Below are 144,179 nucleotides of genomic sequence, written 5' to 3' on the forward strand. Positions count from 1 at the left end.
AGTAATATTTCACAGTATTGCTGTTTTTTTCTGTATGTTTGATTTACACCATGATGAGCTTGAGACATGATCACAGAGGGTTTTTTCACAGCCTACCTGTCTGAAAGAGCTCATTATTATGCAGGTCATTAGAGCTCTTTATGCAATTCTTTTGTCTTCTCAGGTGTGAATTACAGGATTATTCATGATGATTCACGCATACTGTGTTTCTTGACAAAAAGTGTTACAAAATTTAAATCTCTCTATTGTTTTAAATGAAGGAGCAGGTAGGATCATTTTTACATAATTTTGAAGCAAAAACTCTAGTCTACAATCTCCAATATCCAGAAGTCTTGTGAACACATATATAATATTATTTTTTTGGCTTTATTTCAGTGACTTAAGTTTTTTGTTTTTTCAATAACCACGCATAAATGTTATTCCTTCAAAAACACAAACATGTACATACATGTTTCTCACATATTATGGTAGCCTAGTTTGTGCTGAATACAGTGTAATGACACTTTTGCCATTAATATGTTTATGAACAACTGAAAAAAGCACAAATGTCAGGGCATGTCAAAACTTCTCCAGGCCCCAAATCAGCCTCAGACTCCAGAGGGTTAATAACACTAGCCACGTGGATCCTAGCTCATACAGAATATCCTGTGTTTAAAGTTATTTCACACATTCTCCTGCACCAAACATTAACCAGCACGGTGTAGTTATGCACACATATTTCATCAAGTCTTCTTCAAATGAGTTATATGTGCAAACTGGACACTGATACAGTGGTGTAGCCTATCTGAACGTGACGGCACGATTATTCTAATAGACAAAAGACTGATTTTGAGACTGCAGTGCTCGTAAACGTAATCAAAGTAGACTATTATTAGCCTTATTAAATATTCTTTCGCATTTCTCCCTTTTGCTTGGGAGTTTGTTGTCATTTTCTCCATGCTCATATATTAATATTCATCATTCTGTATAATGAGTGTGTTCTATGTCTGTGCTTCATTGGTTGTTCTCCCCCCTCTTCATTTTCAAACTGACTTTTAAGGTGAAAATACTCAAGAATGGTTTTGACTTATGAATTGGCTTGTCTGAAAGCATATTTAAAACACCATATAGACATATATAGACAATGTATAAACAACATTAAAAACTTAATTTTCCACCACAGAGGATCTTTAAATAATATCATTTTTATCATTAACACAAATATCTTGTCTACTTTTGCATTGTTTCAAAATTAACTATGTATAACCCAGCTCTTGTCATAAAAATAGCCTTAACTTTGACGACGATAGAAGCTACAAAACGTAAACGTAGACACACTGGGATTCTCCTTGCGACAGTTTAAACATTAGGACATTATCAATTGTCCGATGTCAGTCGCCATAAATAAAATAATTACATAGTTTAGAATAATCATATAGGGCTTGGCCTGCAGTTGAGAGAGCCCATTTCAATTTCTCAAATGCAATTTGTCATTTATTGTGAAATTACAATTTTCAAACTTTTTGTTGTTACTCATGAGCTACTAAGAAGAAGATTGGAGATCTCCACACAATTTTGGATCCATGGACACATTCCCATCTCATATCCCTGGTGCAGCATTTGTGATTTTCAAAAATTTGGAATCTATTATTATTCTTATTAAATCTAGAAAATTACCTTTAAACGAAATGGAGTGACCAATATTGTTGCTTTTCTAGCCATAACTTTCTCTTTGGACACCTTGTGCCCTATTTCCCTTTTGTGCCCTATATGCAGAGAACTCTGCATAGTCAAAAATCTATTTATGTCTTTACCCCTAGTTTGTTAATGTAATAGCCCTCACTATGCCAAATCCAGCCAGTTTTAACTGATTGAGTCAAACTCCTACTTCTGTGAATGAACTTTTTCTTTCATTAAGATGTACAGAAATGCTGGACTGGTACCTATTGAAAGCAGATTCAAAATGTTAGTTTAACAGAGAATACAAAGAACTGCTGCGAGACCAGTGAATAATTAAAAGAAGTCAAATTAACATGATAATTCACAGAATTTGATGTGGTCTCTGTAGTGATCATTGAGATGTAGCACCTGCCCATAAGGGAGGGAATGGAAGTCCTTCTGTGTTCTGTGTGGATCATCAGTCAGTTGAACTTGTTGGGCTGTTGCATTGGATCATCAGCCAGGGATGGCACTCAAGGCCTGGTGTTGTGCTGTATGAGCTCTGTTGTTTCTCTGGCTTGTGATCAATCCTGCCACACAATTTCATAACGCAAGGCAAAATTGTCCTTAGGAAAAGTTTCAAGTGAAAGTTTCACCTTTTCCTCCACTTTATCAGTCCTCTCCATGCTGACCCCTCCAAAGTGTCAACTTCCTCTTCCAGGAGGGGAGCTGAAGGCCCATCAGCCACTTCCTCTTCTTCCCGCATTCATCTTGTCTTGTTGAACAGACTTCAGTCTATTTGCTCCCATTTGTCAAGGCGGCTGTTCCAGAAGCTGCCTGGTCTGAAATGTGAACACTCAAGAGAACCACATAATTCAAATTAAACATACAGCTCTTTATTTAAATTCTGTTTTTTCTCTCAACCAAAATCAATGTCCCTTAATTCTAAAAGTCTGGTTAACACAACAGCAGTTCCTCATTCTATTAATAAGTTTAGTTGTTCTTTGCAGAAAAAAGCAAGCAGATGCTTCTTTGCGGAATGCAAGAAAAAGCAGTAAAACTACTCTAATTAATATGGTGTAATGTAATAGCAAAGAATTCTTTGTCTTTTCTCTTTACTAGAAACTAAAATTACTGTTAGATATCTGTTATGTGCCTGTTCAAATCATAATTTCTATTTAACTTGGTCACCCAATCTTGTTCTCATTCAACAACACCCAAAAGTTATCCTAGTTAACAAAAACCAAAATCTTAGCATCTCTGCAATGGATCAGCTTTTCATACCGTCTCCCAGGGATAACGGGATGCAAATGTGTAAAATACAAATACAAATGATACAAATACAAACGTCTTCAGATACAGTGTACAATATTTAAACATGCAGTTATTATCTTACTATTCATTCATCATTTTAGACCTATTTCTCGATTTTTATGTAACCAATCTGAGCCAATACATAGACCTATAAATCAAAGTCTAACCCATTAAAGTTTCTCCACAACTCAAAATTAAATAATTCTCCCAGAGTGCTCCACAGGTGCACATTCCTATTATTTATACTTTTAACAATTTCAGAATTCATTTTTTGTTTCAAAATGTAACTATTAATCTGTTAATCATATATTTAAACTCATTCAACATTTCTTTCTTAATCAGAATTAAAGTCTTATTCAAACAAAGAGCAAGTTGTAGTGCTACAGCATTTCAGGGTATTTCCCCTTCCCGAATATGGTGACAGTGCTATCACTACCTACCCAAATTCACAGACAAATGTCAGGTTTCTAACATCTGTACACAGGATCATTAACACTAACTCAGAATTACTGTCTCACCCTGAGCACAAGTCTTTAGTCGTCCAACACTATCACTGCCTCAGTTGATCATATGAGTATAGAATCTTTAGCTCTTCTAATTTTAGCATACATGACAAGTTGCTTTTTGCAGGAACAAAGTTATATTGACAGCTTACTGGGAGCACTCAATCACAGCAACTAAAATATTCAACAAATACAGCCAAAAGTAAACATCATATAAATGTGATCAGCAGTTTTCTTCAATAATTCTTAACAGAATCCAAAATTCAATTCAATTTAACCTTTTAATTAATTTAGAAACATTTGTAATGAAAAGTATGGAGTCTGTCCTACCTTAACCTTAAGTCCTTTTAGCCCGTCCAGGAATGGTCCCTCTGTCGAACAGGGATCTGCAGTCTGGCAGAATGAAGTCAACAAGTTCAACAAGCTGCTGAGCAATCGAACATGTAAGGAACCCCCCATCGGCCCAAAAACGGAGTCCGACGGCGTTGGGCGAAGGTTAACGCGTGTATGCCTTTTCAGCGTCTCTGTGAAGTTCACTTAATTTCACTCGTTTAATCTGACTCCAATTTCAAATGATTCTTATTCTAAGGGTTGTGCCTCCAGTTAGAAATTAATCATTTGTTATGTATTAATTTAGATATTTGATTATTCTGAGTATCTCTTATTTTCAATTATTCTTTCATTACGGACCCATATCACTTAGAAAAGTCACTTCGGCCGTTTTAGTGCTTTTCACGATCACAAACTCGCCAGTTCTGGTCTTAGTCAGAGGGTGCAGAGTTTACTAATGCATTTGAGTCGAACTGCCACATGCTTGTTCATACAAAAACACAGTTTTCTTAGCCACGATACTGCAACTTGCTAAGCCAGTTGATAAACAAAAATCAAAAGGTCCCATGATGTGCAACATGCTCCTTTCATTGAGCCTTTAGTTTTAATCTATCCTGACGCAGATTTGCGGAAATATGGACTCCAATAATCTACCGGTCATAATGATTTCAGAAGAATCCAGAGTAAATCAAATATAACATTTTATTTGTCAAGTAAAAATAAATAATGTCAATTACATTACAATTAGACAATTAGAAGCCAATTCAGAAATGTTAAATGCATAACATCGATTACTCAAAAAAATGCATATACAGGTCCTTCTCAAAAAATTAGCATATTGTGATAAAGTTCATTATTTTCCATAATGTAATGATAAAATTAAACTTTCATATATTTTAGATTCATTGCACACCAACTGAAATATTTCAGGTCTTTTATTGTTTTAATACTGATGATTTTGGCATACAGCTCATGAAAACCCAAAATTCCTATCTCAAAAAATTAGCATATCATGAAAAGGTTCTCTAAACGAGCTATTAACCTAATCATCTGAATCAACTAATTAACTCTAAACACCTGCAAAAGATTCCTGAGGCTTTTAAAAACTCCCAGCCTGGTTCATTACTCAAAACCGCAATCATGGGTAAGACTGCCGACCAGAAGGCCATCATTGACACCCTCAAGCGAGAGGGTAAGACACAGAAAGAAATTTCTGAACGAATAGGCTGTTCCCAGAGTGCTGTATCAAGGCACCTCAGTGGGAAGTCTGTGGGAAGGAAAAAGTGTGGCAAAAAACGCTGCACAACGAGAAGAGGTGACCGGACCCTGAGGAAGATTGTGGAGAAGGACCGATTCCAGAGCCACCGTGCACAGGCGTGTGCAGGAAATGGGCTGCAGGTGCCGCATTCCCTAGGTCAAGCCACTTTTGAACCAGAAACAGCGGCAGAAGCGCCTGACCTGGGCTACAGAGAAGCAGCACTGGACTGTTGCTCAGTGGTCCAAAGTACTTTTTTCGGATGAAAGCAAATTTTGCATGTCATTCGGAAATCAAGGTGCCAGAGTCTGGAGGAAGACTGGGGAGAAGGAAATGCCAAAATGCCTGAAGTCCAGTGTCAAGTACCCACAGTCAGTGATGGTCTGGGGTGCCATGTCAGCTGCTGGTGTTGGTCCACTGTGTTTTATCAAGGGCAGGGTCAATGCAGCTAGCTATCAGGAGATTTTGGAGCACTTCATGCTTCCATCTGCTGAAAAGCTTTATGGAGATGAAGATTTCGTTTTTCAGCACGACCTGGCACCTGCTCACAGTGCCAAAACCACTGGTAAATGGTTTACTGACCATGGTATTACTGTGCTCAATTGGCCTGCCAACTCTCCTGACCTGAACCCCATAGAGAATCTGTGGGATATTGTGAAGAGAAAGTTGAGAGACGCAAGACCCAACACTCTGGATGAGCTTAAGGCCGCTATCGAAGCATCCTGGGCCTCCATAACACCTCAGCAGTGCCACAGGCTGATTGCCTCCATGCCACGCCGCATTGAAGCAGTCATTTCTGCAAAAGGATTCCCGACCAAGTATTGAGTGCATAACTGAACATAATTATTTGAAGGTTGACTTTTTTTGTATTAAAAACACTTTTCTTTTATTGGTCGGATGAAATATGCTAATTTTTTGAGATAGGAATTTTGGGTTTTCATGAGCTGTATGCCAAAATCATCAGTATTAAAACAATAAAAGACCTGAAATATTTCAGTTGGTGTGCAATGAATCTAAAATATATGAAAGTTTAATTTTTATCATTACATTATGGAAAATAATGAACTTTATCACAATATGCTAATTTTTTGAGAAGGACCTGTACACACAGTGATACATGAATGTCTTCAGACATTCACCCATCTCTGTATGGGGGTTCTGGTTACAGAAGGTCCCCCCTGACTGCTTTGCACTTTACCTTTTATACCAGACCAGAACAAAAGGGTTGTAAATATTTACTACACCAACACCTGTTTTGGGGAGAGAGGAATGGGTTTTCACAAAAGGCGCCACCCAAAAGAGGACAGAATTTTCCTAAGTTTTCAATCTTCTTCATAATACCATTGACTGCTGTGAAATTGAGACCATTTTACCTATCGCACTGAGACAATTTAAATGATACCAAACATGAAAGGGAAAAACAATATATATACAAGTTACATTATACATGGAATATAAACTTTCAGTGACTTGAGGCAGGGGGAAGGAGAGTTTGTGTGTGTGTGTGTGGGGGGGGGGTTTCGTTTAGCAGGAAAATCAAACCTTACAAACGAGTCATGTCACCAGTGTAACCATATGCTTCTGTGGTCTGCGTTGTGTCGAAAATGAGTGAAGAACGACAGGAGATCGCCAGATTGGGTCTGCTCAGAGAATATATTTTTATATAGACAGGCCTTCACGACAGCTTCGGCTCACACATCAGTAACACTGCCAACAAAAATAACATTTGCAAATAACTAACAAAATATATAAAAACAACTTAAACATCGTGTATTTCTGTGTGAGCGTTATTTTCAACCAATGCTAACAACTAATCTGTAGCATGGTGTTACAGTTGGTGGTATATAAAGCACACGACGATGAGATATATATAAACAAGTCTTTTACTAGATAATCCACAGGAGAGTGCAGGAACATACATCAACATATACTCGAACAATACCGGACAATACTACACAAACACAGGGTTTATATACACAGAGACATGAGGGGATGATTGGACACAGCTGAACGTGATTAAGGTGATCAGTAACCATGGTGAGTGACTAGTGGCGAGAAATGGAACAACAACAACAACAAGTCCAGAATGAGTTCAAAACAGGGTGTACATGTAACATATCGCCCCCTCCTGGAAAGGCGCATCCTCGCGCCGTGGAGAGGGGAAGATGAAGAAGAGATGGTGCAGATGATGTAGGAGGCGGTTCGGGAGGTGGACGGCTATCTGGGAGAAGGCGAAGTGCAGGAGTCCAGGTAGGTGCAGTAATCCAGGGAGGTACAGGTGGTGGTGAAGTCCAGGTGGTAGCCTTGAGCAGAGGAGTCCAGATGTTGCTTCAGGCCACAGCCAGGATGGCGACCCACGGCAGCGTTGCTGGAGGGAAGAGCCGAGGTGGTGAATAGCTCCAAACAACCTTGGGGAGGCGTGGAAGCAGCGCAGCCGATGTAGAGGGATCCTTAGGCGAAGACAGAGAGCCGAAGGAGCGGAGTGATGCAGATGACCTCTGAGTCCGCGACAAAGTCGTAGCAATGGCCCCCCGAGGCAGCAGCAGGGTACCGGAGGGCTGAGGTGGAGCTGGAACGACTGAGGGCCGAGGCGGAGTCTGAGGGAAGGCGGGGCCCAACGGAGCCGTAGGGGTGGAGGGTCGGAATGACCCGTAGGTCCATAGCCTACCATTTCATCCAAAATGGAAATGACAGTTTCAGGAGGAATTAACTGAGGTAAGGAATCCTCTCCAAAGTAATAACATTCCATAGTGCTTGCCTGGAACTCGCTCTCAGTGGCGGGAATGTGGGCAGTGCTCCCTTCCAACCCCTCGTCTTCCACACTTTCTCCCTCGGCGATGGTAACAGCATACTCACACACCTGGTCAGACATGCTGGGCTCCGTCTCCATGGCGATGTAACACTCAGTCATTCCGCTGGCCACTGGCTCCTGCATCACGATGGAGGCGGGCTCTCTCTCTTCGGTGGGGTCATGCTGTTCTTCCATGCCATCTGATGGTTCCTGGCTGGGCACTGGAGTGGGAGTGAGACTGTCGCAGAAATCCACGGTCATTGACGATCCACATGACACCAGTACCCACTCCACGTATTCAGAGAAGCTCCCTCGAGGCCCTTCCCCGGACAGCTGCGCCTTGGTGGCGGTGTTCAGGCCGGCAAACAGAAAGTTGCAAAGGCTGCTGTCCGGGAAATGTGTCGATGGTACTAGAAACAAAAAGTCATTCAAATGTTCCTCGAGGGAGCGGTCCATCTGCTCAAGGCAGATTAACAGAAATGCGGGTGCATACATAGTGATGGGAACAAGAAGTGGAACACGAAAAAACACTGACACGGAAAATAACAAACACTAAACACACCGCAAACTAACTGTTTTAGGTCCAGTATTCTGTTACAGTTGCTGGTGTATAAAGCACACGACGAGGAGATAAAGTCAAAACAAGTCTTTTACTAGATAATTCACAGGAGAGTACAGGAGAGTACAGGAACAGGCAGGAACATACACCAACATATACTCGAACAATACTACACAGGACACAGAGACATGAGGGGATAATTGGACACAGCTGAATGTGATTAAGGTGATCAGTAACCATGGTGAGTGACTAGTGGCGGGAAATGGAACAACAACAACAAGTCCAGAATGAGTTCAAAACAGGGTGTACATGTAACGCATGGAGCACAGCATACCTCTTTCGTTTGGGAGAAAGACGGAAAAGAGCACTAAAAGAGCAATACGGCAGGTATGGCTGCCTGGGCTGAACCACTTTGTTGTAAAAGGAGGGGGAACCATCATCTCCTTACAGACCCTTTATAATGAATTTTTAGAAACCTTGGTATAAACAATTGTAGAACAGTATTGAATGCATATTGACAGGAAAATCTTGTGAAATAAAACAATTTTAACCTCATTACACATGTAACAATAGCCTGGTGGCGTAGACTCATTAAGACCAAAATAATCATTTGGTTTAAGCCATGTTTCAGTAAGGCAAATTACATCAAGACTATTGTCTGTGATCATTTAATTTATAATAACCGCCTTAGGTGTCAGCGATCTAATGTTTAGTAGCCCTAGTTTTAGAGATTGTTTTTGTTCAGTAATTTTGAGATTTTCTGGTTTAATCACAAGCAGGTTTTTTTCTAGATCCTTTATTTTTATTGCTAAACCTCACTATTCGGGGAATAGACACAGTTTCTATAGACTGTACAGCAGTGGTCACCAACCTTTTTAAACCCAAGATCCCTGACTTCGACCTTTATGAAAGACAAGATCTACTTGATAGACAGCCCAGATTGTATTTAAAAAAAAATTTGTGGCTAATTTAGGTTCTGATTTATTTTTTATTTTATTTTATTTTTTTACAAGGAAATTGGCCGATTCTGATACTGGTTGCAGATATTATTAATATTATTATAATAAACAAAAATACATAGCCATTTCAAATTAGAGGGAACCACAGCTTTTTAATCACAGTCCAAACAAAGATGCTACACACGTTGCATGAGCAGTTGTTTTTCATTTGAATTAGATTTAATTTCAAGATGTAAAGCAAAAACAGAATGTTCTGACTTTATCTTTGTGCAATTATATGCTACACACACACAAAAAAAGCTTGAAACAAAAACAGCAGGCTGAATGAGACGTAAATTCACTCTATGACAGCAGGTGGCGCTTACGGAGCAGCAGTGATACAGCATTTCCTTGGTTAACAAAGCTGATGTGACAAAGACAGCACACTACACACAAACTAATTTTCAACCAGAGTCCCGACTGTGAACACGGGAAATCTCGCAAAATCTCTAGAGACATCAGAATAATCATGACGGACAACAGGCAGGAAGAAATTGCATTGACAATGTTTGGAATGATTTGGATATGTTTTACAAGACACGTTTTATAAATACTTGTGCTGTTGCCACAAATCGATAAGCTGATCCTCCATCTCTGCTGTCCAAAACCATTTAACTTTGCGTTGCGCCATGACTGCATTTGTTATGGTTCTGTCTTCTGGCAGCTCACTTTCTGATTGGATATTGTTTTATTTCACATCATAATCTCCATAGCGTGCGTGCGTCCTCGGGGTTCCTCCCCACACCTCAGGATTTCTGATTCACGATCGGGGTGTCTCCAGTGTTCTTCCAAGCAGATTCAGCCACTCTTAACACACCCCACACCACAGAAAAATCTGATAAGATAATCTGTAAAACCATCAAGATAATCGGGACATACCTAGGATTGTCGGAAGGGAAGAAATCAGCCCAAAATTAGCCCGATTATCTTGTAGCGTGTACCCAGCATTATAATCATGGTCGGCATCAATTCTAGTAAGCTACAACATAATTACGCTTTTGAAACGGTCTATTTTCGTTTTCATCTCAAAACAGCCTCAGAGGGAGAGAAATTCTGCAGCACAATCTGCCAATGCCGATTAATTAAAAAATGCCAAAAATTGAGGTCGAACTCTATACAAAACCATGTCTCACAGCCTAATAATATTCATAGATCTAGCCTATATTATTATAGCCCAGTGGCTGCAACTCTTGTGCTACACAGACACACACCCACACACACACACCCACCCAGGTTCGTTTTTGTGAATTGTGAGGACATTCCATAGGCATAATGGTTTTTATACTGTACAAAACCGTATTTTCTCTCCCCCTACACTACCCCTACCCCAAACCTACCCATCACAGGAAACTGTGCACACTTTTACTTTCTCACAAAAACTCATTCTGTGTGATTTATAAGCCTTTTGAAAAGTGGGGACATGGGTAATGTCCTCATAAGTCACCCTCTCCTTGTAATACCTATGTCATACCCATGTCATTATACACATTTGTTTCCTGATATGTCAAAAACACGCGCACGCACACACACACACACACACACACACACTCACTCACTCACTCACACTCTATGTTTCTTCTCTGCTTTTCAACAATAATTTGAACACAAATCATTTTTATTTCTTTTTTCTATCTGAAACTATATCAGCAACGTTAAAAGCTTCGCTCTCCGTTTTTAGTGCGAAAGCTGTGATTGCCACTGGCTCACGGTGCAGTATAGTTACGCCGTGTACCAGCTGCTTTGACACGATTATCAGGTTAACTGACTCGTAATGTGTAATATCTCACAACCTCCTGAGTCTTCAGGAGTGTACGACTGCCTTAAAAGGTTAGAATGATTTTCTTCCCAACCAAACAGAACCCTCTAAATTTAGATCTTGTTTCTGGAATACTCCCCTCCAAAGTACGACACAGTTACTGACTGCTACCTTCTTTCACTTGGAAATTTAATCCCACGCCACAAAAAATATAATTGGTTCCAGAGGGAAAGTCATGGGAATGCAGACCTCTATCATCAAGTACTAGTTTGTGCAGTGTTGTACACTTGACATTTAAAACATTTCAACAATGAATCTTCAAACTTTAATAAACTGAAAAACATCTTCTGTAACTTTAACTTGGTACACTACTGATCCTCTGAAATTTTTCCACAGGTGGAGAACAAGGCATTTGAAGACAAACCAAAAAGAACAGACACAACCCACCCTCTTTAATGCCTATGGGAAAAAAAATCACTTAGAAGATCACAATTTAGAAAATCTGACCACTGAGTCTCACCCTCCAAAAGTAAAAACAGAAGAGGAGCAAGATAAGAAAAATAGATCTAAGGAAAATATCAGGTGGAACCCATCCTCTAAAAAAACTGAAATAAAATGGATGAGTTCTTGAAAGATCACTCTGTAGAAAAAGTTGGGAACATCTACTTTTCTAGAAAAGATAATTACATTATTAGCTCTGGAGAAAGTGGCACAGTATATCGTGGCTTTAGTAAAGAATATACTAAGGTAGCCATTAAAAAAATAAGGATGGACACAATGGATTTACCAAAGCTTGAGAGCAATAACATTGTCAAGTATGTGGGATTAGAAAAGTGTGAAGATTTGAATTACCTTGCAGTACAGCTGTGTGAATATAATCTGGAGGTTTACATTGAACAACAATTCAGTGGTTTACAGAAGAAGAAAGTGGTGACGGAGGTGCTTCGTGGCCTTCAAGTTCTTCATTCTTCTGGGCAGATATGTAACAATTTAAAACCAAGAAATGTTTTAATAGGTATTGCATACAGATTTCATTTACAGTTTTTACATGTTTTTATACGGTCTCAGAACACCATTTATATTGAACATATTATTTCATAGTATATCATCATACCTATATCAAAATATATCCTCAACAGATTCCCAAATAAGGGCTAAACTAGATTACTTTGGGGGTAGCAGCACATCTCTTGCTGGCACACAAATATGGAAGGCAACAGAGATCTTGAATGGGACTGAAGAAAATGACAAAAAGAGCTCCAACATCCAGGTTTGTAAACCTTAAAGCAGATTACCATGAATCAATTGTAGCCAAGTTAACAGGAGTTAACTGATCGATTGACTAACTAAAGGAGGAGTTTAGTAGCTTACAAAAATCATTACCTGTACTGTTGTGATTACTTTTCCAGAGATGCAAACCTTCATGGTTATTATAAAGTCAGTCATAAACAATATGCTGTTTATAAGGTGTGTAGCAACTCATAATGTAATAACTGCACATAATGTAACAAGTATTACATTATTGTAATACAATGTTCATAAGGTAATCATTTTTACATTGAGAAATTTATGACATTATGAACTCACAAAAAACATGTAATATTTTCATAATTGTAATAGCTTTTAAAAAGTACTATTCCCTTACTGTACATTTTTAAAAATCTAAATCCAGTCTTAAACTACCTGCAAAATTCAACATTTAAATATTCATGTAATTATTATTATTATTATATTTTTATTAAAAATAAAGCACTCATATTCCTTTACAGTAAATTTTTAAAATCTAAATCCAGTCTCAATGTGTTTAAGCCTTATCTTTTCTAAAAAAAAAAAAAAAAAAAAAAACATTATTACAATTAAAATGTAAGGTGTTAATTGGTGTTAATTGTTTAATTCTAGAATAAACCAAAAAAGAACTGCACACTGCCATTACTGCTCTCAGAATTTAATAAAAGGACAACGTTTCAACCAAAGAGTTCTTCGTCAGGTCAGGCAAACAGTAGATATTGACAAAATGGCAATTACTTTGCATTTTCTCAACAGAGTCAATGACACCTGATACAATTAATTTCATCAACATGATCAATCACACCTGTAACAAATCATCATATTCATCACCCAATAATTAAATCAACACTAGTAACAAATGAAAGCATATACAATCAAATTAATAGAAGGGGAAAAAAAAAAAAAAAGATCATTCCCAAATTCACAAAAAAGGTTTCAAATCAAAATCCAAATTTAAACCTTTTGGAGAAAGAGTATTCAATGTATAAATATAAAAAGCTTCCCTCTGTAGTAAGATTTTATCAATATCACCACCCCTTCTAGGTACTTTAATTTGTTCAATGCCTAAGTAACGAAGAGTCGATAAATTATGTTTTAAAAGAATCAAAATGAACAGCAATGGGATTTTTTTGGTCCTTCAATCGTATATTACTTCTGTGTTCGGCTATACGTGTTTTTAAACACCGTTTTGTTTTGCCTATATAGGCCAAACCACAGGGACATTTGATCATATAAATTACATTTTTAGTATTGCACGAAATTATTCCCTTAATCTTAAACTGTTTACCTGAGTGTGGATGACTAAAAGTGTGACATTTCGTAGTAAAATTGCATTGTGCACATTGTCCACATCTATAATTGCCATCAGGGACTGAAAATTGTTTAATTCTCACAATCAGATCAGCATGTGCTTCACAGTTTGCCCACTTTATTATAGGTTGCTGGGATGTTGGTGCACTACATCCTCTCTGATGGGAAACATCCTTTTGGGGATGAAAACTGTGAGGAGAATATTAAAGAAGGGAACTACTCTCTTAATGATGTTGAAGATATAGTAGCAAAAGATCTCATTGAATGGATGATCAACAAAGATCCAAACCAAAGACCAACCATTGATGAAGTCCTACAACACCCTTTTTTCTGGGATGAAAACAGGTGAATTATAAAAGTAATTTGATGTTTAAAGCTTTGGTGAGTTTGACTAATGCCATTCAACTAATGATACAATCACATGTACTACATACTCTTCTTTTTAATTATTTTACTAAAGAGTAAGCGTTAAATCAAGTACCTGGTTATAATCTCTTGCAAAGCTGTCATGAAACAGGAGGTGAGACACAGAAATAAACTTAACAGGTCTTTATTCACAGGTTGATTGTGATCTTTGGGATCATAAAACAGGTTAGTGATGAGCATAAGCAGTTCAATGAGCAGTCATGCTTAACTGACAAGCCTTTTTCTTTTGCAGGATGGCTAATGAGCACAGAAATGATATACAGTCTAAAGGAATAAGTAGTTTGAGGTGGATGAATAAGGTAGGCACATCAAGGTGAGTAGTCGGGTAGGTTCACTCTTGTGTAGAGACTGACAAGACCGGACAAAGAGTGAGTGTGAGCTGTGTGCTTTTAACAAGTGCTTGAAGAGGATGTGACAGGTTAGTATTCTGCTGATTGTGAATAACTGGGTGGAGCTGAAGGACCTGGTGTTGATGGCATGCTGGCTGAATCCATGACAGAACTGAATCAGGCACAGGAAGTAGGCTGGATGGAGAATGGTTTCTGGAGACAGTAGAGTTAAGTCTGGAGAGTGAAGAGAACATTGAGGGATAGTCACTGATACTGTGGTGATAGCAGCCAATGGTGAAAATGGATAGGATTGCAGGGGTGATGGTTCTAGTTGGCATTCTGAAATGCGTTAAGCAACACAAATAGATTGTTGAATCAGATTTTCTAGTCCCATATCATCATAAATTGTCATTTGAAGTCTTGAATCTGGGGAAAGACTCACTTGTAGCCACTGGGGTGCAGAATTGAACAGCATAATTGCCCACTGATGATTTAACTTGATGGAGGTTATAGAGTTGATTGTGGACATAGATATTATGACTGGTCTAACCAAACACTTCCTTGAAGTGTGTGATAAGGTTGTCAAAGGAGTAAGTGAGTGGGCAGTCTTGGTACCAGATGGTTTGTGCCCACTGAAGAGTGCGTCCTGACAGGAGAGATATTATGTAGGCGATCTTTGCTTTTTCAGTTTAAAACAATGAGCTTGTGTTTTGAATTGCAGTAAACATTGCAGTAGAAATCCACTGCAATCCTCCGCCACTCCAGAGATGGTCGCTAGTTGGGCCATGGGACTGTGATGTGACTACCACTGAAGGAGTGGAAGGAGGTGACTGTCGGAGAGTATGAACTGGATCAATATGAATGGATCATTTTCAGTTACCATTGTGATTTCCTTTTGTTGTTGTGGCTCTGGTCTTCTGTCATGAAACAGGAGGTGAGACAGAGATAAACACAAGGTCTTCTTAACAGGTCTTTACTCACAGGTTGATTGCAATCTTTTAGATGATAAAACAGGTTAGTGAAGAGCATAAGCAGTTTAATGAGGAGTCACACTTAACTGAAAGGTCTTTCTCTTTTGAAGGATGGCTGATAAGAACACAGATGATATACAGTCTAAAGGAATAAGTAGTTTGAGGAGAACAAAGAAGGTAGGCACATCAAGGTGAGTAGTCAGGTAGGTTTATTCTCATGTAGAGACAGATGAGACCCGACAATGAGTGAGTGTATAAAAAGAGAGAGATGGCAGAGAAAATACAAAAGAAGAAAAGGCCAGGGGAACATAACTTTAAAAAGAAGGGTTCTGATCAGGTAAGAGGTAGGACTTGCGTTAATATCAGTGAAGCTTTCCAGCACTTGTGAGACCTTAATGCTGCCTTCATGTGCTATTGGAAATTTCCTACTTCCCCCTTCTGAAGTCGTAATTACAAGCACGTTGCATTCAAGTGCTTTGTTGTCGGAAAGAACAGGAATCATTAAGGACATCAGGTTTATTTTTGCCTATTAACCCTCAGGGGTCTGAGGATTTTTGGGGCCCTGGAGAAGTTTTGACATGCCCTGACATTTGTGCTTTTTTCAGTTGTTCATAAACATATTAATGGAAAAAGTGTCATTACACTGTATTCAGCACAAACTAGGCTACAATAATATGTGAGGAACATGTATGTACATGTTTGTGTTTTTGAAGGAATAACGTTTATGCGTGGTTATTGAAAAAACAAAAAACTTAAGTCACTGAAATAAGGCCAAAAAAAGTATATTAAAACTGTGTTCATAAGACTTCTAGGTACTGGAGGTTGTAGACTAGAGTTTTTGCTTCAGAATGAAGTAAAAATTATCCTTCCTACTCCTTCATATAAAACAATAGAGAGATTTAAATTTTCTAAGACACTTTTGGTCAAGAAACACAGTATGCGAGGAGGCGGGAATCCTCATGTATAATGGGTGATTCTCACCTGAGAAGACAAAAGAATTGAATAATAATGACCTGAAATGACTTCCATATTAATGAGGCCTTTCAGTCAGGTAGGCTGTGAAAAAACCCTCTGTGATCATGCTAATAACAGGATTAAAGTCCACTCAGGACAAAATAAAAACATGATTTTTGTGATCTCATGCATGCATGTATTATTGCACATGATATGAAGAAAATTTTGTATAGGCCTATGTTAAATTACACTACCAGTCAAAAGATTGAACACATTATAATGCCATTATAATGTTTTTAAAAGAAGTCTCAAGTCTCTAACCAAATAATGGTTTTCTATTTTAATATACTTTAAAATATAATGTATTTCTGTGATGCAAAGCGTCTGAACATTCCTACCTCTAGGGCATTTCATATAGGCTACTATATTTGTTATATTATAGAGCCTAAATCTTGATGTGCAGTTGACAAACTATACATCATTAAAAAGATCTAAGACTCAAGCTTCACATTTTGACTCTTAAAATCTTATATTGACCATAATTTCTTAATATGCTTAAAAGCATACACATTTGGAGAAATATTGATGGATTCTCATATGTTTATATCAATTTTCTATACAGAAGTAATATTTATTATTCTATATTTATTGTCATCATTATGAGCGCTGGATGCTGTGTTTTTAATTCATTTGCAGCCGGAGGGCGCTCTGCCCCTTTTGTCCACAAATGCCTCAGTAAAAGAAGAGGAATATCATGTGACAATCAAGGAACTAACAGAGGCAAGAGATCGCTAAATATGGCTATTCAAAACACTTTTGAAGACAGTAAATACACGATTGAGATGATGAATGCATGTATTGCCTCTGAATTTGCGTCTGAATAGCGCTCGCTCCGTGGGCGTGGCCGCATTAGCGGATAATGAGCTGAATCACGGACTTCTGACATGGCTCTCTTTTCATACAGATTACATAAACACAGAAGGTTTGTTTTCGATTTGACTTACATGTTTTAAAACCTGACATCCTAACGTTTTTTTAGACATAAGTGTAATTTTTTTGTCATTAGTATTCACTAAGTTACAGTTAATTTTCTAAGAACTATCAGATTGGAGTTCGTTCAGAGGGAGAGGAGAGATCACGCATCATGTTAGTTTTCTTTATTTTACAAAGAGCACAACATTTTGTTTTTACTCTGAGTGTACACAAATGAAAGAAGATATTCCACAGATTAAAATGGTGTATAACTCTTAATTGTATGTGCAACATTGACGGAGTATTTTGAGTCTCTTTCACACTAAGAAAAAAACACGGTGGTATCGCCGGCGATACCTTCAGACCTCAGAGTGTTAATTGGTAAAATCTTATTAACAGCAAAATTATATTTAGTGTCCCATTTATTGACAACCATATTCACTACGCTATTTATAGTCAGCTAGCTGACGATTGTGGAATTTCGTTCAAATACAGGCTATTTTTGCTGTGTATAATATGCTTCAAATGATTATTAATTATATATGTAAATATGCACTATTTTAACAAGACAAGGAGATGTTGCTGTTGTGGAAAAAATTAATAAAGAATACTAGTCACAGCAACAATTGTTCTCCCATCCACCATGTTTAAAGTTTGTGGTCCGTCCATCCACCGAACTTCCCATTGGTAAATAAAACTTTAATTGGACTTTTCCATGTCCAATTAGGAAACTTGTATTTACGAAAATTCCGAAGGCAGCATAAGGAGCAGGAAGGCCTGAAAACGGATGCCAAGGTTGCTTTATTTCTTCTCAATATGTGAGTAATGTTGGTTTTGCTGTGTTTCACAAAACTAAGGTATGCTTTCTTTGGCTTGAATATACACAACCCTCAAGTCGCCATTGGCTAGTACATTTTTTTTGTTTTACTTGCCAGACTTTTTACGTGGAATGCAAGAATATAATATAAAATATAAATTTCAAACATTATTAAAGACAAGTAAACAGTCTGTAATAAAATAAGAACAAATAATCAAACTGCAAGCAATATCATAAATAAACAATATAACAACAATAGCACATACAGTGGGTACGGAAAGTATTCAGACCCCCTTAAATTTTTCACTCCTTGTAATATTACAGCCATTTGCTAAAATCATTTCTTAATTTTTTTTCCTCATTAATGTACACACAGCACCCCATATTGACAGAAAAACACAGAATTGTTGACATTTTTGCAGATTTATTAAAAAAGAAAAACTGAAATGATCTCAAACATCTTCCATTTAAGGATTATGGAGGCCACTGTGCTCTTAGGAACCTTAAGTGCAGCAGAAATTTTTTTGTAACTTTGGCCAGATCTGTGCCTTGCTACAATTCTGTCTCTGAGCTCTTCAGGCAGTTCCTTTGACCTCATGATTCTCATTTGCTCTGACATGCACTGTGAGCTGTAAGGTCTTATATAGACAGGTGTGTGGCTTTCCTAATCAAGTCCAATCAGTATAATCAAACACAGCTGGACTCAGATGAAGGTGTAGAACCATCTCAAGGATGATCAGAAGAAATGGACAGCACCTGAGTTAAATATATGAGTGTCACAGCAAAGGGTCTGAATACTTAGGACCATATGATATTTTAGTTTTTCTTTTTTAATAAATCTACAAAAATGTCAACAATTCTGTGTTTTTCTGTCAATATGGGGTGCTGTGTGTACATTGATGAGGAAAAAAATGAACTTAAATGATTTTAGCAAATGGCTGCAATATAACAAAGAGTGAAAAATTTAAGGGGGTCTGGATACTTACCATACCCACTGTATAAACAATAGAACAAAGATACAAATTATATAAACCGTGCTTTTCAGGTAGATCTAACAGTAGTTTGATACATATTAGGTACAGAAATTGAATAAATTAACCAAATATAAAATAACACTGCATAGTTTTCTCTGTATATATTAAAGATAGATTAATCCTTATTAACCCTCTGGACTCAGAAAACACACTGGCACTTTTTTGCAGGATTTTTTTTCACATTGCAGCAAAACAGACTTAAAATACTCAATTTTTTGTCATAGAGACAGAAGTAATATATTAATTGAACTATAGAATGACTTCTTTTGTGTACACCCAGAGTAAAAACAAACTCTGAACGAAGAATCGTCAAATCGAAAACAAAAATTCTGTTTATGTAATCTGTATGAAAAGAGAGACATGTCAGACGTCCGTGAGTCATCTCATTATCCGCTAATACAGCCACGCCCATGAAGCGACTGCTATTCAGGCGCAAATTCTAAGGCAATGCATGTATACATCGTCGCAATCGTGTATTTATTATCTTCAAAATTGTCTATCTGCATGTTATAGCCATGGTTATAGCAATCTCTGGAAGCCTCTGTTAGTTCCTGGAATGTCACATGGTTTGCCTGTTCTGCATTAAGAGGCATTTGTGGACTAAATGTGGCTGCAAGTATGAATTTAAAACACAGTATCCAGCGCTCATAGTGATGACAAAAAAACTGAATAAATATTACTCCTCTGTATAGAAAATTGACATAAACAAATGAGAATCCATCAATATTTCATTAAATGTGCATGCTTTTAAGCTAAAAGCCTATATGAAATGCGATTGAGGTAACATGAATGTTCAGATGCTGTGCATCACAGAAATAAATTATATTTTAAAGTATATTAAAATAATAGAAAACCATTATTTTAAATTGTAATAATATTTCACAATCTTGCGTTTTTTTCTGTATTTTTGATATACAGCATGATGAGCATGAGATTTCTTTTAAAAACATTATAATAGTAATGCGTCCAATCTTTTGACTGGTACTGTAATTTAAACTATAATAGGTCTATACAAAATTTTCTTCACATGATGTGCAATAATATGTGCATGCATGAGATCACAAAAATCATGTTTTCTGCCAAGAGTGGACATTATATTAACGTTAGTACTGTTATCAGCATGTTCACAGAGGGTTTTTTCACATAGCCTACCTGACTGAAAGGGCTAATTATGCGTGTCATTATGCAGGTCATTATACGGGTCTTTGTCTTCTCAGGTGTGAATCACAGCATTATTCATGAAGATTCACACCTCCATGCATACTGTGTGTCTTGACAAAAAGTGTCTTACAAAATTTATGAACTAGTAGGCAGGATAATTTTTACATTATTTTGAAGCAAAAATTCTAGTCTACAACCTCCAATACCCAGAAGTCTTGTGAGCACATATTTAATATTTGTTTTTTGGCCTCATTTCAGTGACTTTTTTTTTTTCAATAACCACGCATAAACGTTATTCCTTCAAAAATACAAACATGTACATACATGTTGCTCACATATTATGGTAGCCTAGTTCGTGCTGAATACAGTGTAATTACACCTTATCCATTAGTATTTTTATAAGCAACTGAAAAAAGCACAAATGTCAGGACATGTCACAACTTTTCCAGGGCCCCAAAACAGCCTCAGACTCCAGAGGGTTAAGGTTTCTTTGCTAAAATCAGATTAACTTCACAGTGATACCATTTGAACATATGCTAAAATGTGTCAAGACTATTTCAATTACAGTAGAGATGTCAATTCAAGCTATTGCTTTATATGCATTTACACAAGCCAGCAACTAGTGACCTAAATGCGTATCACATGTTGTATTCTGAATTATTGAATGCACACTTTTAGGTTGACAGTGGTTTAAGCTCAAAACATTTGTTTAATCATGCTATAACAGTTTAAGAAACTGTCATCATGGTTTTCCTGTTGTTCCTCTTTCCCACCGTGAAGGGCGCACTAGTGAGTTATAGGCAGTTAGGAATAACTTCTGTTTAGTCAGAGAAGAAGTCAGTCTGCTATGGAGAAGTAGGAATGGCCTACCTGGTTTTGACTCACATTTCACTCTTGTTGATCAAGTTTATTGCCCAGTATGAGGGCTTCATGTTATGTGACTACTGCTAAGTGGGTTAGCATGGTACGCTAGTCCTGCATGGTTCGGCCTGCTCAAATGGCAGCATGGTGCCTTTAGTGTTTCCACTCATGCTGGATCAACGCCATGATATAGAAGTGTGCGATATAGAACAAATGCTTCAACCTGTGTGAATTCCTGTTTATGGACAACGTTTCACAAGGATTATATATATACATTTTTTTGTCTTTGGGGACTCAACACGAACTTATACTTTTTTTGTGATTTCTGCCTGTGGGATTCGGACGTTAACTGTATGAACTTCTCACCAACTTCTTTCAGAAAATTGTTTCTCTATTTTTCACATGTGTTTGTATTTGTATTGTTAAGCTGGTGAGCGGGAGAACCTCGATGATATCAATCTTCCACCTCCACCACCTGTGGAAGAACATCTCATGAAATACCAGAAGATATTGCAAGTTTGATTGAGTGTGCAACTTCACTGGAAGGACACGTTAAAGACTGTGTTGAAAAGCTTGGTGAATGTGTTACACACAATGAGTTTCAGACTAGATTCCAGGCTATGGAAGATTGCATGCTGTATCGCATAAGGCACAAATGCAAAAGAGTTGGAAAAAAATAATAGAAATGGCCATGCAAGACCTGGGTCAATCAGTGATAGCCTGTCTGAAGAGATGTGATGTGCAGCTTGAAAACAAATTGAAACCCAAAACCAAAGGACGCAAATGCAGTTATAAATGCAACAAAAGTTTTATTCAGTAATAATGGTATTAGATAACGAACTGCCAAATTCCAGATCCACAATCCAAGAACTCCGTAGAAGAGATCAGAGTCCAAGCAGATCAAATCCCAGGCGAGCGGAAGTCAGAAACAGGCGAGGGTCATTAAAGATTATAGCCCAGGCAAACTTAGAAAGATCCACAAATATAGATAGTAATCCAGAGCAAAAGTCGAAAGAATCCAGATGAACAGATGACTGGTCAAGGACCAAAGGCAGTCCAGACATCAAAGGGGATAACTGGGCAGAAAAGAAAAAAAAACAGAAGACCAATAACTGATGAACCAAAACAAGAAACGCGTGAAAAGAGTAAATGACAAAACACACTGGCAAAGACAAAGAGAAAACATGAGATTTAAATAAGGAGAAAATAGATAAGGAAATAACAGACAGCTGTGAACGCATGCACAACCGCACTGATTGTGAAACGCAATCAGCTGAATGTGGCTGGCATGCGCAAATGAAAACAAAACAAAGTCACCCACACGTGCACAACCACACCGATCGTGAGATGCGAACAACTGATCGTGGCCAACACGTGCAGACAAAAACAAAAATAAAAGCTCATGTAGGAGAAAGAGACAGATCAAATCTGAGCCCTGACAGGAGCAAGAGAAGGCATAAGAGACTTTGCTTTTCACTACCGTGCACTGTCTATATGATGGAAACGGGAGATGTCAGAAAAAGATATAGGCCAGGCCATTCTTCGAAATTGTAATCCCAGACAAGCAAGTTACGAGGTACAGTTGGCAGTGTAAGTGAGCTTGTTAGAATAAGCATACAAATTGAGTGAGATTTCGATGTAGAAAAGCAATATTGGAGTCAAGTGAATGCAGATGAGCAAAGGAAGAAACCAGTCAATGCCATGAGCCCCAAGCAAAACGTGCCAGCAAACACAAGAGTCATGCAGCCTGTGTCAAAAGATGAGTCAACTTCATTTAACATAGTCAACATTCCGACGTTGACACTTATGCGTAAATCACTTTGGAAGCAATTGAGCCAAGGTGAGCCTTGTGAACCAAGCGAAGGCCAAATTTTTATGCTGGCCAATGGCCAAAGACACAAAGCCATAGGAAGAGTGCAGTGGCAATGTGAAATACAAGGTCAAAGTTTGCCATTGACAATATTTAAGAGACAGAGATTTGACTGTGCCAATCATCCTTGGTATGGATTTTTGGGTGAAAGTGGGGGTTGTGCTCGATTTCAAAAAGCACAGTACAGACTTATAGCTACTGAAAACCAGACAGATTGTGTGTTTTCATTCCTGAGGCAAGACTCTACATCCTCCATCCATTTCTATCTGGCTGTTCCAACTGTATCAGCTTCAGAATCAGTTCTACATTCCATTCAACAGGTGGCGCAGAAAGCAGAAACTACTCAACCATTTAGGAAGGAGTTGGAAAGCCTTTTACTCAACTGGCCTACTGTATGTTCACAAGGCATTGGACATACTAAATGGGTAAAACATTGCATCATAACTAACGATGAGGTACCAGTTAGAAAGAAGGCATACAGACTGTCCATAGACAAACAACAAATTGTAGATGCAGAAATACAGGAACTCTTGAACAAGAAAATTATACAACAATCAGTTTCACCATGGGCATCTCCAGTTGTAGTTGTACCAAAAAAGGATGGAAGCTTAAGGCGCTGCATTGATTATCGTAACCTTAATGCTAAGACTCATTTGGTTGCATACCCTATGCCTCCCATTCAAGAAATCTTGGAGTTTCAGCATGGAGCTGCAATATTCACTACACTGGACCTTAAAGTCCCCGTGAACCGGAAGTTGCAAACGACCTTTCTCCAGTGTTGTGACCTATTTCCAAGTGAAATGGAATATTGAATAGAGGGTTTTACTTTAGCGCTCCTCCTCTCCATCTCTGGCGCATAGCAGACTAACGTTAGAGGGGAGTGGGTTAAGCGTTTTCAGCCCAAGCCGTCAAACTGACGTCATCAGAGAATGAACGCCATTCCAGATCGGAAGTAACTTTTCAGGTTTTGATTAAAGATTACCGCGACAAACTTTTTTTTTCTGTGTATTAACTTGCATGGATTAATCGTTCACCACAAGACTAGTAATATGCACTAACAAAGTAAATAGGGTCAATTTTGATTTCATGACGACTTTAAGTGTGGATATTGCCAGATAGAAATGGAGGCTGACAGTGTTAAAAAAAACTGCGTTTGTGACATCTGCAGGGTTATTTGAATTCTGGCGCCTTCCTTTTGGCCTGAAAAATTCAGGAACATTCCAAAGGTTGATGGAACATATTCTGAGGAGCGTGAGAGCAAAGTGCTGCCTAATATACATTGATGACATATTTGTGTACTCCAAAAATGAGAAAGAACACCTTCAACATATTAACCAGGTATTATAATGTCTTCATGATGCAGGACTCATGCTCAATCTGGCTAAATGTAATTCCATGCATCGTTCCATTGCTTTTCTGGGTCACATTGTATCCACACAAGGAGTCAAGATGGATCCAGCCAAGGTGACAGCAATCAACGCATTCCTCACTCCACAATCACTAAAGGATGTTCAGCGTTTCTTAAGGTTAGCAGGCTGGTATCACCAGTTCATTCCAAATTTATCAGAAAAAAAGCAGCTCCTTTACATGCTTTGAAGCAGAAGAAAGCCACTTGAGCCTGATCGCCTTGCAAGTGCTTCCACCAGACCGCACTTTTGTATTCTTCAAAAAGCTTACACTGTATGTCCTACACCTTCCCTATTCAACTTATGGAACGAACGTGGCACCAGTTCCATTTTTTCTGTAAACAGAATAACTTCTCTTTAGTCAGAGAAGAAGTCAGTCTGCTATAGAGAGGTAGGAATGGCCTACGTGGTTTTGACTCACATTTCACTCTTGTTGATTCCCCAGTATGAGGGCTGTCCCTGTGGGATTCGCACATTGATTGTATGGACTTCTCACCAACATGTTGTTTCTCTATTTTTCACGTGTTTGTATTTGGTGGTATTTATTGCACCTCTATTTTGTGAGACATTAATCAAGTATTAATTGTCATGAATATATGAAGAGTTCATTTGAAAAAACAGTTAACTCCATTTGATTAATTCTCACAAATCATGTTATTTTATTGTGCATTCCAAGTAATATTAATAAAACTGCAGTAGGGTTGTTTTGATTAAGTAATAATAACTCTAAAAAATACAGGTAAATTAAAAAATTAAAGTTCATTGAAAGCATGTTTTTTATATATATTAAAAGTTTGTTTTTTAGCAAAAGCAGATAACTCCAACAGTCATTTTTTGGCAAAAGCAGATAACTCCATATTTCATGTTTCAGAGTTAAACAAAATCCAAGTAATTGCTTTGTAATTGCATTTAAAACACACTCAAACACACGTGCACCCAAACGAAACAGATCGGCACACAAGTACACTCTCACACACACGCATCCACGCACACGCGCAAAAGGACAACGCAGATTTCAGCATGTAAGTCGTGTATGGTGTACAAGGAATTACAGGATTTGAAATTATAAATCCTCGATCATTTTAGTCAGCTTTGACAAAACTTCCCTCAGCTAGCGCGTCTTTTTGAAGTGACTAGACGCCTTGTCACCTGACCTGAATACTGCGCACTGATTCGTTAAAACGGACTTATCAGTTTCTGTACACAAACAACAAGGGCGCTTGTCGGCTTCTGCTGTACAAAGTGAACTTGTGATGCCTGACAGTGGAGAATACCGGCTTTTCTGACAAAACATATTTAGGGTTCAGAGCGTGCTATATGTGGAGAATAATGCACAGCAGTTAGTTCTATATTTTCTGCATATTTTTGAACTTCTTTGTGGGTTATTTATTTTACACATGTAAGGAAATAGGAAGCCATTTTATGAAGTCTATATGAGCAAACGGCGAGTTCTCCCTTGTACAGATGTATAGCCAAAGCCTCTGCATGACAGTGCAGTGTTTATATTGCTCGCATCGTTCTCCACATTTATGTAGCAAATTAGCTCAAAATATGAATAATATGAATACGTGCAATTTCATTTACTACACAATTTACATTAGTAAATTGCCATGGCTATTCCCAAACTATGAGTGAAATCGACTGAAATACGTAATAAATACTGAAATAAAATGTGTTATCACGTTATGACATGTGGCCAAGTATGGTGACCCATACTCGGAATTTGTGCTCTGCATTTAACCCATCCAAGTGCACACACACAGCAGTGAACACACACACCCGGAGCAGTGGGCAGCCAATGCTGCGGCGCCCGGGCAGCAGAAAGGATGCGAGTCTACCAGAATATACCAGAAAATACCAGAGAGATATCAAAATCAATACAAAGTTTATAATGAAAATAAGGGTTTCAACGTCAGGGGCAGACATGGCTAAAACAATAAACAAAACAATCTTTTTTTAGAAACTAAATTACCTCACCAAAAATAAAGAAAACAGAATTCAACTTAACTTACCTGTCTCCCTTAACCATAAACAAAGTGAAATTAAGATACAAATAAATTGGCGTCAAACCCCCTACCTACCTTAAAGTGAAAATTATATTTACAAGAGTTTTTACAGCAGTATATACAGGGTTTTGGGCAAACAAATCGGATTCAGAATTCAATTAGCGTAGTCAAACAGGCAGAGGTCAAATAAACCGGGTAATCAAAAATATTAACAATAATCAAACACTCACAACCTCCTTATACACTCACAATCTCTCTGGCACGACACTCTCAAACAAACGATGACGAAACGAACAGTATTATCAAAAGTCAAAGTAGGCGAAGAACGATGGCGATAGCACAAAGTTAACGAGGCAAAGGCTGAGTGTTTGGGGCGGTCCTTAAGTACAGGTCAGGTGCTTAGCTGGGCCAATCAGTGTTTCCCGAACGGTAAATGGAAACCACGCCCACCTGGAACACAACACGACTATACACACAGAGAAAGAGTATACACAGACAATGACAGATGAAAACAGACAAAATATCTTAGGGTCATAACACTTATGATAAGAAAAGAATAAAATGTGAAAATTGGATACAGGTTTATACATTTCTCACGTGGTTCTACATTTAGAATATGTAAGATTAAAAGGGTTTATTTGTCCTTTTCAATAGGAATTGAGTGAGCCAAAACTCTCTCTAAATTCCTTTGGGTCATAAACCTTATCAGTCCTCACATGTCCTTTAACCAGAGAGCTGGTGTTAGCTGCATTTGTTGCAGTTTTGGGGGGATGGTTCACAGACCTTTGTTGGGAGAGTGAGTTTGCCAGATTATTCATTGAATATAATGAATAATTTGTGTGTGTCTGATTGGTCCAGATGCTACATGTGATTTGAGCTAAGCAGTCATTAGATCTAATCACCATTTGTAGCGTGATTTATTGTAATCTTTTTTTTTTTCCCTCTGTTGGTCAGAACAAAAGTTGCTTGTTCAGATGACATTTTCCGATGAAAATTCTTAATTTGGTCATACTTCCTAGGCTATAGTCTGTGATTCAGAAGTATAGTATCCACCAGTGGAGTGACTGAGGGCCACACATTCTTCTCAAAACATTAGATTCATCCGCGCTGAGGAGCCATGCTGATGCACAACCCACGTAAAGATGATAATTCCTCAAATAACTGAAATTGCAGGTTTCAAACAGAGATGGCAACAAAGAGGCAACTTATGAACTGCAGCTTAAAAACTGATTGTTTTTGGGATGGCTTTGCCATCAAAGGAGTAGAGGAGCTAAATAATATGGGTGGGAGAAGAAAACGATCCATCGATGCATCGCGATTCACTCTCCAATGACTCTGGATCGATTCTGAGAATTTCAGAATCGATTCTGGGCTTAGTTTTTAACCAGATGCATTATGATGCTGAGTGTGCTTTAGAAACACCCATATTTTGCTTGTTTCCAATGATAATATCAGGTACTGTTTATGTGCTTTATTTAATGTTAAAAGCATCTAACGTGAGTTTGAATATCATTCTGTGTTCCCAGCTTTTTAGTTGTAATGAAAACAACACTGGCTAATTCACCTCAGATCTTGAAAATAAATAAATGGGCAAAAGTCAACTCAATGCGAACAAAGTGTATTCTATGACAAAGATTGGTTCAGTCACTCCTTATGTACTTTAAACAATGTTTAAATTGTGTAATATTTATGAATTTTACTTGTCCATTTCATTGTGTATGCTGTGCTCTTACTGAGAGAGCCCGCCCACATTCTCTTCTCATTTGCTGTGGTTTTTGATTGATTTTATCGCTTCTCATTGTCGCGTCCACGTCTAGTGTGGACAGTCAAACTGTTTATCACTGGAATCTTATCGCATCGTGTTTTGGTAAGGACACAGTGTAAGAAGTCATCGTTTATGTCATTTGGAATGCAGTGGACTTAAATGTTTAAAATATGAAACTCATAATCTGAAACTGCTTTCAGTTTCAGATGCTGATGCATGCTTTTTGTGAAGAGTGCTCACGCATGCGGCTGTGTGTGACTTAGTGTAATTGGTTTAATGTACTTGCGTCTCAAAATGTTTTTTTTTTTTTTCCATCAATCTCTTTATTGAATTTTAACATGAAATAGAAACAAAACTCCCCTTCACATATATTAAAAAAAAAAAAAATAAAAATAAAAAAAAATAATAATAATAATACAAAGACCAAAACACCAAGAATCAACAAAAATAAACAATGACAGACAACATAATAATTATAAAAAAAACAAACAAAAAAACACCTTAACTATTAGCTGTGAGTAACGGTCCAAAGGGCTACTGCCCATTCATTTGCAGCAAAAATGCGGGTCACTAAGTTTACTGAGGATTATCTGGAAAGGTCAACTTCCCAACATATTCAAAAAAGGGGTCCCACGTCTTAAATTTTTCTTGGGAGCCCCTTAACAAATGTCTAATTTTTTTCCAGCTTGGCGAAGTACAGAACATCCCTAATCCAGTGAATATGCGATGGAGGTGTAGGAGACTTCCAATTCAAAAGTATCAAACGCCTTGCTAACAAACTAACAAAGGCTATGAACATCTTGAGCTCTGCAGACAACGGCATTGTGACTGGAGTTACCCCGAAAAGTGCAGTGATAGCATCAGGCACTATTCTCTTCCCTGTGACCTCACTCAAAGAATCAAAAATATTTTGCCAATAGGTTGTTAAAACAGGGCAAGACCAAAACATATGTATATGTGTTGCTGCTGCCTGGTGACATCGGTCACAAGTTGGGTCAATGTTATTAAACATCTTAGCGAGCCTGGTTTTAGTTAAATGAGTACGGTGTAAAATTTTACATTGGATCAGTCCATGTTTGGCACAAACTGAGGAGTGGTGTACTTTGTCAAGAACATTCCCCCACATATCATCACTGAATGCAATCCCCAGATCCTCCTCCCATAGCGCTTTAATTGACGACAAAGAAACCAATCTAAGTGAGTGGATCTGAGCATAAATAAATGAAATCATACCCTTCAAAGCGGGCGCTGGTTTTAAAAAAATATCAAGGGATGTGTCAGAGGGCATAGAAGGAAACTGAGGGAACCTATGAAAAACAAAATTACGGATCTGCAAGTACCTAAAAAAGTGTTGATTTGGGAGGGAACATTTTTTGGACAACTGTTCAAATGAGGCGAAAGTGTTATCAATGTAGAGATCCTTAAATGTTTTAATGCCCATATTAGACCAAATCTCAAATGCACGATCAATTAACGATGGAGGAAAGGAGTGATTAGCTGTTATTGGTGCCAAAATAGAATATGTTTGAAGGTCAAAGGAACGTCTAAACTGATTCCAAATCTTTACAGTTGTCTTAATAATGACATTTTTTGTGTAATTTTTTATAGGTGATTTAATAGGCGAATGAGCCAAAGCTGAAAGTGAAACAGGCTTGCAGGAAGAATGCTCCATTCCCAACCAAACGGACGATAATAACTGTGAACCAGAATGTAGCCAAAACTGAATTATTTTGAGATGAGCCGCCCAGTAATAAAACTTAAAGTTGGGTAAGGCCATTCCTCCTAGCTTCTTCGGGCTCTGTAAATATTGTTTACGTAATCTTGGTGGCCTCCCACTCCAAACAAAATCCGAAATAATGGCGTCTAATTTATGAAAAAAGGTTTGCGGAAGGAAAATCGGTACACACTGAAACAAGTATAGAAACCTGGGAAGGACATTCATCTTAATACTATTAATCCGAGCTGCTAGAGATAAGTTCAGCACTGACCAACGATTAAAACTACTTTGTACTTGAGACAGAAGAGTAATGAAATTAGCGCGATAAAGATCCCTGAATTTAGCAGTAACCTGAATCCCAAGATATTTTAACTCGTGCTGAGCAACTTTAAATGACAGGGTGTGAAGTGGGTATTCACGTGCTGCCTTATTAAGAGGAAGCAGCTCACTCTTTCCTAAATTTAGCTTGTAACCAGATATGGATCCAAAAGAACCAAGAACAGAAAGTGCAGCTGGGACTGACACAGAGAAGTCAGTAATGAATAAAAGAAGATCGTCTGCATATAGAGACACCTTCTGTTCTTGCCCACAACTCACAATACCTTTAATATGTGGGTCAGCACGAAGAGCAATAGAAAGAGGCTCAATTGCCACAGCGAATAAAAGAGGACTTAAAGGACACCCTTGCCGCGTTGAACGATAGAGAGGAAAGTAAGAGGACTGATTATTATTTGTCCTAACTGAAGCCAAAGGTGACGAGTATAAAAGCTTCACCCAAGAAATGAAATTTTCCTTAAAGCCGAATTTCCCCAAAGTATGAAATAAGTATGCCCATTCCACACGATCGAAGGCCTTCTCCGCGTCTAACGATATAATTGCTTGCGGTGAGGTTGTTGACGGAAGATTATAAATAGTATTAAAAAGCCTTCTCAAATTAAAAAAAAGAGTGCCTATTTTTAACAAACCCCGTTTGATCAGGAGAGATGAAATCTGGAAGAACAGTTTCCAAACGAAGAGCAAGCATTTTGGATAAAATTTTGAAATCAACATTCAATAAACTAATTGGTCTATACGAAGAGCAACTAAGAGGGTCCTTGTCCTTCTTCAAAATAAGAGAAATCGAAGCCTGATTAAGCGTAGGGGGAAGTTTAGCCATCAGAAAAGATTCATTAAACATATCAATCAGAACCGGAGCTAGTTTATTTTGAAAGCATCTGTAAAACTCTACAGGAAAGCCGTCTGGCCCTGGGCATTTGCCAGACTGCATCGCTTTAAGAGCACCCGAAAGTTCTAGGGCAGTTATTGGGATTTCTAATTGATCTGCCATGTCCAAATTAACCTAAGGGATTTCTAAATGGGAAAAGAAGCCATCGAAATCACACTTTTCCACATTTGTCTCTGATGTATATAATGAGGCATAATAAGCTCTAAATTCATCGTTTATTTTTTCTGGGTCTATCGTAGTGCCTGAAGATGTGGCAATTTCCGGAATCTGATGAGAGGAGATAGTCTGCCGTAATTGATGTGCCAACATTCTACCAGCTTTGTCCCCCTGTTCAAAGTATGTACTGCTAGTCTTAAGTAACAGCTCAACAGCACGGTACGCAGCCAATGTATTAAATTCTGACTGAGCTGTGAGGCGTTCCTTATACAACTCAGGAGTTGGAGAAGTGGCTAACGCTGCGTCCAATTGGGCAATGCGATTGGTTAGAGTGACCACTCTCTCCCTCCTCCGCCTTCTATCATAATTCACGTAAGAGATTATTTGACCTCTAATGTAAGCTTTCAACGTCTCCCATAAGACAGACGCAGACACATCAGAGGTCCTGTTAGTACTCAAAAACAAATTAATTTGGCTGGATATCATATCAACAAATTTTTCGTCTGACAGTAAGCGCGTATTAAGACGCCAAGGGTAGTGTGATCGAACCAAGCCTTTAAACCTAATGTTGAGTACAACAGGAGAATGGTCTGAGATAACAATTGGTTCATATGAGCAAGAGGTAGAGGTGAGACATGGAAGAAATCTATTATCCAATAAGAGATAATCAATCTGAGTAAATGTACGATGCACAGGAGAGAAAAAAGAAAATGCTTTACTTGTAGGGTTAAAGAAACGCCAAGGATCTGAAATTGAAAAGTTCACCATAAAGTCTTTTATAACTTTAGCCGAATTAGAAAGTGTTGCTGCTTTATTAGAGGAACGGTCAAGATCTGGGTTCAACCAACAATTAAAGTCCCCACCTAAAATAAGTAAGTGGGAGGACATGTCCAGAAGGGCAGAAAAAAGTTTCTTGAAAAACTCAGCATCATCCCAGTTTGGGGCATATACATTAACAAAAATCAGTTGGATGCCGTATAAACTACCTGTAACAATCAAATATCTACCATTAGGATCAGAGATCACTTTAGAACAAACAAAAGGAATTGATTTATGAAATAAGATGGCAACTCCCCTAGACTTACTATAAAATGAAGAGAAATAGGACTGACCCACCCACCTACTTCTAATTTGAAAATGAGGAGTAGATTTTAAGTGCGTCTCTTGAAGATAAACAATCTGTGCTCCTAAGTTTTTGAGATGATTTAATACCTTAGTGCGTTTCACAGGGGAGTTCAGGCCTTTACAATTCCAGGACACCAGTTTGAGATCACCTCCATCAGTACTTGGGTTTATACTCGATTGGGCCATCCACCAAAAATAGGGCAGAAAAAGAATGTCAAGAAAAATGACAAATAAACCGTCACCACAGCTGCGTAAACTGGTAAAATAATTATAAAACCAATACAATAAAACCTTGAAAACACATGACAACCACAACAAAAATAAAACACAAACCTCCCCATCCCACCACACCACCCCATTGTTAGCATCTCCCCAAATGAGATGCACACAAACCCAAACCTAACTAAAGGCACAGAACACTCCGTAATAGCTCTACGCTAAAAAAGAATAGTGCTACCTGAGAGAAAGTTGACTTAATAAATAAAGCTGAACAAATGTACCTATAGAGTAGTGAAGGTCACATAATCCAAATTAAACCAGACAAATTGCTCTCGATACATTCAATGAAACCAAAACAACATAGCTTTTTACTGTTTAAGTATTAACAACTTATACACCAAAAAAAAAAAAAAAAACAAAAAAAAAATATATATATATATATATATATATATATATATACATATATATATATATATATATATATATATATATATATATATATATATATACATACATATATATATATACATACACATAGCCATAAACAACTGTAGATAACCCAGGGCCAGTATTACAGAACAAATGACCTAATATTATCTACCTGCAAGCATTAGACTGATCCTGTCCTCACAATGTCCACTCTACTTACAGTTCTTTTTAACAAAGTCACTGGCCAAAGAGGGGTCTTCAAAACGCCACGAAGTGCCATCCGGCATGGAGATCTTAAGTGTGGCGGGGTATAGAAGCCCAAACTTGACCTCCGGAAAGGAGCGCAGACTGCGTTTCACCGCAGAAAAGGCAGAACGCTTCTTGGCGACAGAGGATGTAAAGTCTGGGAACACAGAGATCCGTTTGTCCTTGTAGAGGAGTGGGGAAGACTCGCCTGCTCGTCGTAGAATCGTGTTACGAACATGGAAAAAATGCACCCGCACGATAAAAGCCCGAGGTTGGGATCCGGCCGCTGGTTCGTTCCGCAGAGAGCGGTGAGCACGATCAAGTAGCGTTTTTTCTTCCAGTCCTAGTAGATCCTGTAGCAAAACTGCAATAAAATCAGTAGGACGAGGTCCTTCCATTCCCCTCTCCCCCCTCTCCTCTTTGGGTGTCCTGTTTCTGTCGAGTGTTTTTCATCTTGTAATGCCTCAGTTGAAATAATTAGTATAAACTGTCTTCTAACTACAGTAAAAGCAATCGCAAAAAGTTATATTGAAAAAGGTACAACAAAATTAATATAAAAGTCAATTTCCCTCGGAGCTAGTGGAGGACACGTCTACTCTTCACCATACGCCATAGCGCCCCCTCAAAATGGTTTTATGATGCAAAATTAATGTAGGGCCTAAACACAGCCAGTTTTATCTTAAGGGATTAAATGGACCGGACAAACCGCATTACTTATATTTCAAAAGAGATCCGTGCATGAATGCAGCTTATTAGATCTCCCACTGTCTATGTTGTCATAGTAACAATCAAACAACAGTAAAGATGAGAGAGAAAAATCACAGTTCTTGAATGGAAAACGTTCAGATAATCTTAAATACTACTGAAAGCACTCTGTTTATTGCTTGTAATATGTTTTCTCCTCTTTATTATTTGCTACTTGTATGTTTTAAAGTTATATTCGTTTAAATTTCCTAACATACAATTGTTTTAATTTTTTTTTTTTTTTTAAAAAGTACTTATGTAAGGATATGTAAATGTAAGGATTTTAAGATTTTCAAGTCAGTAAACTAATTAATTAATAAGAAAAAAAATAGATCAAGAATCATTTTGGAATCGGATTGTGACTCCCAGAATCGGAAACGGATCAGATCTTGAGGTGACTAAAGATTCCCACCCCTACTAAATAACAATTAGACATTCAACCTGAATTATCATATTAACACAATGTTGATGGCATCATAACCTCAGACAGCAGGCACAGAAGATTCCACCATAGTCATTGCCTGTGTTGCATAGTAGTGATGTCCGCGAACAAATAGTTCTTTTTAACCGGTTCTTTTCAGTGAACCGGTTGAACCAGTTCACCAAATCGGTCTGAATCGTTCCAAACAGTTCACATCTCCAGCAAGCAAACATGAATCCACAAATGACTGACGTTACCCAATTTTGATTTGCCTGACACTACCTCTTGAAATAAACCAACATTCCGTAGTTATTCAGTTACTCCAACAGTACACTGACTTAAAGGGATAGTTCACCCAAAAATGAAAATTTGATGTTTATCTGCTTACCCCCAGCACATCCAAGATGTAGATGACTTTGTTTCTTCAGTCGAACACAAATGATGATTTTTAACTGCAACCGCTGCCGTCTGTCAGTCAAATAACGGGAGTGAATGGGAACTTCTACTATAAGAGTAAATAAAACTTGCTTAGACAAATCCAAATTAAACCCTGCGGCTCGTGACGACACATTGATGTCCTAAGACACGAAACAATCGGTTTGTGCGAGAAATCGAACAGTATTTATATCATTTTTTACCTTTAATACACCACTATGTCCAACTGCATTCAGCATTCGCTTATGGCTCGTTTCCACTGAGCGGTACGGTACGGTACGGTACTGTTCAGTACAGTACGCAATTTTTGCCGTTTCCATTGTCAAAATTTGTGAATGGTACCCTAATTCTGAACCGTACCGTACCACTTTTTTGGGACCCTTTCGTTGGGGTACCAAGCACAACAGTACCGTACCAAAAGGGTGGAGCTACACTCTGCAGAACGTTGATTGGTTGACAGAGAATCGTCACTTGCGCGTGCAACAAGGGGAATGACAACACAAGAGACACCACACACAAATGTGGTCCAGGCAACGCGTGCATGGATTATCTTCACTTCATGTAGGCTATATAACAAAACAAAATATAAAACAAAACCCTGCCTCTTTTCGTTTTTATTTAAAAAATACAAAACCTATTAATGTGTGGTTCAGGCAATATGTGCATATGTACTCTGATTATCTTCACTGTATGTAGCCTATAATAAAATGAAATAAGACAAAACAACCTTCTCTTTTTGTTAAAAGTCAGTTTTAATTATCAATAATAACCATTATAAAAGTATAAAATATGACAAGCTATACAATAAGAAATAAAGACAAGCAAACAATTCAGTCAAACGTAGCGCACTACAACGGTAAAGTTAAATGAATATATAAAGTTATAAAACTTCACTTTGTCCTCAGCCAAAACGATTTGCCCGGGAACAAATTATAAATTCATGCGACCAAAGATTGCCCGTTATACACAAGATGAATGATATCTTGTTTTTAACCACTACAGAGACATCAGAGCCAGCGGCGAATGTCAGAAGGACTAGCCGAGGTACAGCTGCTCTCAGCTGGGTACATTAACACTGAGCGCCCGGTGATCGCCTGGATCTCACAACTCCGGCAACGTCAGATCAGATTTTCAAATAGGCGCTATCTTTATAAATAAACCACATATGTGAGCTTTAAACAACTACATTCTCGCCTGAAAAACATTTAAAACTACATTTCAGGACACAATAAAATAGTTTTTAAACTACGCGGGAAACGCAAGCCTGATCAAGGTGTACTGTTCTGAACTGTACCGAACCGTACCGCTCAGTGGAAACAAGGCATAAGTGTGGTCTGATCGCGCTCTGACAACGGCAGTGATGTGTCGTGCATATACTTCAATGAGTGCTAGACATTACTGCCATTGTCAGAACTCGATCAGACCTCACTAAGCGAATGCTGAACGCAGTTGGACATAGTGGTGTATTAAAGGTAAAAAATGATATAAATACTGTTCGGTTTCTCGCACAAACTGATCGTTTCGTGTCTTAGGACATCAATGTGTCGTCACGAGCCGCAGGGTTTAATTTGGACTTGTCTATGCAAGTTTTATTTACTCTTATAGTAGAAGTTCCCATTCACTCCTATTATTTGACTGACAGACGGCCGCGGTTGGAGTTAAAAATCATCATTTGTGTTCTACTGAAGAAAAAAAATCACCTACATCGTGGATGCGCAGGGGGTAAGCAGATAAACATCAAATTTTCATTTTTGGGTGAACTATCCCTTTAACCTGCTGTGAAGAGAGAACTGATGATGATGAGCACGAGCAGCAGGGCCGCTGATATGAGGCCTGTCACCGTTCTCGTTCTTGAGTCAAGAATCAGTTGTAACGGTTTTGGATCATCAGTACACAACTGAGAACCGCTTCTTTTTGAGAACCAATGAGCTGCTGATTCAGCATGTTATTTGAAGCTACCGAACAGTAATGACTGTCACAGCACCAGTTGACTAGAACAACTGATGCTATGAGAGGACTCGAATGAGGGGCCAATCTGGTGAAACATAAGTTTATTTAATTACAAATAAATTGTAATGTACAGTTTATTCTGAAATAATTTAATAATTATTAAAGCAATTTAATTAATTATTAAATAAAGAAATCAATAATAAATGTATCTATTTATTTTGTAAAATTCCATGAAAACAACATTTATTGTTTAATATGTTTCACAAAATCCTCTTTCACTATTATTGTTTAAATTATTTTTTCATAATTGAATGTGCTTTTTCAAAAAGACGTTTTTCATAATTATATGCTGAATTTACGAATGACACCTATTTGACGAATCATGTATTTCCAAAGCACAATTTTCCTAAAGATTCTTTTCATTATAATAGAGGACATTTCACAAATGCCAATCAACAGGCAGTGGGCGCTAATTGGCTAATCCTTTTGGATGAATTACTTAGGTCTGGCGTGGTGAACTGAACATTCGAGATGCATTGGCACTGTGCAGGCTGGTCGGCGTATGACATCAACGTACCGCGAGAGCGATTCAAAAGCATAACGAGTCACATGCTCTCCAAACGCATTCTGCGATTGTCCTGTACAGCCCCGATGCATCTCGAACAAGCCCTGGGAATGAATATGGCTGTAGGACTTGATCAAGTTAAAAACGCACTGCTTTCATTTGCAGATGAAGTAGAAGGGAATGTTGTTTGCTGATGCTCTGTTATCTGGATTCAGGGTTGGGAAGGTTACTTTTAGAATGTATTTCACTACAGATTACAAAATAGATGCTTTAAAAAGTAATCTGTAACGTATTTCATTACATTACTCAAGTTTAGTAACTTAATCTAAATACTTTGGAATACTTTGAAATACTTAACTCAAAGAACCATATTAACTTGATGTTCTGTTTTAAGTTTATAATAAAAATGGGTAGAGGTCATAAAAATGACCTCTACCCATCAGGATTTGGTTTTCAACTAAGTTGTATTTTTAACATCAGTTACAAAATATATATGTGCAGTTTATCAGACATAACCTGTGTGTTGGTAAAGAATTTCAATATCTTGATAAACAAATTAAGAAAATATTTGTTTCTTTTAACATCACATCCATATATAATTACTATCGATATATCATTCCTAAATTATAATTGTAAAGATGTGCATCAGAAGGATTACAAAATATTAAATAACAACAATAAAATATTGTTAATAATGTAGGTTGTGTTATAGGTGTATAGAGTCGAATTGACACAGTGGATTAAATTGTATTATTTATAAAGTTTGTTTGTAACATTGAGAATGTTTATAAAGAAAATAAAATGAAATGATCTACCCAATAATCTCAAGAGAAGGCCTATATTCAAAGCTGTCTCACCTACGGTTTCTCAACAGTTTTTTTGCATCTCTCCACCACCACATTTTACAGGTTTGGAAAAAAATATGATTATTTTGTGTGAACTATCCCTACTATAAATATATTTATACTAATATTTAACCTTAGTGCACTGATAGCTGCATTAATATTAACCATATAAACAACAAACAGTGAAGAAAAAAAAAACTTCAATTTTTTTTAAATAATCCTTTATTTCATTTTTTTTTTTTTTTTTTTAGTGATGCACCTATTTAGATTTTTCATGGCCAATAGAAGCAAAATGGCTCATTCTGATACTGGTTGCAGATTTTTTTAAAGCAAATTTATTGGTTTTTTATTTGTTCAAAAAATATGTGTAGCGATTTGATATTAGAGGCAAACACTGCATTTTTATCACAGTCCCAACAAAGATGTTATGAACATGAGCATGAGCAGTTGTTTTTCATTTAAATTATTGTATAATTTCAAGATTAACAGCAAAAACCGCCTGGTCTGACTTGCATAAGACACCTGCATGAAATGTAAATTCACTCTCTGACAGCAGGTGGCGCTCATGGAACAGCAGTGATATAGCGTTTCCATGGTTACCACTATACACAGCAGCGCTGCGCTGGAGATAAGAGGAAAATCCATCAAAACTTTTCTGAAGACAGTTCCCTTCAGAGATACATTCATATCAACCCTAATTTAATATTTATAGTATTCTTCCTATATTTCGCGAGCAGTGAGCTTGTGCGTGGTGCAGTACTTTTGTCTGTTCTCCTCTTTGTGTCCGTTTTCTGCGCGTGCCCGTGTTAACGTCCTGTAAATATTTCCTGAAATTTTGGGAAGTTATTACAAAGCAGTTTGTTTGCAAGCCCGGAATAAAGACCAAAATAAAACTAAAAAACCTTTGGATTTATGACCAGTGGACTACTGCATCTCTATTTTTGATCATGAACTCGCGCACGCGCCATATACCAAAACATTTTGAATTAATTATTAAGATTTAAAGTTTGTCTGTAAAGTACACCAAGAAATTGGCTTTATAAAACATATTTAACGCATGATTAAGTGGATGTTATTCTATGAGGATTTCGTGTTATTTTTCAAAGACCTAATAAATTCTTATAAATATTAAATGTAGGCTAATGATAACCATACAAAGCTCAACGTACGAGTAAATAGGAAAATAAGGAAAATAATATTTTCAAAGACCAAGAACAGCTTAGGCCTACCTCAAGATGCTTTTTCAGATTAGACGTTGAATCCTTTGAAGCCGACAGAAGTTTAGTTGCAGGTAGAGATAGCTTGCATTGCTCTATGATGTTACTGTACGTCCTTTTTCATGTTTATAAGTAAAACTGTCTTTGAATTTCCACTAGAGAAATGCATTATGCCCATCTGTTTTCCCGTCCATTTTTTGTGTGGGATTGCATGTCTGTAGCCTACTCTGCAGGTTGCTGATATCTGAACAGGCTGCGCGTGGTTTTTTAACAGAGTCGGAGAATCATCAACATTGGCTCGTTGGTTAAAAATCCTCAAACAGCTTACATTAATAGCCTATTAAATAAAATAAATGACATTAAAAAGTAATCACTTTGGTAATCTAAAATACTTTTTGAATGTAACTGTAATTTGATTACCATCTATTTAAAATGTAACTGTAATGAAATACAGTTACTCAAATTTTGTATTTTAAATACGTAACGTCGTTATGTATTTCATTACTCCCCAACCCTGTCTGGATTAGACGACATAAGGGATCAGCTAGTGGCAATAAGTGCATCAGAGGATCTAGAAATTTATGACTAGCCTACATATGGAACACTTTACCAGCACATAACGCAGAGTTCTTGTAGATGAGTAGTTATGTGACAGGCGTAATTTTCAGATAGGACATGTGATGTCCCTACCACTTTTTTTTAAATCTCAGTGTATATATACCTAATGCAAATTAAACATATCCAGTTGACATTAATTTGTGTTAAAAAGAGGCAATCTGGCACAGGGATGTGTTGATTTTGAAATCATGCTGAGTGTTCGTTGCCGCTGTTATCAGTGGCGGAACATTCTATTTTGGCTCGTGCAGTCTTAACACAGATGAGCATGTGCGTCAATCTATCGCTAATGCCACTGTGAAGGGTCTATTCTTTCCCGAGAAATCACAAAACAAAATGCACACAAACGTGTCCCCGCTCTTGATATACCATCATTGCTGATCATTTGATTTTAATGAGAAAAAAACTTCATGAGGGTGGAACATGGCGTTCCGTGACTAATATCACCAACCACATGAAGATCCGCTGTCCGCTCTCCAACTTTAAACCAATTAGCGCCAAGCACCGCCCACTGCCTGTTGATTGGCAGTTGTGAAATGTCCTCTATTATTATTATGAAAAGAATCTTTGGGAAAATCGTGCTTTGGAAATGCATGATTTGTCAAATAAGTGTCATTCGTAATAAATGCAGCATATTATTATGAAAAACAGCTTTTTGAAAAAGCACATTTAATTATGAAAAAATATATATTTAAACACAATAATAGTGTGTGAAAGAGGATATTGTGAAATATATTAAAAAATAAATGTGTTGTCATGGAATTTTACAAAATAAATAGATATATTTATTTATTGATTTATTTAATAATTGAATTAATAATTAAATAAATTAATTATTTAATTATGTCAGAATAAACTGTTGCATTAAATTGTTGTTTTATTGAATTCATTATTTATTTAATTATTTCATTTTGAGTAATTTGCTCCTCCATAGTTTGGATGCTTTAGATGCAAAACTAAATTGTAAGAAACTTTTCAGATTATAATGATGTTTTAGTTGACTGATGTTATGATTACTGACTTTATATATTTGAATGTGTTAAGTTTTTTCATCCCAGCCCACGATAGGCGAGGTCATTGCGGATTACGTCGGAGCATAAAAGAACCGGTGAACTATTTTTTTCAGCCGGTATATTGAATCGAACTGTCCGAAAGAACCGGTTCACAGAAAAGAACCGAACTTCCCATCACTATTGCATAGTGTGTATGTGAATGTGGGGTCAGAGGCATCAGGGGGGAACCTTTTGTGTAGGGACTTTTTTCCCCGACTTTTAAGGTCATGTTCCAATAACTTAGGACATAAAGAGACCTTTCTACTGACTCTGGAAAACACCAGGAGAAAGATGCCCTGGGTTCCTGCTCACCTGCATGAGCATGCCATAGACCTGCTGCAGAAAGGCATGAGGACTGCAGATGTGGACAGAGCAATAAACTGCAATGTCTGTAATATAAGTCACCTATGACAGTGCTACAAATGAATGTGAATGTAAGAGGACTGTTTTGCTGAGTTTATATATGGTGAAAAATGTAATAGATCTGTTAAATGTGCAGATTTTAGAGAAACCTTGACTTTAGAGTGGAAACTGCGCAAGTCTGCGGTTTTCTACTTTTAAGTTGTTGCCATAGTTTTTTTTTTTCATGGGTTGATTTCTTTTACGGGAATGTACAATTGTTTGGTGCTCCAATACCCCAAACAATACAAATTTAGCAGAGAATTCTGCCCCTAGACAGAGAAAATCACATTGGGCTATTTTGGAGCTATTTTTGATTATTGGGCTAGTTTTGTTGTGCAGACATGGCAACCCAATTCCCACAAAAAATATTTACATTACGTCCCAGGTGAAAAAAGTACACTTCCAAAATGTACTTAAAGTGCTCTATTTTAAGTACATTATGGAAGTGTACTTTTTTTTCACCTGGGGACAGTTAATAAATATACCATACTGTAAATTTAGTCATGTAAATCTAAAATATTGCTACCTTATTTGGTGAAGTTCCAGCAACCACACCTGTCTGTTTTTTTGTTTGTTTGTTTTTTACTACAAATTTCAGAATGGTCAGATGGTCCGACGGACCGACGAGCTTGGGCACCGATTCAACATTTAGAATCAGCCAAAAAAAGCCAACGAGAACCAACTTCAGCCGACGGTGCAGAACACACTGAGAAAATTTAGTCGGCCGACGAACAAAAACTGCCAGACGGCTGACCGCCGGCTTGGTGTGTTCCTGGTGTGTTCCTTAATATTGTGTTGGTCCCCCTTTTGCTGCCAAAACAGCCCTGACCCGTCAAGGAATGGACACCACTAGACCCCTGAAGGTGTACTGTGGGATCTGCACCAAGATGTTAGCAGCAGATCCTTCAAGTCCTGTAAGTTGTGAGGTGGGTCCTCCATGGATCTGACTTGTTTGCTCAGCACATCCCACAGATGCTCGATTGGATTGAGATCTGGGGAATTTGGAGGCCAAGTCAACACCTCAAACTCATTGTTGTGCTCGTCAAACCTTTCCTGAACCATTTTTGCTTTGTGGCAGGAGCATTATCCTGCTGAAAGAGGCCACAGCCACCAGGAAATACTGTTTCCATGAAAGGGTGTACATGGTCTGCAACAATGCTTAGGTAGGTGGTACGTGTCAAAGTAACATCCACATGGATGGCAGGACCCAAGGTTTCCCAGCAGAACATTACCCAAAGCATCACACTGCCTCCGCCGGCTTGCCTTCTTCCCATAGTGCATCCTGGTGCCATATCCTCCCCAGGGAAGCGATGTGCACGCACCCGGCCATCCACGTGCCATGATTTAGAGATAAATAATCAGTGTTATTTACTTCACCTGTCAGTGGTCATAATGTTATGCCTGATCGGTGTATATATATACACACACACACACAGTGTATTAATTATTTGTTCCTGATTGATTGTTCCTGAACTTATGCCAGTTTTATGGGTTTTTTTGTTTGCTTTTTTTCTCCTTCAGAAAGGATGTGGTCCTTAGAAGAGTAGGTGATAATGAAGCTGTCCAGAAATTTACAAAATGCAGAAATAATGGTCCTCTTCTTGAAGCTGTAGAGAAATACACAAATGACAAAACTCGTAATTGGAAATCAGAAGTAAGTGAAGAATCGTGGGAATGCCTAAAACAAAGCCCTCCTTTTTTTGTAGAACTGTAAAATTTCTTGTTAGAGTCAAAGGTGGACAGAGTAGCAGTAGTTTTTTTTTTTTTTTTTAACACTTTGTTAACATCTGAGATTGAAGGTGCATCTTGAGATGGTTTCTACAATAAAATTTTTTGGTATTTTAGATGGGGACTATATGGAGCGATATTGATTCAAATCTTCCGAATGACTTACTTGGGCTGCTACGATTTATGCGCAACAAACTGGTGCACAAGTAAGTAAGAAATCAGTGAACTTAAAGCAAGAACAAAGTAAAGCAAAAACAAAGACATTAAACCTAACTTGCACAATGTTTAAAGGATTAGTTCAATTTGAAATGAAAATTAGCCCAAGCTTTACTCACCCTCAAGCCATCCTGGGTGTATAGCCTATGACTTTCTTCTTTCTGATGAACATTATCGCAGAAATATTAATAAATATCCTGATGCATCAGAGCTTTATAATGCCAGTGATAGGGATCAATGATTATGAGCTGAAGAAAGTTAAATATGGATATATTTTTTACACAAATGCATTGCTTCACTTCAGAAGGCCTTTATTAACCCCCTGGAGCACATATCACGTATTTATGATGAATGGATGTGGATGGAAGCACTTTCTTCAGCTCATGATCCCTATCACTGCCCGTATTAAAGCTCAGATGCATCAGAATATTAATATTTCTGTGATTATGTTCATCAGAAAGAAAAAAAAGTCATATACATCTAGGATGGCTTGAGGGTGAATAAAGCTTGGGCTAATTTTCATTTCAAAGTGAACTAATCCTTCAAGAGTAATGTGTGTGTGTGTGTGTGTGTGTGTGTGTGTGTGTGTGTGTGTGTGTGTGTGTGTGTGTGTGTGTTTTAGAGGTTTAAGCATGTAATGCTGAAATCCTATTTCCCATCCTATTAGAATTTTCAAGAATCAGTTTTCTTCCCTAAAAGTGATCAGGCAGACTAAAATGTAAGCTGTAGAGACCTGAAACTTTAAGGGATGGTTGTACCCACCCCATCTACAATGTCACCAAAGGTTGCCCAAATTGGCCATTTTTTTGTTTGTTTTGCAAAAACTATTGCAAACTAGTCCTGATCAAAACCAAAACAAAGCAGAAAGATTCTCTGTAGTCTTGATTGTCAATAAATATAATAAAAGGTCAAAATTTCAATTCACGTCCATGACGGTACTCCAAAACGGTGGCACTATAACTGTTAAAAAGCTTTAAAAACTGTATATTTCCTACGGTAAATTGCCTACAGTAGGTACTCAACCAAACTGCCTATTACCGCTGTATGTAACAACGCCACGAGGCTGCAGCGTTAATACAACCTAGTGACACGTGACACTTGTTACAAAATCACCACCAGGTGGCGCAAAGGGAAGGTTTGCAACATTGGGTAAGGCTGCTGTGACATTTGTACTTTTAAATGAAGATAAAATAATGAAATAAATTATTATTTGTGGTAATAATAATATTATTAATCTTGGCTCTTTGACTATAACAGTGAAATATTACAGTGATGGCAGACAAAATGCTTAAACTATACTTTTAATAATTCACTGATGTATTTCAACAGGTCAGGCATGCAAATTGAAACATTTATTCCCGTTGTCTCCATGAATTAAGAAATTGTTGATCACTTTTTATTAAATTGTTTATTTGTAGCCTACTATTCTTAAAATGTGAGAATATTGTAGGGTATTAATTCGTTCTTATGATTTGAAAAAATGGAGAAATGAATAAATAAGCTTAAAGGTAGCCACAATTTAACTACAGTGGAATTAAAACGCAGGGATGAAATATCCCAATAAAACACCCTCTTTAACTAAAGCGAATGATTAATAAAACATTGTGTCAGCGCAGGGCTCTGGAAACTGGCCTAAACATTTTCAACACGGGCCTACATAAAATCCTAGGACAGTTAAACTTATTAATTATTGCATGTTTGAATAGAATGATCAGTGTATTCCCTGTGTCTAAAGATTTTAATAAAATGAGCGTGCTTTGGTCCATAATTAGACTAATAAAAAGACATTGTATAGTGTATTACAACAAAAATTTCAGTTAGGTTTTATTATAAATACTTAATAGACTTAATAGAATCTATACTTTACTTGAGTCTTTATATTTCTGTCAACTTTTACTTTTACTCCACTACATTTTTTAAATAAAATGTACACTTTTACTCCGATACATTTTCCCAAAGCATTTTCGTTACTTACTACAAAATAAAGTCGGAAAAACACAGACTGCAAGCAAGCATGTGCAAACAAGTGCTCGCACAACCGCGGTTGATTTCATTTTCCGGGTTGCGTCCATTGCTGGAGCAGCTGCGCTTTCATTATACAGTACGAGAGAGACGAAATAAAAAACTATTACTGATGCCTCGTATAGTTTGTTTTGACACGTGACGTGAGGCTGCGCGCTGCACAGAGCGGGACACTTAAAAAACGGATTTAAAACGAACAACAAAATGGTATGTTATACAGTGTACACTACAGTACATGTTTTCATATCATTATAAAGTAATTAGTTAGATGCTGCATTAGTGGAGAACAGCAGTATGTTTGCCGTCGAGGCTGAGAGGATGCTAACTTAGTAGTACAAGCGGTTAAAACAATGTGACAAAAACACCAACTGTTTAATGTCATGATTGTTAGGCTACCATTCATTTGCATTAGTTTATGTCCATTTGTTCACTGTTATGCATTCGTTATCCAGCGAAGTTGCATATTTAAACTGTATCCTCATCATGCAGTGACAGAAACATTTATCAGAAATGTATTCGATTTGTTCTTTTTATTGGCACTGTAACACATTAGATCATCATCAAGTTTTCTAAAATAGAGGCAAATAATGTGTGAAAGTATATAATAGACCCATGCTATGCCTTTGTGTGTAAATATGGTAAGTTTTAAGCATGACTGCTATGAAATGGTAACACTTTACAATAAAAGTCCATTTGTAAATTAAAAGGTTAATAAAAGTATTGTTCATTGTTAATTTAATTTACATTTACATTCATAGACATTTACATTTTTACATTTTAAAGTTGTCTCTTACATTAGTTATAGTGCACTATGAATTAACTTGAACGATCAATGTACAGGTGCTGGTCATATAATTAGAATATCATCAAAAAGTTGATTTATTTCACTAATTCCATTCAAAAAGTGAAACTTGTATATTATATTCATTCATTACACACAGACTGATATATTTCAAATATTTATTTCTTTTAATTTTGATGATTATAACTGACAACTAAGGAAAATCCCAAATTCAGTATCTCAGAAAATTAGAATATTACTTAAGACCAATACAAAGAAAGGATTTTTAGAAATCTTGGCCAACTGAAAAGTATGAACATGAAAAGTATGAGCATGTACAGCACTCAACACTTAGTTGGGGCTCCTTTTGCCTGAATTACTGCAGCAATGCGGCGTGGCATGGAGTTGATCAGTCTGTGGCACTGCTCAGGTGTTATGAGAGCCCAGGTTGCTCTGATAGTGGCCCTCAGCTCTTCTGCATTGTTGGGTCTGGCATATCGCATCTTCCTCTTCACAATACCCCATAGATTTTCTATGGGTTTAAGGTCAGGCGAGTTTGCTGGCCAATTAAGGACAGGGATACCATGGTCCTTAAACCAGGTACTGGTAGCTTTGGCACTGTGTGCAGGTGCCAAGTCCTGTTTGAAAATGAAATCTGCATCTCCATAAAGTTGGTCAGCAGCAGGAAGCATGAAGTGCTCTAAAACTTCCTGGTATACGGCTGCGTTGACCTTGGACCTCAGAAAACAAGGTGGACCAACACCAGCAGATGACATGGCACCCCAAACCATCACTGACTGTGGAAACTTTACACTGGACCTCAAGCAACGTGGATTGTGTGCCTCTCCTCTCTTCCTCCAGACTCTGGGACCCTGATTTCCAAAGGAAATGCAAAATTTACTTTCATCAGAGAACATAACTTTGGACCACTCAGCAGCAGTCCAATCCTTTTTGTCTTTAGACGCTTCTGACGCTGTCTGTTGTTCAAGAGTGGCTTGACACAAGGAATGCGACAGCTGAAACCCATGTCTTGCATACGTCTGTGCGTAGTGGTTCTTGAAGCACTGACTCCAGCTGCAGTCCACTCTTTGTGAATCTCCCCCACATTTTTGAATGGGTTTTGTTTCACAATCCTCTCCAGGGTGCGGTTATCCCTATTACTTGTACACTTTTTTCTACCACATCTTTTCCTTCCCTTCGCCTCTCTATTAATGTGCTTGGACACAGAGCTCTGTGAACAGCCAGCCTCTTTTGCAATGACCTTTTCGACCTTTTGATTTTCCAAACCAGTTGCTTCCTTTTGTCGGCCATCTTGTCCAGCTTTAGACCCTCTCACGACTCTTAGAGATGCGTCGCCTTCCTCTCAGCTCAGTCCCTTTTAGCTCTCTGGACGTCAACAGCTGCCACAAGGTCACACGCAGCCCTTTTTGTCGTTGCCTTGTCGTTATGCAGTCTGGATCCCAAAACTGGCCTCACACTCTGGATGTTGATCTCGGTGGAACCTCCATGAATCTGTTACAGGTCCCAGGGGTGGAACACGTAAACAGATTACAAAAAAAACCCTGAATTATCAGGAGAAATGAAAGCAAGAAAACATCAGTGGCTTTCCTCAAATGTAGCTTGTAGCGTCTGAAGAAAACACAATGCACATCACTATAGCAACCCACAATGGACTCCCTCTAGTGGCAACAGTTGTATTTTCTTTTAAAACCTCAGTCTTTAGTGGCGATAATTAATGACTCAGTGTACAATAAACTCTTTGTCACATAAAAAAAGAAATAAACACATAAATAATTAAATAAATGCATAAATAAATAAATATTAATACCAAAAGAAACATTACCTTGTGACTACACATGGGTGTATCACGCAAACATTAAATAACATTAAAACAAATATAACTGAGCTTTTATTTCAAAATATGCAATGCAAATACAAGCAGTCCAGAAAGATTTGGAAAAACAAATAATACATTTAATCCCCAAAAACGCCTCAAAAATGCAGATGTAAAGGGAGTGTGCATGTATGTAACAGGCTTCCTGTTTTGGGATTGAAAAACAAAATCAAAGATTAGATTAGTACAAACACTGGTCTATCCTGATAAAGTAAATTTTCATTTCTCTTCTTTCTGGATTTCAGCATTCATGCCCTCATTGCACTTCTTTCATTCATAATATGAGTGCACTGTCTTTGTGTAATTCCAAAAATTTAAGAAGATAAAGATAAACAATCAGCAGTTTTGTTGGTTGGTGTTTTAACAACATGCCAGCCAAGGCTCTTTGGCTATTTTTGCGGCAAATGACAAGTTGATATGCTATAACAGAGCAACTTTAAAATTTATATAAGGCAGGGATCGACATTAAGCCTTGTCATTACTTGTCCTTTGGACAAGTAAATCAGGTCTTCTTTTTTGTGTGTTTGTTGTAAATACAATTCATTCTTAAGCAATATTCAGTGTTCAGCTTTGACATGTTTAAATCTGCATATTTATGATGTTTCCCCCGAGGGCATTTCTTTCCCTTTATAAAGGACATTTTTTCCCTAATCTTAAATATATGCTTCATCCTTCATTTCTAATGCCTACATTCGATCAGTAAATTAAATTAGTATAATAAAACACGATAAGGTCTTTAAAATTTAACCTTGATAAAAAATTTTCAAACGGATTTAGGTTATAATCTTCAGAAACACTTGACAATTCAGCACAGGTTTGGGCACCCATGCTGAAGGTTAGCTGGTTCAGATGTGATTGATTAGGGCTGGAGCTAAACTTTGTGGATGTTGTGTATTTCCTATAACGATAAAAAGCAGAAGTATACATACTTTTGACTGTAAAGTTATAAATAATTTCAATCCAATCAGAACACAAATAACATATTTACATCTTTAATTCAATCAGAATAAAAATAATTAAATTCAGAATATTTAATAGCAAAAACAGAGTGGACTACTTTCAGCAAAAATCAATGTAAAAATTTTGGAGATGTCTTTATCATTCAGTGATGTGGCTCTGCTGAAATATTTCTCCCTAAAAGCAAAAAAAATGAATAACTCAATGAAACTTTTCCACAGTGGGTCATTTCATCAAGTCAGTACGTACATTATGCAGGAGTCTAAAAAAGATGGTAATGGTGTGGTCACATTAGTGAAATTCTGCAGGAAAAACTATTTTACTATTGCCCAGGGGTTGTTGTTTTGTTTTCAAGTGGTGACAAAAATTGGGCTGCACAGATGCGAACCCTCCTGATAATGAAAATAATGCAGATAGGTCACACACATGGATGGCCGAATTATACTTTGGGTTTAAAGTTCGAACTGTGACCGGTTGCATGAACTGCTTCTCTCTTGAAGACTGGTCCTGATTTTTTAAAGTCAGTTACATTGAATGGTATATTGGTATAACTAAAATGTGAAAAGTAAGAAAATGCTTGGGACAGTTGACGGAACTGTCACTTGCCTGATCAGGCCAGGGCTGCATCATAAGTGAGTGCTATATATATACTCTATATATATCATCTACGATAATTTTAAATTGTTGTTTTAAAGATCTGACATTTTCGTCTATGTCTCTCACTTTTCAAAAAACGAAACGAAAACACACCCGTAGTGCCCGCATACACTATGTGATGAAGTCTAGTAGATTAGACTAGTGTGCGTGCGACTGTCGAGTGCATATTTTCACTGCGTGATCTAGTCTATTAAAATGCCTCCAACATTCAAGATAATAGTCAAAAATGTCCCTGTATGTCTTTTATATTTATATTATTTATTATTAATATTATTCATTATTAATATTATTTATCACACAAAGAGTGCCATTTTTTACTTCAAATATCAGCATCACTACAAATGTGATATAGATTTTAAAGAACAGTTCAATAAACAAGAAGTTAATAATACGTGACTTACGTTTTAGACACCATATTGCCTGTTGCCTGAAGGGGCTGTAGCGCAATGCGGAGCAGGAAGAGCAAAAATAGCAGAAATTGAACGTACATGAAAAACAGCTGGTTCTGAAGTAGAGGTGAGAATGAACTCATAATGAACAGATGGTCAGATGAGAATGAACACAGAATGAACAAAAACACACTTATGTTTAATCCAAGAGGATTAAAGATTAGTACAACGCTTACCTGGATAATAAAGGACAACACAAATAAACATTACACGCAGCTTTATATAGTTGTCCCAGAACTCATCTCTTGGTCAGGTGCCTGTCACTCATCATGTTGTGCCACTGGGCAGACGTGTTCACACAGATGCCATGGTTCAGTAGTTCAAGTGAGAATCAACTCAACATGACCAGAAGTTCACATGTGAATGAACACAGAATGAACAAAAAAACAGACTTCTAATCCAAGAGGAAGAAAGACTAGAACAATGCTTATTGGGACAGGGTACCCGCGGGGTCTTAAAAGCATTGAAAAAGTCTTAAATTTGATAATCTAAAATTAAGGCCTTAATAGCCTTGAATTTGGTATACAAAGTCTTGGATTTCGTTACAAAGGTCTTATTTTTATTTTTTTTATTTTTTAACTTTTCCTAGGATTAAGTTCATACCGTAACAAAATGAACTGTTACTAGTGTAGGCTAATTAAAAATTCATGCAGCGTAATGTTGAGTGCACCTCGCGCTCCACGTCATAGCAGTAAGCGCGAAAGCTCGCGCACCTGTTACTATGGTTACTAGGCAAGTGAGGTAAATTACTAGAGATGAGCCGGATACTCGGCTGAAACGAGTATCCGGTACGGATAAAGCACTTCTGCCGAGTACGAGTAATACGAGTCAATATCTGTGCTCGGATTGAATGAAAATCATCATTGGGTAGCTGATTGTGTCAGCGTTCTGTGATAGTCTAGTCCAGTGGTCTCAAACTGCCGGCCCGCGGGCCATTCAACTGATCTCAAAAATAAAACATAATCCGGCCCGCTAAATTATTATTATTATTATAATTATTATTCTCTAGTACGCGTCACATACGCGGCCGCGCCGGCATTCTCTTTCTTTTCAATGCGCTTTCGCTCCCGTGGCGTCTGTCGTTGCTATGCAACCATGAGCCGCGCTCTCAACCGAGTCGCTTCTATTATGAGCGCGCTTGCCTAAATTACAGTAAAAGCACTCGACTTTAAGTCACGAGCGTCGTTTTAAATCACCGAAACGCGTCCGATGCTACCATGTCAAGAAACAGAAGAGTGTACAAATGTATTCAAGGGTTGTATTTGTTCTGTACAGTGTTGTTCAGTGCAAGATTTTAATTTTATTTAAGCTAGCATGAAGTAAAGGAAAACAGCCTACTTCCACTAAATGTTAAAAACTAATAACAATGAGAGATTTTTATTTTTTGGCAAAATAAAGTTGATATATAATAGCTTCAGTTTTTTGTTTATTTCTGACCCCTCCATGGCATCTATGAGTGTTGCTGGTTTTGTTCCTAAATTACTAATTTTTTTTTATTCCATGCACCTTGTTGGATGTGACTGTGAAAAGTTGCACCAGACTATTGCAATTAATAGTATTATATTAGTAGTAGTATATTAGTAGTATTACATCAATTACATTAGTAGTATTACATCAATTACATCATAGTATTAGCCTATATAATTATATTACACTCTGTAACAATGAGAGAGACACTGCTGTTTACATTTAGTAGGCCTATGGTAAATAAAATATTTATAGTAGGTATAAAAATATATGCCGAATTATTTATTTTCTAGGGTTCAAAATTTATACAGATTTGACATTTTCCCCTCATACTTCTGTCAGAATGGGTACGAAGTTGGCATTGAATTTCATTTAAAATGGTATTAAAAAGGTCTTAAAAAGCCTTGAATTTCATTTGGAGGATCCTGGGGGTACCCTGTGGGATTATAAAGGAATCCAATTGACACAACTTTACACTCAATTTTATAAAGTTGCCCCACATGCAACTCGAAACCACAATCCCTGGGCTAGGTTCATGTCAATCATCTTGTTGCACCACTGGGAAGACGTGTTCACACAGATTCTGAAGTTCCATAGTTCAAGTGAATTTTTGTAGAATTTTTGTTGGAGATTTTAATATCCATGTAGATAATGATAAAGACGCATTGGGATTGGCATTTATAGACATCATAAACTCTATTGGAGTTAGACAACACGTGTCAGGACCCACTCATTGTCGTAATCATACTTTACATCTAATATTGTCACATGGAATCGATAGTGATGCCGTTGACGTTCTGCAGCAGAGTGATGACATCTCAGATCATTATTTAGTCTCGTACATACTACATTTAGCCAAGGCTGCAAAACCACTACCCAGCCATAAATATGGTAGAACCATCACTTCTACCACTAAAGATTGCTTTATAAATAATCTTCCTGATCAGTTTCATTGCCTTAGCATACCAGACAGCTTAGAAGACCTCGATGTTGCAACAGAAACTATTGACTCTTTCTCTTCCAGCACATTAGACTCAGTTGCACCTCTGTGGTTAAAGATTAAGGATATTAGTCCAACGCCGTGGTGCAACGAGCACACTCGGGCTCTTAAGAGAGCTGCCAGAAAAATGGAGCACAGCTGGAAGAAAACAAAACTAGAAGTTTTTCACATTTCTTGGAGAGAGAGAATGATTTTGTACAGAAATACCTTAAAAAATGCTAGATCTGCCTATTTTTCAAAACTTTTAAAAGAAAATAAGCACAACCCAAGGTATTTATTTGATAAAGTGGCTAAATTAACGAGAAATAGAGCTTCAACCTTTGATGTTTCCAAAAAGCACAGCGGTAATGACTTTATGAACTTCTGTACTTGCAAGATTGACAATATTAGAGAGAAAATTATAACTATGCAACTGTCTACTACAGTATCGCGTCATATAGTGCATTGAAGTGTCCCTGAGGAAAAATTCAATTCATTCACTGCTATAGGAGAGGAAGAATTGTCTAAACTTGTTAAATCATCAAAGTCAACAACATGTATGTTAGACCCTATACCGACTAAGCTATTGAAAGAGATGCTTCCGGAGGTCATAGATCCTCTTCTTAATATTGTTAATTCATCTTTATCACTAGGATACGTACCAAAAACTTTTAAGCTGGCTGTTATTAAACCTCTTATTAAAAAACCACAACTTGATCCTAGAGAATTAGTCAATTACAGGCCGATCTCAAATCTCACTTTTCTGTCAAAAATACTAGAAAAGGCAGTTTCATCACAACTATGTTCATTTTTAGAAAGAAATGTTATCTGTGAGGATTTCCAGTCAGGATTTAGACCGTACCATAGTATGGAGACTGCTCTCATTAGAGTTACTAATGATTTGCTCTTATCGTCAGATCGTGGTTGCATCTCTCTATTAGTGTTACTAGATCTCATTGCTGCTTTTGACACTATCGACTACAATTTTCTTTTAAATAGACTTGAAAATTATGCTGGCATTAGAGAAATTGCATTGGCATGGTTCAAATCATACTTATCTGACCGTTATCAGTTTGTAGAAATAAACAAAGAGATGCCATATTGATCACAAGTTCAATATGGAGTACCGCAAAGCTCAGTACATGGACCGTAGCTTTTCACTCTGTACATGCTATCCTTGGGAGATATCATTAATGGAAAAATTAACGGAATGCATAGCTGACATAAAAAATTGGATGACCACTAATTTCTTACTACTAAATTCAGAAAAAACAGAGATTCTAATTTATGGACCAAAAACTAGAATACTGTCTAACACTCGATGTCTAGTCTGTTAAAGGTGGCCTAGAATTAAAAATTGAATTTATCTTGGCATAGTTAAATAACAAGTGTTCAGTACATGGAAATGACATACAGTGATTCTCAAACTCCATTGTTTCCTCCTTCTTATATAAATCCCATTTGTTTAAAAGACCTCCGAAGAACAGGCTAATCTCAACTAGGGGTGTCGCAATATACCAGTATTGATGATAACCGTGATATTCAAAGCATGAAATATCGATATCGTGTTAATTTAGGGTGTGACGATTATACCGGAATTGGCGATAACCACAATATTTAAAATGAATAGGACGCTTAATGGCTCTCTAAGCGATCCTGGGTAGAGTAACTTCCTGTTGACGTTCGAAGTGTTGTCAAACAAAACAGAGGCTAGCTAGATCCTCCCCCTCCCCTCCATGCTTCCTGAAACAGTCATGAACGCGCATTTAAAATATAAGTAGCTTGCGTATTGACGCTGCTTGTCGGTTATTGGCTGGAGCATGTTTATTATGTTAAGTGGTCCAGGCTGCATCAGTTTGTTTTTGTTGCTGTTTTCGGAGCTTGTGGCGACTACAGAGACCGCGTTTTTTTTACAGTGTGTTCAGGGGACAGGCAGCTAGTGGATAGTGAGGAGATGTTTGCTGTATGTGCCAAAAAAATGTTTTGGCCTAAAAACACGTGACTTCGCTTAGAGCACCTTTAAGATATCATGACATGTAAATACTCCAGCGCCAGTATCTGACTGATCTCTCAGGTGGCAGTATTGCACCTTAACACTGACGCCTGTCAAACAAGAAGAAGACGCAGCGTGCAGCCGAACGGGAGAGTGAGAGGCTTTGTCCACACCCGAAAAAAGTAAGCTTGACAGAATGGGAGTTTATCGGCTCCTTAGACAAGTCCAATCCGCAGAATTTGCCTATAGCTACAGTCAACTACAGGGTGGCAACACCATCAACCTCTTACCCACCTCCATGTCCATCACCCTGCAGATTACGCCATTTTACATTAAGTTGCTATTATTTTATTAGTCATGGAATGGGAAATGTTATATTTACCTGTTAACAGCAATTTTCTGTGTTCATATATTTAAATAAAGGGTGGCTATTTTAAGTACCGCGTTTTCTTTACTCGTCTTATTCAGCGTGATGTAGCTATGCATGTTATATGCCCTCAAAATTCAAGATACATGGGCATTTTTTGGCCCGACGATTTTTTTGTCATGGTGTAACCCAGTGTAATAATTTAATTTAGTAAGTGGTTGTGAATGTATATTTGTTACATCGATGGGGTATTTATTATTTTTAATTATTTTTGTGTTTTAACATTTTCAATGTTAAACCAATCGTGTTCTTGTCCATGTTGGGTGGCCAATCAGTTTTCTAGATTAAGGAAAGGAGGGCGGGAAGAGGGGAGTGCAAGGGTTAACTAGGAAGGAGGAGGAGAGCATGAGAAAATATATGATGATCTGGTATCATATTGTTTCACAAAAGTATATAGCATAAATAATGCTGTAGAGTGTTACAATAGTTTCTGTAGTAAGTGTGTTGTCAAAACGAGAACAGAAACTTGTACTACGGAGATGGAACAGTGTCTATCTTGCTCGGATGGACTGTATGTTCGGTTGGCGAGTCCTCAGCGCGAGGATTTGTGGCAGCGAGGATGATTCCAGATTGACTTCTTAGTTAAAGGTGGTACAGAGGATGTTTTGTTTTATACATTTTTGCAATATTACTTGAAACCGTCTTTACTAACTGATAAAAGACTATTTATTAGGTGCACTGAAAGGAATATTATTAATATACATCATCTGTGCATGAGGTAGGGCCTTAAAAACATCAGCCAATCGCGTAAACGATTGGCCCTCTGGCTTGTCAATCACTGCCATTGTGAGAGACGTGCGCGGATTGGCCCTCTGGCTTGTCAATCACTGCCATGACGTTGCTTGTGAGAGACGCGCGGCTGCGCGCTCTAGTAACTTTCCATACTCCGCATGCAATGTTTTTGTCTGGAGACAGGAGTAACAACTGCAGATTATGAGTTACCTGCGGTGAGTCCGACATAATGAATCCACTAAGTGTGTGCGCGGCTTAACGATTGTAAGGCCGATTATGAATGTAAATTGATACTTATGACTGATCGCGCTCAAACGCGTCCAGTCAGAGCCAGTTGCGTTCAGTCTGCGATTACAGTCGGTGTTCAAATTCCATGTGAAAGTATATAAATCTGCTTCAGGAGCAGGAAACTATCACTGTATGTTGAGCATAGTCTTAGAATGTTTTAATAACACAGCGAATGCCGGTGGTAAACAACTTGAAATTTGTTCTTCCGCATGTGCTCATTTCAAAAACTCAGTTGACGAAAACATCCTCTGTACCACCTTTAACGGGAGTGCTTGGAATTCCTTTGGCCCTGAGGAAATCGCAGCGACCGCGAGTTTGATGGACATCTAGCGCTGGGTGGTGAAACACGCTCTTTTCATTGGATTTAAAGATATTTCCCGCCTACGTTTGCTCCGTGAGGAGTGAAGCGGTCTTTTTTTTTTGACCACAACGTACCACAGCATCAAACAGGCCTGCAACAAAGAAAAAAAAACAACAACAAAAAAAACAGACGTATTGAGTTAATTGTAGAGTTGGCTCATATTGCCAGTTTATTGTTTGGGTAGAGTCCTTTGAAGATTTTGGGTTTGGGTGCTCAAATTTTAAGGTTTATATCTGAACCAAGTGAAATGAGGACTATTTACAACAAAGTGAATATATGAAAATGTGGTAATTGATATTTTTTGGGATTTATCAGTGAATTTGTGAAATTCCTATTGTCTATTTACATAATTGTTATTTCATTTTACATTTTGAAAAAAATCCTGAAGGTTGATTATTTTACATTTAAGTAAATTGTTAATTTCATTATACTTGAATTGTTTTCTGTGTATTTGAGGAAGAAAGGCGTTTTATATATATATATAGACTTACTTATTGGTAAATACATTATTCCAGTAACGAGATGCATTAAAATCCCATTTCACTATTTATGTGAATGCAGTAACCCAAGGAAAGACGTAACAAACACAGTTACAAAAGAAATAAGTTAAAGTGAGTAAATAATCACACTTAACCCATTTAGTTGAAAATACCAAGTTTATTAATACAAACTCAGAAAATAGGACAGGGTTAAAAGCGCTACATAAATTGGAGGCACTGCTGGGATCTTTGGGTGTCCCGAAACTGTTGAGTGCTGTAAAAGAACCAGAACAAGTCTCAGTGAGCAAATGCAGAGTACCGTATGACCATGACTGCTCATTCTGTGTATCCTGGGCTGGTGGATGAGCTTAGAGGATGGTGTCGGGGAGAAATGCTCAACAAAGCACATGCGCTAATGGTAATTGTCCCTGAAGAAATTGATGTTACTCAAATTGAAGAAACCCTTCAATCTGTTAAATGTTTGGGGCGGGTGCGTGTGAGAGGAAGAATGCACAACAGCAGACTGGATAGTTTGACTGTTTTATGTGAATGCAAAGAAGTTGTAGACCCTTCTAAAGTCCCTCCTGACATACTTCCCACAGGTGGAATGGTAGCATGGCCATGGCGACACGAAGTCCAGTTTCACCAGGTGCTCCTGGTGGTGCAAAGCAGCACAATTCGTCTACCATTGGTAATGATAGCAATGTTCAGGAATTGTTGGGTGGTAATGATGGCTCTGCTGAGTCTATTATTCGTGCTGTGGGAGATCTGCTATCTAAAATAGAAAAACCAGTGAGTGATAGTAGCAGTTACTGTCGCCTTCGTGTTTTCTCTGGTACTGTACCAGCCCCTGCGGGAGAAGAGCCTTTAGAACATTGGCTTGAGCAAGCTCATCTTATGGTAGAAGAAAGCGATTGCTCAGACAAAGAGAAAAGACGTCGGATTATGGAGAGTCTACGAGGTCCAGTCTTGGCAATAGTAAAAGCTGCTCGTTTAACCACTGTGGATCTCAAGCCCGAACAATGCTTGGAGGCCACTGAAAGTGCATTTGGTTCTGCTGAATCGGGGGAAGAGCTGTATATTGCTTTTCGGTTAATGCAGCAAAAACCCAGTGAAAAACTGTCCGATTTTCTTAAAAGACTGGAACAATCATTGACAAAAGTCATACAGCGAGGTGGTCTGTCGATTGACTTTGCAAACCGCGCCCGAGTGGAACAGTTACTTCGAGGAGCATATATATATATATCCTGGGCATCCTAGCATCCTGGGCATCATGCAGCTCATATCTCTTTGAATGGGGAAACATAAAATTCTCCAAAGCGGTTTGCCAAGCTTTCGATTAAATTTCATATTTGAAATCACCAATGAAATCTGACAACAACTGTCTCATAATTTTTTTCCAAACGCTCGAATCATGACACAAAAACCTGTATTTTTATGCTGGATCAAGCTAATGCGCATGTGCAGACCTAAATGCACGTCTCTTGTGCCTCATTTCAGAGGCGTGCGTCTGACTGTTTCTATAGAAACCGGTGCTTCTAACGGCCGCTGCAGTGACACGATGACTTTAGCAGTCGGCGATTGGCTCTTATTTAGAAGGCGGGACTTATTCCACCATATTGCATGTTACACTTTCTCCCATTAAAAACAATACGAGTGACACGTCTTGTGTTATTCTATAGTCTTTGACTCTATTCAACCTGAGAGATCAAGCAGTCCGATGCTGTGGAATGATTTTCAGCCTGTTTCCCTTGAATCCTGCAAAGCCATTGTTGAAAGTCTAAGATCAACTTCATTTTCTCTTGACATCATTCCATCTAGATTTCTAAAACAGATTTTCAGTACTGTTGGACATGATCTTTAACTATCTTTAACACTAGTCTAACTACTGGGGTTGTTCCTGACTGCCTAAAAACAGCTACAGTAACTCCATTACTAAAGAGGCCTAATGTTGATTCTTCCAACTTTAATAACTTTAGGCCTATATCAAACTTGTCATTTCTCTCTAAGATTCTTGAGAAAATTGTGTTGACCCAGCTGCAGTCCCATTTGTCTTCAAATAATATTCTTGGAAAATTTCAATCGGGTTTTAAAAGTTGTAAATGATATCTTACTAGAAACAGATAAAGGGAATACCGTGGCTCTAGTGCTACTAGACTTAAGCTCTGCATTTGATATGGTTGACCACAACATCTTGATTTCCAGGTTGAAGAGTTGTGTTGGACTACAGGGAAAGGTATTGAGTTGGTTTCAATCCTTTTTAACTAACAGAAACTTTAGTGTTTCTATTGGCCAACATAGTTCATCCTCACACCCACTTGTTTGTGGGGTGCCACAGGGCTCCAATTTTATTTTCTATATTCATGTTGCCAATTCAGGTGCTATCTTTGAGAAATACGGAGTGTCATTCCACCTTTATGCGGACGATACCCAGCTGTACTTTCCCTTGCAGCATAAAAGTCAAGATTTTTTAGGACCTCTGTTGAACTGTATAAACGAATTACAAATATGGTTAAAGCAGAATCTCTTGGTGTTAAACGAGAACAAAACCGAAATCATTCTGTTCGGCTCAAAGTCATATCAAGACTGTGCCCCTCATTTTGGTCATCTCTCTTTTTACCTTACACCTTGTGCCAAAAATCTTGGTGTTCTTTTTGATTGCAACCTGGTTTTGAGAATCAAATTAGTGCAGTGGTCAAATCATGTTTTTTCCACTTACGGCGTTTATCAAAAATCAAATCTTTACTCTCTGTTAAACAGTTTGAACAGATTATTCACTTGTTTGTTCTATCTCGTCTAGATTACTGTAATTCACTTTACTATAGTATAAGTCAGTCTTCTATAGTGCGTTTACAGATGGTCCAAAATGCTGCTGCAAGACTGATTTCAGGCAGACGAAAGTTCGACCACATCTCGCCCATTCTTATTTCACTAAACTGGTTATCAGTTAAATTTAGAATTAGTTTTAAAATTTTAACTTTTGTCCAAGTCCGGACTTGGACTCGAGTCGTTTTTCTGTTGTCTCGGACTCGTTGGTATTTGCACTCGGACTTGTCTCGGACTTGGTCATTGGTCTCGCCAAAAGTTCTAGTTGGTCTCGACCAAGTCCAGCAGGTCAGTCTCACTTCTTACCGATTCCGAGCCGATCTTTTTTGTTACCAGCGGCGACGCACAGCTGCGCATTCTCGCACTCTTCTCTCACGGTGAAGTGACACACACTCGCGCGGGCGCCTCCTCTCTCTCTCTCTCTCTCTCTCTCTCTCTCTCTCTCTCTCTCTCTCTCTCTCTCTCTCTCTCTCTCTCTCTCTCACTCACTCACTCGTCTCATTCGCTCCGGTTCCCGCAGGTTTCGCGCTCACACCGAAAGCGCGCGCACTGATCACCACTGATCAGTGGAGCGAATAAGCCACGCTCCGTCTCAAACAGAGACAGAAGTCAAACAGAGTCACAATTACCAAAATGAGTGGCTTACTGCGCTTAAAAGATCAAATACATACAAAATTATGTCAAAATGCTCATCTTGGCAATTATTCAGATAAACACAGTCAGTTTTGGATCGTTAAATAGCTAAGAAAGAGAACGCATGTTGTGTAACAGTATTGGGTCCATTCATAAACTCTTAAAGGGACAGCAGTCCAATATTCCTGCTGCTGTCTGTCATGTTATTTAAAGAACAAAAGACAAAGAAAATCACTTTCTGCTCTTGACTGAATACGTTTTTTAACTTTAATGGTAAGAATAAATCTGTATTTAATATTTACAATAAAAAATACAGAAATTAAGGTAACCAACATGGATGTGTTATTTTACATTTGATTACTTTAATTTCTGTAGTATGTCTTATCTAAATAAAAACCTACTTAACCTGAAAATCTTAGTTTCATAGCTCTCTATTCTATTGCATTTATTTGCTGCCTGGATTTTTTTTTTTTATTATTTGTTCTTATTTTATTATTGAGTTTTACTTTTTTTATGAAAATAAAACTTTGCATTGAAGAAAGGTAGATTTTTGTTTGTATATGCTGTCAATTATAGTTTTTTTTAGAAAGAAAATCAGAATCAGCAAAAATAGGTATCGGCAGATCACAAAATCCAAAAATCGGAAATCGGAATCGGCCAAGAAAATTGCAATCGGTGCATCTCTAGTTCAAATGAAAGCCACAGCAGAACTGACATCGATGTTTTGTGAACGAATCTGTGGCTGTGTAAAAACCATGAGAGTCAATGATTCAATTACCCTTTCAAAAATACTTCCACTTGCTTTGTTACTGAATGAATGAATAAATGACTCGATGACTCACTCATTAAGACGGTGACTTACCGCCACCTACTGGCGGTTTTAGTTCAGTATTTAAAAGTATCACACGTTTTAACATCATTGCTTATTTCTCTTTTGGACATTTTTAATTTAAAACATTTATTTATTTTATAAAGGTATTTATAGAGGTAAAAAAAGCACTTTAATGCACAATCAGTTTAAAGGGTAAAATATTGTCCCTTAATGGAAAAGGTGTGACTGCAGCAGTCTAAGTGGAAGAGTATGCAGAAGAATGTTAAATGCCTCAGGGTGTACCCGACTGTAAAATGTTTGGGAACCACAGTTGTAGAGAATTTAAAAACAAGTAATAATGCAAAAAATAATAATGCAAAATTATTATTTTAGAATCTAAGATATGCTGTCTCTCACATCACATAAATTATCAGTAGTTATGTACGTGGTCTTGAAGAGGACTCTTTTTTTTCTGTCTCTGTCTTGACTATCTCATTTGGACTCGGACTTGACTTGGACTCGAACGTTTTGGACTTGGACTTGACTTGGACTTGAACCTCTTTGGACTCGGTCTTGACTTGGACTCAAACCTTTTGGACTTGGACTTGACTTGGACTCGTGCTTTATAAATAAAGAAAGAATTAAAGAAAGTAAACTTTGGAACAGTCTTCCTATCACTGTTTGGGAAGCAGACACACTCCGTCAGTTTAAGTCTAGACTAAAAACACATCTGTTTAAACTTGCATACACATAAACCATTATCTATTTCTATAATTCAAATCATGTAAATTGTTATGCTGCAAAGATTAGGTCAGCCGGAACCGGGAACACTTCCCATAACACCTGATGTACTCACTACATCATAAGAAGAGTGGCGACTACGCTGATATTACTGTAGTCTCTCTCTGCTTATCCCGAGGTTTGCCGCAGCCTGCCAGATCCAGGCCGTACCCAGTTGAGATGAAGGACCTGCATCTAAATATGATGATAACGCAGCCCTGACATTTCAACTAAACTATCCCCTGCGAAGGCCCATTTCCCTTTCCTTTCCCTATGTATAGATAAAATGTTATCAAAATTATTCCAGTTCGCATAGATCCACGGACACAACAAATTTTTCTGTATTATGCGGACCAGACAAGTAATTTGGCGAATATCACATTTTTTAAAAAAAGACCAAGCTTCTGCACACATACACACTCAAACACGCAAACCTATAGATTAAACACGCAAATGAATGGCAAGAATGCATTAAAGGTATTTGGTTTTCAGTAGGAAAGGTGTCATTTAAGCGACCCCTAAAGTAATAATTAACGATTTTTACAACGGAAGTGATTCAATCAAAAACCAACTTTAGCTCGATAAGAATTTTCCTATTGACACTGTGAAGCTGCTTTGAAACGATATGTATTGTAAAAACCGCTATATAAATGAAGATGACTTGACTAGAAATGCACCGCATGATATATTTGTGATAAGTTCAGATTATATCATTCTCAGAAAGACCCATTGTCTGGAACAGAAGCAACTTTTACAATTAACCAACTAACTAGCATAAGACAAACACAAGCAAGGTCACATTTGACTAAACAGATTTTTGATATTAGTTACAGTTCACGATATTCATTCCCAACTGTAGTGAATATCAAAAATCTGTTTAGTAATTTATGTGCGGCTCGGTACAAAGATAATCTGAGCTGGTTTTGGACAAAACTGGACAAAATTTGTCGGAGTAGTGAAAGAAACAGTTTTTGATTTACTTCAATATGGTAGACAGTCACATTTAAGGAAAATGACTGACACATCGTCCTAATTGGCCTAAGTCGGAACAAAATGACAGAGAAAACAAAGTTTGGACAATGTTTTCAAAAGTTATAAACATTTTTGCAAAAATCCCTATATCTCTGGAATACTAGGAAGCGGTGTGTTCAAACTTCTCAGGTACCTTCAGGACATGCTGATGATGATACCTACCAATTTTTTTGTGTTGATATGTCAAATTGTCTAAAAGATATTTCAATTCATGATGAAATTCAAAATGGCGGACCGATGGTTCATCCGATCCTGGCAAAATTGGTAATCAGATTCAGCATGACACAAGGAATCCATGCACACCAATATTTTTATTTTCGGGACTTGGCACCTAATAAAGTAAACCAATAATAATAATAAAATAAACTAACAATTACAATAGTGGCTACAGCCCCTTCGGCTTGACCCCTAACAAAGCCACAGCATTGTTTTGCGTCTCTGGGTTACATATTAGTGCTTACTGAACTAATCAGCATTTTGAATGAATCAGTTGAAAGAATATTCAATGACTCACTCATTAAGGCATTAAAATGCAAAATGAATCAGCCATTTGTATGCATCGGTTAAATCTCAATGACTCACTCATTAAAGGTGCAGTAGTTCAAATACACTTACGCTGTATTACATTGTTGATATTTGAAATCAACCTAAACAAACACACCCCTCTCTTCATTGCTCCGCCTCCAAAACTTACACTCCAATTCTAACAACCCTGCTCCGAGTTAGACTCGAACCGCTGCTCGATCGCTGCTGCCATACAAGGCAAATGCACTACCAATGACGCAAGCACCTCATTCTCTAGTGGTCGTCAGTGTGCAGTGGTTTAACTGAAGAACTCTCACTATCTGGCCACTGTTGCACTCACAAGTGTTGCGAGCAGAGGTGTGGACTCGAGTCATGTGACTTGGACTCGAGTCAGACTCGAGTCATGAATTTGATGACTTCAGACTCGACTCGAGAAAATGTACAAAGACTTGCAACTCGACTTGGACTTTAACATCAATGACTCGTGACTTCACTTGGACTTGCGCCTTTTGACTCGAGAAGACTTGCTACTTCCCATGAAAACTTGGGGAAAAAATGTTCACACTGCCGCGCCGCTCTCAGTGTATCTGCATCTGTGAAAAAAATGTGCACCACCTGTATGCATGCAGAGAGCACGCGCGCTGCCTGCACGACATCCAATCACTGTAGTCCCACGTTGGTTTGTTTCGACAGCATCTAAGCAGGCACATTGCAAGACAACCACTGAAGCGCAACAAGCAACAACGCGCCAGTTGGCAAAATGATACCAAAGATAGTTTCGTTTGGCTATAAAAATTACGTAGTCTAGTGCAATATGCTGATGAAATACGAGCATATTTTTTTTTCTCTCTCTCTCTCTCTCTTAGAGCTTAGATCGGGCCCAACAAATCAAGCCCGACCCTACCCGAGCCCGAGCACGTTGTGTCCGAGCCCGGCCCGGCCCGACACGTCCACTGTAATTATGAGCCCGAGCCCGATTTAAACCCGACCATTTTTAATATGCGGGCCGTTATAACCAGGGGCGACGCCAGATTTTTTTTTAACGCAGGTGCTGCTGCGCTAGATCATTTACAGGGGGGAGCTGCGCAGTTATATATATACAGTATTATATAAATACTATTAATAAATGAGCAAAAATTGGCCACTCAATATTAAATATTCAATTATTTTAATTATCATAATTAAAGTTTTAATTTTATTAAATTGAACAAGCACAACATTCAGCATTCAATCAAATATTCTTAAAGATTAATTATTATTAATAATGTTACTTCAACATATTGTTATTCCAACATAATATGTGTGTGAGCAACAAGCAAGATGTGCATTTGTAAATTCGGTGACAGCATGTGTTACGAGTTTCAAAAGGTGCAAGTGTGACCGCGGCGCGCCGGCGCCTCCATGTCATTATTATATTGTCTGCTATATTCTTTTTATGTATTAAATCCAGGCAATTGGTTGATGAAAAATGTATTAAAATGAAGATACAATTTATACTAAACGAAATTCACTTTAAAGAAAATCTTTCTTCAAAACAAAACTTAAACTTGAAACTAAATGTGCTTATTTAATGGCTAAAACACGTAGGCTACAGACTCTTTTTTTGTACAAATTGCAGCACATTCATTTAATTCTGTATTTTGCACATGTAAGTTGAAAGGCATTTGTTTTTGCATAGTAGGCTAAAACATATCTGTAGCATTTATCAAGTTCATAATTGTGCGTGCATTTATTAATTATTATCTTAATGAACAATACAACAATGAAGAAGCATGTAAACTGCGATGTTTGTTTATTAAAACTAGTTTAAAATGTTTCCATACCTCCGATTTTCCTCCAAACTTGCTCAAAGTTAATTCTCCTGTTTTAATTTTTTTCTTTGCTTCTTGCACTTAAGCTACTGAATAGTACAACACGCACAGCAGGTGATGAGTCACGCGTGCGAGACTGCGAGTGCGAGTGGACGAGACGCTGTGCATGACACGCGACATGCTTTATCAAGGGCTTAATGCGACCCGGCCCGAGGACGGTGGCGGGAAATATCGGCCCGACCTGGCCCGCGGGTCGAGTCCGGGCTCGGGCTCGGGCAGAGAATCTAAGCTCTACTCTCTCTCTCCTCTCTCTCTCATATTATCACGTTGGTCCAGGACCAACCAAAAGGACCCATGTCTATTTGAAAGTTAAACTGTTTTGCAATATGAGATCAATACAATACAGGACTGAAGCTGCTGTGCATTGTTCTAATGCAATATGCTGTTGAAGTACAAGCATTTTTTATTGAAAATTTCAGTTTTCTGTTTTTACTGTATTTGATTAATGTCATTGTATAAAAAGAGGTTTAAATAAATACAAATCGTACAGACATACATGATTAGTATAAATTTTATTTCTGTGGTAAGAGGACTTGAAATGACTCGAAACTAAAATGGTAGGACTTTGGACTCGACTTGAGACTTGTTGGCTTTGACTTTTGACTCGACTCGGGACTTGCCTCATCTTTGACTCGACTTGACTCGGGACTCGAGGGCAAAGACTTGAGACTTACTTGTGACTTGCATAACAATGACTTTGTCCCACCTCTGGTTGCGAGTGTAGTGCAAGTGTTTATCACAACAAAATGCTTCACGAAAAATAAAGCACAGTTGATGAATGAACAACAAGGAAGTGCAAAAAATGAACAAAGTACACAAGAGTAAATACAAACAATTGTGTTCGTTGTTAGTCGCAAACAGCACAGCAGCTCCAGACAATCAAAACCCAGTGTACTCACATGAGAAGCGGGATCAAAGCAGTTTTCAGGGCTTCCCTCTTAGCTCTCTCCAGTGCTGGAAATCTTTCCTAATAACAACCGGGTCCTAAAGCGCTCGCTCAGTCATAAACCTTCATTCCAGTGATATACTTTTGAGCTGTTTTGTATTGTGTCCCATTTCTCGTTCTGCAGTTTTTTTTCTTTTCTTCTTTTTTCAAATCTCCCTCTTGGTCATTCTGTCTCCTTGACCGCCATATGCCCCCTCTTGCTGATTGGTTAGACGTTTGTTGTAGGACTTGGACCGACTAACTTCCAAACAGTGGATTTGAAATATCACTGAGTGCCCCTTTAACGGTGACTTGCTGCCACCTACTGCCGGTTTTAGTTTCACATTTAAAGTATCTTCATTTTTTAAATAATTTCAAATATTAATATTCAACATTTTGTTTAAAACATCAAAACATTTCTGCATTTTCATCGTTGTGGCAAATTCAATGTCTCTGTTTCCCTTCAGTTCTGGTCTCAAAGAAAAACTCTCAGGGCCCTATAATACACCCGGCGCAATGCGACGCAAGGCGCAGCGCAAGTGTGTTTGCTAGTTTGCGTCCGGCGCCGTTCGCGTTTTCCCATTCAGCGCCACGTTCTTAAATTAGTAAATGCATTTGCGCCAGTTAGTGCGCCCATGGGCGTGCTGGTCTAAAAAAGAGGTGTGTTCAGGCGCATTGCCGGCGCATTGCTATTTTAAGGAGCTGAAAATAGACTGCGCCATAGACCAACTCAAACCTGGTCTAAAGTCTAAAGTCAATGGCGCAATATTTTTTTGTTAGAGCGCATTGGTAGAAACTGCGCCTCTGGGCGTGTCCACAGTGCGCGTTGACTTTGCTTATTACACACAGGGATGCGCATCACACAAACATGCCAAATATTAAAAACAAAAGGATTACAGTGTAAAAGAATATTATTGTGTAGGCTACATAAATATAAAAATGTAATGATGAATAGTCATTGCGTGTATTAGAAATAGGCTACCTATTTTCAATTCAGCCTATTACTACTAATAATGATGAACGAAATTCGCTAATTAATTGAACAATCGTGCCAATACACACATATATATATTAACTGACTCATCGCGTGTACGCCATGTAAATAGCAATCCGCCATGGCGCGAGCGCATCTCGCTCTTAAAGGGAATGGGAGATGACACTCTGATTGGTTTATTGAACGTTACGCCCATTACTCATTAAGAGAATAGGGACAACCCATTTCAAAAATGCGCCCCGGCACACGGACCGTTTTTCCGTCGTTAAAATAGCAAAAGTGGATTTGGACACGCCCTGAGTGCACCTGCGCCGTGCGCTTTACACTTGACACTTTGTGTTTAGATCGTTAAAATAGGGCCCTCAGAGTCAAAGTTCCAGGTCCCAAGAGTTTAACCCTCAGGGGTCTGAGGCTGATTTGGGGCCTGGAGAAGTTTTGACATGCCCTGACATTTGTGCTTTTTTCAGTTGTTCATAAACATATTAATGGAAAAAGTGTCATTACACTGTATTCAGCACAAACTAGGCTACAATAATATGCAAGGAACATGTACGTACGTATGTTTGTATTTTTGAAGGAATAACGTTTATGCGTGGTTATTGAAAAAACAAAAAACTTAAGTCACTGACATAAAGCCAAAAAATATATATTAAATCTGTGTTCACAATACTTCTGGGTATTTGAGGTTGTAGACTAGAGTTTTTGCTTCAAAATGAGGTAAAAATTATGCTGCCTGCTTGTTCATATAAAACAATAGAGAGATTTAAGTTTTCTAAAACATCTTTGGTCAAGAAACACAGTATGTGTGGAGGCATGAATAATCATGAATAATGGGTGATTCTCACCTGAGAAGACAAAAGAATCACATAATAATGACCTGAAATGACTTGCATATTAATGAGGCCTTTCAGTCAGATAGGCTGTGAAAAAACCCTCTGTTGATCATGTCTCAAGCTCATCATAATGTAAATCAAACATACAGAAAAAACAGCAATACTGTGAAATATTATTACAATTTAAAATAATGGTATTCTATTATTAAAATATAATGCATTTCTATGATACAAAGTGTCTGAACAGTTATGTTACCTCTATGGCATTTCATATAGGCTTTTAGCTTAAAAGCATGCACATTTGGAGAAATATTGATGGATTCTCATGTTTATGTCAATTTTCTATACAGAGGAGTATTTATTCAGTATTTATTGTCGTCACTGTGAACGCTGGATACTGTTTTTACAATTCATACTTGCAGCCAGAGGGCGCTCTGTGCACTTTTAGTCCACAAATGCCAATGCTAAAGAAGAATAGGCAATCCAGGAAATAACTGAACTAACAGAGGCCAGAGATCGCTAACTATGGCTATTCAAAACACTTTTCAAGACAATAAATACACGATTGAGACGATGAATGCATGTATTGACTGAATTTGCCTCTGAATAGCGCTGACTCCGTGGGCGTGGCCGCATTAGCGGATAATGAGCTGAATCAAGGACTTCTGACATGGCTCTCTTTTCATATAGATTACATAAACACAGAAGGTTTGTTTTCGATTTGACTTACACGATTTAAAACCTGACATTTCAACGTTTCTTTAGACACAAGTCTACTTTTTTTGTGATTAGTATTCACTAAGTTACAGTTCATTTTCTGAGAACTATCAGATTGGACTTCGTCTCGTCTCAGAGGGAGACGAGAGATCACGCATCATGTTAGTTTTCTTTATTTTACAAAAAGCACAACATTTTGTTTTTACTCTGAGTGTACACAAATAAAAGAAGATATTCCACAGATTAAAATGGTGTATAGCTCTTAATTGTATGTGCAACATTGACGGAGTATTTTGAGTCTCTTTCACACTGGTTAGAAAAAAAATGTGGTGATCACGTGACCGCCGACCCGAGGGAGTTAACTTTACTAACAAGCAACAAAGTGAGATGCCAGCTACACATCTGAATCTCTCTAGTGTTTTGCGGTGTGAATTTTGATCTTAACACCTTTTAACCTTATTATTTATTATTCTCAGGTTAGGTAGAGTAAGTCGAGTCTGGCCTAAATTATAAGCATTTTAAATGACTTACAATTTGGTCAGAAGACTCCTCTGTGGTACATTCTTGTTCAAAGTCTTAAACCACTATAAATCAAGCCAAGGTAGGCAGCTTTTGTAATCAATTAACACTCTGAGGTCTGAAAACGCGCCGGCGCATTTTGCAGGTTTTTTTTCACATTGCAGCAAAACAGACTTAAAATACTCCGTCATTTTTTGTCATAGAGACATAAGTAATATATCAATTGAAACTATAGAATATCTTCTTTTATTTGTATACACTCAGAGTAAAAACAAAATGTTGTGCTTTTTGTAAAATAAAGAAAACTAACATGATGCGTGATTTCTCCTCTCCCTCTGAACGAAGTCCAATCTGATAGTTCTCAGAAAATGAACTGTAACTTAGTGAATACTAATCACAGAAAAATTAAACTTATGTCTAAAAAAACGTTAAGATGTCAGGTTTTAAATCATGTAAGTCAAATCGAAAACAAACCTTCTGTGTTTATGTAATCTGTATGAAAAGAGAGCCATGTCAGAAGTCCGTGATTCAGCTCATTATCCGCTAATGCGGCCACGCCCACGGAGCGAGCGCTATTCAGACGCAAATTCAGTCAATACATGCATTCATCGTCTCAATCGTGTATTTATTGTCTTGAAAAGTGTTTATCTGGATGTAAAAGTCATGGTTAGTGAGCTCTAGAAGACTTGCAGTTAGTTCCTGTTTTCTTTTCTTCTATACATGAATTTTAGATGAGTTTTTGTTTCTTTAGCGCCCTCTGGCTGCAGTATGAATTGGAAACTCCATTCATGGAATAGCCTCTTCTTCTTTTAGATGAATTTGTGGACTAAAAATGCACAGAGAGCGCCCTCCGACTTCAAGTATGAATTGAAAACACCAGCGCTCATAGTAATGACAATGAATATTAAATAAATATAACTCCTCTGTATAGAAAATTGACATAAGCATATGAGAATCCAATATTTCTCCAAATGTGCATGCTTTTAAACTAAAAGCCTATATTCAGACTCTTTGCATCACAGAAATACATTATATTTTAAAGTATAATATAAAACCATTACTTTATATTGTAATAATATTTTTCTGTATGTTTCATATATCATAATGAGCTTGAGACATCACAGAAGGTTTTTTTCACAGCCTACCTGACTGAAATGCCTCATTAATATGCAAGTCATTTCAGCTCATTACTATGCAATTCTTTTGTCTTCTCAGGTGAGAATGGCCCATTATTCAGTGGTGATTCACGCCTCCACGCATACTGTGTTTCTTGGCAAAAAGTGTCTTACAAAAACTAAATCAATATATTGTTTTATATGAAGGAGTAGGCAGCATAATTTTTACATAATTTTGAAGCAAAAACTCTAGTTTACAACCTCCAATACCCTAAAGTATTGTAAACACAGATTTACTATACTTTTTTTGGCCTTATTTCAGTGACTTAAGTTTTTTGTTTTTTCAATAGCCACGCATAAATGTTATTCCTTCAAAAACACAAACATGTACATACATGTTCCTCACATATTATTGTAGCCTAGTTTGTGCTGAATACAGTGTATTGACACTTTTTCCATTAATATGTTTATGAACAACTGAAAAAAGCACAAATGTCAGGGCATGTCAAAACTTCTCCAGGCCCCAAATCAGCCTCAGACTCCAGAGGGTTAAACTTCCTTTAATTGGTTACTTTACTTTTTATAATAAACAAAAATGTAAAGGCAAATATAACTTCTTCTTTAAAATATAAAATACAGTAATCACTGAATCACTCAGTGAGTCAAAGGTGTAGTCAGCTCTGGGCTTCCCATCTTTAGCTTGGGGTTTGTTGTCCTCAGCTCTGGGCTTCTAGGCGTTGGGGGTACTGACATATCAGTATCCGAAGAGGCAATCAACTCATCAGTCTTTTATACCCGAGTTGTTTATCACAGACGTTGGGTTATCCTTTTGATTGACGTACGTTGTAACTTTCCCAAAGTTTCCAGACCATTCTCAAGGCCTCGCAGGTGCACGCTGTCTGGCTTTTGTGTCCTTGAACTCCAGTAAACTCAGCCAAGATGGCTGATGTCCTTATAAGGTTCTAGGAGTAGAACCACAGTTCTCTGTGTCCTTGAGCGCACACACACATAGAACCACACACACTTCTGTGTGCTGCAGTCCAGTTCTGCTCCTCCTTTTCATGGACAGGCACACACGCATATCTAGCAATAACTGTACATCTCTGGCCATACAATATAATAATATAATAATAATAATAATAATAATAAACTTTATTTTATATAGCGCCTTTAAAAGGATATTCTCAAAGCGCTTTACACATTGTACAAAGTTAAAAAACAGTCAATACAAAATAAGAAGAGAAATAAAAATACAGATTACATATAAACCAGTCTAAAGAAATAAGTTTTAAGAGAAACTTTAAAAACACTAAGAGAGTTTGCATGTCTAATATCATAGGGGAGAGAGTTCCAGAGTTTTGGAGCAAAGGAAGAGAAAGCCCTGTCACCCATAGAGCGCATGTGAGTAGTGGGAACGGTCAGGAGGCCTAACTCCGAAGAACGGAGCTCACGCCTGGGAGTGTAAACTGTTAAAAGCTCAGATAAATAGTGTGGGGCTAAGCCATGTAAGGCCTTATAAGTCAACATGAGAATTTTAAAATCTATACGAAACCTGACAGGAAGCCAATGTAGGGACTCCAAGATAGGAGTGATATGCTCTCGAGTTATTGTCCTTGTTAGGATTCTGGCAGCTGAGTTTTGAACATATTGGAGTTTATTGAGGGTATTTTTCGATACTCCAGCGAGCAGGGCATTGCAATAATCAATGCGCGAAAAAACAAACGTATTGATCAGTTTTTCTGCAACATTAAAAGAAAGCATAGGACGAAGCCTTGCGATGTTTTGGAGATGAAAAAATGATGTTTTAACGGTATTCTGTACATGTGGATCAAATGTAAGATGAGAATCAAATATCACCCCCATATTCTTTAATTTTGTTTGAAACTCCAGGACAGAGCCATCAACATTGAGTGAAGGAGAACCAGCTTTGCGTATTTGATGGATAGAGCCAAGCAGCATGACCTCAGTCTTATCGCTGTTAAGACAGAGAAAGTTTTTTGACATCCATATTTTAATCTCCGATATGCAGTGTTCGAGAAACGCCAATGCAGTGTGATCTTCAGGTTTTGAGTGAATGTAAATTTTAGTGTCATCTGCATAAAAGTGATACTTAAGACCAAGAGATTGCAAAAGATGACCAAGGGGGAAAATATACATACTAAAGCAGGGCTGGGCAAACTCGGTCCTGGAGGGCCACTGTCCTGCAGAGTTTAGCTGCAACCCTGATAAAACTCACCTGTGTGTAATCCTGAAGACCTTGATTAGCTGGTTCAGGTGTGTTTGATTAGGGTTGGAGCAAAACTCTGCAGGGACAGTGGCCCTCCAGGACCGAGTTTGCCCAGCCCTGTACTAAAGAGTACAGGACTAAGAAAAGATCCCTGGGGCACCCCAAATTTGACTGAACCAATGTTAGACTTGTGCCCACCCATGGAAACGAACTGCCTACAGTCGGTGAGGTAGGACTTAAACCAGTCAAGAGCAGTATCAGTGATGCCAAACACAGATTCCATATGAGAGAGTAAAACAGAATGATCAACAGTGTCAAAGGCAGCACTGAGATTGAGAAGGATTAAAATTGACAGGCAGCCAGAATCCGCAGCAAGTAACAAGTCATTAGTAACCTTCACTAAGGCTGTTTCTGTGCTGTGAAATTTACGGAAACCAGACTGAAGGGGCTCAAACAAATTATTTATTGTTAGATGAGCATACAACTGAGATGCAACTGTACGTTCCATAATTTTCGCTAAAAAAGGAAGATTAAAAATCAGACGATAATTGTGTAAATTGTCAAGATCAACGTTCTGCTTTTTAGGTACCGGAGTAACAGCAGCTATTTTAAAAGCTGCTGGTACAACCCCTGAGCAAAGAGAGTCATTAACAATGCTCAGCACATCGCCTAAACAAGAAAAGCATGCTTTGAACAAACAAGTAGGAAGTGGGTCAGCTATGGAGGTGGTAGCCTTCATTTGTGAAACTTCTTTGCCCAGAAAGGTTAAATCAAGTATAGAGAAGTTTGAGAGAGGAGAACCAGAAAAGTGAAGGGTACAGAAAGCAGAGTCATCGATCACAGCAGTGTGACTCAAACTACTACGAGCCTTCTCAATCTTAGAACTGAAGAAATCAAGAAACCTATCACAAAAGTCAGCTGCAATGGGTGTATGGGAGGAATTGTCACCTTTTAAAAGTTTGTTAATGACATGAAACAATTGTCTGGGTTTGCTCTGGTTATTAACAATAATCTGAGAAAAGTACTGGGACCTAGCAGAAGCAATCTCAGCCTTATATTCATTTATGTTGTTCCAAGCATGATGATGAACATTCATACCAGAGAGACGCCACCTTCGCTCCATCTTATGACACGTTGCCTTCTTGAAACGCAGCTCATCATTATACCAAGGGGCAGAGCGAACATATGAAACAGAGTGAGATTTCATAGGTGCGAATGAATCTAAACCAGACAAAAGAACTGAGTTTAACACAGAGACTTTGTCCTCCAAAGGGTCAGTAAAAGAAAAACACATTAAAGAGGACTCGATAAAAGCAGAGAAATCCTGGAGATCAATTGATTTCCAATTCCGATACTTTATAGTTCGGGATGTAGAGTGTAGTACAGTTAAAGTTCGTGACTGGGAAGGAAGAGGTCTGGGTCGACGAACAACTGCTGACTGAGCTTTTATTGAGAATAAAGTTCAACAGAAAGGCTGTGTAGAGCGCAACAACGTCAACATAAAAATCCACAAAGGGCTTCACTCCAGATTCAGTAGTCACAATCCACAAGGGCTTCACTCTAGGTAGCGCGCTCTGCCTCAGTCAGCAGTTCCCCTCTCTCTCACCAACTCCTGCTTCTCACGGCGTCTTATCCCGTCTCCGCGCCAATCACTAGAACGAGACACAGGTGTTCGTGATTTGTAATCAACCCACTCACTTACCAAGCGTCTCCCGCTATTCTCTCCGGTTGCAGACCTCGCTGAACCACGCCCCCCTCGCCACATAGAGATTTTGGGATTTTCCAATTCCATATTAAAAAGGACTGCTAAATGGTCAGACAGACCTAGGTCTACGGTGAAAGGCTGGGACAAAAAAAGTAAAGAAAGGAAGTCCTTTGTCATAGCAGAGTCTTTTTTGTCTACATGAATGTTGAAGTCCCCTAGGATAAGAGTTTTCTCAAACTTAAGGCACAACATCGACAGCAAGTCAGCAAATTCAGATAAGAAGGCCGCATTTGACTTAGGTGGTCTACAAACAGTAGCAATTACAATCGCACTGGGTGCAGAGACACTCAAAGCCAGACACTCAAAAGATTTAAACTGGGGGATAACTACTGGACTTAATAGTTATATCTTGTTTAAACAAAACAATAATACCCCCTCCCCTACCAGAAGAGCAAGGGGAATCAAATAAACCATAGCCAGTAGGTGTAAGTTCATTAAACAGAAGACTATCTGACTGGTTGTGCCAAGTTTCTGTAAGGCAAACCAAGTCAAGTCCTTTTTCAATGATAAGGTCAGATAAGATGAGGGATTTATTGTTCACAGAACGCGCGTTAAAAAGCGCAGATTTCACCACGTGTGGGATAGTAGAAAATTGCGACGACTTCTCAGTATGTTGAGGTCGCTGCAATTTGTCAGCACACAGTGCTTGTTGAACATTGCGCTGAGATGACGACACACCGCTGTTATCCGATGAAAAGTCTGTTAGTGTAGAGTCTAGTGAAGACAGCTCTATGCGAGGCAGTGCTGACAGGTTATTTAAGTCTGCGCCCGCACTCACCATTCGAAATACTGAACGCTGGTATGCCAGCACACATATGTTATCCACTGAAGAAGGAGAAAATCTGCGCTTTGATGCATGATGAATATAGCGCGGGGGTCGCAAAACACCGACATTACGGCACAGTTCGTATATGTCATTTGGCAGATAATAGCTTCTCTTTAAGTTCAAGGCAAGGCAAGGCAATTTTATTTGTATAGCACATTTCATACACAATGGTAATTCAAAGTGCTTTACATAAAAAAAGAATAATAAAAATAGAACATAAGGAATAGAAATAACAGTAAAAACAGAGAATTTTGCTATCTGGATGGAAGAGCTAGGAAGTCTCAGGGAGTTTGTTGTTGTTGTTGTTGTTGTTGTTGTTGTTGTCCATCAGAGTGGATCTAAACGGATCTATCCATCAGAGCAGATCAGAATGGATCTTCCTCACACGACAGGACTGCTACCTGTTAAGGCACTTCAAACTGATAAACACAGTTTCAATCTCCCCTTTTGCCAAGACACCTCAAACTGCACCACACAGCCCTAATCCCCCTTCCGGAGATATCTTATCTATGCAACGCAGTTCAAGTTTCCCCTTTGGAAATTTCCCCCTTTGGAAAGTGTCCTGACTGTAATCCAGAGATATCTTAACCATGCACTACAGCTTAAATTTCCCCATGGTTTGTCCCTTTATCCAAATTTACCAAATTTTAACCTAATCACTTTCTTCCTAATTCTCCCAGCTCTTTCAACCAGACAGCAATATTTAAAATGCATTAAAAGTCAGAATAAGAAGATGATACATAAAAGATATAAAATACATTAAAAATGAAATAAAAACAGGAAAAGGAATTAAAAGAATAAAAAGATAATACGTATAAAATAAAGTGCAAACAGTTCGGACATAGCACAGTCCTCAATCAGCAAATGCATAGATAAAAAGATGTGTTTTGAGTCTGGATTTGAATGTGGCTACTGTTGGAGCACACCTGATCTCTTCTGGAAGCTGGTTCCAGCTGCGGCTGGCGTAACAGCTAAAAGCAGACTCTCCTTGCTTTGAGTGAACCCTTGGTATTTCTAAATGACTTGATCCTGATGATCTGAGTGATCTGTTAGGTTTATATTCTATGAGCATATCTGCAATGTATTGAGGTCCTAGACCATTGAGTGATTTATAAACAAGTAACAGTACTTTAAAATCAATTCTAAATGCAACTGGAAGCCAGTGCAAGGACCTGAGGACAGGTGTGATGTGTTCATATTTTCGGGTTCTGCTCAGAATCCTGGCAGCAGCGTTCTGTACGAGCTGCAGCTGTCTTATGGTCTTTTTGGGAAGACCAGTGAGGAGCCCATTACAATAATCCACCCGGCTGGTGATGAAAGCATGAACAAGTTTCTCTAAGTCTTGACTGGAGACAAAGCATCTAATTCTTGCAATATTTTTGAGATGATAATATGCTGATTTAGTTATTGTCTTTACATGGCTACTGAAACTCAGGTCTGACTCCAAAATCACACCAAGATTCCTGACTTGATTTTTAGTTGTTTGACCCCTAGAGTGAAGTTACATGTTCACTTTGAGAACTTCATCTTTGTTTCCAAACGCAATGATTTCAGTTTTGTCTTTGTTTAACTGAAGGAAGTTTAGACACATCCAATTTTTAATTTCATCAATGCATTGGCACAGGGAGTCAATGGGGCTGTAGTTGTTAGGTGATAGGGCTAGGTAAATCTGGGTGTCATCTGCATAGCTGTGATATGCAATTTGGTTCTTTCTCATTATTTGGCTCAGTGGCAGCATATATAGGTTGAACAGGAGGGGTGCAAGAATTGAACCTTGAGGGACTCCGCATGTCATGGATGTCCACTCAGACTTATGGTCACCGATACTCACATAATAACCTCTCCCTTCTAAGTATGACCTGAACCATTTAAGGACCATCCCAGAAAGCCCAACCCAGTTTTCCAGCCTGTCAAGAAGAATGTTGTGATCGACAGTGTCAAACGCAGCACTGAGATCGAGTAGAACCAGCACTGATAATTTACCTGAATCTGTGTTAAGGCGAATATCATTTATTATCTTTATGAGTGCTGTCTCTGTGCTGTGATGCGGTCGGAAACCAGATTGAAAGTTGTCAAAGTATCCATTCAAGCTTAAGAACTTGTTCAGCTGATTGAAAACAACTTTTTCAATGATCTTGCCTATGAAAGGAAGATTTGAGATTGGCCTGTAGTTGCTCAATATGGTGTTAACCAGATTGCTCTTTTTTCAGGAGGGGCTTGACAACTGCAGTTTTCAGGGATTTTGGAAAAGTCCCAGAGAGAAGTGAGGCATTTACTACTTCTAGGAGATCTGCTTCTAAACAGTTAAACACACTTTTGAAAAAAGATGTGGGAAGTGTGTCAAGGGCGCAGGTTGATGTTTTAAGGTGCTGTACTGTTTCTTCCAAAATTTTACCATCAATTGCTTCGAAAACAGACATAATAGCTGCTTTCTGATGTTGTGATCTGATCTGTTTTACCCCAGTGCAGCTCAAGGATGTGCTGATCGCCTTTCTGATATTATTAATTTTCTCAGAGAAGAAGGAAGCAAACTCACAGCATTTGCTGTCTGAGAGCATTTCACTGGGAATCTGACTCGGGGGGTTTGTTAGTCTCTCTACAGTAGCAAAAAGAGTACGGGTGTTGTTTAAGTTTTTGTTTATAATATTTGAGAAGAAGGTCTGTCTAGCTTTGCCTAATTCCACATTGAAAGCATGAAGAATATCTTTATAGATGTTATAATGGATTTCAAGTTTTGTCTTTCGCCACATGCGCTCAGCTTTTCTGCATTGTCTTTTCATATTTTGCACTGCTGTTGAGTTTCTCCATGGTGCTTTTTGTCTGCCACTTTTCTTCCTGACTTTCACAGGAGCAATGTTATCAATAACATTCTGTACTTTTGAGTTAAAAGAATCAAGGAGAAAATCAACAGAGTCTGCAGATATGCTTGGTGTTAAAGATATAGCCTTCATAAACAGTGCACTAGTATTCTCATTTAAGCATCGCTTTTTGATCGAGATAGATCTAGCTTCAACAGTCGGAGAGATAAATAAATCAAAGAAAATACAGAAATGATCAGATAGCGCTACATCCTTAATGACAATGGATGAAATGTTTAGACCCTTACTAATAATTAAATCTAGAGTGTGTCCACGATTGTGTGTAGGTCCATGTACATGTTGAGTCAGATCAAAAGTATTCAAAACAGTTATGATTTCTTTTGCCATATTGGATTCTGCATTTTCTATGTGGATGTTAAAGTCCCCAGTAATAGCAAAACAGTCAAACTCAGAGGAAATTGCTGATAACAGTTCTGTAAAGTCCTCCACAAAGGCTGGAGAGTATTTTGGAGGCCTGTAGATAACTATAAGTAGAATGCGAGGAGCACCTTTTAACACAATACCCAAGTATTCGAAAGACAAGTAATCACCAAATGACACTTGCTTGCATTGATAGACATCTTTAAATAGAGCAGCAACACCTCCACCTCTCCTAACAGCTCTGCAGACACTCATAAAAGTAAAGTTAGGAGGGGCTGTTTCATTCAGGATTGTTGCACTGCAGCTGTCTTCAAGCCATGTTTCATTTAGAAGAATAAAATCTAGGTTGTTTGTGGTTATTAAGTCATTGACTAGAAGTGATTTATTTTTAAGTGAGCGGATGTTTAAAAGTGCTAACTTAACAGTCTTACTTTCTGTCTCTACAGTAATCTTAGTTTGACGTGTAATAGGTAGCAGATTAAATGGGTTTGCCAAACGGTTTGAGAGGGCCTTAGGCTTTCTATAACGTAATAAAACAGAAATAGAGAAAGCTACAGGCACACTGGGTTCCCACTTGTTCTGTAAACATTTGATAAAGTCACTGTTATCATAGCGGGGACCCGACACACATCACTGAGAGCTGTTATCGGTTGTTTTTGGTTCACCTAGAACAGATGGAGGAGGATGTGGGCCCTGGCGTTGTGGCAGGGGCCGAAGAGCTCTCGCAGGAGGAGGGGGAGGGCGAGCTGGGCCCACAGGTTTTGGTGGTTTCGGGGCTTGACGCTTTTTTGTTGATATCTGGGGGCTCGCAGCAAAAGAGTGGGAGAATTTGGTTCCAGCATACACCAGTTCCTCCATTTTCTCTGAGAAGCACAGAAGAGGGGATGCTGGAGAAAGGGATAACGTGTCCAGTGAGAGGGGCTGTTGCTCTGGTGTTACCGGAGGCTGTAAAATGTTGTCCTGGCTTCCCTGGCTGTTTTCCCGAAAGTCGTCCTTGGGTGCTGAATCTTGGAGCAGTTCTAACACGTCACTGTCTCTCGGTGAGCTCTGTGGGCAGGGCTCAGTCAGGATTGTGTGTGTGAGCAGTGGTTGTTGTGGCTGCGTGGTGTTATCATTGACCTTGTGGGATGTGTCAACCGCATGTCCATTCAGGTGCTGAAATGAAGTCCTGTGGTCAGTTGTACTCTGTCCAGGTGTGTTTGTGCCATTCAGGTTGAGTGGATTTGCACACACTGCTGAAGGATGATGGAGGCAGAAGTAGATATTGTCCTTTAGCACTCTTGAGCCCAGTTTGTTTGGGTGCAGGCCATCATGAGTGAACAGTTGTCTCTGACTCCAGAACAGATTGAAGTTGTCGATGAAATTCAGTCCTTTTAAGTTGCAGGTTTTTTGCAGCCATGTGTTAAGACCAAGCAACCGTGTAAATCTATTTGTTCCTCTTGCTGGGAGTGGTCCACTGATGAACGACTGAACTTTTAGTCTTTTAAGCATTTCAAAAAGTTCATTGAAATCCCTCTTAAGGAGTTCTGACTGCTCCTTCCAAATATCATTCTTCCCCACATGAATGATTAGTCGATTTGCAGTCTTATATTTCATCAGAATGCTCTTAAGTTCCCTGTTTACATCAGAAACTGTTGCTTGTGGAAGGCAGCATGTAGTTGTATCCCTGCTGCTAATGTTTCTGATAATAGAGTCACCCACTATCAGAGTCCTGGGCTCGGCTGCTCTCTGAGTTGAGTGCCGCTGACTGTTCAACCTTGAGCGGCAGTTAGCATCGGTGTTAGCTGCTGGCTGACTTGATCTGTGTCCGATCATGTTTAGGGATTCCTCACCCACATTCATCATGTCTGGAGATTCCTCACCCACATTCATTAACACTTCAAATCTGTTCTCCAGATGTACTGGCGGTGGTAGGGAGCTATTGTTTGGGGTAGAGGATGCTACTGCATTAATATGTGATACTCGTGACAATCTGATGTCTCGAGTGCCTTTGGGTCTATCGATTAATATGTTAATCAATTTCGGCACTCAGTACGGTCTGTTTAGGGGCATTAGATTCATGGGACTCACCGACTGTGTGCTGAGGACGTCCATGATGAAGCTCTGTTGTGTGTTCCTTCTGGTATGGTAGTCCCGCAAGTAACTTTGTTTCAGGAACTGCAATCCTTTGTAGAAGTCTGTGGCAGTTTGTGCAGCAGGTAGATTCTTCAACCAGAGGAGGCATATTATTTCTAATCCTTTTGGATGTAGGCAGCTGTGTTTTCCCTTCTCCGGAATGTAAGCTGATGGCTGCCGTCAGTGGGAGGCTGGTTGGATAAAAATTCCCCTTTTTTGTAGCAATTCTTCCAGTTAAAACGATTTTTGGTGCCAAGATTTGTCGTTTGAGCACTGTGCCTATTTGCTGTAGTTAAAATTAGGAGATAAAATATAAAAGCAATAGAGCAAAGCGCGGAGCTGTAAGCAAGAGCGTCCGAACAGTAGCGAAGCAGGAAGTAGGAGTTCAGCAGATTACAAGCAGATTGTATTCTGCAGATTACAAGCAGCGTACAAGTTCAGCAGATTACAAGCAGCGTACCTTACAGCCATGGAAACCAGAGAGTTGTTGCCCTTTAACCCAGCCGTAGGATGCACAATCTGTAAACAATCCAATGGTCCGGCGGTTATAGCTCTGTGATAAAACCAATAATCCAACGGTTAAAACGCTGTACAGCATCGTGTAGGTGCGGGGGAAACCCAGGCACTTTCCAAAGCTCCAAAAAGCCACAACTGTGATTTGCAGAAATAAAATAACGATGAAGTGTAGGTTGAGAGGAGCGGCAGCCAAGACGCGTCAACGTTCCCGTCTCACCGGAAGTCGTCTTTAGGAGATTGATACATTTCTTAGAAACAAACAAATATAAATAACAATAATATTGTAAGCAATGCCTAATATTTAATACATTGGCCAAATGTGTAGCAACAGACATTCAAAACCTTAACAAGGAGGCAGGGTAATTGCATTTTCTTGATATAATACAACACTAGCCAGAGCACAGTTTTTATCCATTTTTCTTATCTGTTAAAACAACACACCAACAGTTCTTTTCCATGATCAAAATTTACAGGTGCTCTTCTCCTTTTCTCTTTCTTGAGTCTCCCAAGTACTCCCCAACATTTTTACCACAGTCACTTCACCAATTAAACTGCAGGTGTTGCTTATGCAAGAGATAATTTTCTTTGTATCTTTGTAAGGGTGGCTGACTGCCAACTAGTCTACATCTTTTGACTTAATCTCTCGTGCTGGAATTCTGCCAATTGATGGTCAACCCTTTCTCATAGGCAAAATGATACATCATATCAAAAACAATCAACACTCCCCGGAGGCAAGAACCCTTCACATGACACCCTTAATAATAATCTTATTCATTTCACATCCTCCTGTTGTCTGGTGGAAAACTACCAGCAAAATATGCTTAGTGGCCAAGCTAACTTCTCAGATACATCTGACCCTTACAGTCACGTAGGCCAAGAGGCCTCAAAACACTTCTAGCTTTTATAGTAAGCAAGCTAATTCTACAATTGTTTTCTAATGGATAGATAAAATACTCCATCAACACAAAAGATGATGCATGCTTAATTAGGTTAGAAAAAATGGCTTTGTAATGCGGTCGATGTACCAGTCCGTCGTGGTGAAGAAAGAGCTGAGCCGTGAGGCGAAGCTCTCGATTTACCGGTCAATCTACGTTCCAACTCTCACCTATGGTCATGAGCTTTGGGTCATGACCGAAAGAATGAGATCCCGGATGCAGGCGGTTGAAATGAGCTTCCTCCGTAGGGTGGCTGGGTGCTCCCTTAGAGATAGGGTGAGGAGCTCGGTCACTCGGGAGGAGCTCAGAGTAGAGCCGCTGCTCCTCCTCATCGAGAGGAGCCAGCTGAGGTGGCTCGGGCATCTGTTCTGGATGCCTCCTGGACGCCTCCCTGGGGAGGTGTTCCGGGCATGTCCCACCGGGAGGAGGCCCCGGGGAAGACCTAGGACACGCTGGAGGGACTATGTCTCTCGGCTGGCCTGGGAACGCCTCGGAATTCCCCCGGAAGAGTTGGAGGAAGTGTCTGGGGAGAGGGAAGTCTGGGCGTCTCTGCTTAGACTGCTGCCCCTTGCGACCCGGCCCCGGGTAAGTGGAAGAAAATGAATGAATGAATGAATGAAAATGGCTTTATAAAGGTAAAATGACTATAAAGGGTAAAAATCTATTTAAACTTATTAGAAAAGACCATTTCTGTCACTGCTGTGAACTGACCACCACACAAAATATGAAAAATATCCAAAAACTTTAGTGGCCCTATCATACACCCGGCGCAATGCGGCACCAAGCATGACACGATTGTTTTTGCTAGTTTCAGCTCAACGCGGTGGGCTTGCTGGTCTGAAAAGTACTAAGTACTAAGATGGTGCCACTGTATGTGGCCGGCCGTCTCCTGCTCCTGGTTGTATGGATGTTTGTTGTTTTTTTTATTGACTGTTTTAAATACTGCAGACTCTCTAATGGTGTATGATCACCAAACACTACTTAACATTAGATCTTCTGTTCAAAATATGGTGATCTATAATGTTAATAAGGGTAGAAAAAACAACTCGCCTCTCCTCCGCTCCTGTGTGGATTACCTGACTATTTTTGTCGGACCCTATGTTCTCCCGGGAGGAAAAAGCGACTTAGACGCCGCGGTAAACGTGGTGGTCTACTAGTGAGAGTTAGGACTTTAATGGCCTTGTTTCCAAAGGCTGATCCTCCGAACTTGACATGAATTGTTGCCAGTATGTGCTCCGACGCTCTTGGTATCCCACGTATAAGTGGCTGGTACCTGTTACTGGTGTGGATAAGGAGCCTTCAGCCAACATTTATCGGCCTCCTCTTCTTAGAAGAGGTGGTGTGGACATATCTCTCCTCCGACCCTTTGATCGTGCACCTCTGTTGCTGAAAGGCTCAACCCTATTGAGGTTTTCCTTGGTGAATGCTAGATCACTAGCTTACGGGTCGAGGAGGTGGAGTAGCAGCTATTTTTAAAGAACACTTAATCTGTCGTCTGTCAGCTTACTCCTATTCCAGCTTCGGACTCAGTATTTTTGAACTAAGCTTGTGTTATCTGGTGTTGTGCGCTGTTGTCTATCGCCCACCCAAATATAACAAAGACTTTATTGAGGAGTTTTCTGATTTTTTTTTTGGCTGGAATTATGCCAAAATATGATTGGGTCTTAATTGTTGGGGATTTTAATATCCATGTGTGCTGTCCTGTCCAACCCTTGGCTAAAGCCTTTATTAATCTGGTGGAATATTTTAATTTAACTCAGCTTGTGGCTAGTCCCACACATATTTGTGGTCACATTTTAGACTTGATTTTATCAAATGGCTTGCCAATTGGTAATATTGAAGTCTGTGATGCTGTTTTCTCTGATCATTTACCTATTTTATTTGAGATATGTATTACCTGTTTATTACCTATCTCATTCATTGTGGCTTATATTATCATTACCTTATATATAATATTGCCTACCACATTAATCTGATGTCGCTAGCTTTTAATCTTTGAATCTAAATCGCTATTACAACGCGTTTGCATCTCGCTAGCTTGTTAACTTGTCATCAGTCTCTTCCGCGCTCCTTTTTCTTTTCAACACGTTCATCAAACAGCTGTATTAAGTCTGATCAGTCTACAAACACGGTGAGTCATGTCATCCTCTCCCAGTATTGTATCGTGTTCTATTTGCCACGTTCAGTATAGCTTTCTCTGTCAGCGACGAGGGATTTACATGTCATAAATTTAGGGAAATAGTCAGGCTGACAGAGAGAATCTCAGAATTAGAGACACGCATTCAAACTTTAATCGAGGATAGTAAGAATGCAAGGGCTTCAGATACTGTTTTGGATGCGACTAGCTTAGTGAACTCTGTACATTGTTCGGTTCTGGCTGTAGAGCCCACGCAGCAGGGCACTTGGGTAACAGCCACTCTTCCATTCCAATAAGAACATCAAACAGGTTCTCCCCACTCAGTGACACACCCACTGACAATCCTGTTGAAAGTGCCCTAGTTATTGGTGATTCTATTGCACGGTATGTGAAAATAGAGACACCAGCCACCATAGTCACATGTTTGCCAGGGGCCAGAGCACCTGACATCAAAGCAAATTTAAAAGTTCTGGCTAATGTTAATCGTAAATACTCTAAAATTATAATTCACGTCGGCACAAATGATGTTCGACTTCTCCAGTCGGAGATCACTAAAATTAAGATTAAAGAGGTTTGTGAACTCGCAAGTACAATGTCAGGAAAAGTAATTTGCTCTGGCCCTATTCCTGTTCATTGGAGTGATGAGATAGTTAGCAGATTATCATCACTCAATGGCTGGCTGTCTTGAGTGGTGTCCGCAGAATAATATAGGTTTCATAGGTAATTGGAAAAGTTTCTGGGGGAGACCTGACCCGTCCTGGGATGGTGCTGCTCTTCTCTAGTAATATTACACATAGAGCGGTCTTAGAGCGGAAACATGACAAACTACGGCCCAGGTCAGGAAGCAGCAGACAAACTGGCTAAACCGACCATCTGCTAGCTGCCTCACGTTACAGAAGTCAGATAATTCCCAACACATAGAAACTCTTACACCTAGATATTATCACATAGAGACTGTGTCTGTACCCCGAATTAATAAAAACAAAAAACTCCTAAACCCATTTAATGGTAAAAATTTAATTGATTTTCAACAAATAAAAAAGAGATAATATTGATAAACAAATGATAAAGCTTGGGTTGTTAAATATTAGATCTCTTTCTTCAAAAACACTCATTGTAAATTATATTATCACAGACAATAATCTAGATGTGCTGTGTTTGACAGAAACTTGGCTAAAATCGGACGATTACATTACTTTAAATGAGTCTAGCCCTCAAGGTTACGATTATCGACACAATCCTCGTCAGAAAGGCAAAGGGGGAGGTGTTGCTGTAATTTATAGTAATATTTACAGTATTAGTCAAAAGTCTTTCAAATATAATTCCTTCGAAGTGATGGTACTTTATGTAACATTATGTAAGTTGACATTTGTGCTGGCTACAGTATACAGGACACCATACAGACTTTATCAGAGAAATTGCTGATTTTCTACTGGAGTTAGTTCTAGCTGCAGATAAAGTCCTTGTTGGTAATTTTAATATCCATGTAGATAATGAAAAAGACGCATTAGGATTGGCATTTACAGACATTCTAAACTCTATTGGAGTTAGACAACACGTGCCAGGACCCACTCATTGTCGTAATCATACTGTAGATCTAATATTGTCACATGGAATTGATATTGATGCCGTTGAAATTCTACAGCAGAGTGACGACATCTCAGATCATTATCTAATCTTGTTACATTTAGTCAAGGCTGCTAAACTGCCTCCCTGCCACAAATATGGTAGAACCATCACTTCTACCACTAAAGGTCACTTTATATATAATCTTCCTGATCAGTTTCACCGCTTTAGCATACCAGACAGCTTAGAAGACCTCGATGTTGCAACAGAAACTATTGCCTCTGTCTTTTCCAGCACATTAGACTCAGTTGCTCCTTTGCGTTTAAAAAAGATTAAGGAAATTAATCCAACGCTGTGGTACAACGAGCACACTCAGGCCCTAAAGGTAGCAGCCAGAAAAATGGAGCGCAGCTGGAAGAAAACAAAACTAGAAGTTTTTCACATTTCGTGGAGAGAGAGAATGATTGAGTACAGAAAGCCCTTAAAAACTGCTAGATCTGCCTATTTTTCTAAACTTTAAGAAAATAAGCACAACCCTAGGTATTTATTTGATACAGTGGCTAAATTTGGAAACATCAGAAGTTGAAGCTTTATTTCTTATAAAGCTTCAACTTCTGATGTTTCCAAAGAGCACAGCAGTAATGACTTTATGAACTTCTTTACGTGCAAGATTGACAATATTAGAGAGAAAATTATAACAATGCAACCGTCTACTACAGTATCGCGTCAGACAGTGCATTGTAGTGTCCCTGAAGAAAAATTCAATTCATTTACTGCTTTAGGAGAGGAAGAATTGTCTAAACTTGTTATATCATCAAAATCAACAACATGTATGCTAGACCCTAAACAGACTAAGCTATTGAAAGAGATGCTTCCAGAGGTCATAGATCCTCTTCTTAATATTGTTAATTCATCTTTATCACTAGGATACGTACCGAAAACTTTTAAGCTGGCTATTATTAAACCTCTTATTAAAATACCACAACTTGATCCTAGAGAATTAGTCAATTACAGGCCGATCTCAAATCTCACTTTTCTGTCAAAAATACTAGAAAAGGCAGAATCATCACAACTATGTTCCTTTTTAGAAAGAAATAGTATCTGTAAGGATTTCCAGTCAGGATTTAGACCGTACCATAGTACTGAGAATGCTCTCATTACAGTTACTAATGATTTGCTCTTATCAGATCATGGTTGTATCTCTCTGTTAGTGTTACTGGATCTTAGTGCTGCATTTGACACTATTGATCACAATATTCTTTTAAATAGACTCGAAAATTATGTTGGCATTAGTGGCATTGTCATGGTTCAAATCATACTTATCAGACCGTTATCAGTTTGTAGTGGTAAATGAAGAGATGTCATATCGATCGCAAGGCTCAGTACTAGGACCGTTGCTTTTCACTCTGTACATGCTACCCTTGGGAGATATCATTAGGAAGCATGGCATTAGTTTTCACTGTTACGCTGATGATACTCAGCTCTATATTTCTTCGCGCCCTGACGAAACTTACCAATTCACAAAATTAACGGAATGCATAGCTGATATAAAAAATTGGATGACCAGTACTAAATTCAGAAAAAAACAGAGATTCAAATTTTTGGACCAAAAACTTCTTCACGTAATAACCTAGAATACTCAACAGGATTGAACTGGAATAAATACTTTGAATGGTGTGATCCTATTGGACTTATGATAGCTACCTGAATCATAACAAAGCACTGTTTGCCAGAGGAGAACTGGCCCCCGACTAAGCCTGGTTTCTCCCAAGGTTTTTTTTTTTCTCCATTTTAACACCTATTTGCCACCTGATGTCACCTGTTGGAGTTTGGGTTCCTTGCCACTGTCGCCTTTGGCTTGCTTAGTTGGGGACACTTGACATTTGATATTCAACAGTGCTTTGCATCTGCCTGCATTGACACCATTTTCTTTAAGAGCTGCTGTGCAGCCAAAAGATATACCAGTTATCACTGTAAAGCTGCTTTGACACAATCTGCATTGTAAAAAGCGCTATATAAATAAAGGTGACTTGACTTGACTTGACCTGTGATCCCAAAGTGACTGCTGCAACCCGTCGCTGTTGAACGATTAATTCTTCAACCATTCAATCATTTTCAGAGGCTTTTAATGCTATTGACAATGACTATTCAATGACTTCATATGGCCTTAACATTGATGATCTGACTTCATTGTTTTCTTCAACTTGTCTTAATATCTTGGATACTGTGGCTCCTTTTAAGATGATTCAAGTAAAACCTAGAACTCAACCATGGCTACTACTGAATGCTACTACTCGAACTGTAAGGCTCAAGTGTAGAAGGGCGGAACGCCGCTGGAAGAAGGATAAATTGCAGATTTCCTTTGATATTTTGAAGGAGAATTTACTTAAATATCAAATAAACTGTTAGATCTGAGAAATCAAAGTATCTTTCTAGCATCATCTGTAATAACTCCCACAAGCCAGCTGTGCTATTTAGCACTATTAACGTGGTTTTAAACACTCCCCAAGCAACCTGTTTAGAGCCTTCTGCCGAAATGTGTGAGAAATTTTTAGACTTTTTCCATTGACAAGATTGAGGCTGTTAGAGCTAATATTTTGCTCACTTCGACTTTTTTTATCCACTCCCACTGAGTGCTTTGCTGTTTTTAATCAGTTTGAGTTGGTGTCTCTTGACTCACGGAAAGAGACCTTTGTTAAAATGAAATCATCCTCATGTGGTATGGATGTTGTTCCTCTCCGCCTTCTTAAAGATTCATTTGAAACCATTGGTCCTAAAATTCTTGCAATTATTAATAGCAGCCTGGCTTCGGGAGTTGTACCTAAGTCTTTTAAACACGCAGCTGTGGAACCAGTAATCAAGAAATCTAATTTGTATCCATTAGTTTTTGCTCATTATAGACCCATCTTGAAACTTCCATTTCTATCCAAACTATTGGAGGTGGTTGTATTTGGACAATTGAATTCATTTTTAGATTTACATGGTATTCATGAAGTGTTCCAGTCTGGTTTTAAAGCACTACACAGTACAGAAACTGCACTGTTGAAGGTTTTTTAATGACTTGCTTGTCACTGACTCTGGTGATTGTGCTATCTTAATTTTACTAGACCTTTTGGCTGCATTTGATACAGTAGACCATAACATCTTGATTATATGGCTAGAACATTATGTTAGTGTTTAGGGTACTACATTGGAATGGTTTAAATCCTATTTGGCTGAAAGAACTTTTTCGGTTCATCTTGGAGACTGTGTGCTCGTTGTACCAGGGCTCCATTTTGGGACCTATTCTGTTCTCCTTTATATATTCCCTTTGGGACATATTTTTAGGAAATTTGGTATTTCTTTTCATTGTTATGCAGATGACCTGCAAGTTTATCTGCCCTTGAAATGTAAAGATACCTGCTCTTTAGCGCATCTATTGCAGTGTTTTGAAGAAATTAAGACCTGGATGGCACTAAATTTCCTTAATTTTAATGAAAAGAAAACAGAAGTTGTGTTGTTTACGCCAGGGGAACCTGTGAGTCAGTAGACCTAAACCTTGGTGAACTGAATCCATATGTGAAGCCCTATGTAAAAAATGTTTGTGTTGTTATGGATTGTGATTTTAAATTGGATAAACAGATTAATTTAGTAGTTAAATCTTATTTCTTCGAATTGAGACAACTCACCAAGGTGAAACCTTTCTTGTCCTCTAAAGACTTTCAAAGAATTGTGCATATATTAATTTCAAGTCGCCTGGATTATTGTAATAGCCTTTATTTAGGTACTAGTCAGGCCTCTCTCTCCAAACTGCAAATGGTCCAGGATGCGGCAGCTCACCTATTGTCGGGTACACGAAAGCAGGAACACATTACTCCCATTCTATTCTCATTCTTGCGTCTCTTCACTGGCTACCTGTCCATTATAGGATTCATTTTAAAATTTTGGTGGTTGTTTTTAAATCTCTTAATGGTTCAGCACCAAGTTATCTTTCGGATTTGATTAATCTGTATGCTCCGTTAAGAACATTAAGGTCTGCTGACCATTTGCTTTTAGCTGTTCCATGGGTAAAACTGAAGAGCAGGGGTGATAGAGCCTTTGCAGTGGCGGCCCCGAAGCTCTGGAACAGTTTGCCTCTCTACATCAGAAAGGCTCAAACACTTTGGTCTTTAAATCTGGCCTAAAAACATATTTTTATAGTCTGGTATTCGATGCTATGTGAGAGCTGTTTTCTTTTACAAGCAGATCCGTTTCCTCTCTGGAGAAGCGTTCAGTTTTTCCGCTTGCAAATTCTGCCATGTAAATAGCAAATGCACAGTGGAGTGAGAACAACTGGCTTTTAAAGGAAATGGGAGATGAGACTCTGATTGGTTTATTTCATGTTACGTCCAAAACACACCCATGACTCATTAAGAGAATAGGGACAACCCTTTTAGACCATGTGCCGGGCTTGCCAACCATTTTTTCCCATCGTTAAACTAGCAAAAGTGGATTCAGACACGCCCTAACTGCACTTGCGCCGTGCGCTTTAGACCATGTGCTTAGATTGTTAAAATAGGGACCTTCGAGTCAGCAGTTCATGGCAGTATGTGATCACATGTGAAAAACATGAAATTCATGTGGTTTTTCTCTAAGGGAGAGTGTACATTGATACACTTCGAAAATCCAGTGGAAACAGTTGACCATTCAGGCATTTTTTGGATATTTAACATACTATGTATACAGTGTTTTAACATACTAATTCTAATCTTGCATACTATTTAGGGTAGATGGTAAGTGTACACAAAGATGACAGTTGGGTATGTACTTTCAATTTGAAGTCACGATTTGGTACAGGTTCGGTATAGCAGAGGGGAAAAAAACTGCCAAAATGGCAAACCGAAATGGTAAATCCACCCCTGAGTGAAATATAATGAATATATAGGCATAATATTTAGAGTTCACATCTCTAGAGTTAATTTCTCCAGCGAATTAACAAGCTATGAACTGTGAATGACTTGCCTGAGCCCTGAGGTAAATGTAATACTACGTAATATATTGTTTACAAGCTGCTTTATTGTCTTATTGTCTATGTCTTTCCACGGTTGAAACAATGATTGAGCGATTACATACCTTCATATGTTCATTCTATCCAATCTGATAGTTCTCAGAAAATGAACTATAACTTAGTGAATACTAATCACAAAAAAATTAGACTTATGTCAAAAGAAACGTTGAAATGTCAGGTTTTAAATTGTGCAAGTCAAATCGAAAACAAAAATTCTGTGTTTATGTAATCTGTATGAAAATTGACACATGTCAGAAGTCCTTGATTCAGCTCATTACCCGCTAATGCGGCCACGCCCAAGGAGCCAGCGCTATTCAGAGGCAAATTATGAGTCAATACAGGCATGCATCATCTCAATCATGTATTTATTGTCTTGAAAAGTGTTTATCTGTATGTAAAATCCATGGTTAACGACCTCTGGAAGACATGCCGTTAGTTCCTGATATGTCCTCTTCTTCTTTAGTTCTTTAATAATTTGTGGACTAAATGTGCACAGAGAGCGCCCTCCGGCTGCAAGTATGAATTGAAAACACCATTCCTGAAATGTCCTCTTCTTCTTTAGAATAATTTGTGGACTAAAGGTGTACAGAGCGCCCTCCGACTGCAAGAAGGAATTGAAAACACCAGCGCTCATAGTGATCTCAATGAATATAGAATAAACTATGTATAGAATAAAATCTGTATAGAAAATTGACATAAACATATGAGAATCCATCAATATTTTTAAACTAAAAACCTATAGTCAGACTCTTTGCATCACAGAAATACATTATATTTTAAAGAATATAATAGAATACCATTATTTTAAATTGAGCTGAGACATGATTACAGAGGTTTTTTTTCACAGCCTACCTGAAGGCCTCATTATTATGCAGCACCATTAGAGGTTCTTTATGCGATTCTTTTGTCTTCTCAGGTGTAAATGACCTATTATTCATGATGATTCACGTCTCCACGCATACTGTGTTTCTTGACAAAAAATGTCTTACAAAAACTAAATCAATATATTGTTTTATATGAACAAGTAGGCATTATAATTTTTACATAATTTTGAAGCAAAAACTCTAGCCTACAACCTCCAATACCCAGAAGTCTTGTAAACACAGATTTAATATATATTTTTGGCCTTATTTCAGTGACTTAATTTTTTTGTTTTTTCAATAACCACGCATAAACGTTATTCCTTCAAAAACACAAACATGTGCATACATGTTCCTCACATATTATGGTAGCCTAGTTTGTGCTGAATACAGTGTAATGACACTTTTTCCTTTAATATGTTTATGAACAACTGAAAAAAGCACAAATGTCAGGGCATGTCAGAACTTCTCCAGGCCCCAAATCAGCCTCAGACTCCAGAGGGTTAATAGGCTACAACGCTATGGAACTTTAAGACATGTACTAAAAACCGTGGTACAAATACGTGTACCATAACACCCCTAGTAATTGTAATCTATTTCCAGTGATGGTTTTCAACAAAGCACTGTTTCTTTTTGTTAAGGCAGAGAAAGGTCCACTAGATCAACATGGGACTTGATTCCTTTACAAATGAAATCCTCCTAAATCTAAGTACGCACGTCCTGATTTTGCTGAGTTAGATACATTCCTGGGTCAACATATTTTGTTGATCCTGGAACAATATTCCAGTCTGAAAATGTAGTCTTAACCCTATTCCTACCCCTAAACCTAACCCTACCCATAAGTTATCCCAAAAATCAGAGGGAAATGATAGATGAATAACACTGATGTAGAATCACCAATTCATGATTTTAAGGCCTAAACTTGACAATCTGTAAACTTGTCCCTCAAATCTGATTGGTTGATTTGAATGTTGTTCCAGGATCAACAAAAATGTTGACCTGCAGGAACATGTTGAACTCATTACCAGGTTATGAATCCAAGTACAGCGTACAAATACAAAAACTCATTGAGGCATTGGCTAGTGTATTTATGTATGTATGTTTGTTTGTTTGTTTGTTTGTTTCAGTTAAAACTCCATAATAAACAGTTGGTCATGGTTATGTTCTCTGACCTTCTCAATAACTTGGAGAAGCACAATAGTGGAAAAAAGGTTTTATTTGTGTATGCAATCCATAACAATCGAGAGAAAAACTGAAAAGGGACTGAAAAGTGTCTGGACAGAGGCTTTAGATCATTCTTCTAAAGGGTCACAAACCCACTCAAGAGTTCAACTTATTTTGAATATTATGTTGTCAATAACAGTATGCAGTTGTCTAATTCCCCACACAGATTCATTCAGTATATATCCAGGTATTCTCATTGTTATATCTCTACTGACTAACAGTTAAATTGATCGAATTCTTTTGACTAACAATTAAAAACTTTCCCCACAGAAAGGAAGAGTTCCTACTTCATAACCTGTTTATAGAGTATTCAGATTTCTTCATCAGTGTACACAAGCTGGCTAAGGACATGAAATGGGAATACTGAGGATGCAGTGAAGATATTCTGCACAAAAAACTGTACATAGTCTTTCTCTTATATTTAAACATGTCTTTTTGGAAACAAATCATTGTAAGCTGATGTATTTAGTGAAAGCCAGGGTTACTTGTATATCTATGTTATTTACATTTTTGACTTTTTCTTATACTATTTCTTTTAATATTATCATACAGTGTATAATGTATGATCATATTATGTATTGTTTGATGTCAGTTGTGTGTCTGTCCTCTGGAGATATGCTAAGAACAACTGTATGGCATGATTTAATGTTTGTGTTGTGTATATATCAAGCAGGGGTGCCCAAGCCTGTTCCTGGAGATCTACCTACCTGCAATGTTTTGCTCCAACCCTAATAAAAACACACCTGAATCAGCTAATTAAGATCTTCAGGAGCACTTGATAGATGGGTGTGTTGAGCAGGGCTGGAGCTGACATCTGCAGGTAGGTAGATCTCCAGGAACAGGGTTGGGCACCTCTGTTATAATGGGGTATTTTAGCTGAAGCAAAGTAGTGGATTTCAAATTTAGTTAAAATTCTTAAGATGATGCTGTGTATATGTACTCATGTATTGTGTTTTTATGTCTTTATAGGTATAGATTTGATATTCAGAATTTGCTCCTTGAATTTATATATGTTCTTGTCATAACTGGGGCTGTGGAGTATTTTAAAGTCTTCAGTATATATATATAATGCTCAGTTCTTCGACACTCCTCCTGGACTTGCTGCCATAGCAACAGGTCCTTAAGCTTAAACCTGCTTGGGAGCAGGCTTATTTCATGTATTAGATTGCATCTTTTTAAGCGGAACTGATATGTAAAATCTGTCCCAGCCACTACTACTTTATTTCAATTACTTTACTTATCCTGGGACAATAAAATGATAATAATTTACAAATTAATTTGAAAATAATATTATAATGTTGTGTAGTCTATAATACTATAGGCACAGTCAGGTTTACTCATTGAAAGATTTATTTGTGATAGAATAATTACTTTACAATTGTATTGGAGTCTCACATGCTTGTACAAGTACAATTATGTACATGTACAGTTATTCTGAGGCGTGCATTAATTTGAATGGTGATGCGTTTATGGGAGTGGCTTGATGCAACTTAGGGGCATATTCTTCGTACGTCGCTAACTCAGTTAGCTGGATTTGATCGATGACGATTTGGCATGATCTTGGATTGTTCGGTTCTTCGACGCTCATCCTGGACTTGCTGTCATAGCAACAGGTCCGTAAGCTCAAACCTGCTCGGGAGCAGGCTTATTTCATGTAAACAGGATTAGATTGCATCTTTTTAAGCGGAGGTGATGCTTAAAGTCTGTCCCAGCCACTGCTACTTTCCCACAAGAGTACTGTAAACCAGGGACAATAATAATGATTTAAAAATAAATTTGCAAATAATACTATAATGCCGTGTAGTGTCATAATATAGACACCGACAGTTTTACTCTTTGAGAGATTCATTCGTGAGGGAATAATTACGTAATAATTTTTATTGGAGTCTTACACACATGATGTACAGATGTCTATGCCGTACATGCATTTGTGCATTTGAACCGTGACAGATATTATGGGAGTGGCTTGATGAAGCGCAGGAGATGCAGATAACTTGATCTTGACCCTTAAGAAACTTTAATTAATGCTGTCAAATATGCTTCAAAGGTAAATTAGTTGCTAATTACAACATTGAAATAAAAAATTGCCTGTACAAATACTAGAAATTGTGAATATAGCCTAAATAATTGGGTAATCATGTAAAAAAAAAAATAGTGCACATTTCATTTATCTATTATAACATTTATGTCGTTCTTCTGTCATTTATTCGCTTGGCTGTTTCCTTATAAATGTCTAGAAATTCGTCAAGTTTTTAGTCATTTTAGTCTTTTCTCATTCTATGATGTCATTACGTTGCCGTCTTGACTCCAGCCAATCGCTGCATTGCTGATCGTGGTTTCGTGTATCGATACATCTGCCCTTTTCATGGAACACAAGAACACGCAGTAATCTTAGACAACTTAATCCAGATATTTTAAGCCAATCTGCAGATTCGTTTGAAGAACCAAATTAGCCAGAGTTCAGTTATCACGATTAGAAGATCTGGCATCTGTCAAATCATCTCAGATGTATTAAGCGAGGTACAAAGAATATGCCCCAGGAGATGCAGATAACTTGATATTGACTTTAATTTTTCAATTTAGTTTAATTAATTTAATTAATGCTGTATAAAATAAAATAAAAAATAAATTACAGCATTGTAATAAAAATGTAATGACTGTACAAACACTTTATGAATCCAAATAAGTGGGAATCATGTAAAAAAAAAAAAAAAATCACCAGAAAAAAAAATAAATAAAAAAAAGTGCATATTTCATTATATAAACATATTATAACATTTATGTCGTTCTGTCATTTTGTTCGCTTGACTGTTTCATTTAAAGTCCAAAAATTCATCAAGTTTTTCATGATGTCTTTTCTACTTATAGACCCCTTAAAAGCAGATGTAACAATTACGTCACTTACAGCTGCGCGCGCATAGTGGTTGCAGAAAAATAGCGGTAGCAATTGGAGAAATTATTCAGAATAAGAGAAACATGTTTTGTTGTGCCTCTGGATGTTGGAATCGGAATGCAAAAAATATAGTCTTCATTTTTAAAGAAAACCATCGTTGAAAACGTCCTTTGAAGCTAAACGGAGACGTTTCACAGACTGGACTGATGACACCTGCAAGGATTAGTCTACTATTAAAGCAGGAATTTGATGTAAACAGTAAGTCTACATAATATTCACATATGCAGTTCAGAGGACATACATACATAGCAGTTACAGCATTGAAATAATATTTAAACATATAACATTTCACATAGATAACTTTTAAAAAATAGTCTATAAAATTTTTATTTCACAATTCTGACTTTTTTTCTTGCATTTGCGTGTTTATTACTCCCAGTTCGGACTTTATTACTCGCAATTGTGTTTATTTCACCATTCTGAGGGGAAAAAAAGTCAGAATTGCGGGATAAATTGCAATTCAGAAAAGACAGAATAACGAGTATATCTCACACTTCTGTTTTTCTTTGAAAGAAATGTGAGATATAAACTCGAAATTAACTTTTTTTTATTCTTTTACAAAACAAAAAACAAAGTTGTATGCGTCAAGAGACTTATACACTTTTAGCTTCTCCTAAGTATATACACTTGGGGTGTCAATCAGGTAATTATATCTCTGGCCACTGGATGCTTGGCCATTTCATTTCGTCATTTAACCACTGACAAGGTGCTAAATTCTAAATTTTAAGTTTCTAAATCGTAACTACTTTTAACCGCTTCGTCGTAACTCTCTAGTCGTACTGGTTTTCACTCCCGGGTTTTCTGCAACCATGATGCGCGCGCATCCCAAATGTTTACAAACATTAAATAGGCCTATATGATGTCATTACGTTGCGGTCTTGTCTCCAGCCAGTCGCTGCATTGCTGATCGTGGTTTCCAGTATTGATACATCTGCCCTTTTCAAGGAACACAAGAACACGCAATAGTTCCAGACAACTTAATCCTGATATTTTAATCTAATACACAAATTCATTTGAAGAACCAAATTAGCCAGGGATCAGTTATCACGATTAGAAGATCTAGCATCTGTCAAATCATCTCATATGTGTTAAGTGAGGTACGAAGAATGGACCCAAAGTTTAACCAAGATGTTGCTAGATTTGTCACTAGGCTTTGGAAAAAAGTCTCAAAAGGGGGAAATCGCTAAATCTAGCGACAAAATCGTTAAATTGGTTTCATTGTGTTTTTTCTCTGTGTCCCTTTGACCCAGTTTTCCCTTGTTTTATTTAGTCATTATATTCACCTGTTGCCCATCAATTAGCTCATTAGTTCCTTTTGTTAGCTCTGGGTATTTATTCTGTATTCTCCTTCTCCCTCATTCTGTCTGTTCTCGTTTGTGTTATGTTGTGTGTAGTTCTGATATCTCCCAAACCTCCTGAGTTTTGTCATTAAAAGACTATTTAACTTTTTTCTCCTTTGTCTTTGTGATGTTTACACACACTAACCGTTACAGCATCTTCCCACAAACTATGAAAAGTTCAATATCTTTTGATATAAGCCTGTCATTAAATTACAAAATAGTAATAATAACCATGTACTATTAAGCCATATAATAATAATTTATAGTAATATTCATTATTTTTATTCTAAAAGGTTGCATTTTCTTTGTAGCTAAATTTTAAGTTAATATGGTTTACCTGAGGATTTACCAAACATAATACATATTTTAAGATCATATTTAATACAATGATTTTTTCCTTGGGTCCTCTATTACAAAGTATGATTGAATGTGAACAATGTTTTAGGGTTAGTTTACTTAAGGTAAATATGCCTAATATGTAGATGTGTTGCATGTCCTTTTGATGAGGATACAGGTTATTAATAATCTTTATCATGCTAATGATACAACATTGCTTGGTAAAAGTGGGAATTACGTCAAACGTTTGATCGAAGGACATCGCAAAATGGGTTTGCAACTGAATGTGATGAGAAAAATAATCTTGGTTAGGGCAGGTATCCACAGTTTGTCTCTGACAGTGATGAATTGGACTTTACAAAGTAAACAAGTTATTTTCTTTTATTATTATGTAAATTCCTCTTTTAATATAATTTAGTATTCTGATATACATTATTATAATGTATAATGTATTATTATTCTGATATACATTATTATTACATTATTATAGTATGATTCATATCAGATGCACAGGCTTTGTATCAGCCTTGGTTTAATGATTTGCTTGTTTTGTGCAGGTCCAAAGATCCTTTTGGCCTTAAAGGGGTACTTCACCCCTGGAAAGATGAATGTGTATTTAAAATTGGTCATTTATGTAGTAGAAATGTGAAATTATTTTTGAATTTGGAGCTTTCTAGACTGAGAAAAGGCAGAAAATGTATTTTTGACTAATGTGGATGAAAGACAACAACTCCCAGAATGCACTTGTTTTGCTACCCTTGCGAGGCCACGCCCAAACCACGCCTATCGGTTACAGGCGGCATTCAGGAAAATTCAAACAAATAAATCGTGAGTTAGTTCATACATTTACAGCGAAATAGTGCTAAATTGCTTTGTACCTGGATGTACACCCAAAACCAGGAAAGGACAAGTAAGTTTCCATCATTTTCCGATTAAGTTAAAGATTTGGAGCGATGTAAACAGTGGCTGCGGGCCATCAAACACCCGAAGTTTGGAGATGACACCGTTATAGAAAACCTAAAAAAACGCAGAATATGTAGTCTCCATTTCAAGCACGAGGACTACGAACCAAGTATCCTTGCAATGAAGAGAACCATTCTGAAGGACACCGCGATACCATCGATATTCACTTTCCCAGAGGACGAACAGCCTGGGCATCTGGTACTAAGCGTATTCGCCCAGAGGTAAGACTCGCTGATACTAGACTGATAACACAGTAGCCTATATGTAGTGTTGTAGGTAGCAGTAAAACTGCAAACTTAGCAAAGTAACGTTAGATAGACAATTACATATAAGTTGCATATAAGTTGACTGTTATCAAAGTAAAGCCTCTGTTCTGTAAAACTGAGTTTATTTATCTATTTATGCTAACGTTACCACAAAAGCCTGTTGCTGTATTGGTTGAGATGACTGCAGAGACCGATAAATTTGCGAGATGAACCACTGACCACTGCAGACAAAATAAAGTTAATTACTGTAAGCTTAAAAATATATTGACACCCACTTTTGATAAAATCCTTGATCTATGTCCATGAGTAACCTCAAAAGCGCATATGTATGGGCGTGGTGAAAAAATGCGGAACTACCTGCTATTACTGGCTGTAGTTTTAAGCCTCTGGCCAAAAAAGCCTCCGATGACGCAAAATGACGATTTTTGCGTCATCGGAGGCTTTTTTACAGAATAAAAATGCATAAATCTCTCATCTCGGGCTGATATGAAGGGGGAAAGCACACTAATTCGAAAATACTAGTGATATTCTACTAATACAAAGCTTAATGCTAAATCCTGAAGTAACCCTTTAACAAATATGTTATTTACTCACATGGGTATTTCTAAAACAGAGCAAGGGGCATTTTGTTTACCTCAATAATAATAATAATAATAATAATAATAAAATTACCACACAAGTTCCATATTGTCACGTCTGCTGTGTTGTATTCCTTAGTTTGACCTAATTTCTGTCTGTCAGTCTATTAATCATGTAATTAGTTTTCACCTGTGTTCATTTACTAGTGCCTTTGTTTGATACACGTATTTAGTCTCTGTGTTCTCCTTCAGTCTTCGTCCATTCTCGTTAATGTTACCTCTGTTTTAGTGAGTTGTATGCCTGTTTTGTCACTAAAGATCACGCTCATGCTTGTGATGTAAAACATGTCATGCTGTGGATTTATAATCGCACAACAAAGACGAATGAGAGAACTGTAACACAATGAAAACAAAACCAAAACTGATTATACATGTTATGTTAGAAAATATATATATATTTTTTTTAAAAAGTAAATTCAGTAAGTTCATTTGCAGAATGCAAACTTCTGGAGGGCGCATAATTCTGAAGAAGTGAGTTTAGGTATAATGGTGCAGAGCCAATGGTTGTTCTGTAGGCAAACATCAGAGCCTTGAATTGGATGTGAGCGGCCACTGGCAGCCAATGCAAACTGATGAAGAGAGGTGTGACATGCGCTCTCTTTGGTTCGTTAAAGTCCAGTCTTGTTGCAGCATTCTGGATCAGCTGTAGAGGCTTGACAGTGCATGCTGGAAGACCAGCCAAGAGAGCATTACAATAGTCCAGTATGGATAGAACAAGAGCTTGGAAGAGAATAGAAAGGGTCTGATCTTCCTAATGTTGTACAAGGCCGTTGTCGCAACATGATCTGTGAAGCTTAAACAATCATCCATCACCACTCCAAGGTTCTTGGCTTTCCTGGAATGAGTTATGGTTGACGACCCAAGTTTAACTGAAAGGTAATGATGAAGTGTTGGGTTTGCAACAACCACAAGCAGTTCCATTTTTGCAAGGTTGAATTGGAGGTGGTGGTCCTTCATCCAGGCAGAAATGGCTGTCAGGCAGGCTGCAATGCAACCAGTAACCGTCAGATCATCTGGTTGGAATGAGAGGTAGAGTTGTGTGTCATCAGCATAATAGTGATAGGAGAAACCATGATCCTGAATGACAGATCCTAGTATTGACATGTAGATGGAGAAGAGAAGCGGTCCAAGCACGGAGCCCTGAGGTACCTCAGTAGCAAGATGATGCGACTTGGACACCTCACCTCTCCAAGATACCCTGAAGGACCTACCTGAGAGGTAAGACTTGAACCACTGGAGTGTGGTTCCTGAGATGCCCTTCGACGTGAGGGTTGACAGGAGGATGTGGTGGTTAACGGTGTCAAAAGCAGTAGACAGATCCAGCAAGATGAGTCCTGATGATGTTGCTCGTGCGAGTCTCAGGGCTTCAGTAACTGAGAGCAGGGCAGTCTCAGTTGAATGGCCACTCTTGAAGCCAGACTGGTGGTTGTCAAGGTGGTGGTTCTGTGTGAGATATGTGGAGAGTTGGTTGAACACAACTCACTCAAGTGTCTTTGCAATGAATGGAAAAAGGGATACCGGTCTATAGTTTTCTAAAAGTGCTGGATTCAGAGTGGGTTTTTTAAGCAGTGGGGTAATCCTAGCCTGCTTAAAAGCTGTGGGAAATGTCCCAGTGTGAAGAGAAGAACTGATAATGTGAGTGAGTGCAGGTACAATTAAGAAGGAGATGGCCTGAAGAAGATGAGTGGGGACAGGGTCAAGCGGACAGGTAGTAGGGTGATTGGAAAGGATGAATTTGAAAACATCTGCCTCAGAGAGCAAAGAGAAGGAGGGGAGAACATGTGTGTTTTCCATTAAGATGTTATTGTCAGTATGTGGTGTGGAGAATTGACCGCTGATGGTTATTTTATGTGTGAAGAATGTCAAGTCATCTTCATTTATATAGCGCTTTTCACAATACATAAGCAGCTTCACAAAGACAATAGGAAAACTATTATCAAGCTCAAGTTGGTTTTTGATTGAATCACTTCTGTTGACACCTTTCCTGACTGGAAATCCTCACAGACACTATTTCTTTCTACAAAGGAACATAGTTGTGATGATACTGCCTTTTCTAGTATTTTTGACAGAAAAGTGAGATTTGAGATCGGCCTATAATTGACTAATTCTCTAGGATCAAGTTGTGGTTTCTTAATAAGAGGTTTAATAATAGCCGGCTTAAACGTTTTTGGTATGTATCCTAGTGATAAAGATGAATTAACGATATTAACTCCCTGAGGTCTGAAAATGCGCTGGCGCGTTTTGCAGGATTTTTTTCACATTGCAGCAAAACAGACTTAAAATACTCCGTCATTTATTGTCATAGAGACATAAGTAATATATCAATTGAAACTATAGAATGTCTTCTTTTATTTGTGTACACTCAGAGTAAAAACACAATGTTGTGGTTTTTGTAAAATAAAGAAAACTAACATGATCTCTCCTCTCCCTCTGAACGAAGTCCAATCTGATAGTTCTCAGAAAATGAACTGTAACTTATGAATACTAATGACAAAAAAATGACACTTACGTCTAAAGAAACGTTGAAATGTCAGGTTTTAAATCATGCAAGTCAAATCGAAAACAAACATTCTGTGTTTATGTAATCTGTATGAAAAGAGAGCCATGTCAGAAATCCGTGATTCAGCTCATTATCCGCTAATGCGGCCACGCCCACGGAGCCAGCGCTATTCAGAGGCAAATTCAGAGGCAATACATGCATTCATCGTCTCAATCGTGTATTTATTGTCTTGAAAAGTGTTTATTTGGATGTTAAAGCAATGGTTAGCGATCTCTAGAAGACATGCCGTTAGTTCCTAGTTCCTTTTCTTCTTTTTGTGGCCTAAAGGTGTACAGAGAGTGCCCTCCGGCTGCAAGTATGAATTAAAAACACCATTCCTGAAATGTCCTCTTCTTCTTTAGAATAATTTGTGGACTAAAGGTGTACAGAGAGCGCCCTCCAGCTGCAAGTATGAATTGAAAAAACAGTATCCAGCACTCATAGTGATGACAATAAATATTACTTCTCAGTATTGAAAATTGACATAAATATATAAGAATCCATCAATATTTCTCCAAATGAATGAAATGCCATAGAGGTAACATAATTGTTCAGACACTTTGCATCACAGAAATAAATTTTACTTTAAAGAATATAATAGAATACCATTATTTTAAATTGTAATAATATTTCACAGTATTGCTGTTTATGATGAGCTGAGACATTATTACAGAGGGTTTTTTTCACAGCCTACCTGACTGAAAGGCCTCATTAATATGCAAGTCATTTCAGGTCATTATTATGCAATTCTTTTGTATTCTCAGGTGTAAATGGCCCATTATTCATGCAGATTCATGCCTCCACGCATACTGTGTTTCTTGACAAAGTGTCTTACAAAAACTAAATCAATATATTGTTTTATATGAAGGAGTAGGCAGCATAATTTTTACATAATTCTGAAGCAAAAACTGTAGTCTACAACCTCCAATACCCAAAAGTCTTGTGAACACAGATTTAATATACTTTTTTTGGCTTTATTTCAGTGACTTAAGTTTTTTGTTTTTTCAATAACCACGCATAAACATTATTCCTTCAAAAATACAAACATATTGTAGCCTAGTTTGTGCTGAATACAGTGTAATGACAATTTTGTCATTTATATGTTTATGAACAACTGAAAAAAGCTGAAAAAAAATGTCAGGGCATGTCAAAACTTCTCCAAGCCCCAAATCACCCTCAGACTCCAGAGGGTTAAGAAGAGGATCTATGACCTCTGGAAGCATCTCTTTCAATAGCTTAGTCGGTGTGGGGTCTAACATACATGTTGTTGATTTTGATGATTTAACAAGTTTAGACAATTCTTCCTCTCCTAAAGCAGTAAATGAATTGAATTTTTCTTCAGGGACACTACAATGCACTGTCTGATGCGATACTGTAGTAGACTGTTGCATGGTTATAATTTTCTCTCTAATATTGTCAATCTTGCAAGTAAAGAAGTTCATAAAGTCATTACTGCTGTGCTCTTTGGAAACATCAGAAGTTGAAGCTTTATTTCTTGTTAATTTAGCCACTGTATCAAATAGATACCTAAGGTTGTGCTTATTTTCTTCTAAAAGTTTAGAAAAATAGGCAGATCTAGCAGTTTTTAGGGCCTTTCTGCACTCAATCATTCTCTCTCTTCACGAAATGCAAAAAACTTCTAGTTTTGTTTTCTTCCAGCTGCGCTCCATTTTTCTGGCTGCTACCTTTAGGGCCCGAGTGTGCTCATTGTACCACGGCGTTGGATTAATTTCTTTAATCTTTTTTTAAATGCAAAGGAGCAACTGAGTCTAATGTGCTGGAAAAGACAGAGGCAATAGTTTCTGTTGTAACATCTAGGTCTTCTAAGCTGTCTGGTATGCTAAGGCAATGAAACTGAGCAGGAAGATTATTTATAAAGCGATCTTTAGTGGTAGAAGTGATGGTTCTACCATATTTATGGCAGGGAGGCAGTTTAGCAGCCTTGGATAAATGTAGTATACATGAGACTAGATAATGATCTGAGATGTCGTCACTCTGTTGCAGAATTTCAGCGGCATCAATATCGATTCCATGTGACAATATTAGATCTAAAGTATGATTATGACAATGAGTGGGTCCTTTAGAATGTCTGTAAAATGTAAATTTTTTTATTACATGGATATTAAAATCACCAACAACAAGGACTTTATCTGCAGCTAGTACTAACTCCCATAGATAATCAGTCTGTATGGTGCTCTAGTGGCCTGTATACAGTAGCCAGCACAAATGTCAACTTACATAATGCTACATAAAGTACCATCACTTCGAAGGAAATATATTTGAAAGACTTTTAACTAATACTGTAAGTATTACTATAAATTAAAGCAACACCTCCCCCTTTGCCTTTCTGACGAGGATTGTGTTGATAATCATAACCTTGAGGGCATTTACATTAAAGTAATGTAATCATCCGGTTTTAGCCAAGTTTCTGTCAAACACAGCACATCTAGGTTATTTTCTGGGATAATATCATTTACAATAAGTGCTTTTGAAGAAAGGGATCTAATATTTAACAACCCAAGCTTTATCATTTGTTCATTATTATTATCTCTATTTTTTATTTTTTGAACATCAATTACATTTTTACCATTAAATGGGTTGGGAAGTTTTTTGTTTTTACTAATTCGAGGTACAGACACAGTATCTATGTGATAATATCTAGGTGTAAGGGTTTCTATGTGTTGGGAATTATCTGACTTCTGTAACGTGAGGCAGCTAGCAGACGATCGGTATAGCCAGTCTGTCTACTTCCTGACCTGGGCCGTAGTTTGTCATGTTTCAGCTCTAAGACTATGTGCCATATTACTAGAGAGAAAAGCAGCACCATCCCGGGAGGAATGAATACCATCTCTTTTCAACAGGTCAGGTCTCCCCAAAAAACTTTTTCAATTGTCTATGAAACCTATATTATTCTGTGGACACCACTTAGACAGCCAGCCATTGAGTGATGATAATCTGCTAACTATCTCATCACTTCGACGAACAGGAAGGGGACCAGAGCGAATTACTTCTCCTGACATTGTACTTGGGAGTTCACATGCCTCTTTAATTTTAATTTTAGTGATCTCCGACTGGCGAAGTCAAACATCATTAGTGCCAACGTGAATTATAATTTTAGAGTATTTACAATTAGCATTAGCCGGCACTTTTAAATTTGCTTTGATGTCAGGTGCTCTGGCTCCTGGCAAACGTGTGACTATGGTGGCTGGTGTCTCTATTTTCACGTTCTGTGTAATAGAATCACCAATAACTAGGGCACTTTCAACAGGATTATCACTGGGTGGATCAGAACCTGTTTGATGTTCTTATTGGAATGGAAGAGTGGTGTTTTCCGCGGCTAAGCCACCTCACCGTTACCCAAGTGCCCTGCTGCGTGGGCTCTACAGCCGGAACCGAACAATGTACAGAGTTCACTAAGCTAGTCACATCCAAAACAGTATCTGATGCCCTTGCATTCTTACTATCCTCGATTAAAGTTTGGATTCATTTCTCTAATTCTGAGATTCTCTCTGTCAGCCTGACTTTCCCTACATTTATGACATGTAAATCCCTCATCGCTGACAGAGAAAGCTATACTGAACATGTGGCAAATGGAACATGATACAATACTGGGAGAGGATGAAATGACTCACCATGTTTGTAGACTGATCCGAGTTACCACAGCTGTTTGATGGACGCGTTGAAAAAGGAGCGTGTGAGATGACAAGTTAACAAGCTAGAGAAATGCAAACGCGTTGTAACAGCAATTTATCTCAAAGCGCTTCACAGAAACATATAAATATAATTCTGTCATGACAACTCTCTGAGTGTTTGGTATGGTAATGAATATGACAATGTAGATATATTTGGTCTTGGCGGATTAGATCTGCTACACTGCTGCTGCTGCTGTAGATGATTGCTGCTGCTGCTGCTGCAGAGCAAGTACAGGGACTTGCTACTGCCAATACATACATGACCCGCTGCTGTGAGCAAGTAAGACATGCTGCTGCTGTACAATATAACATACATGAATAACCGTAGCAGATCTATACAGGTGGAGCTGGGGAAGGTGGAGGGTTTCTGAAGCATGCTGCGCTACTAAGCAATGCTAACTCATGTATTTAAAGATTATGCACGCAAGCTCATTGGGTTTCATTGTTTCATTACAGCAGGAAACAATCATCTGTGACCTATAGATAATGATGTGATAATTAGCAGGTTGTGTTAAAGGACCTATTAGCCTGCCCATTAGAGTTTCATGCCAGAACTTTGTATTTCTGTCATGACAACTCTCGGAGTGTTTGGTATGGTAATGGATATGACAATGTAGATATATTTGGTCTTGGCGGAATAGATCTGATACGCTGCTGCTGCTGTAGATTATTGCTGCTGCTGCTGCTGCAGAGCAAGTACGGGACTTGCTACTGCCAATACATACATGACCCGCTGCTGTGAGCAAGTAAGACATGCTGCTGCTGTACAATATAGCATACATGAATAACCCCCCAACAGAGCAGGTGACATGATATTGGACAATACAAGCCCAGAGATGTCAGAGATCCCCCATCAATGCAGAAGTCAAGATGATGATTCACCCTCACCCCCCAGCAGATCTACCGCCAAAACATATGTACTGCTGCTGCTCCGAAGAGCCATAGGAACCGTATGTATGCTATCTATGTGTGCCTGGCCCATTTTTGCCACAACAAGTACTCTTGGGCTGTAGGGATGGGCGATACCACATTTGTTTCATGCGATACGATACCGATAATTTGTGTTACAATTTTAACGATACCGATACTGCTTATAATTTTAATTGTGTATGTGATTTTTCAAAATAATGTTAATTTTAAAAATACATATACATATTATTACACTTAAAGGCAAATTACATACACATTCTGGCCATTAATAACTAATTTATTAGATGTTTAAACAACCTTCTTATAAAAAATAATGAATAAATAACATAAATCTTAAAAAAAAAAAATAGACAAAAATACCAACAACATAAATTGCATATTTTTACTTATTTCTTATTTTTAAAGCTGCAGTCCACAACTTTTTTGGGTTAAAAATTATCCAAAATAAATTTTTGAGCAAGTACATAACCAGCCAATGTTCAAAACCATCTCATTATCTTAGCTCGATTCACAACGGTAAGCTTGTAATAATGTTTTATAATAAGAGCTTCATGGCGGATTTCCGTGGGAAATTCGAGCATGCAGCAGTTCGTCTGTACGCCATTACGTCATGCTCGTAAACAGAAAGGAAGAAGTTCAGTCAAGTCAGTTGGGTGAGGATGCTGCACATTTATAGCCTGTTCTCACAGCAGCTGAAATAATTAAAGGGTTACTTCAGGATTTAGCATTAAGCTTTGTATTAGTAGAATACCACTAGTATTTTCAAATTACCGTGCTTTCCCCCTTCATATCAGCCCGAGATGAGAGATTTATGCATTTTTATTCTGTAAAAAAGCCTCCGATGACGCAAAAATCGTCATTTTGCGTCATCGGAGGCTTTTTTGGCCAGAGGCTTAAAACTACAACCAGTAATAGCAGGTAGTTCCGCATTTTTTCACCACGCCCATACATATGCGCGTTTGAGGTTACTCACGGACATAGATCAAAGATTTTATCAAAAGTGGGTGTCAATTATATTTTTAAGCTTACAGTAATTAACATTATTTTGTTATAGTCTGCACTACATCAGTGGTTCATCTCGCAAATTTATCGGTCTCTGCAGTCATCTCAACCAATACAGCAACAGGCTTTTGTGGTAACGTTAGCATAAATACTTTGATAACAGTCAACTTATATGCAACTTATATGTAATTGTCTATCTAACGTTACTTTGCTAAGTTTGCAGTTTCACTGCTACCTACAACACTACATATAGGCTACTGTGTTATCAGAAATAGAGGCTAGTATCAGCGAGTCTTACCTCTAGGCGAATACGCTTAGGCCGTGTGTCCACCAGAGCGTTTTTAGCCAGCTGAAAACGCTTGGCGCTCTGCTTAAAACGCCCGTCTGTGAGTGCTTGAGAGCGTTTTTTCCGTTGAGACGCTTTGTTGCTATGATACGGAATATCCACGGCACTGTTTACTTGTAAATGATTTTGCAGGAATTTGTTTCAGCCTTAGGCCGTGTGTCAATTTAGCACCATTTCGCTGTAAATGTATGAACTAACTCACGATTTATAGAATTAATATGTAACAAAGCAAGCCTAGTTGTTTGAATTTTCCTGGGTAATGCCACCTGTAACCGATAGGCGTGGTTTGGGCGTGGCCTCGCAAGGGCAGCAAAACAAGTGCATTCTGGGAGTTGTTGTCTTTCTTCCACATTAGTCAAAAATACATTTTCTGCCTTTTTTCAGTCTAGAAAGCTCCAAATTCAAAAATAATTTCACATTTCTACTACATAAATAACCAATTTTAAATACACATTAATCTTTCCAGGGGTGAAGTACCCCTTTAAACTTATCATTTTGATGGCGGATTGTAATCCAGAGACAACTGGAGATTCACTCGTAGTCAAAAGCAAAAGACTTCGGACTGCGGAGTGGCTACAGAAATTTAAATCTACAGGTAACGCTAATACACACTAAATACACAGTCACGCAATGCTGATGTTGTAAACATTTACAGTTTGGGAACAATATAACAATAATAATTATTTGCACAGTTTGACATGATCCGAGCTAAGCGATCGTTAGGTTTAATCATCATTGGCAGCGCGATTTACTGTAGGCTTAATGCTTTTTTCCTCAGTTGGTCATAACAAAAGTGGCAGACATGTTACTTACTTGTTCAGATGATATTTTCCAGTGAAAATTCTTATATTGGTCATACTTTCAAGACATAGAATCTGTGATTCTGAAGTTCAGTAAGTTCTCCACCGGTGTGGTGACTGATAGCAAGCATTAGATTCATCCACGCTGACGAGCTGTGCCGACGCACAACGCACGTACAGATAACTGTTCTGCATATGACTGCAATTGCAGGTTTCAAACAAGAGATGGCGACAAAGAGGAAATATGGTGGACTGCAGCTTTAAACAGGCAGTTTTTTCTTATTCTTCAAAATTCTGTTATACTATCTCCATATTTTACAAAAAATACTGATTAAATAACAAACAAATTTTAATAAACTAAAATAACAAAATAAACTGTGCATACTTTTACTTCTTTCTAAATTTTCAACAGACCAAGTTTTCTTCATCTTCAACTTTCTAAATTTTTTTAGCATTTAGCAATGCTCAGAATGATACTGTAAGGTCACTGCAACTGTTGATAAAGATTTCCTAATCTTTCAGTTGTAGATTAGAGTTTAAGAAAAGCAACATGTTAACATTTTTTGGTTTCAGACGATTTCGCCTCTGACTAATTGTCTCTCCTGCCTTTGAAAAAAGCCTCTCTGCTGGAACAGAGGTTGCGACAATTCCAAGGTATTTTTTGCCAGTTTGCTGAGCAGTGAAAATGTGTTCTCATTTCTTTTCCACCATAGCAAAGGGTCTTCATTTCTTGGGATCACCTTTTCTTCCATGTATCTGCGCATTTCAATGTATGCGTCTGTAGTGGCTGTGCGGTTTCCCTGAAAAGCCAATATACGTGTCAAACTCCTGCCATAGTCCTCCCTCGCATGTAGAACATTTGGCACCTATCCTTTCATTGTTTGCAGCAAGTGACTCTGGTGGCACTGTCAAGACTGTTGACAGTGCTGTCAAGACTGTCAAGACATGCTGGTTGATGCAGAGGGTTCACTGGTTGTTGCCTGTCGGCCTAGGGCTTGCATCTCACTGATTAGCCATGATTTAATGACTTCCACATTTCCAGTATCACAAAACACAATGTTTTTGAACCTAATGTCCAAAAAGGTACTGGCAGCCAGAGTATAGTTATGCTCAATGTTTTCAAACCGCCGTTTGCACTGCACTGCAAGCTGTAAAGCCAAAGTGTTACCCTTCTGCGCAGCCAACATGGTTGCATTTTGGAGTAGAGAGACCAGAGGTATGACTTTAGAAATGGTTACATACTGCTCTGCTGAAACTTCCTTTGTGGCCTGTTCAAAGGGCCTGAGGGCTTCAATGGCTTGGCTGATACAGGACCATTCGTCATCATTCAAGCACATGGCATTTCTCCCAAGAAGACAAAGTGCTGTAGTAAAAGCTTGTTTTTGCTCGGTCAGTCTCTCCAGCATATAGAACACTGAATTCCACCGGGTCTCTACTGCTTGAATGAGTTTGTGCTCTGGCAGTTGCAATTGAGTTTGCAGTACCTTAAGCTTGTCAGATGCTTTGGTGCTATGGTGGTATAAGTTATCAGCAACAAACAAAACAAAGAACAGATGAATGATTTCAGACCCTGCTATTTATTCTCTTTGTTCATGGTTTGTATTTAGGTGCAGATACGTCACAGTTCATTAACATGGCTTTCGCAACAGTGGATACACATGTCCGTTTTAAACCCAACTTTGTCCATGTAAGAAAAAAAAAACAATGAATAAGTAGTTCGTAGTAGGGGAACAAAACAAAAACAAAATAAATATAAACAATCAGACTCAATCAGTTTGTATATTAGTGCGTGTGTGTATGTGTGCGTGTGTCAGAGAGCGCGTGTGCTAGATTGTTTGTGGAAATTAATGAATGACTTTGCATCATGGACCCAAGTGCAGCTGATCACAGGGCTATTGAAGAGTGTCTAGGGACCGTAGTGGACTCAGCGATGATCCTTGTTACGACCGGCTTTCCCATTTGGATGGCTTAGCGTTGCTTAAACGCGAAGGTAACTTTGCAACTTTGCACCAGTTCACACGCTCAGTGCAGCAGGTCTGGAAGCAGCCGACAGGAACACGAGCCACACCCGCACGGTAACACGCTCGACTTCTCTCCCACCACTCTCAACTCAGCTGTTCACTTGTGACGTCTCTCTCCTTCCGGTGTGTGAGCTTCACCCTTATATTCACTTCCCTCATTAATTAATTAATACGCACGCCTCCCCTTTTCCTTACGTGCAATTGAAAGTGAAAGTAAACAACTGGCATCCAGACTTTTCCGTTCTGCCACACTCTCCCCTCCTTGAGAAGACAATGCATAGTTGTTAAGAGGGAAACCCTCTAAAATCCAAGGAAATCTTCATCCTCATCTGATGTTTCATGTTTCATGGAAAAGTTCCCGGAGGTTCTCCAGAGTACGTTCTTCCATTTCTTTTGCAGTAGGAAAACAAGGTTTCATGTTGCATACATGCACAGTGCGCACGTCTTCTCCTGTGGTTTCCAGTGCAACTCAATAGTTAAGAGGCCCCAACTGTTGAATTATACGATATGGACCCTTCCATTTCGGTGCCAGCTTAGCACTAAAATTGCATTGTGAACTGGAATGAGGGAAGTTTCTAACCCATATGCAATCTTTCTCCTGGAAGGAGACATCTCTTCTTTTTTTATATAACTTCTCAACTGCCTTGTTTGAGCTCTTTTGCAGTTTTCCTCTGCCTTTCTTTGTAGCTGAGACAATTGATGAACAACATCATACGAAGGACCAGAGGGTGAAAGGTTGTGCCCATGCAACAATTTGTCCACCGCACTCTTTCCTGCCCAGATGGAGTTCAGCGGGCGTCATTCCAATCGTTTCCTGAATGGCGGTATTGAGTGCAAAACGAAACTCGGGAAGGTAGAGGTCCCAACCTTTGTGATTATCTTCTACGAAGGAAGCTATCATACACTTCAGAGTATGGTTGACTCTTTCGGTCATATTCGTTTGCGGATGGTATGCAGTGGTTAATTTGTGTGTTACATTCCACTTTGCACACAACTCAGTGAATACTGCAGAGACAAATTGGGTTCCTCTGTTTGACAGGATGTAATCAGGTACACCCCATCGAGTCAGCACTTCTCTCCGCCAGATTTCAGCATTAGTCTGAGCAGTGGCTTGCCGCATGGGAAATAGCTCGACCCATCGAGAAAAATAGTCAACAAAGATGAGTAAGTACTCATGTTGTTTGGTGCTTTTTGGCAGTGGGCCCATTACATCTACTCCCAGCATTTCATTGGGTCGTGATGTAGTAATTGGTTGAAGTTTTCCTGCCAGTTTCTTGTTGTCACTCTTAAGTGTTTGACACTTTACACACCTCTTAACATGTTTTTTGACATCCGTCCACATGCCAGACCAGTAGGCAATGTCTTGTACTCTTTTATATGTCTTGAAAATTCCAAGATGTCCACTCATGGGATTAGAATGGTAGTATTGGAGAATTTTGGGTACAAGGCTGCTGGGAATGACAACACGGTAATGGACTCGGCCATCGGTCAGATGAGTGGTGTGTAGGCTTGGGTATCGAGTATCGAGTATCGATTGGAACCGGGACTAGCTTTGCGATTTTCCCGGAATCGCTCAAAAGTTTAAATTTCGATTCCTAGTTTCGATTTTTTTTCACAAAAAAAAAAAAAAAAAAAACGTTTCGATTCACAGTCCGTCGACTGGAATAAGAAACCGCTGAACACCAACGAAGAAGCTTCCACCGGATGTGTCGGCATAACCGAGCGAGTCGAACATGGATAGCGTGCGTCGGCGGTCCAAAGTGTGGCTTCACTTTTCAAAACAAAATGAAATCTCAGCAAAATGCCACATTTGCGGCAGGATTGTTTCGAGCATAGGAGGGTGCACGTCGAACATGATAAAGCACCTCCGAGTTCATGGAGTAGAAATAAATGTGTGCCCCGTCTTTGATGCGCTGCGCCGAACATCCTCCGCTGCCTCTTCCTCTGGCTCCGACCCCCAGCCTGGCACCGCAGTGACTGCACTGAAGTCCGAATCCGGTAAGTAAAACAATACATATACAATAGATATGTCTTGTGCCAACATTGAGGCAGCTAACAAATTAGCACACATATTTTTTCATAGACAATTTACGACCTGAGATTGCGAACGTTAGCCAGGCTGGTGACTCCACGACTCCGCGATGTGCTGAGCCTCACGTTACTCCGTTCACCATAGCGGCAAGGGGGAAGATGTCGACGCAACAAAAGGAAGAGTGCCACAGAAAGGTCACTGCACACATTGTGAAAAGACTGCATCCCTTTTCAGAGGTGGAATCACCAACATTTAGGTTAGTTAAGCAATAACGATAGAGCTAAGCTAATTGATACTGATCTAAAGTGCGTTTCCCAAAACCATAGTTGCTAACCTGTTAGCAACTTAGTTGGTTGGCAATGGGAAATTGTATTGCAACCAACAAAATTGCTAACTTAGTTAGCAACTATGGTTTTGGGAAACGCTCCCCTAAACAGTAACAGCAACATTACATGTTTGTTTATGTTTGCAGGGACATGGTGAAAACTCTAAACCCCAAATATACACCACCTTCCAGGGATTACTTGTCAAACACATTAATCCCATTGTGGTACAAGGTTGAGAAGTCTAATATTATTACAGAGCTCAGTGAAGTCAGCGCTATTGCACTCACATGTGATGGCTGGAGTAGCATCACACAGGACCACTACCTCACCATCACAGCACACTACATAGAAGAGGGCAAAATGCAGCAAAAATTGCAGCAGTAACTATAGATAATGCTGCCAACATGGATGTGGCAATTAAGCGCCTGCGATTTGTGAAACTGTGCTGTTTTGCCCACACACTTAATTTAGCAGCACAAACTCTATACTCCCTAAATTCAGTGAGTCAGTGGGTGGCCAAGGTCCGAACCATTGTTGTGTGGATGAAGAGGTGCTCAATGGCCAAAGTGGTTCTCGGAGAGAAGCAACAACTTCTACGTAAGACACACAAAGTTCACTTTATTTAACTGTTGTGCATTGACACGTAATGACTTTATATGTGATCTATCTTATTATTATTTATGAGCTCTGCAGCAGAGTAGTACTACAGTATTTGAATCCAATTTTACAAAAGTATTGTTTGTCTCCTAGGATGAAAAGCATCAATTTTAAGTCATATATAACAGATGTTATTGTTTTTGTCAGAGCTGCCCCGACACTCACTCATACTCGATGTGAGAACACGGTGGAACTCTTTGTACCTAATGCTGGAGAGATTCACAGAGCAGTACCCTGCAATTCAAGCAGCCAGCTTGGATCAACGGCTGAGAAAAAATATGGATAGGGACAGGTAGAGATAGATAGACAAGTTTAGACAAGAAATACCAGTACACACAAAATACGAATTCAAAGAACACACAGTATTAGAGTGAATGTGCTAAATCTGCTTTTAGGGAGTGCATATGTTAGGTGTTTTGTTAAGAAAAAAAGATAATATTTCTAACTCCAATCTATGTGTTCTTAATTATTTTACATACAGACTTGCTCGGCTAACTGAGGAGGATTTTAGGAAAGACTGAAGGATTTTAGGAAAGGCTGAAGACTTCATCAACCTGATGAAGGTGCTCTACACCTCAACACTCTGCGTGTCCTCCGAAAAGAGTCCCACATGTGGACAGATTCTGCCTATCCTCAAAAAGCTTGAGGCACACCTAGCTGTAAATGAGGGGGACACAGTCTTTGTGTCAAACCTTAAAAAACAGGTTTGGGCAAACCTATCCAAGCGCTACCAAGTGACTGAGGCAGGGCACCTGGAAAGAAATTGTTCTAGAATAGAAATATCCTGTGGCTTGTTAAAACATTTAAAGAACATGCGTTTTGCAGAATGATGAGATCAGGAACTTTCTCCAAGTGGCCACTGCGTTGGATCCACGCTTTAAACATAAATTGGATGATGGCACGGTTGACACCATCTGGGACCAGATCCAGAGAAATCTGATTGAACAGGTGAAATGTCATTCATGCTCAACTGTCCTTTTCAGCTATTAAAATCTAAGATCTAAATGGTAATTATGTTCCTTGTAGTCAACAGAGGAAGACGGTGGAGCTGATGGGGACAGCATGCAGTCTGAGAATGAAGATGAGCAGGAGAGTGTAAGTGTACGATAGCCGATATTATATAGGTTTTCAATTTAAATAATGATCATGCCTTTAATGGAGGTTTTCCCCTTTTTTTAGTGATAATACTGCTGAATCTGATGAACCTTTTGTTTTGTTTTTTAGCAACAGCCTCCCTGCAAACTGCCCAGGAAGAGTCCACTGGAGGAGCTGTTCGCTGAGGAAGAGGCACAGAACATAGTGTCACAGCAGAGCTCCATGTCCATCAAGAAACAAGTGGAGAGAGAGCTGCAGATATACCAGGAAGTTCCACCGGTCCTTATGTCTGAGGACCCTGCTGCATGGTGGTGGAACCAACAAAAGACTTATCCTTTGCTGTCAAATCTCTCTTTCTCCTATTTATGCGTTCAAGCTTCTTCTACACCCAGTGAACGTGTTTTCTCCACAGCAGGAGATGCTATCTGTCCAGAACGCTCACGCATCCTGCCTGAGAAGCTGCCTGAAAAGATATGATCATTTTCCTAAACAAGAACTGTTTCTGATTTTATACTGTACCTGCTGCTAATCTGGACTGCGTTTTACAAGTTGTTTCTTATTGTTTATTTGCTATTCTGCACCAGGTTAGCCCATCAGTGGGAGCACGGTAACATGTTCAAATACCTGCAGCATCATACACTCATGTGTAAATGTGTTTTCAAAAATAAAAATGAGGAATTTCTTTAATTCCTTTAAAAACACTCCTCTCGGGGGGCGCTGTTGAGCGAAGCATGGAGTGAGACGTGTTTTCCAAAGCTCCTGCAGAGTCTGTCAATATTTAATCCTACAACAGCATTTTAAGTCCGAAAATATACTTTATTTGCTGCGATTGCCATAAATAAACTCAAAACAAGTCTGATATCACATTCGCGGATGGCAGCGAATCTCCGTAAATATAAGTATGCTGGCTCTACTAGCGCAAGGCCTGAAGCCTCGGGACAAAGTGCCCCCAGTCGATCAATTTCAGAACGGCCTGAAGACATCAATATGGATTTCGACGCAGTAAAAGCAGACCTTCTTTCTTCTTTGAGATCAGATATATCATCTGTAATAAAACAAGAGCTGAAGAACGCATTGGCTGAAGATTTCGACATAATAAAAAGTGAACTACAAGCGATGAGGGCCGAAATCTCAAATAATGCCGCCGCAACGCATTCTGAAATTGATCAAATGAAAGAGAACATTAAAGATGTCGAGGGTGGGCTTTCCACCTGGTCAGATGAGATGGTTACTCTTCAGACCACTGTAGCCAAACTTACCAGCCAAGTTGACGACTTGAAAGAAAAGTGTGAGGATAGGGAAGGGCGGATGCGGAGAGGGAATATTCGCATCGCGGGAGTTCCTGAGCAACCTGGTTCGAGCTCACCAGCAGCTGTATCCAAACTCCTGAGAGAGATGCTGGAACTGGGTAGAGAAGTGAAGATAGACCGCTCACATCGTACACTCGCTCCAAGGAAACCGGGAGATAAACCCCGCACCATCATAGCAAAGTTACACTATGACGGAGACTGTATGGAAATCTTACAAAAAGCCAGAGAACGCGCGCCGCTTAAGTATAATGGAAAGCAAGTTACCATTTTCCCTGACTATACAGCCAGCGTTGCCAGGACAAGAGCGGCCTTCAGTGATGTCAGGAAAGTTCTCCGAGGGTGACAAGGCGTGCGGTACGGACTGCTTTTCCCGCCCAGACTTCGAATTACACATGACGGAGAAGAAAAAGAGTTCCGGAATGCGATCGAGGCAATGGACTACGTGAAGAGGAAAATTGTTCCAGAAACCCAATCTGATGCTTGACATGATGACTCAACCTCGTGGAAAGGGACACTGCCCGATAAGTATTCGATCCTTATTCTACGATAATAACTAAAGGCAATATGGCCCTTGTTTGCTGTTAAGTATTATTCCTGACGTAAATATTGAATGTACGTCCCAATGGCCAAACTATTCTCACTGTTATATTAGATATATGTAACGTTATTATTATTTTCTATGCTGTTGTAATAATATTTTTTTCTGAGTATTATTGGTTCTGTAGGAGCTAGTGTAATGGTTTATTCGCGACCCCTTGACCCCCATTTTGATTTAAGCACAGGTAATTACTGGCCCTAGTTGTTTTGCTATTACGTACTGTGATAAGATCGCTTGTGGCTGCCTGTTCTTCCCATGCAGATTAGGGCCAGGCCCCCAAAAAATACCTGGACTCACTTTTGTTCTGGAGTTCTAAGAACATTCCCTTTAGTTCTGTCTATGCAGGTCTCATTGTTTCCCTGAGACCTCTCACTGTTAAAAGAAATGATGGAAAGTTGCTTCTTCTTATGATTATATAATAGCTAACATGTTGGTTTTAAAATGTATCACACCTATGTACTTTATGGCCCGTGTTTTTTTTTTTTTTTTTTTTTTTTTTTTTCTTCTTTCTCCCACTTCTGTCTATGCGTTTACAGACTTCTCTCCTTCATATAATTAATACTGGGACCTATAAAGGTTATAAGCTATAATGTTAAGGGCCTTCACAGTCCTGTGAAGAGAAAAATTATTCTGCGTCAGCTTAAACGGTCTAACTGCCAAATAGCATTCTTGCAAGAAACCCATCTTTCTGACGCAGAACATGAGAAATTAAAGAGATCATGGGCAGATAAAGTGTACTTTTCCTCTCATCCATCAGGGAGAAAGAAAGGAGTGTCTATCCTAATACACAGGCAGGTAAATTTTACCTTAATAACAACTCACAAGGACACAGAGGGAAGATTGATTTTAGTAAATGGCTCTATAGATGGCATTAATGTTTCACTCATGAATGTATATGCACCAAATGATGACCGCCCTACTTTTATTAAAAAAGTTTTCAATATAATTACACAGTATAGCGTTGGAATATTATTGATGGGAGGAGATTTCAATTGTATTATGTCACAACAATTAGACAGACAGCCTATTTCTACCACTAAACTTTCCCGAATGAGTAAAATGTTAAAATACCAGTCCTCTGAATTTGGACTGGTAGATGCATGAAGTAAATTTCCAAATTGTAAAGATTTTACATTTTACTCTCATAGGCATGCGTATTATTCTAGGATAAACTATTTTTTTACTCCCAAAGATGAGCTTTATAGAATAGAAGATATGAGGATTTTACCAATGACAATCTCGGACCATTCACCTATGGAGCTAATATGGAGCATAGGACATGAACAAACTTCCAAACAATGGAGATTAAATGCCTCACTCCTCAATGACAAAGAATTTATCTCTTTTGTCAATTCAGAATTTAAGTCATATTTAAGTATAAATGACTCTACAGAGGTATCACCACTCATAGTTTGGGATTGTGCAAAAGCATATCTCAGAGGTCGGATTATCTCATTCGCAAGTGCCAAGAAGAGAGAGAGAGTAGCTAAACAACAAAAATTAGAACACACCATTGAAAATTTAGAGAAACATCATAAACAAACCTCAAACCCACAATTACTAAATAAAATAAAGGATGCCAGAAGAGAATACAATTGCTTAATTGCTGATAAGATTGAAGGTAATCTAAGATTTATCAACCAAAGATATTATGAACACGGCAATAGGGCTAGCAGATTGTTAGCAATTAGATTAAGAAAACAAAGATCTTCAAATATTGTACAAAAAATAAAATCTCAAAGCTCTACTAAATTCCATACCAAACCTGATGAAATTGCAGAATCCTTTGCAGATTTTTACAAATCCCTCTACAAAAACTCAGATACCTGCTCTGATGATAATATTATGGCATCATTCTTAAAAAATATAAAATTAACTGAGTTAACAGAGTCAATGGCAAAGGATCTGGATGAACCTATTGAGGAAAGTGAAATAATTGACACAATCTCTACATTGAAGAATAATAAAAGCCCAGGACCTGACGGATATATAAATGAATTTTATAAAATATATAAAGATCTTGTTTCTCCTCTCTTATTGAGAGCATATCATTATGCGCTTCAATCTGGTACGCTAGCACCCTCGTGGAGGGATGCAACTATTGTTGTAATTCACAAAGAAGGCAAAGATCCTGCCGAATGCCAATCATATCGGCCTATTTCATTGTTAACCCTCTGGAGTCTGAGGCTGATTTGGAGCCTGGAGAAGTTTTGACATGCCCTGACATTTGTGCTTTTTTCAGTTGTTCATAAACATATTAATGGAAAAAGTGTCATTACACTGTATTCAGCACAAACTAGGCTACCATAATATGAGAGGAACATGTATGTACATGTTTGTGTTATTGAAGGAATAACATTTATGCGTGGTTATTGAAAAAACAAAAAACTTAAGTCACTGAAATAAGGCCAAAAAAAGTATAGTAAATCTGTGTTTACAATACTTTAGGGTATTGGAGGTTGTAGACTAGAGTTTTTGCTTCAAAATTATGTAAAAATTATGCTGCCTACTCCTTCATATAAAACAATATATTGATTTAGTTTTTGTAAGACACTTTTTGCCAAGAAACACAGTATGCGTGGAGGCGTGAATCACCACTGAATAATGAGTCATTCTCACCTGAGAAGACAAAAGAATTGCATAGTAATGAGCTGAAATGACTTGCATATTAATGAGGCATTTCAGTCAGGTAGACTGTGAAAAAAACCTTCTGTGATGTCTCAAGCTCATCATGCTATATGAAACATACAGAAAAATATTATTACAATATAAAGTAATGGTTTTATATTATACTTTAAAATATAATGTATTTCTGTGATGCAAACAGTCTGAATATAGGCTTTTAGTTTAAAAGCATGCACATTTGGAGAAATATTGGATTCTCATATGCTTATGTCAATTTTCTATACAGAGGAGTTATATTTATTTAATATTCATTGTCATTACTATGAGCGCTGGTGTTTTCAATTCATACTTGAAGTCAGAGGGCGCTCACTGTGCATTTTTAGTCCACAAATTCATCTAAAAGAAGAAGAGGCTATTCCATGAATGGAGTTTCCAATTCATACTGCAGCCGGAGGGCGCTAAAGAAACAAAAACTCATCTAAAATTCATCTATAGAAGAAAAGAAAACAGGAACTAACTGCATGTCTTCTAGAGCTCCCTAACCATGACTTTTACATCCAGATAAACACTTTTCAAGACAATAAATACACGATTGAGACGATGAATGCATGTACTGACTGAATTTGTGTCTGAATAGCGTTATATATTGCCTCTGAATTTGCGTCTGAATAGCGCTGGCTCCGTGGCCGCATTAGCGGATAATGAGCTGAATCACGGACTTCTGACATGGCTCTCTTTTCATACAGATTACATAAACACAGAAGGTTTGTTTTCGATTTGACTTACATGATTTAAAACCTGACATCTTAACGTTTTTTTTAGACATAAGTGTAATTTTTCTGTGATTAGTATTCACTAAGTTACAGTTCATTTTCTGAGAACTATCAGATTGGACTTCGTTCAGAGGGAGAGGAGAAATCACGCATCATGTTAGTTTTCTTTATTTTACAAAAAGCACAACATTTTGTTTTTACTCTGAGTGTATACAAATAAAAGAAGATATTCTATAGTTTCAATTGATATATTACTTATGTCTCTATGACAAAAAATGATGGAGTATTTTAAGTCTGTTTTGCTGCAATGTGAAAAAAAACCTGCAAAACGCGCCGGCGCGTTTTCAGACCTCAGAGAGTTAAATAGTGATCTACGTATATTAACTGCCATTCTTGCGAAAAGGGTTAATAAATTCGTTAGTCAAATCATACATCCGGACCAAACGGGATTTATCCCAGAGAGATATTATGGAGATAATCTTCGCAGAACGTTAAATATTATGAGCTATTCAAAATCCACAGGTGTAAAGGCGCTGTTCTTATCACTGGACGCACATAAGGCATTTGATCGGGTATCCTGGCAGTATCTGATCCAAACACTTAAACGGTTTAAATTTGGCCCCAATTTCATAAAATGGATCCAAACACTCTACACAAATCCTCTTGCCTCAGTGAGAGTTAATGGTTGCAGATCTGGGCGCTTTACTCTAGAGCGTGGATGTAGACAAGGGTGTCCATTGTCACCCTTGCTGTTTGATATCAGCATTGAACCCCTTGCTCAACTCATTCGGGATGACAGCGCAATTAAGGGAATCATAATTGGAGGCGAGGAACATAAGTTGTCGTTATATGCTGATGATGTCCTACTCTTTTTAACAGAACCTGAGACAACAATTCCATATTTAAAAAAGCTCATTTTAAAATATGGCTACTACTCTGGATATAAAGTGAATATGGATAAAACTGAGGCAATAGATGTTAATGGTCAAATTTCAAAACAAATCAAAATTAAAAGCAGGTTTAAATGGCCCGAGAATGGGTTCAAATATTTGGGCATCTTTATTCCCTCATCTCTGAACCAACTATAAAACACAAACTATAAAAAAGTGATTAAAAATATTAGTGAAGATATAAATCGCTGGTCAGCTCTTCCTCTCTCTCTGATTGGCCGTGTTGAATCTATTCGTATGAATGTCCTGCCAAGATTACTCTATTTGTTTCAGATCTTACCTATTGAAGTGCCAAAATTGACCTTTGATTTGCTGAATAAAATGGTCTCTAAATTCATTTGGCAAGGAAAACGGCCAAGAATAAGATTTAAAATATTACAGTCACCAAAAACAAGCGGTGGGCTGGGACTCCCAAACTTTAAGTTTTACTTTTGGGCAGCTCAGTTGAGGCCCCTAATTTCATGGATGAGTGAAGATACACAAACTCGTTGGGTCAATATCGAAAATAGCCTCTGTTCCATGCCCCTAAAAATTATACCCTTTTCCAGTGTTCCTTTAAAAAATGGCTCCATGGGTGAATGGACCAAAGTCACTTTAAAAATTTGGAGAACTATACAAACGTCATTTAGTTTGTCAAAAAAAAATTCATCAGCAGCTAGTATTGGTTATCTCAATGACTGCATCTCGTACAGATGCAGGTTTCAAAAAGTGGTCTCAACATGGACTCAATTATCTTCACCAATTATTTCACAATGACACACTTAAATCATTTGACCAGATTAGAAAAGAATTTACACTCCCAAGGTCTGAATTTTTTAGATACTTACAATTGAGACATTTCCTTACAACACATAAAGATCTAGAAATTGTGAAAAAACCCTCTCCATTAGAATTGTTTTTTAAAGAAATACAAAGTGGACATGCGGTCAAAAAAATCATTTCTAAAATATATCTGTTATTTCTATCTAAGAACCCAAACCACACATTACAGATAAAGGAGAAATGGGAGGCGGAAATTAACGAAACAGTTCCTCTCGAAACTTGGGAGGAAGTTTGCAGAGAGGTACACCTTGTGACCAACTCTAATATCTGGAGGGAATTCAAATGGAAGATAATAACCAGATTTTTTCGAACTCCACAGATAATTGCAAAATGGAATCCCTCTTGCCAAGACAAATGCTGGAGAAATTGTGGCCAGCATATTGGCAACCACACCCATATTTTGTGGTCATGTTCAAAATTAAGAAATTATTGAAAAGACATATTTGACGCCCTTAAAGAAATTTTCCATTTTGAAATCCCCGAAGACCCTACAATTGCCCTTCTAGGGGTTCTTCCAGAGGGCTTTGAGGGTAGAGCTAAAATATATTTACTACAAATTCTTTTTGCTGCAGCCATCAAATGTATTACATGCAGATGGTTAAAACCTGACCCCCCATCATACAATGCCTGGATTCAAAAATTATGGGAGTTGTACGAAATGGAACAAATCACATATTCATTACGACTTCAGAAAGCTAATTTCTTAAAAAGATGGGCTCCTGTAATGCCTTTGATACTCCAGTGATCTCATGTTATATGATTACATCCTTCATGTGTTGTCCTCCGCTTTTCCCTATTTTTTTATTTTTATTTTTTTTCATTTTTTTAAAATTTTTTTTTTTAATCCCATCCTACCCATGTACTAGGTGGATTTGTTTTCACTTTTTGGATAATGTGTCTGATGTAGTTACAATGTAATACTTGTTAAGGCTGTTGGAATGTGATGGACTGACATGTTAAAAACCAATATTATACTGTATTGTATCTTGTTCGGTGGTTCAAAATAAAAATATAAGTTCAAAAAAAAAAAAAAAAAAAGAGGTTTTCAAAAATAAAGCTCTCTTGAGGAAAGTGTACCCCTATAAAAAATATATTCATAATTTTATAATATTTATATTCAAGTTCATAGATTTGATATTTATATTGTAGTTGAAAACAGCCCTGTGAGAAATTCATAGTAAAGTTCATAAAAAGTAAAAAGTTCAAAGAATTAAAATTGATGGAGAAGGTCAGACTATTTCCTTCAGAAAGACTGTTGGTTAGCTAGCTCATTTAAAATATCCTAAACTTTTTTTGACCCTGCCTCTTAAAAGAATCGGAATCGAGAATCGTTAGGAACCGGAATCGAAACAAGGAAGTTCGTTCTTTGCTAATGTCTAAAATATTTTTACAATTTCAGGATCCCGATGTTGTTCTTCCCAGATGCTTTCAGAGGTGATTGGAAACTCTGACTCCTCTTTCTGATTGGTGTACACACTACATCCAGGTAGGTAGTTCATTCATGAAAGAGCATCAGGTGCTACATTCAACTTCCCTTTCCTGTACTCCATCACAAAGTCATGTCGACTGGTTGTTTTTGTAGAACTCATCACCCATTGCAACGAGGAATGGTCGGTGATTACTGTGAACAGTCGAGGTTCTAAGTAATGCTGCCATTTATCCAGAGGCCATACCACTGCAAGACATTCCTTTTCGGTGGTAGAATAATTTGTTTCAGCTTTATTTAGAGTCCTACTGGCGAAAGCGATCACTTCCTCCCCACCTTGTTCTTTCCGCTGAGTTAACACAGCACCCAAGCCGGTATCGCTTGCGTCAGTGTACACTGTAAAGGGAAGTTGGAGATTAGGGTGTCCAAGGATAGGTGGTGATGTAAGGCATGCTTTTAAATACTCAAAAGCTTGTTGGCATTTTGACGTCCACTGAAATGATTGTCCTTTCTTTTTTAGGGTGTTGAGAGGCTCACCGATCCTAGAGAAGTCTGGAACGAATCAATGGTACCATCCAGCCAATTCTAGGAAGCGCTAGACTTCTTTCAGATTACGTGGAATTGGATAGGTGCGGATTGCTTCCACTTTGCTTGGGTCAGCGGTAATCCCCTGTCCATTCACTACATGACCAAGGAAGTTGATCTATATATATCTATATATATATCTATATATATATATATATATATATATATATATTGTGACGCGTGTCCCGAGCACTCAGCGTCGCCCTGGGAACAAAGAGGAATCACCTGTTCACCCTCATCACCAGCAGACCGGTCACAGGTGTTCCAAATCTGCCGCTCCCTATAAAAGCGGCACCCACTGGCAGTCTAGGGAGAACTACTCTCCAAGAGACGTGCAACTAACCTTTGTCTGTTCTCCCTTTGCCAGAGTCAAGCGTGTGACCGGTCTGCCCAACCACAGGAGCACCCACGGGACGCCTTCTCACAGCCACGGAGACTGAAGGAACAGCACGTCACCTTACTGCACTACCGATACTGGGTTTTCCTAATAAAATCCACCCTCCGGGGACTTTTCACCGCAACCCACTTGTGTGTTTCTTCACCCTGCCAGAGTGGTGGAGAATGCGGGCAGTCCACTGAAGAAACACAGACATTTCACCGAAAGAAAAAAAAAAAGAAAAAAAAGGGGGTTCCCCGTGATTCACTTTTTTTCTGTTCTTTCCCTTTATTTTTTTTTTTCCCCTCTCCCAGGCGGCTGCCCTCCCTGCCTCTTTCAGCATGGAAGAGCTGCTGAAGCATTTAACCGAGGTGAGCATCCGTCAGCAGCAAATCATGGAGCACATGGCTGCGCGGGGGCGCCATGGAGCACATGGCTGCAGGGGGAAACCGAACGCGAGCTCTCCGCGCTCCGTGGAGCCGCCACCCACCAGGTTCCGTTGCCAGATCCCCGAGTACAGGCCACTCAACTCCTGCCTAAGATGACGGCGAACGACGACGTAGAGAACTTTCTACAAATTTTTGAAGCCATCGCCGCCTACCGCGGCTCAGGTTGCCGAGCAGGTAATAATAGATAAACTCCTCCGTACCCTACCCCGACCACTTAGGCAGGCGGCTGGCATGCGGAACCCCCAGAGCGTCAAGGAGCTCGTCGAGGCCATCGAGCTGGCGGAGGCCGCCCAACACAGAGAGGCTGGGGAGCGGGCGCCGCCTTTTCCCCGGAGGGTGGTCCAGGAGCGACGCACACCGGAGGGCGCCATTCGCGCAGTAAGCAGGCCGGCGGTTCCTGAGCCCCATGACGAACCTATGCCTACGGATCCCCCGCGAGCATGGCTGGCAGGCTGCGCTGTACACCGCGCCCCGTCAAAAGCGGCGCCGCGAGCGGAGGTGAAGCTGAATGGCCGCCCCTTCCAAGCCCTCCTCGACTCCGGCAGTGCGGTCAGCCTAGTGCAGCCTTCAGTTCTGCCGCCACGCACTGAGTCCAAGACCCTCCTTCCTATCACCTGTGTTCACGGCGACACTCACTACGTGCCCACACGACGGGTGAACATCTCGGCGTCGCAAGGGACTTGGCCAGTGGAGGTGGGCATCGTTAAGGAGCTCCCCGTGCCAGTGCTGCTCGGCCGCGATTGGCCAGGCTTTGAGCTGCTGCTCTCCGCCGCCACCCAGCCGGATAGCCAAGCCGGAAACCGCCGCCGCCGACGACCGAAGCGGCCCTCTCAACGCTGCCCTGCGCTGCTGACCTCTGACAGTGCACGAGATGGTGAGTCCACCCCCCGTAACTCTAATCTCTTCTATGATCTGGGGCGCGTTCGCCAAAGAACAGCTAGAAGACGATCGCCTCAAGCACTGTTGGGGCCAGGTGAGAGAGATAGATGGAAAAGAAGTACGGCCGCCTCCCCATCCAACCCCTCACTTCGTCGTCCGAAACGGCCTGCTATACTGCGTGGCGCCACGGAGGGGGGAGGAAAAAACACTCTTAGTAGTCCCGCGGACGAAAATGGCAGTTATCCTGGAACTCGCTCACGCTCACCCGATGGCCGGCCACCTGGGGGCCCAAAACACAGCGCAGAGGATCAGGGATCGTTTTCACTGGCCGGGACTGGAAGCTGAGGTGAAAAGATTTTGCCAGGCCTGTTCCACCTGCCAACGAACTTCGCCCCAAACTCCTCCCCCCAGTCCGCTCATACCGTTACCCATCATTGAGGTGCCCTTTGAGCGAGTCGGGATGGATCTCGTAGGGCCGCTGCCGAAATCCGCCAGGGGGCACGAACACATCCTCGTCATCGTGGATTATGCGACCCGGTACCCCGAAGCCATCCCACTTCGCAAAGCCACAGCCAAAGCCATAGCTCAGGAGCTATTTCTCCTTTGCAGCCGGGTCGGCATACCTGCAGAGATTCTGACTGACCAGGGCACGCCGTTCATGTCCCGGCTAATGGCCGAACTCTGTCATCTCCTAAAGGTGAAACAGCTCCGAACTTCAGTCTACCACCCCCAAACGGACGGATTGGTCGAGCGGTTTAACCAGACGCTCAAACAGATGCTCCGCCGAGTGGCCGCCGAAGATCGGCGGGACTGGGATCAGATGATCCCTTATGTGCTGTTCGGCATCCAAGAAGTACCGCAGGCGTCCACTGGCTTCACCCCATTTGAGCTACTGTTCGGCTGCCAACCGCGAGGCCTCCTCGACGTGGCTAGAGAGGCCTGGGAACATCAGCCCGCAATGGCTCACCACTCGACCATTGAACACGTCCGTGCCATGAGGGAAAGGGTCGACAGAGTAATGCCGTTAGTCCGGGAGCACCTGACGAAAGCCCAGCAAGCCCAGCAGTGACACTTCAAGCGGGCAGCCCAACCGCGGGAGTTCAACCCAGGCGACCACGTGATGGTTCTGGTACCCACCTCGGCCTGCAAATTCCTCGCTTCCTGGCAGGGCCCATACACGGTGATCGAGAGGGTGGGTCCCGTCACCTACAGGGCCCGCCAAGGGTCCGGAGAGAGGAGCAGCTGTATCATGTGGATCGGAACACGAGACCAGCTCTCTGCCCTTGCCAACGTGAACCCCGTGGTTGTTGATGTTAGCCCCCACCTCTCGGCTGCCCAGAAGACCGATCTGCAACATCTGGTCAGTCAGTTTTCTGATGTGTTCTGCCCCACGCCCGGACAAACAACCATCCTACAGCATGACATCCGGACTCCACCGGGGGTAGTAGTGCGGCAGCGGCCCTACCGTGTGCCTGAGGCTCGGCGACACGCAATCGAAAAAGAGGTGCAGGAGATGTTGAAGTTGGGAGTTATTGAACCATTGCGCAGCCCCTGGTCCAGCCCAATCGTCATGGTCCCAAAACCCGATGGCACTCTCCGGTTCTGTAATGACTTCCGCCGCCTAAACGAAGTCTCCGTGTTCGATGGCTACCCCATGCCCCGCGTCGATGAGTTACTGGACCGCTTAGGGAGAGCCCGGTTCATTTCCACCCTCGACTTAACAAAAGGGTATTGGCAGGTGCCATTGACCGAAGAGGCCAAAGCCAAGACCGCCTTCTCAATGCCCAGTGGCCACTGGCAATACCGGGTTCTCCCCTTTGGGCTGCACGGGGCTCCAGCTAATTTCCAGCGACTCATGGACATCTTACTGCGGCCCCACCAGACTTACGCGGCGGCATACCTGGACGATGTCGTCATACACTCGGAGACTTGGGACAGCCATCTCGAGCGGCTCCGGAGGGTGCTGTTGGAGCTACGACGGGCTGGACTGACTGCCAACCCCCGCAAATGCCACCTCGCCTTATCAGAAGCCCGGTACCTGGGATACCGGGTCGGTCGAGGGACTATCCGACCACAAGAAGAAAAAGTAGCTGCAATCCTCTCAGCACCACAACCAACCTCTAAAACTCCGGTACGGGCTTTCTTGGGGTTGGCAGGCTATTACCGTTGTTTTATTCCCAACTTCTCCGCCATAGCTGCACCCCTGACAGACCTAACTAGGAAGGGACAGCCAGAAGCGGTGCGCTGGGGACCAGAAGAGGATCGAGCGTTTCAGCAAGTAAAGACAGCACTGACCACCGAGCCCGTGCTGCGGGCCCCCGACTTTACCTGTCCCTTCCTTTTGCAGACGGACGCCTCCGATGCCGGGTTGGGAGCTGTCCTTTCCCAGGTTGTGGACGGGGAGGAACACCCAGTGGTATACATCAGCCGAAAGCTGACCCCTGCCGAACGACGTTACGCCACGGTGGAGAAGGAAGCGTTGGCCGTCAAGTGGGCAGTCCTGGAGCTCAGGTACTACCTGCTAGGACGCCACTTCACCCTCGTCACAGACCACGCCCCGTTACAGTGGATGGCCCGGGCAAAAGACACCAATGCCCGGGTGACTCGGGGGTTCCTGGCGCTCCAGGATTTCCACTTCACCGTACGACACCGGCGGGGACGGCCAATGCCAACGCGGACGGACTCTCTCGAACGTGGGCAGCTTTCGCGGGTCTGTCAGGTATCACCTCCCACCCACCCTTGTTCTCCCCATTTTGCATAGGACCAGGACGACGTTTAGGGAGGGGGAGTGTGACGCATGTCCCGAGCACTCATCAGCGTCGCCCTGGGAACAAAGAGGAATCACCTGTTCACCCTCATCACCAGCAGACCGGTCACAGGTGTTCCAAATCTGCCGCTCCCTATAAAAGCGGCACCCACTGGCAGTATAGGGAGAACTACTCTCCAAGAGACGTGCAACTAACCTTTGTCTGTTCTCAAGCGTGTGACCGGTCTGCCCAACCACAGGAGCACCCATGGGACGCCTTCTCACAGCCACGGAGACTGAAGGAACAGCACGTCACCTTACTGCACTACCGATACTGGGTTTTCCTAATAAAATCCACCCTCCGGGGACTTTTCACCGCAACCCACTTGTCGTGTGTTTCTTCACCCTGCCACAATAATATATATATATATATATATATATATATATAAGTTATCAGCAACAAACAAAACAAAGAACAGATGAATGATTTCAGACCCCGCTACTTATTCTCTTTGTTCGTGGTTTGTATTTAGGTGCAGATATGTCACAGTTCATTAACATGGCTTTCGCAACAGTGGATACACATGTCCGTTTTAAACCGAACTTTGTCCATGTAAGAAAAAAAACAATGAATAAGTAGTTCGTAGTAAGGGAACAAAACAAAAACAAAATGAATATAAACAATCAGACTCGATCAGTTTGTATATTAGTGCGTGTGTGTATGTGTGCGTGTGTGTGTCGGAGAGCGCATGTGCTAGATTGTTTGTGGAAATGAATGAATGACTTTGCATCACGGACCCAAGTGCAGCTGATCACAGGGCTATTGAAGAGTGTCTAGGGACCGTAGTGGACTCAGCGATGATCCTTGTTACGACCGGCTTTCCCATTTGGACGGCTTAGCGTTGCTTAAACCTGAAGGTAACTTTGCAACTTTGCATCAGTTCACACGCTCAGTGCAGCAGGTCTGGAAGCGGCCGACAGGAACACAAGCCACACCCACACGGTAACACGCTCGACTTCTCTCCCATCACACTCAGCTGTTCACTTGTGACATCTCTCTCCTTCCGGTGTGTGAGCTTCACCCTTACATTCACTTCCCTCATTAATTAATTAATTAATTAATTAATTAATTAATTAATTAATTAATTAATTAATTAATTAATTAATTAATTAATTAATTAATTAATACGCACGCCTCCCTTTTTCCTTACGTGCAATTGAAAGTGAAAGTAAACAAGTGGCATCCGGACTTTTCCGTTCTGCCACAACTTCTCGAGGCTGGACTCAAAATTTGCCTCAGCCTTAATAGAGTCTTTCACAACCAAATTAAGGGTGTGTGAAAAACATGGAAGGTGTTTCCATTGGGTTTTCCACACAGCTGAAACCATATTAGCTCCGTTATCAGTAATAACAGCAAAGACCTTGCTGGTAATGCCCCAGTCATTGGATATTTTTGTGAGGAGCTCAGATATATTTTGTGCTGTGTGCTGTTCAGCTACATGGACTGTATCAAGAGTGCAAGCCTGCATCCTCCAATTGTGGTCAATGAAATGTCCTGAAACAGTCAAATATGCTTCGGTTGTTCTTGATGTCCACATGTCACTTGTTAAAACCACACTACTTGCAGATTCTATGGAGTCTTTCAGTTTGGTTTTGACTTGCTCGTAGAGTTTTGGAATTTCACTAGAGATCAAGGATTTTCTACCTGGAATATTGTATCGGGGATCAACCACCTTCATAAAATGATGGAAACCTGCATCCTCAACCATTGATACTGGTTGCAAGTCAGTAACAATCATTTTGGCTAGGCTCCTTGTGATGTCTCGTGCTCTTTGAGAATCATCTGAAAAGGATAAAGGTTTTCCATTACACACCAGACACATATATTATTTTATATATTAAGATGGCAAGGGAGGGGTCGCAAGATGATTTCCAGAAAAGCAGCAGCAGTTAATGCTAGCAGTCAGTTAAATGAAAAACAAAAACCATGCACATATACACACACACACACACACACACACACACACACACACACACACACACACACACACACACACACATGTGCCCTCCACAATTATTGGCACCCTTAGTAAATATAAGCAAAGGCAGCTGTGAAAATAAATCTGCATTGTTTATCCTTTTGATCTTTCATTAAAAAAATCCACAAAATTCTAACCTTTCATTGAAGTAAAACAATTGAAAGTGGGGGGAACTCACATTATGAAATAAATGTTTTTCTCCAATACATGTTGGCCACAATTATTGGCACCCCTAGAAATTCTTATGAGTAAAATATCTCTGAAGTATATTCCCATTCATATTTACATTTTTTAGCACACCAGGGTGACTAGGAGAATGAAATTGTCCAGTCATGTCTTCCTGTTCCACAGGAGTACAAATATGTGTAAACACAAAGGCCAAATTCCCTTAATCATTCATCACAATGAGTAAAACCAAATAATATAGTTCTGATGTGCAGCAAAAGATTGTTGAGCTTCACAGAATAGAAAGTGGCTATAAGAAAAAAGCTAATGCATTGAAAATCCCCCATTTCCACTATCAGGGCAATAATTAAGAAGTTCCAATCAACTAAAGATGTTACAAATCTGCCTGGAAGAGGACGTGTGTCTAAATCGTCCTAATGCACAGTGAGGAAGAAAGTTTGAGTGTCCAAAGATTCTCCAAGGATCACAGCTGGAGAATTGCAGAGATTAGTTGAGTCTTGAGTTTCAGAAAGCCTAAAAAAAATTATCAAACAGAACCTACATTCCCACAAGTTCTTCCGGAGGGTTTCATGAAAAATACTCTGCTCTCATCCAGAAACAATCTCTAGCATACTCAGTTGTCAGACAAGATTGGAACTTCAAACAGGACCGGCTTCTATGGTCAGATGAAACTAAAAAAAGCGTTTTTTGGATAACACATGGATAAAAAGTACCCCATGACCACGGTTATACTGCTGGATCTTTAATGTTGTGGACCTATTTTTCTGCTGGAGGTCCTGGACATCTTGTTCAGATACATGGTATTTTGGATTCTAGCAAATACCAAAAGATAAAAATCTAAACCTGACCTTCTGCTAGAAATCCAATAATGGGCCGTGGTTGGATCTTCCATCAGGACAATGATCCAAAACAAACATCAAAACCAACACAAAAATGTGTCACTGAGCACAAAATTAAACTTCTGGCATGGTCATCCCAGTTCCCTGACCTGAAACCTAAAGAAAATGAGTGGAGTGAACTGAAGAGAAGAAGCACCAGCATGGAGCTGGGAATCTGAAGGATCTGGAGAGATTCTGCGTGAAAGAATGGTCACTCTTGTCAGGTGCTCTCCAAACTCATCAGGCATTACAGGTGAAGACTCAGAGCTGACTCAGAAGCTTTGTTCTTGGCAAAAGGAGGTTGCAAAAAGTTGAGTAAAAGGGTGCCAATAATTGTAGCCAACGTGTTTGAGAAAAACCATATGTGATTTTCCCCCCACTTTCAATTCTTTTCCTTCAATGAAAGGTTACAATTTTGTGAATTTTTTGAAAGAAAGATCAAAAGGATAAACAATGCAGATTTATTTTCACAGCCGCCTTTGCTCATAATTACTAAGGGTGCCAATAATTGTGGAGGGCACTGTAATATAACACACACAGTACACACAGTATACATATAAACACATACTGGTATTCCTACCGTTAAGGGGACATTCCATACATGTAATGATTTTTATACTGTACAAACATATTCCCCTAAACCTATGTCACTGAAAACACTGTAACTAGGGCTGTAACGATATGCGATATGAAACCGAAATCGCGATACGCAGGTCCACGAACCTGTATCGCGATGTGAGAAGGCAGAATTACGACACACCCCTTCCAACTCCCAGAGTTATCCTTCCTGTCCAGATCCAATGCTACCACATTTTTAAATTACTATAAGTATTAGGGGTGTAACGATTTATCGTAGATGGTGTGTCTCAATCAGCTCTCTAGTTCAGTAAGTGTTTCGGGCACACATTGAATCTTGCAAGCAGGTTTAAACGTTTCTCATGTCAGTCTCTTGCATGGTCGCGTGAGAAAAGTCGTGGCTTTCTTTCACCGCAGTGCACAGAAACAGCTGTGCTCACAGAAAAGCAAAAGACGATGCGATGCTTTGCTTTAAGAAGTTCTGTGGGGCCGTTCACATATTGCATCTTTTCCGCGTGCAAGTCAGTTATTATTTTCAAATGTAGCCGCACGGCAGGCGCGCTCATAATGGGATCAACGCGGTCGCGACGCGCATGCAATTCTCAACTTCTCAGAATGCCGCAAGCGTACCGCAGGTCGTGTGACAAGAATCAACTGATCAGCTATGGTCTTTCCGTAACAAAACATCAAAAGCTCAGCCGAACAGCTGATCATAGCTGTACATGGTGGTTTTTATATCTTATCTCCATCAATATATCTCGTAGTAAAACTAATGCAAGGGCTAGAAATTATTTATCCTTTGCAGAAACATCCTGATCCTCTTGGAGAGCTCAGTTCATGGTTGCATAGCAACGACCGACGCCACGGGAGCGCAAGCGCTTTGGAAAGAAGGAGAAGCGGTGCGGCCGCACCTTCCACGCGTTTTTAGACACGATATGTGAACGGCCCCTATTCATAATTCTAAGTTCATGTTAAATTTAACTTTTTTTTTCAGTGACAGACAGCCCTATTCAACTGTTAATTTGAATACAGAAGGTTTTTATTAAAATTTTATATTTATTTATTTTATTGAAATGTGATCTTGTATGTACAACAAGGAAAATTATTGAAATTTGTTCATGTTTTTTTAATAAATCTTGTTTGAATTTCAGTTTCATTTTGTTCAAAATATCGTGATACGTATCGTATCGTGAACACCGTATCGAGATACGTACCGTATCGAGATACGTACCGTATCGTGACCTGAGCGTATCGTTACACCCCTAACTGTAACATTTTCAACAAACATAATTGTTTAAGCTACTTCCCTCATGGAGACCTAAAATGTCTTCAGGAAGTCAAAATGTATTGGTATTGATTGTGGTAACGTTTTGTCCCTATAACGTAAAGAATACCAGGACACCCCACACACACAAACATAGCCTACGCACTTTATATTTGTTCTTCTTATTCGTCTAATGGTTGCGACAGAGACAATGAGTACAGTAAACAAGTTAACTAATGACTGTGCTCTTTGTACCTGGATAGGGTTTGCCTCCCTGAAAACTCTCCTGTAATGTCCTTTGTCGGACAGAGGGAGACTGGACAGCTGAAAACTGGGCAACTTGTCTTTGTTCAGCCTCTTTATATGACTCAGGGTGTGATGTTTGTAAATGTTTGAAAAGGTTGCTGGTGTTGTTGCTGTGCGTGACTCGTTTATCACAGATATTGCATCGTGCAATACCTCGGCGCTTGAAAAGTAGCACCACACCACGCTGCATTTTCTACTCTCTGCCATGATCATGCTATGTGAGACCGTGCGTGCGTGACGTGTTGTGAGTGTGGCACACTGCACTGTGCGCAGCCGCAGACCGATCGGTGTGCAACGTCATACCACCACGTCCGCGAGAGCTTTTCTTTTTTATATATATCATACACACACCGTCCTGATCGACTTGCACACATGGCTAAAAACATTTAGTTATGCAGAAATTATTAATATAATTAAGTATCGATACTTTGCAGAAAATATCGATACCAAAATAGTAGGTTCCGAGTATCGATATATGGATACTGCAGCATCGATGTGCACATCCCTATTGGGCTGTAAGGCTTGGCTCTAGTGGCCTATTAGACTATGTGTGCCTGGGCTACCAAGCCAAATGGCTTAGCTTTAGTGAACAATATGGCTATGTGTGCCGGGGCTACCACGCCGAATGGCTTAGCTCTAGTGAACGATATGGCTATGTGTGCCTGGGCTACCATGCCGAATGGCTTAGCTCTAGTGGCCCATGTCTATGTGTGTCTGAGCCAAAAGGCTCAAACATACCAATTAGAATGCGCATTATGTGTGGCTTTAACAAATGGTAAAACGTAGGCTAATAAAGATAAGAAACCCTCCACGACTACCTGAGCAAATAATAGTATAATGATGTAACATCGTTTGATAATGTCATTGTCAAACCCGGTATACTCCTAAAGTAAACTCATTCGGATGAATGGAAAATTAATAAGCATGACTCCAATATGCATCAGCTGACCCAGCGCAAACATGTAGGTACATGAAACATCAGCCTTGAAGAGTTGTTGAAGTTGAGCAATACTATGAAACATTTAGATTTACAAGTCATAATATGAATGAGATTAATAGAATATTAATTAAAGAAATTGAGTTTCTATCTTGTCTGAGTTGCATGCTAATGTATTTATATTATATCTTTGTCTCATATGCAATGGTTATGTCAGTTGATGCAATTTGACAGTGAATCCCATAACATCATTTCTCAGCGTGCAACCGACTGTCGGTCCCAGGGCTGTTTCTAACCTTTTTGGCACCCTAGGTGAGATCCCTATTGACCCGGCATGGCATTGCCACATACCCTTTGTGCCGCGTCGCCCCCTGGGTGGTTTCTGCCGCGACCACGTAACACTTTCTTGGTCACGAGCCACTTCCTCTATTCATATTACTCAACTCCTGTAAAAGGTTTACCTTTATATATTCAGGAGGAGTCAGGTAGGTGTACAATATTTTCTTTTTAGATTATATTATCTCAGGGTCTACTTCTGATCACTACCGTACCTCCTAGGCCTACGGTTCAGATATCAACCAAGCCTATGGTGGGTGGGGTGGGTTAGCCTCCCGTTCAGTGCACCACAGCTGGCTCTTCACCCTCAGAGGACAGCTATGCCTGCTAATGCACTCCCACGGCCCACTCTGTTGCGACTGGTTGGCAACCTTGACTGACTTTGTAAAGTCCGTCGGGATATCTTTATAAAAATCTATCTTTTTCAGACAGTCAACTTCTGATACCCCAAATGGATTCTCACTCTACAACAATAAACAGACTGAGACAATACTATCAGAGTTTGAGGGCAGTCCCCATTCTCATTTTATTATTTCTAGCAAAGGCAAAAGCTAAATACACCACTTTATGGGCCAGATAAATAATTACATTTTTAAAGCTTACCCTCTTCTCTATTCAGTATATGTTCTTCTCTAAGAAAATCAGGTGTCTTCTTTGATCTTCTGAGGGCTGTGGTCTGGCGAAGGCTTCCTCTTGCTGCTTGCTTGTATGCTCTTTCTTTCTTCAGCAAAATTACACAACTACTACTACTACTCCAACTACATCTCTCTTATAGAGCTATAAAGGCCCCAATATTTATATTCTCTTTTGACGCACTTTATCTTTTCATTTACGCACATGTGGTTTCTACTTGGATCAATTGCTAGTTTATTTGTCTATCGCCTTTTTTCACTTGCGTCAATGCATTTCCTGTTTGCGTCAATGGCTTAAGCAATACACACATTTTTTTATTATACATTTTTATCAGATTTCTACCTTACTAGACATTTATTTCCTAACTGTCTTCATTCTTATCGGTTACACACAACAATGCCTCTATCCCCCAGAACCCATGTTCACCTACACACATAATGCAACAGTTGTCACATTTACAGGATGTGGTATACATTTCACTCAAGCTCACAGCATGTGTTTTTGTCTCATTTATGAAAACTTCATAGACCCCAGAGATCCTTCAAGTTTAGCAATTTTCTGCTTTTTATTATATCTTTTAAAATCTTTATCAAATTGTTTGGAAGAGAACACTCCATTTCTCTTGACACCTTTTAAACCCTTTTGAAACTATTCTATATTGCTAAAGCTGTAAACAAGAAGTAAACACTTACAGTTAGGACTGGGGCTTGCCTCTGATGCTTCTCTTCCTACAGTAGCATCTGCCTTGTGATTCTCTAAAAAGTTCACCTATCATGTACCATTAATATAACTCTCTAGCATAAACAAACATTCACATAATCTACATGCCCAAATCACAATGCCTGTCTGTCTGTGACTTCAACTGCACTATTACAGCCTAAAGAAATGCATTTATTTGATATTATTATGCTATAATATCCCAGCTAACAATTTTTGGTTCCCAGAACAAAGATTCTAACGTTCCCTGTTCGTTAGCCAGGAAAGTTTTCTTTATGTAAATAGAACGTTCCCTTTAAGTTACTAAAAAAGGAACCAATAGAGAACGTTCCCAGAAAGTTCTTATTTGTTCCACCCAAAAATAACCAAACGGGAACAATATTGAAACGTTCTGTGTTTACTGGGAGTATGCTGCGTGACATATCCGTCCTGTGCTGATATGCAGTGTCATGTTTTGCTCGTGATGATGGAGCGACTAATTTGTAGTAGAACAGAACAATTAACCAATTAGTAACATACCTGTATATTTCTTTTTCTTTTTCCTTATCCTCATTTTTATTTTTACTGAGCCCCTGATGGCTTTGACCTTTTCATGACAATGAAACTAAAACACTTAATCCAGGCAAGCACGGATGACGACGTTCTCTGCCACCTTCTACATCTCGTTTCTCTATTCTCTTCCTAACAGCAGTGGCCACTGTTACCAGGGAGACTTGTCACTCAGATAATATGCAAGTAATCATAATGCCTCGAAATGGCAAAAAGTACGAGATAATAATAATAGTAATAATAATTTTATTATTTTTATTTTATTAGTGTTTATATATATAAATCTCTTGGTGGGGAGGGGGCTCTCACTGGCGCCCCCCAGCTGTTTGCGCCCCAGGCGACCGCCTAGCTTGCCTATGCCTAGAAACGGCTCTGGTCGGTCCTCACAGATAAACACAAATGAGACGTATGGCCGCGAGAGCGTGTAGAACGTTCACTTATCTCAGTAGCGAACTCAAAAGTTCCGCTACGTCAATGGCTGACCACCACACTGCAAGTGTCTCCTATTTACGCTCCTGTTAATAAATACCTCGCATTTTAAGCAGAGAGATTTCTGACAGACATGCAGCCACCGCTCAGATCAACAAAGCGTGTCCATAATCGACCACACTTCCTGCAACACGCCGCATATGGAAAACACCTAAAGTTATCCAGAGCACAACCCAAATTATACTATACAGATTATAACACAAAATACATATTAAGCATACTGAGGCGCTCTTGCTTCGTTTGAAGAACAAAGGTAAGCAGAAATGATAAATATCATTCTCTGTGAAATCCATGAATTAAATGACTTACCGACCTTGCAAAATCGCTGTTCGTCCTGTAGTATGAAAGAGTTTATGCCCAATAAAATCCGAATACAGCTGCTCACGTACTTAGTATGTAAATAAGATGAAAACATTGTTTCCATTTTAATCATGATATATTCACATTGCATGATCACTCATCATTAGCTGACACAAACTCATCTCACTCAGCAAACAGGTTACTTTAGCCCTGCACGCAGCACACACGCAACATCTGCTGCGTTCTATGTTATGTTGTTGATATCCATACTGCTGCTGCTGTACAAAATACTTGCTGTAGCTTCATTAGAATGTGATACTAAAGCGAAATCTATTTCCATTTAAAGTTCAGCAAGCTTGTCTCATTATACAACATGCATATGCGCTAGCTGCTAAAATGCTTAGTAATTCTCTCTAAGCATTAAACAGACTGTTGATATGACATAGAATTGATAAAGCAGACTATGCAAAAATGCACAGTGATATAGTGTAAAACCCATGTACTTATCTTTGATGATTTCTGAAGCACACTGCGCTACTAAGCAATGCTAACTCATGTATTTAAAGATTAAGCACGCAGCTCATTGGCTACTAATACAGCAGGAACCAATCATCTGTGACCTATAGATAATAATGTGATAATTAGCAGGTTGTGTTAAAGGACCTATTAGCCTGCCCATTAGAGTTTCATGCCAGAACTTTGTATTAAACATACATTAGAGCAAAGTTAAGAGAGAAAGATGCATTAAATAAAAAATAAATAAATAAATAAATAAATAAAAACACATAATAATAAGTTTTAAGTGAAGATTTAAAAACACTAAAAGAGTCAGCATGTCTGATCTCATTGGGAAGAGCATTTCAGAGTTTGGGAGCAAAAGAAGAAAAAGCCCGGTCACCCATAGAACGTAAAAGCGTTGAAGGAACAATTAAAAAGCCAGAATCAGAAGAACGAAGATTGCGTCTTGGGGTGTATGCAGTTAAAAGTTCGGACAGATATTGTGGTGCTAAACCATGCAAGGCCTTGTAGGTGAGCACGAGAATTTTAAAATCAATGCGAAACCTGACCGGGAGCCAGTGCAATGACTCCTAGATGGGAGTGATGTGCTCACTTGTCCTGGACCTTGTCAGCAGGGCCCGATTAACATAAGGGCTAGGTGGGGCTGAAGCCCCAGGGCCCGCGGGTAGAGGGGGCCCGTGATTGGCTGGAGGAAATGAGATTGACAAGTCATAGGTGGTTGATTTGTGTCTAATAAAATAACAAGAAAAAATGATTGGAAAATGTGCCTGACTGATAAATCACCGTCCAATCAAAATCACTTTACAATTCGCCCATGACATCGGGAAACGCCTCTTTGCGTTATGCTATCGCATGTAGACTAGAAAATGGGAAATTGGCCTTTATTGCTTGTTCAGCCTCTCTGGTGTTCAAAATGATTAAAAAAAAAAAAAAAAAAAAGTGATAGTGGTGCGCAAAAAAGGAAAAATAAGCTTGAAAGGGAGAAAAGGGATACTAATCTTACAGCAAAAATTCCAAAACTAACTAACTACTTCGGTTCACATAAAACATCCGAGCCAGTGGAAGACCTCGCATGCAGCGGCAGCTCACAATTATCTTCACCCGCCGACACCGTCGCCGATCTGCGTGCTTTACACGTTGAAGAAGGTGAGATAGCAGCTGCAGCAAGTTATTATTCTTATAACGAGTTAAGCCCTATTCGGATGATAATTGTTTCTCATGAAAACGTAAGGTGTTTTCAACATTTACAGGGACGAGTCGATTTATTTCATTGCCGTTTGAATTCAGAATGTCAGTGTTTTTCTCTCATCATCATCACCCGTGTAAAGATCCCAAATTAACTTTCCTACTGTTTTTTGATGAACACCAGGGCAATTCTTAGACTATGGGCACTTTCATGTCCTTTGATCATATTTTATAAAAAACATTTAATTTTGAAAAATCCACACTTTCATAGTTAAATTTACAATGAAAGTACTTTAGGAACTTTTTACCGGTAATCTATAATGATTTTTTCACCTTTTTAAACATCATTATACATGCAAATATTGCTGTTTTGTGCTTGTCCCACACCCAGACTTCTGATCTTCAATAATGAAAAAGAAGTGTAAAAAAATTATTTATCTATTTTTTTTTAATATGACTGAATAAAGTATCAGTAAAAGAATCAAAACATAATTGAGGTTTTTAAGGTCAGACAACTATTAATGTGATTTTATATACAAAATGTAGTTGTCCCACAGTATTGCCGTCATTTCCACCACAACGCTGTAATGTCCCTTTAAAAAGTTTTTTTGAAAGATTGTTTGGGTAGTTTCTATGGAGATGAACAATGACATCACAGCACATGTCTGACATGGAGGAGATTTTAAATTTCTTCAGCAACTTGGAGAAGAAAACTCAAGGTAAATTTTGCTTGAAATGAAAATATTTTTATTGTATGTCATTTCCAAACATGGCGTAACATCAAATGAGTTTGTAAATAAATTGATTTTTTAACACAAATAGATGTATTTTGCATGCATGCAATGCTTGCTACCAATTCATAGCTAATCTGTAATACTAGCTTGAATTTTTTTACAAAATACTGTAGGATTGTCATTTCCACCACCATCATTTCCACCACATTACCTTCTTGGGTGGAAATGACAAAGGTGAGGTGGAAATGACATTTATGCTTACAAGGTGCAATTCATAGATTGAGTGGCTACATATGAATATTTTATTTATTGAAATGTACAACGTTAATGTATTTATTCAAATATATATTTGTTGAAATGCCTTTTCATCTATTTTTAAGATGCCGTGGAAGTCAACTAGAGAAAGGTCTCAGTCCTATAGGGACAGACTAAAAGAGGACCCTGTCAAATATGAAGAGTGACTGAAGAGAGACAGGGAGAGATACATAAAGAAAAAAGAGAGGGGTTGTAAAGCCAATTGCAGATTTGTCAAAGCGCGAACAACGCAAAAGGAGGAGACAATGGAGAACCAATCAAAGAAATTATCGGGAGAAGATGAATCACATTCTCTCTCTCTCTCTCTCTCTCTCTCTCACACTCAGACACACACACACACACACACACACACACACGCACACACTCCCTCTCTCATAAACTGTCTCTCTCACACACATACCGTCTGGTCACCATAATTGCCCTCTGGACAAACCTCCATGTTTACTCTCTCTCTCTCTCTCTCTCTCTGTCTCATACACGCACAGCCCTCGTGATCTAGGTGCTTTACAGGTCCTTCTCAAAAAATTAGCATATTGTGATAAAAGTTCATTATTTTCCATAATGTAATGATAAAAATTAAACTTTCATATATTTTAGATTCATTGCACACCAACTGAAATATTTCAGGTCTTTTATTGTTTTAATACTGATGATTTTGGCAAAATTTCTCAAAAAATTAGCATATTTCATCCGACCAATAAAAGAAAAGTGTTTTTAATACAAAAAAAGTCAACCTTCAAATAATTATGTTCAGTTATGCACTCAATACTTGTTCGGGAATCCTTTTGCAGAAATGACTGCTTCAATGCGGCGTGGCATGGAGGCAATCAGCCTGTGGCACTGCTGAGGTGTTATGGAGGCCCAGGATGCTTCGATAGCGGCCTTAAGCTCATCCAGAGTGTTGGGTCTTGCGTCTCTCAACTTTCTCTTCACAATATCCCACAGATTCTCTATGGGGTTCAGGTCAGGAGAGTTGGCAGGCCAATTGAGCACAGTAATACCATGGTCAGTAAACCATTTACCAGTGGTTTTGGCACTGTGAGCAGGTGCCAGGTCGTGCTGAAAAACGAAATCTTCATCTCCATAAAGCTTTTCAGCAGATGGAAGCATGAAGTGCTCCAAACTCTCCTGATAGCTAGCTGCATTGACCCTGCCCTTGATAAAACACAGTGGACCAACACCAGCAGCTGACATGGCACCCCAGACCATCACTGACTGTGGGTACTTGACACTGGACTTCAGGCATTTTGGCATTTCCTTCTCCCCAGTCTTCCTCCAGACTCTGGCACCTTGATTTCCGAATGACATGCAAAACTGAGCAACAGTCCAGTGCTGCTTCTCTGTAGCCCAGGTCAGGCGCTTCTGCCGCTGTTTCTGGTTCAAAAGTGGCTTGACCTGGGGAATGCGGCACCTGTAGCCCATTTCCTGCACACGCCTGTGCACGGTGGCTCTGGATGTTTCTACTCCAGACTCAGTCCACTGCTTCCGCAGGTCCCCCAAGGTCTGGAATCGGTCCTTCTCCACAATCTTCCTCAGGGTCCGGTCACCTCTTCTCGTTGTGCAGCGTTTTTTGCCACACTTTTTCCTTCCCACAGACTTCCCACTGAGGTGCCTTGATACAACACTCTGGGAACAGCCTATTCGTTCAGAAATTTCTTTCTGTGTCTTACCCTCTCGCTTGAGGGTGTCAATGATGGCCTTCTGGTCGGCAGTCAGGTCGGCAGTCTTACCCATGATTGCGGTTTTGAGTAATGAACCAGGCTGGGAGTTTTTAAAAGCCTCAGGAATCTTTTGCAGGTGTTTAGAGTTAATTAGTTGATTCAGATGATTAGGTTAATAGCTCGTTTAGAGAACCTTTTCATGATATGCTAATTTTTTGAGATAGGAATTTTGGGTTTTCATGAGCTGTATGCAAAAATCATCAGTATTAAAACAATAAAAGACCTGAAATATTTCAGTTGGTGTGCAATGAATCTAAAATACATGAAAGTTTAATTTTTATCATTACATTATGGAAAATAATGAACTTTTATCACAATATGCAAATTTTTTGAGAAGGACCTGTACAGTTCATGTTATATGATAATTGATATGGTATAGTTTAAGGTGTCTTTTAAATGTTCTCTTCAGAACAGTGTTCATCTAAGAGACCGATTAGAATTTTACAATACCAAACTAACTCACATACAGCGTGTGCATGCTCAAGATGCTTTATAGTTCATGTTACAATGCATTGACATGACTAAAGTTTAGGTGTTTTTTAAGTATTCCAAAATTCAAAACAGTGTTCATCTAACCAATTATTATGTTATGATATAATGTATAATGTTATAATGTTATAATGTTACAATGTTACAATTTTACAATTACAATTTATGCGCAACTTACATTTTTCATGTGACTATTTGTGGTTAAAGTTGTTTACAGTAAGACTGTAACTGTTCATCTGGTTATGGAACCAAACAGACTAATGACTAATGATTTGTTAAATGGGTTTCAAATAAATGTTTTCTTTTTTTCTGCATGGACGTCCATTCATTGTCATTTCCACAACACCCAGTCATTTCCACCACCTCATAACTTTTAAAAAAATATGTACAAAATTCTAATCACTCATTAAAAATTTCTGCATAGTTTATGGGATAATGTTCCACTTAATGTAATAACACAAGTAGTTATTTTTCTGAAATGTATCTAACCAATGCAATATTATATTTCAGGTTGTGGTGGATGTAAGCTTTGTGTTTGGGCCTCATGACAATTAATTTACTTAATCCACAAATCTATGGTAATTGCAATATAGGTATAAATTGGTAAAACTATGTGTGAAAGTGGTCTTACACTGTTAAGAAATTATGTATATCATAATAATTTTAAATAATAATCAAATATTTACATGTGATGGAAATGACATTTGTTCAGTACGGATCGGAAAATATGTCAAAAAACACCAATTTGTCTTATAATGTAAGTGCGTTCTCTTATGGATCATTAAACTAGACTAGTTATATTTAACTGTTAGACTGTGACAATTTTGATTTGAACACTTTTTTTTCCCTCAAGTTCACAAGGCCAAAAGTGCCTGTAGTTGAAGAACCACCCACCAATGTCGTGTGATTTGTCTCCACTATCTGCCTTTGAAGCACATTCTATCAGTTGCAGTTCTGGTGCCTCCATCCGTACAACTCGACCTCGACACATTCACATCATCACGTTAACACAGCGGTAGAGTTACTCACGGGACACTGCACTTATTCGCAATCACAAAAGTTATTTATTTGCATGTGCTTTAAAGCCCTGCCAGTTAAACGTCATTCGTGTGCTGTTCTGAGATGCGCTTTTTCTGACCCCATACACCCGAAGCGTGCACACACACTTAAGCCTGTCAAACAGCACCTGACTACTGGACTTCATCTTTCGCGTCTGATTGCACTATAAGGGCCGTTTCATAGTCAACGCATCTGTACGCCATTATGCGTCGGTGCGTAGCCAAATGTGTCGTCCTAGTTTTTGATACGCGACGCGCCGATGCACGCAATACTATGCGTTGTCGGTGGGGGCGACATTGCAAGTATTGTACATTAATTCAAGTATATTGTGTTTACAGAAGAAGAAGG

This window comes from Megalobrama amblycephala, unplaced genomic scaffold (genome assembly GCF_018812025.1).
Source record: "Megalobrama amblycephala isolate DHTTF-2021 unplaced genomic scaffold, ASM1881202v1 scaffold216, whole genome shotgun sequence".
NCBI classification, from domain to species: domain Eukaryota; kingdom Metazoa; phylum Chordata; class Actinopteri; order Cypriniformes; family Xenocyprididae; genus Megalobrama; species Megalobrama amblycephala.